Source organism: Pongo abelii, chromosome 10, assembly GCF_028885655.2.
Source record: "Pongo abelii isolate AG06213 chromosome 10, NHGRI_mPonAbe1-v2.0_pri, whole genome shotgun sequence".
NCBI lineage: Eukaryota > Metazoa > Chordata > Mammalia > Primates > Hominidae > Pongo > Pongo abelii.
The window spans coordinates 7,461,036-7,604,331 of record NC_071995.2 but is presented as its reverse complement, the minus strand read 5'-3'; the positions used below and the strand labels follow the sequence as shown (position 1 = coordinate 7,604,331).

General features: G+C 36.8%; 1 protein-coding gene across 3 annotated transcripts; it reads left to right on the top strand.

The window, feature by feature from the left end:
* Positions 1 to 33,523: 33,523 nt before the first annotated feature.
* Positions 33,524 to 124,794, top strand: CD163L1 (CD163 molecule like 1). Of its 3 annotated transcripts, none has more exons than XM_063712007.1 (19): positions 33,524 to 33,613; positions 36,482 to 36,574; positions 41,058 to 41,378; positions 42,024 to 42,350; positions 68,940 to 69,260; positions 72,024 to 72,344; positions 77,342 to 77,662; positions 79,534 to 79,854; positions 104,110 to 104,430; positions 107,383 to 107,697; positions 107,802 to 108,116; positions 108,474 to 108,566; positions 108,641 to 108,955; positions 109,754 to 110,074; positions 113,779 to 114,087; positions 114,471 to 114,503; positions 115,240 to 115,350; positions 116,110 to 116,205; positions 120,925 to 123,684. In XM_063712007.1, the coding sequence occupies exons 1-19, from the start codon at positions 33,583 to 33,585 to the stop codon at positions 120,963 to 120,965; spliced, it is 4,326 nt and encodes a 1,441-aa protein (XP_063568077.1). In that variant the 5' UTR covers positions 33,524 to 33,582; the 3' UTR covers positions 120,966 to 123,684. The 3 variants fall into 3 exon arrangements, with proteins under 3 accessions (XP_063568077.1, XP_063568076.1, XP_063568078.1); XM_063712006.1 differs by lacking the exon at positions 120,925 to 123,684 and adding an exon at positions 124,638 to 124,794 and having other exon boundaries at positions 33,562 to 33,613; XM_063712008.1 differs by lacking the exons at positions 33,524 to 33,613; positions 36,482 to 36,574 and having other exon boundaries at positions 41,355 to 41,442.
* Positions 124,795 to 143,296: the final 18,502 nt, after the last annotated feature.

The following is a 143,296-nucleotide window of genomic DNA, read 5'->3' as shown; positions in this document are numbered from 1 at the left end:
GCTATCTAATAGGTATAAGGTGAGGTGATACTGTGGTTTTAATTTGCCTTTTCCTGATGATTAGTGATGTTGAGCATTTTTTTTCATATACCTGTTTGTCAGTTGCATGTCTTCCTTTGAGAAATATCTGTTGTTCTGCCCATTTTTAATCAGGTTGTTTTCTCAATATTGGGTTGTTTGAGTTCTCTCTATATTTTGGATATTAACCCATTATCAGTATGATGTAAACTCATTTGTTTACATTCATCTTTGTTGTCTGTGTTTTATTTCCAAAAAATCATTGTCATAAAATTTCCCCTGTGCCCCGCCCTTTATTATTATTATTATTGTACTTTAAGTTCTGGGATACATGTGCAGAACGTGCAGTTTTGTTACATAGGTATACATGTGCCATGGTGGTTTGCTGCACCTATCAATCCATCATCCAGGTTTTAAGCCCTGTAGGTTTTCAGGTATTTGTCCTAATGTTCTCCCTCTCCTTGCACCCACCTCCCCGACAGGCCCCAGTGTGTGATGTTGCTCTCCCTGTGTCCATGTGTTCTCATTGTTCAACTCCCACTTATGAGTGAGAACATGCGGTGTTTGGTTTTCTGTTCCTGTGTTAGTTTGCTAATAATGATGGTTTCCAGCTTCATGTATGTCCCTGCCAAGGACATAAACTCATTCTTTTTTATGGCTGCATAGTATTCCATGGTGTATATGTGCCACATTTTCTTTTCTTCTTTTTTTTTTGAGACAGAGTTTTGCTCTTATTGCCCAGGCGGGAGTGCAATGGCACGATCTCAGCTCACCACAACCTCCGCCTCCCGGGTTCAAGCAATGCTCCCGCCTCAGCCTCCCAAGTAGCTGAGATTACAGGTGCACACCACCACGCCTGGCTAATTTTTGTATTTTTAGTAGAGACGGGGTTCCACCACGTTGGTCAGGCTGGTCTCGAACTCCTGACATCGTGATCCGCCCGCCTCGGCCTCCCAAAGTGCTGGGATTACAGGCATGAGCCACCATGCCCGGCCATGTGCCACATTTTCTTTATGCAGTCTATCACTGATGGACATTTGGGTTGGTTCCAAGTCTTTGCTATTGTGAATAGTGCTGCAATAAACATACGTGTGCATGTGTCTTTATAGTAGAGTGATTTATAATCGTTTGGGTATATACCCAGTAATGGGATTGCTGGGTCAAATGGTATTTCTAGTTCTAGATCCTTGAGGAATTGCCACACTGTCTTCCACAATGGTTGAACTAATTTACACTCCCACCAACAGTGTAAAAGTGTTTCTATTTCTCCACATCCTCTCCAGCATCTGTTGTTTCCAGACTTTTTAATGATCACCATTCTAACTGGTGTGAGATGGTATCTCATTGTGGTTCTGATTTGCATTTGTCTAATGACCAGTGATGATGAGCTTTTCTTCATATGTTTGTTAGCTGCATATATAAATGTCTTCTTTTGAGAAGTGTCTGTTAATATCCTTTGCCCGCTTTTTGATGGGGTTGTTTTTTTCTTGTAAATTTGTTTAAGTTCTTTGTAGATTCTGGATATTAGCAGTTTGTCAGATGGATAGATTTCAAAAATTTTCACCCATTCTATAGGTTGCCTGTTTATTCTGATGATAGTTTCTTTTGCTGTGCAGAAGCTCTTTAGTTTAATTAGATTCCATTTGCCAATTTTGGCTTTTGTTGCCATTGCTTTTGATGTTTTAGACACGAAGTCTTTGCCGATGCCTATGTCCTGAATGGTATTGCCTAGGTTTTCTTCTAGGTTGTTTATGGTTTTAGGTCTTATGTTTAAGTTGTTAATCTATCTTCAGTTAATTTTTGTATAAGGTGTAAGGAAGGAGTTCAGTTTCTGTTTTCTGCATATGGCTAGCCAGTTTTCCCAACACCATTTATTAAATAGGGAATCCTTTCCCCATTGCTTGTTTTTGGCAAGTTTGTCAAAGATCAGATGGTTGTAGAGGTGTGGTGTTATTTCTGAGGCCTCTGTTCTGTGCCATTGGTCTATATATCTATTTTGGTACCAGTATCATGCTGTTTTGATAACTGTGGCCTTGTAGTATAGTTTGAAGTCAGGTAGCATGATGCCTCCAGCTTTGTTCTTTTTGCTTAGGATTGTCTTGGCTATGCAGACTCTTTTTTGGTTCCATATGAAGTTTAGAGTAGTTTTTTTTCCAATTCTGTGAAGAAAGTCAATGGTAGCTTGATGGGGATAGCATTGAATCTATAAATTACTCTGGGCAGTGTGGCCATTTTCATGATATTGATTCTTCCTATCCATGAGCATGGAATGTTTTTCCGTTTGTTTATGTCCTCTCTTATTTCTTTGAGCACTGGTTTGTAGTTCTTCTTGAAGAAGTCCTTCACATCCACCGTAAGTTGTATTCCTAGGTATTTTACTGTCTTTGTAGCAAATGTGAATGGGAGTTCACTCATGATTTGGCTCTCTGTTTGTCTGTTATTGGTGTATAGGAATGCTTGCGATTTTTGCACATTGATTTTGTATCCTGAGACTTTGCTGAAGTTGCTTATCAGCTTAAGGAGATTTTGGGCTGAGAAAGTCGGGTTTTCTAAATATACAATCATGTCATCTGCAAACAGAGACAATTTGACTTTCTCTTTTCCTATTTGAATACCATTTGTTTCTTCCTCTTGCTTAATTGCCCTGGCCAGAACTTCTAATACTCTGTTGAATAAAGAGTGGTGAGAGAGGGCATCCTTGTCCTGTGCCAGTTTTCAAAGGGAATGCTTCCAGTTTTTGCCTATTCAGTATGATATTGGCTGTGGGTTTGTCATAAATAGCTCTTATTATTGTGAGATATGTTCCACTGATACCTAGTCTATTGAGGGTTTTTAGCATGAAGGGTATTGAATTTTGTCAAAGGCCTTTTCTGCATCTATTGGGATATGTGGTTTTGTCATTGTTTCTGTTTATATGATGGATTACATTTATTGTTTTGCTTATGTTGAACCAGCCTTGCATCCTAGGCATGGAGCCGACTTGATTGTGGTGGATAAGTTTTTGATGTGCTGTTGGATTCCCTTTGCCAGTATTTTATTGAGAATTTTTGCATCAATGTTCTTCAGGGATATTGGCCTGAAATTTTTTTGTTTTTGTGTTTCTGCCAGGTTTTAGTATCTGGATGATGCTGGCCTCCTGCAATGAGTTAGGGAGGATTCCCTCTTTTTCTGTTATTTGGAATAATTTCAGAAGGAATGGTACCAGCTCCTCTTTGTACCTCTGGTAGAATTCAATTGTGAATCCATCTGGTCCTGGACTTTTTTTGGTTGGTAGGCTATTAATTACTGCATCAACTTCAAAAGTTGTTATTGGTCTAGTCAGGGATACCAAATTCACATGTAACAATATTCTTAAATGTAAATGGCCTAAATGCCCCAATTAAAAGACACAGACTGGCAAATTGGATAAAGAGTCAAGACCTATCGGTGTGCTGTATTTGGGAGACCCATCTCACATGCAAATATACACATAGGCTGAAAATAAAAAGATGGAGGAATATTTATCAAGCAAGTGGAGAACAAAAAAAAAAATGGGAGTTGCAATCCTAGTCTTTGATAAAACAGACTTTAAACCAGTAGAGATCAAAATAGACAAATAAAGGCATTACATAATGGTAAAGGGATCAGTGCACCAAGAAGAGCTAACTATGCTAAATTATATGCACCCAATACAGGAACACCCAGATTCATAAAACAAGTTCTTAGAGACCTACAAATAGACTCCCACACAATAACAGTGGAAGATTGTAACACCCCACTGTCAATATTAGACAGATCAACAAGACTGAAAATTAACAAGTATATTCAGGACTTGAACTCAGCTCTGGTCCAAGTGGACCTAATAGTCATCTACAGAACTCTCCACTCCAAATCAACAGAATATACATTCTTCTCAGCACCTCATTGCACTTATTCTAAAATTGACCATATAATTGGAAATAAAACACTCCTCAGCAAATCCACAAGATTGGAAATCATAACAAACAGTCTCTCAGACCACAGTGCAATCAAATTAGACCTCAGGATTAAGAAACTCACTCAAAACTGCACAACTGCATGGAAACTGAGCAACCTGCTCCTGAATGACTACTGGGTCAATAAAGAAATTGAGGCAGAAATAAAAATGTTCTTTGAAGGCAATGAGAACAAAGACACAATGTACCAGAATCTCTGGGACACATTTAAAGCAGCATGTAGAGGGAAATTTATAGCACTAAATGCCCACAAGAGAAAGCAGGAAAGATCTAAAATCCACACCCTAACATCACAATGAAAAGAGCTAGAGATGCAAGAGCAAACAAATTCAAAAGCTAGCAGAAGACAAGAAATAACTAAGATCAGAGCAGAACTGAAGGAGATAGAGACACGAAAAATCCTTCAAAAAATCAATGAATCTAGGAGCTGGTTTTTTGAAAAGATCAACAAAATAGATAGCCCACTAGTCAGGCTAATAGAAAAGAGAGAAGAATCAAATAGATGCAATAAAAAACAATAAAGGGGGTATTACCACTGATCCCACAGAAATACAAACTACCATCAGAGAATACTATAAACACCTCTACACAAATAAACTAGAAAATCTAGAAGAAATCAATAAATTTCTGGACACATACACCCTCCCAAGTTGTTGTTGTTATTGTTTTTTTTTTTTTTTTTTTTTTTGAGACAGGGTCTTGCTCTATCAACCAGGCTGGAGTGCAGTGGCTTATTCATAGCTCACTACACCCTCGAACTCCTGGGCCCAAGTGAGCCTCCTGCCTCAACCTCCCATGTAGCTGAGACTATAGATGTGTGCCACCATGCTTGGCAAATTTTTTAAATTTTTCTTTTCTAGTGGAGACAGGCCCTCACTTTATTGCCTAGGCAGGTCATAAACTCCTGGCCTCAAGTGATCCTCCCACCTCAGCCTTCCAAAGTGCTGGGATTACAGGCATCCCCTATGTTTTCTTGTAAGACTTTTATAATTTTTAGTCTTATATTAAAGTCTTTAAACTTTTGAGTGATTTTTTTTATACAGTGTGAGATGAGGCTCTAATTTTCTTCTGTTGCATGTGGATATCCAATTTTCCCAACACTGTTTATTAAAGAGACTGCCCTTTCTCCAGTTTGTGTTGTTGGCAACTTTCTTGAAAATCAATTGACCACAAATGAGTGGATTTATTTCCAAGCTGTCTATTCTGTTCCATTGCTCTATATGTCTGTTGTTATGCCAGGACAATGCTGTTCTGATTACTGTAGCTTTGTAATATATTTTGAAATAAGGTAAGCCAGTGCCTTCAACTTTCTTTTTGATCAAAATTGCTTTGGCTATTCAGGGTATTTTGTGGTTTTATCCAAATTTTAGGATTACTTTTTCTATTTATGTGAAAAAATGTTATTGAAATTTTGACAGGGATTGCATTGAATCTGTAGATCTTTTTGGGTAGCATGGATACTTTAACAAAATCAATTTTTCTAATCCATGAATATGGGAAATCTTTTCATTTATTTGTGTTTTCAATTTCTTTCATCAATGTTTTATAGGTTTCAGTATACAAGTAGGTCTTTCATCTCATCGGTTAAACTTATTCCCAAGTATTTTATACTTTTTGATGTTATTGTAAATGGGATTTTAAAATTTCTCCCTCAGAAAGTTCGTTGTCAGTGTATAGAAACACTACTAATTTTTATGTGTTGATTTTGTATTCTGCAACCTTATTAAATGTGTTAGTTCTAACAGTTATATGGTGGAGTCTTTATTGTGTGTGTGTGTGTGTGTGTGTATGTGTCGGTCTGTCTGTGTCATCTGTAAAAAGGGACAATTTAACTTCTTTCTCTTCCATTTAGATGTCTTTCATTGCTTTCTCTTGCCTAGTTACTCTGGCTAGATCTTCTAGTACTGTGTTGAATAGACGTGGGGAGAGTGGGCATTCTTATTTCCTTATTTCAGAGGAAAAAAACTTCAACTTTTTTTTTTTCAAACCTTGAGTCTGGTATTAGCTGTAGGCTTGTCATATATGGCCTAAAAATTATTGTGTTTAGGTACATAGCTGATGTACCTAGTTTGTTGACTTTTAAATATGAAAGGATATTGAATTTTATCAAATGCCTTTTCTGCATCTCTTGAGATGATTATACAGGTTTCTTTTCTATCATTTCTTCTGTTAATGTGATATATCACATTTATTGATTTGCATATGTTGAACCATCCTTGCATTCCACTTGATCATGGTGATAGATCCTTTTAATATGCTGTTGAATTTGGTTTGATATTATATTAAGTACCATGTGATGTTCTGATACATGTTTACAATGTGGAATGATTAAATTGGGCCAATTGACAAATTCATCACCTCACATATTTATGATTTTTTTGTGGTAAAAACATTTCAAATCTATTTTCTTGGCAGTTTTGAAATGTACAGTTCATTAATATTTATTAGAGTGACAATTATGTTAATAGATCAGTAAACTTATTCCTTCTAACTGCAACTTGTTACTTTTTGATCAATATCTGTTTTCCATTTGCTACTCTCCTCCAGTGTCCGTTAGCCATCATTCTACTTTTCTATGAGTTCAGTTTTTTTTAGATTCCACATACAAGTGAGATTACATGGCATTTGTCTTTCTGTGCCTGGCTTATTTCACTTACCATAGTGTCCTCTAGATTCATCCATGTTGTCACAAATGATAGGATTTCTAGTATTTTTAAGGCTGAATGGTATTCCAGTAGTATGCCACATTTTCTTTGTCCATTCATCTGATGATGGATACCTAGATTGCTTCTATATCTTAGCTATTGTGAGTAATGCTGGAGTGCAGATATCTCTTTCACATACTCATTTCATTTCCCTTGGATGTATACTCAGAAGTGGTATTGTTAGATTATATGGTAGTTCTATTTTTAGTTTTCTGATAAACTTCCATACTTCTTTCCATAATAGCTGCATTAATTTACATTCTGACTGACAATGAACAAGGGATCCCGTTTTCTACACCCTCACCAACACTTGTTATCTTTCATCTCTTTGATTGTAGCCATTCTAAGTGCTGTGAAGTGATATGTCATTGTGGTTTTAATTTGCCTTGCCCTAGTGATCAGTGACAATGAATATTTCTTCATATATCTGTTAGACATTTGTATATCTTCTTTTGAGAAATGTCAATTTAGGACCTTTGCCCATTTCTTGATTGGATTATTTGTTTTTTTAATTTTTTTTTGTTATTGAGTTTTCTCAGTTCCTTATAAATTTTGGATATTAGCCTCTTAACAGATATATGGTTGCAAATATTTTACCTCATTCTGTGGCTTCTCTCTTCATTCTGTTAATCATTTTTATTTGCTTTAAAGAAGCTTTTTAGTTTGATAAAATTCCATTTCTTTATATTTGCTTTTTTTTGCCTGTGCTTTTGGGGTCATATGCAAGAAATCTTTGCCGAGATCAATGGCATTAAAATTTTCCCATGTTTTCTTCTAGTAGTTTTACACTTTCACTTCTTACACTAAAGTCTTTTCGTTTTTTTATTTTTTTGGATATATAGTAGTTGTACATATTTATAGGATACATGTGATATTTGGATACATGCACACAATGTATAATGATCAAATCAAGGTAATTGGGATATCTATCACCTTGAATATTATTTTTTAATAATATTTGATTTATTATATTATATATAATTATATTATATTCTTAAAAATATATATTCTTTAAAATATAAGTGATTAAAATCAATTATATAATTTTAGATATTTTGAAATATGCAATAAGTTACTGTTAGCCACAGGCACATTATTGTGTTACTAAAGACTAGATCTTTTCTATCTAAAAGTACTTTTGTACCCATTAACCAATCTCTCTTTATCCCCCTTCCCCACTCCCCCTTCTACCCTCTCTATCTCCACGAGATCCATTTGCTTATATCTCATATATGAGTGAGAACATACCATTTTTTTCTTTCTGTGCCTGGCCTGTTTTACTTAACATAATATCCTCCAGTTCCATCCATGTTGCTGCAAATGACAGGATTTTATTCTTTTTATGTCTGGATAATATTTCACTGGATGGCATTTTCTTTGTTCATTAATCCATTGATGGATGGCTAGATTAACTCTGTATCTTGGCTGTTGTGAACACTGCTGCAGTAAACATGGAAATACAGATCTCTCTTCAATATACTGCTTTCCTTTCTTTTGGTTATATACCCAGGAACAGGATTGCTGGATCATATCATAGTTCTATTTTTAGCTTGTTGAGTAACCTCCGTACCGCTTTCCATAGTGGCTGTACTAATTTACATTCCCATCTGCAGTGTATGAACATTCCAGTTGGTTACTTTCAGTACTATGTTAAATAACAGTGGTAACAGTGGGCATCCTTGTGTGTTCCAGATTTTAGAGAAAAGGCTTTCAGTTTTTCCCCATTCACTATGATACTAGCTGAGGGTCTGTCATATATGGCTTTTATTATGTTGAGATATGTTCTTTCTATACCCAGGTTTTTTAGAGTTTTTATCATGAAGTTTTAACATTTCATCATGAAGGGATATTGAATTTTATCAAAGGCTTTTTCAGCATCAGTTGAAATGATCATAGAGTTTTTATACTTCATTTTGTTGATCTGAAGTATCACATTGATTGGTTTGCATATGATGAACCATCCTTGCATTACAGGGATAAATCCCACTTGGTCATGATGAATACTTTTTTTTAATGTATTGTTAAATTCGGTTTGCTAGCATTTTGTTGAAGATTTTTAAATCAATATTCATTGGTGATACTAGTCTGTAGTTTTCTCTTTTTCTGATGTGTCCTTGTCTGGTTTTGATATTATTGTTAAATTTGGTTTGCTAGTATTTTGTTGACGATTTTTGCATTAATATTCATCAGTGATGTTGGCCTTTAGTTTTCTTCTTCTTTTTTTTTTAATATGTCTTTGTCTGGTTATGGTATCAGGGTAATACTGACCTTATGCAATCAGTTTGGAAGTATTCACTCCTCCTCTATTTTTTGGAATAGTTTGAGTAAGATTGGTATTAGTTCTCTTCTTTAAATGCTTGGTAGAATCAGCATTGAACCCATTGGATCCCAGACTTTTTTTTTTAATGGGAGAGTTTTTACTATGGCTTCAATCTTATTATTGTTATTGATCTGTTCAGGTTTTGGATTTCTTTATTGTTCAATCTTCGTAGGTTGTATGTGTCTGGGAGTTTGTCCATGTCTTCTAGATTTTCCAATTTATTAGCTTATAGTTAGTCATAGTTGCCACTAATGATCCTTCGAATTTCTGCAGTATCAATTTTCATGTCTTCTTTTTTATCTCTGACTTTATTTGGATTCTCCCTCTTTTTCTTAGTCTAGCTTACTAAACTAAAGGTTTGTTTATTTTGTTTAATTTAAAAAAAACCAACTGTTTGATTTGTTGATCTTTTGTATTGTTTTCTTCATTTCAATTTTATTTATTTCTGCTCTGATTTTTATTATTTTGTTTCATCTTCTAATTTTGGCTTTGATTTGCTCTTGTTTTTGCTCTAGATTTTTAAGATGCATGATTAGATTGCTTATTTGAAGTCTTTCTACCTTTTTGATGGATGTGTTTATTGATATATATTTTCTTCTTAATGTTGCTTTTGCTGTATCCAATAAGTTTTGGTATGTTTTGTTTCCATTTTCATTTGTTCACAAAATTTTTAAATTTTATTTTTAATTTCTTCATTGAGCAATGTTCATTCAAGAGCATATTGTTTAATATCTGTGTATTTATAGTTTCCAATGTTACTTTTGTTACTGATTTCTAGTTTTTTTCTACTGTGGTCAGAAAAAAAATTTGATATGATCTCAATTTCTTTGAACTTCTTGAGGCTTGTTTTGTCCTCTAATATGTGGTCTATCTTGAAGAATATTCTAAGTGCTGAGAAGAATGTGTATTCTGAAGCTCCTGAATGAAATGTTCTATAAATGTCTCTTAAGTCTATTTAGTCTATAGTGCAGATTAATGTTTCTTTGTTGATTTTTTGTTGTGATGATCTATCCAGTGCTGAAAGTGGAATATTGAAGTTCCCAACTATTATCGTATTGGGTCTGTTTCTCTTTAACTTAATAACATTTGCTTTATGTATTTGGGGGCTCCAGTACTGGGTGCATATATATTTACAATTGTTATATCCTCTTGCTAAGTTGACCCCTTTATTATTATATAATGATCTTCCTTGTTTCTTTTTATAGATTTGTCCTGAAATCTATTTTGTCTGATATAAGAATGACTATTGCCGTTTTTTTTTTTTTTTTTTTTTTTTTTTTTGGTTTCAATTTGCCTGGAATATCTTTTCTATCCTTTCATTTTTAGTCTATGTGTGTTTATATAGGCAAGGTGAATTTCTTGTAGGAAGCATGCAGTTGAGTCTTTTTGTTATTATTCATTCAGCCACTCTATGTGTTCTAATTGGAGAATTTAGTCCATTAACCGTCAATGTATTATTGACAGGAAAGGACTTACTACTGCCATTTTGTTGTTTGTTTTCTAGTTGTTTCATTGGTCCTGTCTTCATTTCTTACTGTCTTCCTTTGTGTATAAGTGATTTTCTCTGGTAGTATGTTTTAGTTTTTTGCTTTCTAGTTTTTACGTATCTATTTTAGTTTTTCTTCTCATGGTTACCATGAGGCTTGTAAATAACATCTTACAACAAATTTTTTTAAGCTGATGAAAACTTAATTATACTCACAATAAAAAAGGAAACAAGCAAAGAGAAAACTAAAAAATCTATACTTTAACTTTATTCTCCCCTTATCATTTTTTGAGTTGTTGTCTATATATCTTTTTATATTGCCTGTACTTAAATCATTGTAGTTGTTATTATTCTTGATAGGCTTGTCTTTTAGTCTTCATACTAAATATATGCATGGTTTACACACTGCAATTACACTGTCAGAGTGTTCTATATCTGTTTGTGTACTTACTTTTACTGGTGAGTTTTATACTTTCAGGTGATTTCTTGTTGTTAGCACCTATCTTTCAGACTGAAAAATTCCCTTCAGCATATTTTTGTAAAGCAGGGCTGATGTTAATGAAATCCCTTAGTTTTTGTTTGTCTGGGAAAGTCTTTATTTCTCCTTCATGTTTGAAGGATAATTTTGCTGGATATAACATTTTAGGTTGAAGAGTTTTTTTTTCTTCACTACTTTGAATATATTATCCCCATCCCACTTGGCCTGTAAGGTTTCCACTAAAAAGTCAATGGCCAGATGTATCAGAGTTCCTTTACATGTTATTTGCTTCTTTTCTCTTGCTGCTTTTAGGATACTTTGTCCTTGAACTTTGAGAGTTTGATTATTTTGTGTCTTGAGGTAGTTTCATTTGAATTGAATCTCCTTGGTCTTCTTTTAAGCTTTATGTACCTGGGTATTCAAATCTTCCTCTAGGTTTGAAAAGTTGCTATTTCTTTGAATAAAACTTCTTCACTGATCTCTTATTCTGCATCCTTTTTAAGACCAATAACTTTTAGATTTGCCCTTTCGAAGGTATTTTCTAGAACTTGTAGGTGTTTTCACTCCTTTTAATTCTTTTTTTCTCCTTGGACTCTGTCTTTTTATATAGCTATTTTCAAGCTCACTAATTCTTTTTTTTTCTTTACGTCTTCTAAAAAAATGGGATACATGTGCAGAATGTGCTGGTTGGTTACATAGGTATATGTGTGCTATGGTGGTTTGCTGTACCTATTGACCCATCCTTTAATTTCCCTCCCCTCACTCCCCATCTCCCAATAGGCCCTGATGTGTGTTGTTCCCTTCCCTGTATCCATGTGTTCTCAATGTTCAACTGCAATTTATGAGTGAGAACATGTAGTGTTAGGTTTACTGTTCCTGTGTTAGTTTGCTGAGGATGATGGCTTCCAGCTTCATCTATGTCCCTGCAAAGGACATGAACTCATTCCTTTTTATAGCTACATAGTATTCAATGGGGTAAATGTGCCACATTTTCTTTATCCAGTGTATTATTGGTGAGCATTTGGGTTGGTTCCAAGTCTATGCTATTGTAAATAGTGCTGCAATGAACATACATGTGCATGTGTCCTTATAGTAGAATGATTTATATTCATTTGGGTATATATCCAGTAATGGGATTGCTGGGTCAAATGGTATTTCTGGTTCTGGATCCTTGAAGAATCACCATACTGTCTTCCACAACGGTTGAACTAATTTACATTCCCACCAACAATGTAAAAGTGTCCCTTGCCAGCATCTATTATTTCCTGACTTTTTAATAATCGCTATTCTGACTGGCATGAGATGGTATCTTATTGTGGTTTTGATTTGCATTTTTCTGATGAACAGTGATGTTGAGCTTTTTTTATGTTTGTTGGCAGTGTAAATGTCTTCTTTTGTAAGCTCATTAATTCTTTATTCTGCTTGATCAATACTGCTGAGAGACACTGTTGTATTTTCCAGTTTGTCAATTGAATTTTTCTGCTCCAGAATATCTGCTTTGTTTTTTAAATTATTTAATATCTTTGTTAAATTTCTCTGATAGAATTCTGTACTTCTTTTCTGTGTTATCTTGAAGTTTGTTGAGCTTCCAAAAGACAGCTATTTTTAATTCCATGTCTGAGAGGTTGCATGTCTCCATCACTCTACAATTAATCACTGGTGCCTTATTTCGTCTACTTAATGAAATCACATTTTCCTCAATGTTCCTGATGCTTGCAAACATTCACTAATGTCTAGACATTGCAGAGTCAATTGTTTATTTCAATCTTCACAATCTGGGCTTGTTTTTCTTCATCCTTTTTGCAAGGGCTTTTAAATAATTCAAATTAGAAATTAAGACTGAGAAATTCATCCAAAGCCATACAGTTACATGGAAATTGAATAACATGATCCTGAATGGCTTTTGAGTAATGAAGTTAAGGCAGAAATCAAGAAGTTCTTTGAAACTAGTGAGAACAAAGATATATATACCAGAATCTCTGGGACACAGCTAAAGCAGTGTTAAGAGGGAAACTAATAGGACTAAATTCCCATATCAAAAACTTAGACAGAGCTCATTAACAGCCTAATATCACAACTAAAAGAACTAGAGAACCAAAAGCAAACAAACTCCAAAGGTAGCAGAATACAAGAAATTACCAGTCAGAGCTGAACTGAAAAAAATAGAGACATGAAAGAACATCCAAAAAATCCAGAAATTCAGGGGTTGGCATTTTGAAAAAATTAATAAAATAGACGACTAGCTAGACTAATACAGAAGAAAAGAGAGAGGATTCAAACATACACAATCAGAAATGACAAGGGGGATATTACCACTGACCCCACAGAATACAAACAACCATCAGAGAATATTATGAACACCTCTATGCACATAAACTAGAAAATCTAGAAGAAATGGATAAATTCCTGAACACACAACACCATCCCAAGACTGAACTAGGAAGAAATCGATTCCCTAAACAGACCAATAATGAGCTCTGAAATTAAGGTGTAATAAATAGCCTCCTAACCAAAAAAAAAAAAGGCCTAGCACCAAAGGGATAGAGAGATTCACAGCTGAATTCTACCAGCTGTGCAAAGAAAAGCTGGTACTTTTTATATTGAAACTATTACAAAAAATTGAGGAGAAGGAACTCCTCCCTAACTAATTCTATGAAGTTAGCATCATCCTGATACCAAAAACTGGCAGAGATACAACAAAAAGAGAAAACTTCAGGCCAATATCCTTGATGAACATGGATGCAAAAATCCTCAACAAGATACTGGCAAACTGAATCCAGCAGCACATCAAAAAGTTTATCCACTACGATCAAGTAGGCCTCATCCTTGTGATGCAAGATTGCTTCAACATATGCAAATCAATAAATGTGATTCATCACATACACGGAATAAAAGACAAAAACCACATGATTATATCAATAGGTGCAGAAAAGACTTTCAATAAAATTCAACATCGATTTATATTAAAAACTGTCAATAAACTAGTTATTGAAGGAACATACCTCAAAATAATAAGAGCCATCTATGACAAACCCACAACCAACATCATACTGCATACGCAAAAGCTGGAAGCATGCCCCTTGAAAGCCAGCACACAACAAGGATGCCTTCTCTCACACTCCTATTCAACATAGTATTGGAAGTTCTGGCCAGGCCAGTCAGGCAAGAGAAAGAAATAAAGGGCATCGAAACAGGAAGAGAGGAAGCCGAACTATCCCTGTTTGCAGGCGACATAATCCTATATCTACAAAATCCCATAGTCTCAGCCCAAAAGCTTCTTACGCTCATAAATATCTTCAGCAAAGTCTCAGGATACAAAATGTGCAAACATCATTAGCATTCTTATACACCAACAACAGTCAAGCAGAGAGCAAAATCAGGAACACAATTGCCTTTCAGAATCGCCACAAAAGGAATATAATACCTAGGAATTCAGCTAACCAGGGAGGTGAAAGATCTCTACAGGGAGAACTACAAACCACTGCTTAAAGAAATCAGAGATGAAAGAAACAAATTGAAAAACATTCCATGCTCATGGATAGAAACAATCAATATTATTAAAATGGCCATAGTGCCTGATATGGTTTGACTCTCTATCCCCACCCAAATCTCACCTTGGATTGTAATAATCCCCACATGTCAAGGGTGAGACCAGGTGGAGATAATTGAATCATGGGGGCAGTTTCCATCATGCCGTTCTGATAATGAGTGAGTCTCTTGAGATCTGATGGTTTTATGAGAAGCTTCCCCCTTCACTCTGCTCTCATTCTCTCCTGCCACCCTGTGAAGAAGGACATATTTGCTTCCCCTTCCACCATGATTGTTAAGTTTCCTGAGGCCTCCCCAGCCATGCAGAACTGTGAGTCAATTAAACCTCTTTTCTTTATAACTTACCCAGTCTTGGGCAGTTCCTTTTAGCAGTGTAAGAACGAACTAAAACAATGCCCAAAGCAATTTATAGGTTCAATGCTATTTCTGTTGAACTACCATTGACATTCTTCACAGAACTAGAAAAAAACTATTTTGAAATTCATATGGAACCAAAAAGGAGTCTGAATAGCCAAAGCAATCCTAAGTAAAAAGAATGAAGCTGGAGGAATCACGCTACCTGGCTTTAAACTACACTACAGGGATACAGTAACCAAAACAGCATGGTACTGGTATGAGAACAGACACATAGACTGATGAAACGAATAGAGAACCCAGAAATAAGACCACACACCTACAACTATCTGATCTTTGACAAACCTGATAAAAACAGGCAATGGAGGAAGGATTCCCTATTCAATATATGGTGCTGTGGCCAAGTGTGGTGGCTCAGGCCTCTAATCCCAGCACTTTGGGAGACCTGGCCAATATGGCGAAATCTTGTCCTACAAAAGTTACAAAAATTAGCCAGGTATGGTGGCGGGTGCCTGTAATCCCAGCTACTTGGGAGGCTGAGGCAAGAGAATCGCTTGAACCCAGGAGGCGGACGTTGCAGTGAGCCAAGATCGCACTACTGCACTCCAACCTGGGCAACAGAGTGAATCTCTGTCTCAAAAAAAAAATGGTGCTGGGATAACTGGCTAGTCATATGCAGAAGATTGAAACTAGACTCCTTCCTTACACTATACACAAAAATTAACACAAGGTGGATTAAAGACTTAAATGCAAAACCCAAAACTATAAAAACCCTGGAAGACAACCTAGGCAATACAGTTCAGGACATGGGCAGGGCGAAGATTTCATGATGAAGATGCCAAAAGCAATTGCAACAAAAACAAAAACAGACAAATTGAATCTAATTAAAGAGCCTCTGCACAGCAAAATAAACTGTCAAGAGAGTAAACAGACAACCTACAGAATGGGAGAAAAATTTTGCAAACTATGCATCCAACAAAGGTCTAATATCCAGCATCTACAAGGAACTTAAATTTACAACAAGAAAACAAACAACCCCATTAAAAAGTGGGCAAAGGACAAGAACAGAGACTTCTTAATAAAAGACGTACATGCAGCCAACAGGCATATGAAAAAAGCTTGATATCACTGATCATTAGAGAAATGCAAATTAAAACCACAATGAGATACCATCTCACACCAGTCAGAATGACTATTATTAAAAAGTCAAAAAATAACGGATGCCGGCAAGGTTGTGGAGAGAAAAGAATGCTGTTGGTGAGGGTGTAAATTAGTTTAGCCATTATGGAAGACAATGTGGCGATTCCTCAAAGACCTTAAAGACAGAAATACCATTTGACTCAGCAATGCCATTACTTCGTATATACCCAAGGAATAGAAGTCATGCTGTTATAAAGACACATTCACGTGTATGTTCATTGCAACACATTCACAATGGCAAAGACACGTAATCAACCTAAATGCTCATCAATGGAAGACTGGATAAAGAAAATGTGGTACATATACACCAAGGAATTCTATGCAGTGAGACTATGTCCTTTGCAGGGACATTATCCTTGGCAAACTAAGTCAGGAACAGAAAAGCAAATGCCACGTGTTCTCACTTATAAGTTGGAGCTAAATGATGAAAACACATGAACACATACGGGGGAGCCACACACACTGGGTTTTTCGGAAGGTGGAAGGTGGGAAGGGGGAGCGGATCAGGAAAAATAACTAATGAGTACTAGGCTTAATACCTAGGTGTTAAGGGTAGGCTATTGGGTGATAAAATAAGCTGTACAACAAGCCCCCATGACACAGCTTTATCTATGTAACAAACCTGGACATGAACCCCTGAACTTAAAATAAAAGTTAAACAAAAAAAAGAGAGATTCAAATGGGATTGAGTGTTGTTACCTAAGCCTGTGCTCATGGCAGCCTCTCAGCACTAGGGGGCACCCTAAGCCTCAGAATGCTACAATTTTTCAGACTGATACACAGCCTTGGTGGACTTGGGGAAGATAAAAGAGAGTTCCCTGGGTTCCCAGGTGGATTCTCTTGCTCTCTTCCTTCAGTTTTCCCCAAGCAGGAGTCTCTTTCTATGCTGGGCTGTCTGGAGCTGTGAAAGGCATGATTCAGGCACTCTCATGGCCACCACAGCTGGCACCACACTGAGTCACACCTGAGGCCAGTGGCCTTCTAGACCAACACAGTACTTGGGCTTACCCAAAGTCTGCGGACACTACTACCTGGCTACCACTGATGTTTATTTAAGACCCACCGCTACCTTTAGTCAGCAGGTGGGGAATTCTGCTAGGGCTGGGTCTGCCCCCCAGAACAGTGGATTCCCTTTTGGCCTGGGGTGGGCCTAGAAATGCTTTTCAGGAGGAAAGTCTTGGAACTGAGGTCTTCAAGAATCTGCCTGGTGCTTTGTTTTACTGTGGCTCAACAGGTACCTGAGTTTCCAGAGTCCTCCGTATTCCTCCATCTTCTTCCCCAAAGTGGAAGGAGTCTCTCCACATTCTGCACTGTCTGGAGTTGAGGGAGAGGTGATGCAGGCACTCCTATGGCCACCACAGCTGGTGTCACACTGTCATATTCCAAGCCCACTGCCTCCAAGACCAGTACAGCACCAAGGTTTGCCCAAAGACTGCAGTCACTGTGGCCTGACTGTCACTTGAATTTATTAGAGGTCCCAGGCCATTGTAGTCAGCCAGTGGTGAAGCTGGCTGGGACTCAGTTTTCTTCCATTGGGATGGAGGATTCCCCTCTGGCCCAGTGCTGGTCTAAATGGGCACTGGCAGAATGCTGCCTGGTGTTGAGTTCCACTGTGAGAGGGTGGCACTGAGCTCCAATGCAAAGTCTCACACTCACTTCACTCTTCTTCCCCTAAGCACACAGATTTTCTCTGCATGCTGTGTTGCCTGAGGCTGGGGGTGGGTAGTGTAGATAAGGCAAGACTGTCCTTCCTACCTTCTTCAGTGTCTCTTTCCTTGTTATTATGTTAAAACCAGGTACCATGACCTCACCTGTTTGTTCTGTTTTGTTTGTTCTTATGAATGTGCTTTCTTACTTGGATATTTGTTCAATTTAGTGTTCCTGCAGGGGCACAATTGCTGGAGGGTTCTGTTTGGCCATATCTCCATCTCCAACCATTAAAGTCTTTAATCCATTTTGAGTTTATTTTTGTATATGGTGTTAGGTAAGGGTCACATTTCATGATTCTTGTGGATATCTAGGTTCCCCAACGCTATTTAATACAGAGACTATTCTTTCTCCATTGTGTGTTCTTGGCACCTTTATAAAAAGTAAATTGACCGTATTTCTTGGCTTTCTGTCCTCTTCCTCTGACCAATGTGTCTGTTTTTATGCCAGAACCACTCTGTTTTAATTACTATAGCTTTGTGATCAATTTTGATGTTAGGTACTATGATGCCTTTAGCTTTTTTATTTTTGCTCATGATTGCTTTGGCTATCGGGGGTCTTTTGTGGTTCTATTCAAATTTTAGAATTGTTTCTATTTCTGTGAAATTTTGATGGGATCACATTGAGTCTGGAGATTGCTCTGGGTAGTATGGATACTTTAACGATATTAACTCTTCCAAACCATGAACACTTGATAACTCTGCATTTATTTATATTGACTACAATTTTTTCATCAATGTTATTGTTTTCCATATACAGATTTTTCACCTCCTTGATTAAAGTTACTCTTCATTATTTTGTTTATGGCATTGTGAATGGGGTTGGTTTCTTAATTTCTTTTTCTTTTTCTTTTTTTTTTTTTTTTTTTGAGATGGAGTCTCATTCTGTTGCCCAGGCTGGAGTGCAGTGGCATAATCTTGTCTTACTGCAACCTCTGCCTCCCAGGTTCAATCAATTCTCTTGCGTCAGCCTCCCGAGTAGCTGGGATTACAGGCACCCACCACCACGCCCGGCTAATTTTTGTATTTTTAATGGAGATGGGGTTTCACCATGTTGGTCAGGCTGGTCTCGAACTCCTGACCTCGTTATCCGCCCGCCTCAACCTCCCAAAGTGCTGGGATTACAGGCATGAGCCACCACACCCGGCCAATTTCTTTTTCAAATAGTTTGTTGCTTGTGCTGAGAAATGTTACTGATTTTTGCGTACTAATTTTGTACTCTGCAAGTTGCAAGTTGACTGAATTTATCAATTTGAATAGTTTTTTGGTGGATTTTTTTTTTTTTTTTTTTTTTGAGATAGAGTCTCACTCTGTCACCCCAGTTGGAGTGCGGTGGTGAGATCTCAGCTCACTGCAACCTCTGCCTGCCAGGCTCAAGCGATTCTCATGCCTCAGCCTCTGGAGTAGCTGGGATTACAGGCATGTGCCACCACACCCAGCTAATTTTTGTAATTTTAGCTGAGACAGGGTTTCACCATGTTGCCCAAACTGGTTTTGAACTCCTGGCCTCAAGCAATCCTCCCATCTCGGCTTCCCAAATTGCTGAGATTACAGCGTGAGCCACTGTGCTTGGCCCTTTTTAGGATGTTCTATATGTAAGTTAATGTCATCGGCAAGCAGAAACAGTTTTACTTTTTTTCTATTTGGATGCTATTTATTTCTCTTGTCTCATTGCTCTGGCTAGACTTCCATGACTATCTTGAATACATGTGGTGAGAGTGAGCATCCTTGTATTCCTGATCTTAGAGGAAAAACTTTCAACTTCTTACCATTGAAAACACTATGATGTTATATGTAGGGTTTTCATATGTGGCCTTTATTGTGTGAAGTACATTTTTTATTATCTAATTTACTAATAGTTCTTCTCATGAAAATATATTGGATTTTGTCAAATGATTTTACTGCATCTATTGAGATGACCATATAGTTTTTGTCTTTCATTCTGTTATTATTATGTATCACATTTGTTGACTTGATATGTTCAACCATCCTTGCATCCCAGGGATAAACCCCACTTAATCATGGTGAATGATCCTATTAATGTGTTGTTGTATTCAGTGTGCTAGTATTTTGTTGAGGATATTTGCATCTATGTTCATCAGAGATATTGGCCTGTGATTTTCTTTTCTTATGGGGTTTGTTTGTTTGTTTGTTTGTTTTTTGCTTTGCATCAGGGTAATGGCTGACATTGTAAAATGGGTTTGAAAAATTTCCCTCCACTTCCACTTTTTGGAAGAGTCTGAAGAGAAGTGGTGTTAGTTTTCTTCTCCTTTAAATGTTTGGTAGTATTTCACCATGAAGCCCTCTGGTTCTGGAATTTTCACTGATAGAAGATATTTTATTATTAATTCAATTTTCTTACTCATTATTAGTCTGTTCAGTTTTTCTATTTCTTCTTGATTCAGCCTTGATTGGGTTGTACATATCTAGGAATGCATTCATTTCTTCTAGGTTGTCCAATTTTTTGGTATGTAATTGGTTATGGTAGTCTCTTGTGGTCCTTAGTATTTATGGGACATCAGTTGTAATGTCTTCTTTTTCATACCTGATTTTATTTATTTGAGTGCTCTCTCTTCTCTTCTTAGTCTAGGTAAATGTTTGTCAAATTTGTTTATCTTTTTAAAAACCAACTCTTAGTTTTTTCAATCTTTTATTTTGCTTTTCTAGTCTGTTTGGTTTACTTCTGCTCTGTTATTTATTCTTTCCTTTTTGTACTTAGCTTTAGGGTTAGTTTGTTTTTCTTTTTCTAGTTCCTTGAGTTATAGCATTAGGTTGCTTATTGGAGATTTTTTTTTTATGAAGATGTTTAATGCTGTAAACTTCCCTTGTAGAACTACATTTGTTGCATCCTATAAGCTTTGATATGTTATTTCCATTTTCATTTGTTTCTAAATACTTTTTGATTTACCTTTTAATTTCTTCTTTAACCCATTTGTTGTTCAGAAACATTTGATTAATTTCCATATATTTGTGAATTTTTTCAATGTTTTTGTTACTGATTTCTATTTCATAGTATTATGTTTGGAAAAAAGACTTGATGTAATTTTAGTCTTGCTAAATTTATTTAGACTTGTTTTGTGACTTAACATGTGATCAATACTGGAGAATGTTCCATGTGTGCTTAATAAAAATATTTATTCTGCTGCTGTTAGATAGAATGCTTTGTATATGTCTATTAAGTGTAGTTTAATCTGTTGTTCCCTTATTGATTTTCTGTTTGAATAATCTGACAATTGCTGAAAGTTGAGTATTTAAATCCCCTACTATTTACTGTATTATATTCTATCTCTCCCTTCAGATCTGTTAATATTTACTTTATATGTTTAGGTTCTCCTATGTTGGATGCATACAGATTTACAATTGTTATATCTTCTTGATGAATTGACCCCTTTAGCATTATATAATGACCTTCTTTTTTTTTCCTTTTAAAGTTTCTTTTTTCTTTTCTTTTTTTTTTTTTTTTTTTTCTGAGACAGAGTCTGGCTCTGTCGCCCAGGCTGGAGTGCAGTGGCATAATCTCCACTCACTGCAACCTCCGCCTCCCGGGTTCAAGTGATTCTCCTGCCTCAGCCTTCCTAGTAGCTGGGGTTACAAGTGCCCACCACTGTGCCCAGCTAATTTTTGTATTTTTAGTAGAGACGGACTTTCGCCATGTTGACCAGGCTGGTCTCAAACTCCTGACCTCAGGTGATCCACCCGCCTTGGCCTCCCAAAGTGTTAGGATTATACGCATGAGCCACCACGCCTGGCCCTTTTACAGTTTTTAATTTAAAGTTTATTTTGTCTGATATAAGTATAGCGACCTCTGCTCTGTTTTAGTTTCCATTTGCATGGATTAACTTTTCCTAGCATTTCACTCTCATTCTATGTGTGTCCTTAATTTTAAAATGAGTTGCTCATAGTCAGTGTATAGCTGAGTCCTGTTTTTTAATCTATTCAGCCTGTCTTTTGATTAGAGAATTTAATCCATTTACATTCAAAGTAATTATTAATAAGTAAGGTCTTACTACTGCCATTTTGTTAATTATTTGCTGATTGTTTTGTAGATCTTTTGTTAATTTCTTGCTTGCTGTCTTCGTTTGTCATTAGATGATTGTCTCTAGCAGTATGCTTTGATTTCTTACTCTTTTTAAAAATAGAGATGGGGTCTCACTATGTTGCCCAGGCTGGAGAACAGTAGCTATTTACAGGCATGATTATAGTACACTATAGCCTCAAGCTTCTAGACTCAAGTGACCCTCCTGCCTTGGCCTCCCAAGTAACTGGAACTACAGTCATGTACCACTGCATTGGTTCTGATTTGTTACTTTTTATTTTTGGGGTATCTACTATGGGTTTTTGCTTTGTAATTACCATGAGGCTTATATAAAATACCTAATAGTTACAATAGGATATTTTTAAGCTGACAACAATGTAACTTTGATTGCATAAAAAACAGACTTTCACTCCACTGCTCGATACATTTTATGTTTTTGATGTCATAGTTTACATCTTTCTACATTGTGTACCTCTTAACAAATTATTGGAGCTATTATTATTTTATTCATTTTGTCTTTCAACTGTCATACTAAAGATATAAAAAATGTATGGCTGGGCGCGGTGGCTCATGCCTGTAATCCCAGCACTTTGGGAGGCCGAGGCGGGCGGATCACGAGGTCAGGAAATCGAGACCATCCTGGCTAACACGGTGAAACCCCGTCTCTACTAAAAATACAAAAAATTAGCTGGGCGCGGTGGCGGGCGCCTGTAGTCCCAGCTACTCAGGAGGCTGAGGCAGGAGAATGGCATGAACCCGGGAGGCGGAGCTTGCAGTGAGCCGAGATAGAGCCACTGCACTCCGGCCTGGGTGAAAGAGCAAGACTCCGTCTCAAAAAAAAAAAAAAAAAATTTACATACTAAAGATATAAAAGATATAAAAATTTCATCATTGTTACAGTATTAGAGTATTCTGAATTTGACTACGTACTTACTTTTTATTAGTAAGTTTTACACTTTCATGTCTTGATGTTGCTAATTAGCTTCCCTTTTTTTCAGCTTGAAGAACTTCCATTAGTATCTTTTTAAGACAAGTATAGTGGTGATGAGCTCCCTTAGCTTTTCATTTTCTGGAAAAGTCTACCTCTTTTTCATTTTCAAAAGACAGATTTTCTGGGTAAAGTATTCTTGTTTGTTTTTTTCCTTTGGCACTTTGAATATATCATCTCACACACTCCTGCTTTGTACATTTTCTTCTGAGAAGTCCACTGCTCTTCTTATTGGATCTCCCTTGCATTTGGTATGCTTGTTTTCTCTTGCTGCTTTTAGGATTCTCTCTTTGTCTTTGACTTTTGACAGTGTGATTATAATAATATGTCTTGTTGGAGTCTTGTTTGTGCTAAATCTGATTGAAGACCTTTGTCTTCCCTATACCTGGATATTTATTTTCTAAAATATGTTTTCTGGCCTTTTGTCTCTTTCTTCTCCTTTTTGTAATCATTTAATTTGTATATTTACTCATTTGATGCTATCTCATAAGTTTCATAAGTTTTTGTCATTTCTTTTTATTTCTTTTTCTCCTCTGACTGGTTTTGGGTTCACATATATTATACTTTCTTCTGCTGGATCAATTCCATGGTAGAGGCTCTCTATTGCATTTTTATTTCTTCATTGTATTTATTAGGTCCAGAATTTTTATTAGATTTTTTCTTTTTTAGAATTTTAACCTGTTAATTTTTTTTATTTTGGTAATTAATTGTTTTCCGAATTATATTGAATTTCTTCTCTGTATTATCTTGTTCACCAAGCTTCTTTAAAACAATTATTTAGAATTCATTTTTAGACAATTCATATATTCATTTCTTTACAGTTGGTGTCTTAGTCTGTTTTGTGTTGCTATAAAGACATACCTGAGACTGAGTAATTTATAAAGATAAACGTTTGGTTCACAATTCTCACGTCTGGAGAATCCAAGAGTAAGCATCTTGTAAGGGCCTCAGGTTGCTTTTACTCATGGCAGAAAGAGAAGGGGGTGCCAATGTGTGCCAAGAAAACTTGACAAGAGGGAAAGCAAGAGATAGGGTCGAGGTGTCAGGTTCTTTTTAACAACTAGCTCTCACAGGAACTCATAAAGTAAGAACTTACTTAACCATTACCCCAGGGAGAGCATTCATCTATTCAAGAGGGATCTGCTGCCGTGACCCAAACACTTCCTGTTAGGCTGTAGCCCCAACACTGGGAATCAAAAGCCAACATGAGACTTGGTGGAGACAAACAACTATATCCAAACTATATCAGTTTTTTACTGGTGCTTTATGTTGTTTCTTGGCGATGCCATGTTTGCCTCATCCTCGTGGCTATGTTCTTGATCCTCGTGGCTATGTTGGTGTCTGTGCGTTTAAAGAGGTAGGGACTTATTGCAGTCTTTGGAGACTTGCTTTGTATTGGAAAGCCCTCTATCATTCAGCCCATCCAGAAGTTATGGACAGGCCATTTGGCATGGTTTGCAGAAAAGGATGCTACTGCAGTCTTCATGCAGGTAGGCCTAGGGCCTTGGCCAGAAGGTGGGTGAGCCGGGTGTCAGGGTCCATGGGGTTGGGCCTGGAGCCTTGATCTACTTGGGTGTACCTTCTGATTGGTTCCATGGGAGTAAGCATAGATCCTGGGGCCACAGGCATTGGCTTGATGCTAGATGGGCATATATCCTGTAACTGCAGGTGTCAATCTGGAGACTTGGTCCATGGAGGCTAGCTTGATGTCTAGGGTTGCAGGAAAAGGCTGGGAGTCTGAGTCTTTGGGGAATGGCCTGGCACTGGGGTATATCTGAAGCCCAGGACTGCTGGGGTCAGCCTGGTACCAAGGCAGTCTGGAGCCTGAGGCCATTGGGGTAGGTCTGGTGATATGGCAGGACCCAAGACTGAGTCCAACAAGCATGATTGGAGCCTAGAGCTGTAGGATCTGGCCTGGCACCATCGTGGGCCTAGAACCCAGCCCATGGTTGCTACCCTGGAGTCTGGGGCCTTGGACCTGCCCAGTGTTGGGTTTTGCTGGGGCAGGCTCAGTGTTGAAGTTCTAGGCAAAATCTGATGCTTACTTCCCTTTCCTTCCCTCACAGGGAGGGTGTCTGTCTCCACGTCATGCTTTCTGGGGTTGGGGCAGAGGTGATGTTGGTAACGTAAAACTGTCCTTCCTTTCCAATACATCTTTTCTTATTGCTGTGCTACACTATGTTCTATAATCTGTTACCTGGTTTTCTTAGCTTTCGTGAGTGTATTTTTGTGCATGAATAGTTATTCAAATGTTTCTATAGGGAGTAAGTGTTGGAAAGCTCTATTGTGCCATCTTGCTGCCATCCAGATGAAAGGTGAAAATTGATTTTTAATCCTTTCTTAGTATCCAGGTCTTACAAACACCCCTCTCTGACATTTAAGTCTACAAAGCAACTCTCTTGTGGAAACATGCTATTCGGCACACTTTCTATATTTTTGCACTTCTTCTCAATTTCAAATATATATTTGACATAAATTAACTAAATTACTTAGTCATTTATTCAACAAAACTTTTTGTGCACCTACTATTTGTCAGATATTATGTATTAAATACCCAATTATATTCCATATACTATGCATCCAATCATATGCCAGGTACTATATATATGTGTGTGTGCAAATATGAACATATGTGTACATCTTTTTAGAGTATATATACTAAGGAACTCTGTCTATATACTAATTAACATAAATATGTACATGTTTCAAAGTAATATTTAATATAAAATATAGTCTTTACCTATATTTTAGATTTATTTCTACCAAAATTATACATCAGACATTAGTTGTTGAAATATTTCCTATTAATACATTCCTGGATGGTTAAAAAATGTTGTGGTGCTTTCAGAATTTCCATCATTGTTTGACAGAATATTAGTAGTAACATTCTCTCCCTTTCTTTTATTGCTCAGTATTTCCTCTTCATGGTGAAATCTCCACTCCATATAATAAGAGTTAACATTTACATGGTGCTCACTATGTGCTAGGGACTGTTTCAATGCTTTATATGAATTAAAAACTTAATACAATAAATTTATGAGGTAGGTACTTTTTTTTTACCCATTTTAGATTTGGGGAAGCTAAAATACAGAGAGGTTAAATGACTTGCTTAAAAGCATGCAGCTAGTAATGACAGAGCTGAAATTTGAACCCAGGTGCTCTGGCTCAAGGGGCCACATTCCTCACCATCATGTTATATTGCTTTTCAAAACAAAATACAGTTTATTTGGAACCAAAACATTTCCAATTTTCATTGTCTTATACCCACTTAAGCGTAAATTTGTGAAACTGTTACTCTTTGTAGGTAACCTGTTTACTTTGAGGAAACAAGGGCAAGCCTAGAATAAGGGCCACCTCCATACAGATAAGAAACAAATCTATATTAGCAAAATTGTCCTCTCAAGGTTTGCCTTTGTCTCTGTCTAGTCTCAATTTTTCTTATCTTTAATGTCTATATCACTTGGCCACTTCAATCACCTAGTTAAAAAAATCATGTTCTTTGGAAAATGATGTACTTTAGAAATAAAAATGTTTATCTTTGCCACCTTAATAATTATTAGATTGCTTTTTTAAATGACTCCTTTACAGAATTCTCTCCTTCTGTTGTCAACCCAATACAATGCATTCATTATTAATAATCTCTCTCTCTCTATCGTACGTTGTAATATAACAGTCCTAACATTTCTTGTTTAATTGGCTCCTAAGTAAGTTTGTGCATTTGTTATCATTATAAATGTATCTTTTTTCTTCCAATTTTAAACCAGATTATTGCTAATATAATACAGATTTCTGTTTCTCTTGAAAATCAGAAGGTCTGAAAACATTGGGCCATCATTTCAACATGACAACGGTGAATTGGAGGTGAGTAATCTCTTCTTCCTTTCAACAAGACATGCACCTGCCATTTTACCACATTCTGATCTCAGCCCACTTCATGCATTTACATTAGTTGCCTCGTCACTCTGGGCAAATGCATTTATTTAGGATTGGGTGAGTCATAGATGCAGGTGTTGGCGTTACTTTGATGACACAGTATCATGTCTTCTGCTTGGTGCTGCTGTTGACTCTGTGACCTCACCAGCTCAATCTGTAAATATAAGCTCTCCTTCTTGGCCCATGGGGCTTTCTGGGTTCTTATAGCTCTGTCTGTTTTCTGTAACCTGCCACTGTCCTCTCAGACCAAAAGCAAATGCTATGTCCTCCTACCTAGTCATACCCTCCATGGTCTTGCCCTTCCTGCCTAGCGTGATCTCATGGTTATCTGACAAATAGGTAGCCATAGAGTGGTTGTAAATATTTTTTGTCATCTAAAACCTTGTTTGTATATGTGTTCTAGTTTTCTCTAAAGGTTTTCTAGTTAGAAAGAAAAGTTTTAAAGCCAAAATTTTAAAAAATATTTCTGGCCCTAGAATTCCTCACTTTTTCCTTACCATGTTATTGCTTCTCCTGAATTTCTGCTACAGTGTCTATAAGGAGACCACATAATCTATAGGGAAGAAAAAAGGAATTTGTCACTCACCACTGCAATTTATTATTTTTGGGATCATAGTGGACTATAAAAACTCCTAATAAATAAATCTAAAGAAAGACTATATTATAATTTAAGAAACTTATATACATATATTTATAAATATATAGCTGTGATTTATAATAACATCATAAATTATACAGATAGATTATGTTTGCATTTGAAGATGTAGGGTAGCTTGCTCATGTTCCTTCTTTCACCATATTTCCTCAAATATTTTATAAGCATACTTTTAAAAGATACACTTCTCAGTTCTCTTTTAAATAAACTTTTTATATTGGAATAATTTAGATTTACAGAAAAGTTGCGAAGATAATAAAGAGAGTTTCCATTTACTGCTCATCCATTTTAAATTTCCCCTAATCTAATAATTATCATCTACTATTGTCATGGAACATTTGTCAAAACTATGAAACCAGCATTGGTACATTATTGTTGTGGATTGAATTGTGTCCCCACAGAAGATATGTTCAGGTCCTAATACCTTGTATCTATGAATGTGGCTTCAATCCGAAATAGGGTCTCTGCAAATGTAATCAGTTAAAATGAGGCTATACTGGATTAGAGTAAGCCCTAATCCAATGATGTGTCCTTACAAAAATAGGAAAATTTGGACTAAGAAACACACAGGAAGGATGCTATGTGATGGTAGAGGCAGAGATTGGAGTGATGAATCTTCAAACCAAGGAATGCTTGTGATTGCCAGCAACAAGCAAAAGCTAGGAAGAGGCAAGGAAGGATCCTCCCTTAGAATCTTTGTAGGGACATGGCCTGCTGACGTCTTGATTTCATTCTTGTCATTTCCAGGACTGTAAAAAAAATAAATTGCTATTGTTTTAAGCCACCCAGTTAGTGGTACTGTGCTATGGCAGCCCTGGAAAACAAATCCAATTACTGTTAAATCAACTCCAGATTAAAAAAAAAAAAACTCCAGGATTTTAAAAAATTAATGTCTTTTTTCTGTTTCAGGATCCAATCCAGGATATCACATTGCATTTTGTTGTCCTGTCTTTGTAGTGTCCTCTGGTCTATGCCAGTTTCTCAGTCTTTTCTTATTTCTTATGACCTTGACAGTTTTGAAGAGTACTGGTCAGGTGTTTTTTAGCATGTCCCTCACCTTGGGTTTGCCTCATGTTTTACTCATTAATAGACTGGAGTAATGGGGTTTGGGAAAGAACACCACAAAGGTAAAGTGCCCTACTCATCACAAAATATCAGGGCATACATGATATACACATGTTACCTCTGGGGATGTGACTATTGATCATTTGTTTGAAGTGGTATTTGCTATATTTCTCCACTGTAAAGTTATTTACCATCTTCCATACTCCATGCTTTGGAAGTTAATCACTAAGCCTAATATAGGTCTGCTAGTAATGACATCTCTCAAGCTTTGTTTAAGGGTTTTTTTTTTATTTCTCCTTCAGTTTTGAAATATATATTCACGATGCAGAGTATTCTTGATTGACAGGTTATTTTCTTTCTTTAAGCACTTAGTAGATAACATCTTCCTTGTCTTCATGCATGCACGATTTTGACAAGAGGTCATCTGTAATTTTTTCTCTCTCTCTCTATATATATATACATAATGTGCTTTTTTTCCTTTGGCTGCCTCTCTCTCTGTCTGTCTCTCTCTCTCTTTCTCTCTTTCTCTCTGTATCTCTCTCTCTCTCATGCCTGTGCAGGTTTAAATATGTTATACCTAGGTAGAGAGTATGTGAGTGTGTGTGTTATTCTTTTCTTACTTGGTGTTCTTTAAGTACATTGTACTGTGGTTTGGTGTCTGTCATTATTCCTAACCATTATTTCTCTGAGTCTTTCTTCTGCCCCATTCTGTCATCATTTTTCTCCTGACATTCCAATTATAAGTCTGCTGCATATTGTCCTATAGCTTTTGGTTTCTCTGGTCTATTTTTTGTTCACTTCTTGTAGATTTCTTCCAAAATTGTTCCAAATTATGGCTGCCTTCATGTATTCATGTCCAGCGTAATCTGCTCCCCTTGTGTGTGGGCTGGATCTAGTAACTTGCTTCTAATGAATAGAATACGGCAAAAGTGCTGAGATATCAATTTCAAGATTAGGTTAGAAAGGACTGTGACTCCATATTTCTCTCTCTTTCTCTCTCTCTCTCTCTCTCTGCAAGATTTTACACGCTTTCTGTTCTATGGGTGATGTCCTCCTGGTAAGAAACTCAGGGCAGCCTCAGTCCAATTTGGCAAGAAACTGAGCCCCTCAGTACAACATTCTGCCAGCAACCATATTAGGGACTGTATTAGTCTGCTCTGGCTGTCATAACAAAATACCACAGACTAGGTGACTTCAGCTACAGAAATTTATCCTCTCACAGTTCTGGAGACTAGAAGTCCATGTTCAAGGTGCCAGCAAATTTGGTTTCTGGTGAGGGCTCTCTTCCTGGCTTGCAAACAGCCACCTTCTCTCTGTGTCCTCACATGGCCTTTCCTCTTTGCATGTGTGAAGAGAGTTCTCTGTGTCTTGTTTTGTTCTTACAAGGATAGTAATCCTGGATTAGGACTTCACTCTTATAACTTTATGTAATGTTAATTACTTCCCTAAAGGCCCTATCTTCAAATATAGTCACATTAGGGCTTCAACCTGTGGATTTTGTGGGGGACAAAATTCATTCCGTAACATTCTACCCTCCACTCCCAAATTCATGTTATTCTCACATGATAAATATATTAATCCCATTCCAACAATACATAAAGTCTTAACCCTTTCCAGCATCAATCCTAAAGTCTAAAGTGCAAAGTCTCGTTTAAATCAGGTATGGCTGAGACTCAAGTTATGATTCATCCTGAGGCAAAATTCCTTTCCAGTTGCGAACCTGTGAAGCCAGACAAGTTACGTGCATCCAAAAAACAGTAGTGGGACAGGCATAAGACAGACATCCTCATTCCAAAGAGGAGAAGTGGCAAATTCCATTAGATCTTAAGGTTCAACAATAATTATCTTTGGCTGAATCCTCTGCCCTCCAGGCCCACTGGGGTGGCATTGTCACCACCACAGCTGTAAGTAGCAGACTGTTAAAACTTTTTGTGGATGCTCTACTCCTCAGGCACTGTATGGAGGCAGCCTGGTCTACTGAAACTGAGGAGATGGTCCCATCCTCTGAAACTGAGGACGAAACAGCCTTTCCCCTGGGCCTATAGTGGGAGTGACAGCACTGATGACCTCTGAATCACCTTCAAGGTCGTTTGTCCCTTTCCTTGAAGGATAAAGCATGTTCACAGCTGAATATTTCTATTATTTCATCCTACAGAATCTCAGAAGTCAGAAAGCTTTCCATGATTTATTTCAACCCATCTCTATTCTCTTTGGTCCAAACTGGCAGGGTCTCTGCTGATATAATCCCATCTCTATTCATGGCTCCTGCTAAGGTGGATGAAAAAAGTCATGGTTAATTTCTCTATGGAGTGATTGAGGCACCACACCATTGATGTTCTCTCCAGAACACATTTTATCATTTTTTTGCTATATAAATAGGCTGAGAATTTTCCAAATCTTCAATTTCTGGGTTGCTTTTGTTTTTCTTTTTGGTTAGCAATGCTGTCAATTTATCTTTCCCCTCTAGCCTTTTACCATGAGCAATTAGGAAAACCTAGGCTGTGCTTTTAACACTTTGCTTATATATCTTCCTTTTTAAAAATCCAAAGTTGTAATTCAGAAGTCCTACACTTTACAAAACACTAAGACACAATTCAGACAAGTTCGTTGCCACTTTAAAACAAAAATCATCTTTTCTGCAGTTTCCAATAACATGTTCCTCACTTCCCTGGAAGACTTCATCATAATTGCTTTTAGCATTCATATTTTTATTAACAGTCCCTTCAAGGCAATTTAGGCTTTCTCAAGCATGCACCCGAAAACTTTTCTAGCCTCTATTCACTACCCAGTTCCAAAGGCACTTCCACATTTTTAGGTTATCTGTTATAGAAGCATCCCACTTCTCAATACCAACATCTGCATTTGTCTGCTTGGATCAACATAACAAAGTACTGTAGACTGAGTCACTTAAAAATGACAGAAATTTATTTTTCACAGTTCTGGAGGCTGGAAGTTCATTATCAAGGTACCGGAAAATTTGGTTTCTGGTGAGGGCTCTCTTGCTGGCTTTTAGACATCCACTTTTTGTCTGTGTCCTCATATGGCCTTTCTTCTGCACATTTGTGGAAAGAGAGAGAACAAGCTCTGGTGTCCCTACTTGTAAGGACTTCAATCCTATTGGATTAGGGCCTCACCATTATAATCTCATGTAACCTTAATTACCTCCTTAAAGGCCCTGTCTTGAAACATAGTCACACTGGGGTGTTATTGCTTTAATCTATAAATTTTGAGGAGACACAATTCAGTCCATGGAATAGCAGTGGCCATGGGAGCAGATCCTTCCTCAGTCAAGCTTCCAGGTGAGACCACAGCCCCAGTTTACAATGTGATTATAGCCTTGTGTGAGATCTTGAAGCAGAATATCCAGCTATTTCCCCAAAGAGATAGTTATCACATCCCTTATGCTTTTTTTATCGTAAAGGCAAGAAAGGGACTCATTTAGATTAGAACGTGCTACGAAATATTTGAGAGTGAGAGAACTTGGGTGTCTAGAAATGGGAGGAATTCAAAACAGTAGCAAAGATATTGTGGAGACATATATTCTATCAAAGAATAGCAATAATCAGGTTTTCATTGTTTTCTATTTTCAGTTCCCACTTCTGTGAGATCATTTTATCAGCAGTTAGTTTGCTATGGATTCTGTTAGCATGAAAGTGTTTCCGGTCATACTGTATTTTAAAAATTTCAGGAAATTTTTCTCAGCATGGCTGAGAAATAACATACTGAAACAAGTTTCAGCATCCTCTTTTTGTGTCTTCCATTCTTCCATCATGTGACCTATTCTAGTTAGTGAATTACATTTCCCCAAAGTCATTTCATCTCAAGCTTTCCAAGAAAAAATTCTCCCTGTTTTCCTTCTGATTTCTTCTGACTTTGGGCATCTACCTCAGTTCTGAGAAGGAAGAAAGAGACTATATTTTGAGAAAGGCACTTTATCATTTCAGAGGCACATTTCGCTCATATCTAGCAAGCTCCGATGTTTAAATGGACTTCAAAATACATTTGGCATTAATTGCAGCAGAATTTTATTTAGCCTGTGTTATATAAAGGCTTGTCAGGTATCTAAGTTGAAAAGGGACAAGAACAAATAAAGTTCTTGAATTTATCAGTGGAGATTTATAAGGACTTATTTATCTAAAGTATTTAGATATTTTATATCTCATTTTAATTTCTGTATATATTAGCTTCTTTTTTACTAATAGGCCTACTCGACAGGGAAGTATAGTACGAAAAATCCTGGCAGACACTCTGATGGGCTCACTTGGGTCATTGGCTTTTCCTTGAACTTGTCGCTGTAATCGGGGAGACATGGGCCTGTGAAAAGGTGTGACCTACCATTCTTAACATATCAAGGAAGAGAAAAAGCAATTTTCCCAAAGAAGCAGGGCAGGACATACAGGCCCATCCAAACACAGAACAATCACTGTGAGCTCAGAAGCCACTCATGGTTTTCTGCCTAATGGTTGAAATCATTTAAATGAATGTTTTCCAAACTCATTTGATGACTAAGCTTTATTTTCTTTTACATAATCATTAAAAATAAAAAACTAATTTTAAAGGACTCCACTTTGTTAAACATTTTTATAGACATGAAATTTTTTCAAATATGTTTATCTGTGCTCATGTTTCATCAGCAAAGCTTTTGTAGACTAGCCAGTTTTCAGCAATGTAACCTCTTCTGATCCTTTTAGCATAACTGGTTGAAATATGTATGCTAAAGCAAACAAACCTGATGATATATTTTATCTTTTAGATAAATATCTATAAAACTATGCTTACAAGATCACATTTACAGACCAAAAATTTTTAAATGTGAAACATGAGTCTTTTTGAAAATTTAGAGTGGCAATTTACAGTTCCCTTTATTCTGTGAGACTTTCCAGGCATATTATTTAACTTCCTTTGTTTTCCCTATCCTAACGTGATAAGGAAGTAGCAAAGAAAAAACAACCTCAGCTTTTATAATGACTTCCCTTTTGGAGAACTATGAACTCAATTTTACAGTATTGTCATTTCCAAATAGCAGATCTGTTTTCACCTCATGAGTACACTTCTGAGATTATATATAAGAGGACCCAGGAGTTAAATCAGGACTCAGGAAGAGATAGTCCCATAATGATGCTGCCTCAAAACTCGTGGCGTATTGGTAAGAGTTTGCTTGTATTTTGCTCTGCCATTTGGGAGATGGTGGGTATAGTAAGAATATGTGTAACAACAGACAGATATAAATATTATGTAGTAAGGTAAAAAGAAAACAGGACATGAGAAATACACAAAAATTGGAAGTTTTGTGGAACTTAGAGTAGCAGCAATATTGGAGGCAAAATTGAAATCCAAGAAAGGAGGAAAACATTAATAAAGTAAACAGAAAATGTATTATAAAGACTGGAGATTAGAAGTCACACAAGGATATAAAGTTGTGGAAATGGAAAGAAGGGATAAATTAGAAACTTATACTTATTGTTATCAAGTGCCAGGTACTACAGTAAATGCTTTAGGTCATTTCAATTTAATTCACACATGTAACCTATTTTATAGATATTATTGTCTCCATTGGTAGATGGAAAATGAAGACTTACAAGGACTAACTGACTTATGTAAGGTCATATAGTAGAATCTCAAGTGTAATTTAAATTCAGGACCAGCTAAGTCTGAGCCCTTGATCTTTCTGCTATAAATTTTAATAAAGCAAATAAATGAGAAGACATTATGTTAAAAAACAAAGAACAAGTCTTTGATGGACCCTAAAGAGTAAGGATTAAGAAAGGAATATGTGGCTAAGAAGTATTTCAGAGCACATCTGAAATTAGTAGTAACCTTTCAACTTGCACTTCATAGACATTTCGTGGAAATAAAGAATCACAAAGGGAGGTTTTTGCTGTATTTGGGACTTATAACTCCTAAATAGGATTGAGGCTTTTGAAAATGCAGTGCTACTTCTATTGGCATTGTGTCTCTGTGCCATTCCTCAGTGCAATTACTACAAGTCAACTTAATATTTTGTAACTATTTTGCTTATGATTAAAGACCAGCACATTTCTAGAAAACCAGCAGAAGTTCTGATATTTTTCAAAGCCTCCTTTTTGAAAAAGGCTTTCTACAGTTTGAGAAGCTTGGCTGCCTTCTATCTAGCAAGGCTCATCTTAATGAATTACAGTTCTTCATAATTCATGTGTGTTACTTAAAAGATAATATTATTTAACTTTCAACATGCTGTCTGCCATGTATCTAATTAGAAAAGGAATGGGAAAGATGAAGGTCTTGAATTGGTGAGATGGTATTAGATATATAGAGGGTCACAAGTTCTGGCAATTATACTTTAATAGTTCTCCTTCTCAAGACTTGCCTACTGCACTATTTGTTCACGTTCATCAGATCTTGATTGTGTTGGTGTCAGAGCTTACTAACTATTCTTTTTTTCTTTATAGTTCATCTTTAGCTCTAACCATTCTCGCAAATGGGCACTTAGAGTTTCCTGGAAGGATTTAGACAGATGAAATGGCCTCTTAGGGTAATCCTACACATGAGGTTTGATGGAACTAAATATTCTTATTAGGAACAAAAGAAATAAGAGAAAAAAGAAGACCAACTTAAAGTGTTTTGGACAAGACGGAAAAGAAGGAAACTGGGACACTAATTGCCCATTCCACACTTACTTCTCCCTGTTTGGTTCTATAGGGAGGGTTTTCTCTTGATTTGGGTACATTTTCCAAGAATTATGGATGTGACTGATGATAGTTGTAATAATAAGGTCTCCTCTATGGTTATTACTGACTGTTGCCAAACTCACTTGGGATTACTTCTTCTTAGAGAAGTGCCTGGGATCCATTTTAGTTTCAAAGCATCATTTGAAAAACTAAAGATGTCCACCAAAGCAGGTTGCGCCTTCTGTCTCTGCTTTTGCATAGCCCCAGCAGCATGGGCCTTTCCCCGATGGGTACTCTTCCTTCTGTCCTCTTAGGGTTTTTGTTTTTTGTTGTCTGGGATTACACATGCTCAGTTTAACTCTGACTTAATGTTTTCCATAAGATACTAATGAAAATGCTATTTAAGATAGTTCTCTAACAGTTACAGCTGTTACATACCCCTCAAGTAAACAGGATGATAAATATTATTTTTAAGTATTTCTTATACATTTATTTACCCCTATGAATTAATCATTCCATCTGCCTTCAAAGTAATCTTTTTATAATGTAAATTTTATTTATTACACCCTGATTAAATTCTTTATAGTCTCCAAGTAACTCTCAGAATAAATTCTCATCTCCTTCGCTTGTGTATTGCTCCTGTCTATCTCAATTCATTCTTTCCCCACACGTGTAGCATAAACTTTATTAGATGCAGAACTGAGCATGACTGAAAAGATAGGGAGAAGTGAGGAAGTGGCAAGATTCTGTAGGAATAATAAAACAGTGACCCTGAAGAAAAGTGGATAGCTTTGGTAAATAATCATGAGCTCAATCAGCAGTTATTATAGTGACCTCCCAATGTTGATTTGCTTGTACATTCCAGTCACAAGCCCCTGAGTGGAATGCAGGTGAGAACTCTTATTCATTCCTCTATTCCCATAATTAAGCACAAGATCTGGTACATATGTCACACTCAATAAAGGAGCAAATGAATGAACAAAGTAGGGGGATAACATTAGGAGGAAAAACAGTAAAAATGAGGAGAGGGTCAAAGAGTTGAGAAGTAAAAATTAGTCAATAACCCAAAATGCTAATCAATTACCCCAAACAGCCACAAAATATATTTGGACATAGAATGCAATTTTTCAGTGAATCACGTGCTAAAATATCTGCCCTGTTACAAACCATTTAGTGCCTTTCCATCACAAACAGGAGCTAGTCCTGTGGTTTTCCTGGGAAAAGGACTTTCTTGTGCGGTATCCTTGACAGGTGGAAGAATAATTCATTTTACTCCTTCTATTTTATTTTGGATTTAAGTCATTGAGGTCATCTAACATTTCTTAGAAAGACATGAAATTCTACCCTGCTATATTTTGTTTCTCCAGATTTTGGAAGATGCTGCTGTCATCAGAACCTTTTCTCTGCTGTGGTAACTTGCATCCTGCTCCTGAATTCCTGCTTTCTCATCAGCAGTTTTAGTGAGTTCTGACGGATGATAACTTTTCGGCTTACAATCCTCTATCCTACCTTTCCCCTAATCGCTATCCTAAATGCATATTTTGAGTGAAATAGAACATGTAAAAATAATGTTGGACCTTCAATAGCTATACCCTGTAAATAAAGGTGTCCAAATTATTTTTATGCATTTCATATTAAATTTTTCATTGACATTTTTCTCCTTCAGATAAAGATAATTTTCAAATTCGGCCAGGCACAGTGGCTCAGGCCTGTAATCTCAGCACTTTGGGAGGCCAAGGTGGGGAGATCACCTGAGGTCAGGAGTTCGAGACCAGCCTGGCCAACATAGTGAAACCACATCTCTATTAAAAATACAAAAATTAGCCAGGTGAGGTGGTGTGCACCTGTAACCCCAGCTACTTGGGGGGCTGAAGTGGGAGAATTGCTTGAACCCAGGAGGCAGAGGTTGCAGTGAGCCGAGATCGTGCCCCTACACTCCAGCCTGGGCAACAGAGCAAGACTGCATCTCAAAAAAAAAGAAAAAAGATAAAGATAGTTTCCAAACGTAAAATGTGTCATTGAAAAAATATGGATATTGTATTTTTGCAAATAGAAAAATAGGTTAATAAAAACTTACAAGATACAGAAATCAAAGAATTAAATACAATTAAAAATATATATGTGTTATACACCATGGAATACTATGCAGCCATAAAAAAGGATGAGTTCATGCCCTTTGTAGGGACATGGATGAAGCTGGAAACCATCATTCTGAGCAAACCATCACAAGGACAGAAAACCAAACGCCGCATGTTTTCACTCGTAGGTGGGAATTGAACAATGAGATCACTTGGACACAGGATGGGGAACATCACACATCAGAGCCTGTCATGGGGTGGGGGGAGCGGGGAGGGATAGCATTAGGAGAAATACCTAATGTAAATGACAAGTTAATGGGTGCAGCACACCAACACAGCACATATATACATATGTAACAAACCTGCATGTTGTGCACATGTAACCTAGAACTTAAAGTATAATAAAAATAATAATAAAAAATAAAAAATAAAATAAAAATATACATTTGTTAATATATTAACATCCAGAGAAAAACACTATTGTTTAAAATACCAATTTGTGGCATTTTTTATAATAATGTTTCAAGAAAATCATTTCATTATATTTTATATATTGGTTATTACCTTTATAGTTCTTTAACATTTTTATTTTATTACATATCACTTATGATACCTTGTTTTATTGGCTGTGTAGTTTTCCATCATTTGGATATACCCAAATAGATTTTAATAAGACCTTATGAGTGATTATTGAAGATATTTAATTGCTTTGTATTTCAATAATTTTTCAAATATATTACATTTCATAGATCTGACACAGATATTGTCATTTTTAAGGTTTTTCATTATTTTCTATATTTTTCATCAGTGCCAAATTTGTAGTTTAAATAAAATTTTATTGCTGTTAAAGTAGATTCTTTTTTTTTTAAAGAGACAGAGTTTCACTCTGTCAGCCAGGCTGGAGGACAGCTACAGATGTGTGCCACTATACCCAGCTAATTAAAAAAATTTTTTACAGGTAGGGTCTCACTATGTTGTCCAGGCCGAGCTGGAACTCCTGGCCTCAAGCAGACCTCCCACCTCTGCCTTTCAAAGTGTTGAAATTACAGACATGAGCCATGGCATCTGGGCTAAATTAACATTTTAAATGCTGTTGAGATTTAATCATGGTATTCAAATGATTATTTTAATTGAATGCTCACTTTATTTGTGCAATTTTCTTATTTCTGTTTAATCATAGATAATATTACTATATCTTTGTATACTCCAAAATAGTATTGGTTCTTGTCCAGTTACAAATATTTTTGATTAATGTATTTGCTTTTTAAAATGCTTTAAATTTGTGGCTGTTTAATGTTATATTTGATTAGACAAAAATGGCCATTTTATAACATATATACAAATCATTAAGCATAATGTAATGGCACACATAAATCCATCCCTCAACCAGGAAACTGGATTTTTATCAACCACTTTTTTCTACGTATGTTTTCCTCTTCTCTTCCACCTACCTTCCAACCCCACCAGAGATAATGTCTATCCTGAATTGTGCATTTCTCACTACCTTACTTTTTAATAATACGATACTTTCTAATAATATGATAGATATAGATGCAGAAATAATGTATTGTTTAGTTTTGCTTATTTTAAGCTTTATAACATATCAAACTGCATTTAGTGTTCTGGGACTTGCTTTTATCTTTCAATATTATGTTTCTAAGCTTCATCTCTGCTTTTGCAATGGCTATAATTATTTAAGTTTTCATTAAGTAAAATATATTATCTTGTATAAATAAATGTTCCCAATGAATTTGTCTATTATCCTGTCCATAGTTATTTGGATCTTTCATTACTATTGTCAAATGTTCGGCTATAAATATGTCTCTGGTGCAGATTCATGGGAGTTTACTACGGTCTATAGGTAAGAGTAGAATTACCAGGTTCTGGGATGTGCATGTTTTCAACTTTACCAGATAGGATGAATTCCACCAGCAACGTATATACATTTTCAATGACTCATATCGTCACTCACATTTTAAATATTCCGAGTTCTAAATTTTTGCCAATCAAGAGAGTATAAAGCTATATCTTTTTATCTTAATTTTCAATTTCCCAAAGACTAATAAGTTTAGGCATTTCTCCATGTATTTAATGGTCATGCCTTTTGTTTTCTTCTGTGAAATATCTGTTCAAGTCATTTGCCCATTTTGCTTATTTTTCTAAATATATATATTTAAAAAATATAATCTGATACTAGTCCATAGTCATAATATATGTTGCTAATATATTCTTCACATTTGTGACTTTTCACTTTTTTATAGTGTGTTTTGAAGAATAGAAGTTCTTAATTTATCAAGTTTTCTTTAATAATTTTTATCACACCTTGGTAGGAATTTGGTATGTCTAAAAATTAGTAGACATTCTAATGTACACGTTGAAAAAAACACCTTAATCAGTATATTGAAAAAACAGAAATCGCAAATATCAATCATATTAGAATATATATCTGTGTGTGTGTGTGTGTGTGTGTGTGTGTGTGTGTGTATCTACATTTTTAAGAGCTTTCATTAGACTTAAGAGTTATATGATATGAGCACAGGCATTAGAATGCCCCTCACACACATTTCAACTAAAAAGAAAAATGTACATATAGAAAGAAATAGGAAACAGTAGCAGCACTAGGAACTGAGATAGAGAAATATACGGAAACCAAAATTTCTAGTTATTCTCATGAGTATAGTATAGGCAAGACCACATTGAATGAAGACTTATGGTTAACTCACAATCCACTTTCAGAAAGAATATTGTTATCTCTTGTGAAAAATATATTCTCACTGAGCCGTTGTGTACTGATACTCAGAACTGGGAAGCCTTTTCTATTGTATTCTCTCTCCTTGTTTCTCTCTCTGTCTCTCTCTTTCTGTCTCTTCCTCTCTCCTCTTTCTCTTTTTTAATCTTTTTCTTCCTCCTTATTGCTTCTCTTTGTCCCTTTGGCTCACTTGCTCTTCTTACTAACACACCCTCTCATCATCATCATATGCACAGAATTCACCATAAAGTTTCACGTTGAAAAGTCGTGGTTGCTTTAAAATTTTCTCCCTTCACATTGGTTTCCCATTTAAATTTTTATTGTCTGTTCCTCAAAATGTTGGCTTACAAGTAGATTTGGGTTAATATTAACTTCACTTGTTTTAAGTTGATTTTTTCACCTAGGATTTTTTTAAATCCATTTTACTTATTTCAAATTTTTAAGATGGGAATATGAGTGGTCAATGGTCATCTGAAGGACTGACCTTTTCTGAAGTGGTTGTCTACCTGTGATCCACATAGCTGTTGATTAGAGAAGGTGGAATAACATATTACAATCATGGATGACTAGGTCTTCTCCTCCTGCAAGGGCTATTGTAGAATGTATTTAAAACATCTGAAGATATAAATACTCAAAAGTATTTAATGCTGTAGATTTTATTCAGTAGAAAATTATTATGTCAACCTTACAAGATGTTTTCAATTATTAAGTATATAAAACATCTCCTTCAAAAATGTGAGGTGGAATCCTCGGATACAGATTATTTTGAAACTGACTAGCCAAGGGACTTTCTTTCATTCTGCCTGCAAAACAGCCAACCTTACCTTTTCTATGGTTTATATTGGTGGAAATTGCATAGAAAGGAAAAATTTCTTTCCTTTCTTTTTATTTTCACATTATAATGCAAAGCAAAACTATGCTGCAATGTGGTCTCTAGTTCCCTATCATGAAAAATTAAAGCTTCTCACTTCAAATTTTCTCATTTTTATTTTCTCTCTACTATAAGTTCTACTGACAACATTTAAGCTAAATGATCATCATCCATCTCACCTACTTATATTATTTCTGCCTTCTAATCTTTGCCATCTCTAATGTATGTTTCTGTCTTTCTTGCAGATGGAACAGATTTGGAGTTGAGGCTGGTCAATGGAGACGGTCCCTGCTCTGGGACAGTGGAGGTGAAATTCCAGGGACAGTGGGGAACTGTGTGTGATGACGGGTGGAACACTACTGCCTCAATTGTCGTGTGCAAACAGCTTGGATGTCCATTTTCTTTCACCATGTTTCGTTCTGGACAAGCCGTGACTAGACATGGAAAAATTTGGCTTGATGATGTTTCCTGTTACGGAAATGAGTCAGCTCTCTGGGAATGTCAACACCGGGAATGGGGAAGCCATAACTGTAATCATGGAGAAGATGTTGGTGTGAACTGTTATGGTAAGAGTCTAACTAGAGTAGGAAGGCAAGGTAAGATCTACCTTCAGGAATCATCTGCTGGAAGGTAGGGGTTTCTATTTTGACTTTAATAGTGTCCCTCTGGGAGGTGTAGAAAATATTTTATATATTCTACCCTTCCCTTATTTCCAAAGTAATGTCTAACTGCTTTTCTTTTTATAACTATAACTGAGTTTAGAAAGAAATGGAGAGAGAAAGAGAGAGACAGACAGAGAGAGAGAGAGAGACTGCATCACAGTTACCAATGTAATATCTTTATCATAACTATAATTGAGTTTAGAAAGAAATGAAGAAGGTTGGGAGCAGGGATAGCTTTGATTTAAGTGCCTTTTTTCATGTACCAGGTACACTAACAGAACAAATATTTTCTGAAAAATGAGGTATAAATTAAAGCAAAATGATAAAGAATATCATGCTAATGATTTTTTCACCTAGGATTTTTTTTTGTTTGTGTATTTGTGTTTAGAAAAAAGCCTCCCATAGTCCTCCTATAAGTATTTTCAGTTTTTTTGTTTTTGTTTTTGGTAACTTCATTCATAACAGGGCTATCTGCTATGTATCCTTTTGATTTTATTTCAGGCTCAAAGTTGAATCAGTTTTTCATATGTCTGCTTGTCTTTCTCGTAGGTGAAGCCAATCTGGGTTTGAGGCTAGTGGATGGAAACAACTCCTGTTCAGGGAGAGTGGAGGTGAAATTCCAAGAAAGGTGGGGGACTATATGTGATGATGGGTGGAACTTGAATACTGCTGCCGTGGTGTGCAGGCAACTAGGATGTCCATCTTCTTTTATTTCTTCTGGAGTTGTTAATAGCGCCCCATTTGCTGTATTGCGCCCCATTTGGCTGGATGACATTTTATGCCAGGGGAATGAGTTGGCACTCTGGAATTGCAGACATCGTGGATGGGGAAATCATGACTGCAGTCACAATGAGGATGTCACATTAACTTGTTACGGTAAGAACCCAAGACATCATGTAGAAGAAAGGAACAATTTGTTTAGAAACAGTATGTATGGAAAGAAAAAGGTCAATCATTCTCTGGAGAAGAATTTTCTCTGGTTATAACAAATTTTTGTTACCCCTGAAATTGCTCCATTCTGGAGTTTTCCTAAACACTCTTCCTAAAACTGCTCTTCCTAACAAATCTAAAGCACATTTTGAGTTTTAATATTTCCAATCACTTAGCAGTATTCCATAGGCCGATCAAATCTTTTTTCTAAAAACCTTTTTCAAATAACTTCTTGACACCATATCATATTTTTCCCTTCTTTCTCTGAGGTCACTCATTCTTAGTCTAGTTTCCCCACTTTACTAATTCTTTCCAGCTACCAAAACTTAGATTTCATCAGGACTAAGTCCCTAATCTCGCATTACCCTCTTTCCTTTGGCAATTTACTTTCCTAGCTTCAACTAAAGTTCCACACCAGACACCTCCTAAGAGCTCTAGATACATATATCCGTGTGCCTACGAAGGGTCCAAAATGTACCTGAACCTTAACGTTTCCAAAAGTAATCTTATTATCCTTGTTTACTCATCATCTAATCTTCCTAAGCTCAGTAAATAGCATTATTACCCACTTCATTGTTCAAGTCAGAAATAAGGGATCACTTTTTTTTTTTATACTTTAAGTTCTAGGGTACATGCGCACAACATGCAGGTTTGTTACATAGGTGTACATGTGCCATGTTGGTTTGCTGCACCCATCAACTCGTCATATGCATAGGTATTTCTCCTAATGTTATCCCTCCCCCAGCCCACCACCCCCCGACGGGACCCGGTGTGTGATGGTCCCCACCCTGTGTCTATGCGTTCTCATTGTTCAACTAGGGGATCACTTTTAAGTCCTTCATTTCTCTGTTAGCACACTACACTCATTACATCACCAGATGGAAATGATTATACTATTTAAATATTTTTAAATGTGCCTTCTTCATCTTTTTTGTTTTGGACGGAGTCTCATTCTGTCACCGAGGCTGTAGCCCAGGCTGGAGTGTAGTGGTGTGATCTCAGCTCACTGCAATCTCCGCCTCCTGGGATCGAGCTATACTCCTGCCTCAGCCTCCTGAGTATCTGGGACTACAGGCACCCACGACCACACCTGGCTAAAGTATTTTTAATAGAGGCGGTGTTTCACCATATTGGCCGGGCTGGTCTCAATCTCCTGACCTTGTGATCTGCCTGCCTCAGCCTCCCAAAGTGCAGGGATTACAGTCATGAGCCACTGCACCCGGCTGAAGAATGTGGCTTCTTTTCACCATTTTCATTACTATCAATATAAACCAAGCAACAATCACTCACCACCTCTAAGAAGTCACTACGGAAAGCAACGACCTCTCCCCAGTGGCCTCTCTGCAGTCATTTCAAACACCTTCAAATCCATTTTCCACACTGCAGCTGAAGTGATGTTTTTTGAAGCACATTTAGTTGACCTTAAAGTAATATAGGAAATTTCTTATTATCTACAAGATGTTGCTACTCTCTCCTCTTTTCTGCTTGATCTCTGCTGCGTTCTTTCATGTACATGATATTTTCCGATCCACCTCAGAACACTGAGACATTCTGTTCCTCTAGGTAGAAAAAAACTCTTCCTCCTTCATTTCTCTTAGCTAAATTTGGTTATCCATTAACATCATCTTAAAGAGCATTTCCTCAGGGAAGCCTTCCCCAAATATAAACATATCCTATTCGTATGCTATGACAGCACTGTGTCCTAATTCTTCATGTGTTAATAACATTTTAGTTATTTAATTTCTCGCCTTCTCTCAAATATGCTAATACTAGAGGGATGGGAATTATTTTAAACTTATATATTCCTAACAATTAGCACAGTTTTCAGCAATTTTAGGTGATCTATACATGTTTATGTTTTAACTGGTTAATTTATTAGAAACTCGGAGAGGTGGAAGAGGCATAGAAAATATGATAAATCTTTGTTCTTATTCTTAAAATCCAATTCCTCCCTATCATTTTTTTATGTTTGGAATTTCAGGAAGATACAAAGTTCTCTAATTTCTAAGTGATCTGTCTCTTACTGGCTGACAGAGTTCTTACAACAAGTGAATAATAATCTGAAAGAACTTAAAGTCTTAGAATAGTTCAAAGTCAGGAAGAGTACTTAGAACCTTCTGTAAAGTCTTCTAATTTCTTCTATTTTTTCTTCTACAAACACCTACAGGTTTGTAAACTCCAATAAATGTTTTGAAATAAAGATACAAATTAGTATCAGATTATTTAATAGGATGATTCACTTAATGTAAGTCTTTAGAATTGGCTTTACTGAAATCTGAGGTGTTAAAAGCAGTTTTTCAACAAACAGTATTTCAAAGGGAGAAACCCAATTCTCCTGAAGTAAGAGAGGACTTGGTGGCCTCCAAGGGTGGAGAAAACACTGGAGTGGCTGTAACTTAATGAGGAAGGTTGAGTGACAGTTGATGAAGCTGAGGGCTGGTACTCAGAGACTGGGGAGCTATGGCAAGAGTTTTAGACTTTATTTTAATAGCCAAGGGTATTCTTTGAAGGGTTTTATGCAGATAATTACCATGATAAAATTTGATTATTAAAATATCATGTGGACTGACTGAATGAAGAATAGCTTCTGAGAGCCAAGCTTGGATGCAGAGACAGAAGTTAAGGAGACCCTGAAGGAGGTCAGGTAAGACATGATAGTGGTTTGACTAGGGCTAAAATAGTTAAGATAGAGATAAGTGGATGGATTGGAGTTATATTTACACAGCAGCTTTGATAGTACCAAGAGAAGTGAAAAAAGAGGTGAGAAAGAAAGAAGGGTAAGAATTTTTCCCAAATTTCTTATGTGTACAGCCTTGTAGCTAGTAGTAACATTTAAAAGAGAGATGCTAAGAGTGTTAGAACATTTTTGAGGGACTTGGAAGATATGTAGGTGGATATTCCCACTGGAAATTCTCAGAAGAAATGTCTGAATTAGAGATATAAATTTAGTACCAGCATATCAGTAGTGCTTTAGGCCTTTGCAATTGATAAAATCTTGGGAGATTTTAGAGGAATCTGGACAGATATGTTTTTGTGGTTTATAAATTTTCTATAAGTTAGGAATCGATGGGACATATCTCAAAATAATAAGAGCTATCTATGACAAACCCACAGCCAATATCATACTGAATGGGCAAAAACTGGAAGCATTCCCTTTGAAAACTGGCACAAAACAGGGATGCCCTCTCTCACCACTCCTATTCAACATAGTGTTGGAAGTTCTGGCCAGGGCAATTAGGCAGGGGAAGGAAATAAAGGGTATTCAATTAGGAAAAGAGGAAGTCAAATTGTCCCTGTTTGCAGATGACATGATTGTGTATCTAGAAAACCCCGTCGTCTCAGCCCAAAATCTCCTTAAGCTGATAAGCAACTTCAGCAAAGTCTCAGGATACAAAATCAATGTACAAAGATCACAAGCATTCTTATACACCAAAAACAACAAACAGAGAGCCAAATCATGAGTGAACTCCCATTCACAATTGCTTCAAAGAGAATAAAATACCTAGGAATCCAACTTACAAGGGACGTGAAGGACCTCTTCAAGGAGAACTACAAACCACTGCTCCAGGAAATAAAAGAGGATATAAACAAATGGAAGAACATTCCATGCTCATGGATAGGAAGAATCAATATCGTGAAAATGGCCATACTGCCCAAGGTAATTTACAGATTCAATGCCATCCCCATCAAGCTACCAATGACTTTCTTTACAGAATTGGAAAAAAAACTACTCTAAACTTCATATGGAACCAAAAAAGAGTCTGCATAGCCAAGACAATCCTAAGCCAAAAGAACAAAGCTGGAGGCATCACACTACCTAACTTCAAACTATACTACAAGGCTGCGGTAACCAAAATAGCATGGTACTGGTACCAAAACAGAGATATAGATCAATGGAACAGAACAGAGCCCTCAGAAATAATGCCGCATATCTACAACTATCTGATCTTTGACAAACCTGAGAAAAACAAGCAATGGGGAAAGGATTCCCTATTTAATAAATGGTGCTGGGAAAACTGGCTAGCCATATGTAGAAAGCTGAAACTGGATCCCTTCCTTACACCTTATACAAAAATCAATTCAAGATGGATTAAAGACTTAAACATTAGACCTAAAACCATAAAAACCCTAGAAGAAAACCTAGGCATTACCATTCAGGACATAGACATGGGCAAGGACTTCATGACTAAAACACCAAAAGCAATGGCAACAAAAGCCAAAATTGACAAATGGGATCTAATTAAACTCAAGAGCTTCTGCACAGCAAAAGAAACTACCATCAGAGTGAACAGGCAACCTACACAATGGGAGAAAATTTTCGCAACCTACTTATCTGACAAAGGGCTAATATCCAGAATCTACAATGAACTCAAACAAATTTACAAGAAAAAAACAAACAACCCCATCAAAAAGTGGGTGAAGGACATGAACAGACACTTCTCAAAAGAAGACATTTATGCAGCCAAAAAACACATGAAACAATGCTCACCATCACTGGCCATCAGAGAAATGCAAATCAAAACCACAATGAGATACCATCTCACACCAGTTAGAATGGCAATCATTAAAAAGTCAGGAAACAACAGGTGCTGGAGAGGATGTGGAGAAATAGGAACACTTTTACACTGTTGGTGGGACTGTAAACTAGTTCAACCATTGTGGAAGTCAGTGTGGCGATTCCTCAGGGATCTAGAACTAGAAATTCCATTTGACCCAGCCATCCCATTACTGGGTATATACCCAAAGGACTATAAATCATGCTGCTCTAAAGACACATGCACACGTATGTTTATTGCGGCATTATTCACAATAGCAAAGACTTGGAACCAACCCAAATGTCCAACAATGATAGACTGGATTAAGAAAATGTGGCACATATACACCATGGAATACTATGCAGCCATGAAAAATGATGAGTTCATGTCCTTTGTAGGGACATGGATGAAATTGGAAATCATCATTCTCAGTAAACTATCGCAAGAACAAAAAACCAAACACCACATATTCTCACTCATAGGTGGGAATTGAACAATGAGAACACATGGACACAGGAAGGGGATCATCACACTCTGGGGACTGTTGTGGGGTGGAGGGAAGGGGGAGGGATGGCATTGGGAGATGTACCTAATGCTAGATGACAAGTTAGTGGGTGCAGTGCAGCAGCATGGCACATGAATACATATGTAACCTGCACATTGTGCACATGTACCCTAAAACCTAAAGTGTAATAATAATAAATTTAAAAAAAAAACAGAAGAACTAAAAAAAAAAATAATAAATTTTCTATAAAGACAAATCCAAGGAAATTCTTAAAACATTTTTGATAATTTTCAGTAATGCCTACTGAGGTGGACATTTTATTTTGATTTTTAAATGTCATAATAGCCCCTAAGAATTCTATTATTTAACATAAAATGTGTTTTAATTGTTACATGGTTTGAAAAACTTTCTCCTCATGACGAAATGGGGAAGATAAAAGTATCCAGTTACAATTTCAAATTTGAGGGTGCAGCACACCAACAGGGCGCATGTATATACATGTAACAAACCTGCACATTGTGCACATCTACCCTAAAACTTAAAGTATAATAATAATAAAATTAAAAAAAAACAAAGGAAACATATTTGACCACAAAAAAAACAATTTCAAATTTGAGATAATACCCTTTATTTTACATAGTTTTTTTCTTGTTTATTAAACTTTGCTACACATATCTTCTGATTATGTTTAACAATTTTGGCACATAACACAATATTGTGTATATAATTACATTTTTTAAAGTCGGTTTTTGTAAAAGAAACTCAGATTAAATAATTTGTTATTTATATTTTTACTTTGGTATTGATGCCTATAGACTGGTTTGATTGGATTACTTAAATCTGCAAACATAATTTATTTATTTCTTCCAGCTACCTGGGATCTGTGAAAGGAACATCAGCAGCAGAATTAGCAAAAGTTAGTTTTATATTTTCACTACGTTTAAGTAACCACAAATGTCCCCAAAAGTGCAAAATAGAATATCAAATTCTTGCCAAAATTACAGCTAGTTGAAAGCAAGTAGTAATGATGAGGGTGGTATATAGGTATAGAAACAAAAGAGAACAAAGGGAAGTCAAGTCTAGGTTTGATACAGTACAGCTGAATGGGAGAATGAAGAAGTGAGGAAAGGGGCTTTAGTCCAGAAGTTGGTAAATCATATCAAAATACTGGCTTACAGTGGGAGAATACTACTTTGAGTGGAGAAAGGAACTAAAGAGATAAGTGATAAGTGACAAAGAGATGATTTTTCTAGGGCTTTTTCTTGTTGTGTACTAGACACAATGACCGATTCTGTGAAAAATGAGAAAAAGGTATGTGTTACATATTTTATCCTCAAGGAACTAATAATCTACTGGGCAAACGATATGAATACATGCCATCTAAAGAACATTGAAAGTGAATGTATATTTCATACTAAATAGATTCCATTGACTTAAAAAAAATTTTTTTATCAGTACAATTGACTATGTTATATAGCTAAATAAAATATATTCTCTAATTTTACTCCCTATTTTAGTTTCCGGATGATAGTTAAAACCATAAAGGGGATATCTTGGCAATCAAAATAGCTAGGGTTTTATAGTTTTATTTAAAGTTGTTTGGCTTCAGTTACAGATTTTTCAGTTACAGAAACCCAGTTTTGCCAAGGGCAACCAGAAATTATCTGATTCAGCAGGATTTATCTGTTACTAAATTTATAATAGAATGACATATAAACAAAGCTTCAAATTATTGTTTTGCAATTAGCAATATAACTACCAAGTAGGCCAGAATGTTTTTGAAAATTGGTCAGAATATACACTCTTCATAGGAAATTTATTTTATAATTATGTAACATGCTTGATGAGACTTAACTAAGAGCAAAAGAAGCAAGGGAAGTAAGTTATAATTAATCATTGACCAGTACCATTAAATACAGACAATCTGAAACCTCTATAACTTGGAAGGATACCTACGTGAGGGGAATGGATTGTCATGTTCACTGAACAGGAATCACATTTGCAAGTATGACATTGTCAGATTCTTGCTATCTGACCTGCCTTTATCATTTTATTAAAGCCCTTAAATGAGTTTGTTGGACATGTAAAAAGCTGTACATATTTAATATACACAACCTGATGAGTTTGAGAAAAACTGTAAACCCGTGAAACCATCACCACCATCAAGGCCATAAGAATATGCATCACCTCCCAAAGTTTCTTCCCACTCCTTTAAGGATATTATTAATTTTTTGATGGTAAGAACATTTAACATAATATCTACCTTTGTAGCTGCTTTTAAGCATGCAATACAGTATCTGTAGGTCTTTTGAGGTAGAATGAAGATTTTAACAATATTGATTATTTTAATCCATAAACATGGGATATCTTTCCATGATTTTTATCAATGACTTCTGGTTTTCAGAATCTACTGGGCAAATGATATGAATACATGCCATCTAAAGAACATTGAAAGTGAATGTATATTTCATGCCCTTTAAAAGAAGCTATATTCTGCTACTTTAGATGGAATGTTACATATATGTCTGTTAGGTTCTTTTAGTCTATAGTGTTGATCAAGTCCACAATTTCCTTATTGATTTTCTGTTTGAATTATCTGTCCATTTTTGAAAGTGGAGTATTAAAATCTCTATTATTATGTATTACTGTCTATTTCTCCCTTTCAATCTCTTAATATTTGCTTTATATGTTTAGGTGCTTTGACAGGGGCTCATATATATTTTTTCTTGTTATATCCTCTTGATGAATTAACCCCTTTATCATTATATAATGGACTTCTTTGTCTCTTTTTACAATTTTAGACTTAAATCTGTTTTGTCAGATATAAGTATAGATGATCTGGCTCACTTTTGTTTGCCATTTACATAAAATACATTTTTCCATCTCTGTTTTCAGCCTATGGGTGTCCTAAAACTAAAGAGGTGAGTCCCTTGTAAGCAGCATATATTTGGACCATGTTTTTTCTTAATCCATTCAACCACTCTTTTTAATTAATTAATTAATTTATTTATTTATTTTTACTTAAAGTTGTGGTATACATGTACAGAACGTGCAGGTTTGTTACATGGGTATACATGTGCCATGGCAGTTTGCTGCACCTATCAACCCGGTTTTGGGGTAACAGGTGGTGTTTGGTTACATGAATAAGTTCTTTAGTAGTGATTTCTCAGATTTTGGTGCACCCATCACCTGAGCAGTGTACACTGTATCCAATGTGTAGTTTTTATCCCTTACCCACCTCCCACCCTTTCCCCCAAGTACCCAAAGTCCTTTTTATTATTTATTTATTTATTTATTTTTACTTTAAGTTCTGGGATATATGTGCTGAACATGCAGGTTTGTTACATAGATATACATGTGCCATGGTGGTTGGCTTACCTGTCAACCTGTCATCTAGGTTTTAAGCCCCACATGCATTAGGTTTTTGTCCTAATGCTCTCCCTCCCCTTGCCCCCCATTCCCAGACATGCCCAAGTGTCTGATGTTCCCCTCCATGTGTTCATCTGTTCTCATTGTTCAACTCCCACTTATGAGTGAGAACATGTGGTGTTTGGTTTTCTGTTCTTGTGTTAATTTGCTGAGAATGATGGTTTCCAGCTTCATCCATATCCCTGCAAAGAACATGAACTCGTTCTTTTTTATGGCTGCATAGTATTCCATTGTGTATACATACCACATTTCCTTTATCCAGTCTATCATTGATGGGCATTTGGGTTGGTTCTAAGTCTTTGCTTTTGTAAATAGTACTGCAATAAACATATGTGTGCATATGTTTTTATAGTAGAATGATTTATAATCTTTGGGTATTTACCCACTAATGGAATTGATGGGTCAAGTGGTATTTCTAGTTCTAGACCCTTGAGGAATCACCACAGTCTTCCACAATGGTTGAACTAATTTACATCTTCACATCCTTGCCAGCATCTGTTGTTTCCAGAGTTTTTAATGATCACCATTCTAACTGGTGTGAGATGTATCTCATTGTGGTTTTGGTTTGCATTTCTCTAATGACCAGTGATGATGAGCCTTTTTTTCAAATGTTTGTTGGCCACATAAATGTCTTCTTTTGAGAAGTGTCTGTTCACATCTTTGCCCACTTTTTGATGGGGTTGTTTTTTTTTTCTTGTAAACTTGTTTAAGTTCCTTGTAGATTCTGGATATTAGCCCTTTGTCAGATGGACAAATTGCAAAAATTTTCTCCCATTCTGTAGGTTGCCTGTTCACTCTGTTCACTTCTTTTGCTGAGTAGAACCTCTGTAGTTTAATTAGATCCTATTTGTCAGTTTTGGCTTTTGTTGCCATTGTTTTGGTGTTTTGTTCATAAAGTCTTTGCACATGCCTATATCCTGAATGGTATTGCCTAGGTTTTCTTCTAGGGTTTTTATGATTTTTAGGTCTTACATTTAAGCCTTTAATCCATCTTGAGTTAATTTTTGTATAAAGTGTAAGGAAGGGTTCCACTTTCAGTTTTCTGCATATGGCTAGCCAGTTTTCCCAGCATCATTTATTAAACAGGGAATCCTTTCCCCATTGCTTGTTTTTGTCATGTTTATCAAGGATCAGATGGTTGTAGATTTGTGATGTTCTTTCTGAGGCCTCTGTTCTGTTCCATTGGTCTATATTTCTGTTTTGGCACCAGTACCATGCTGGTTTGTTTACTGCCTTGTAGTGTAGTTTTGAAGTTAGATAGCATGATGCCTTCAGCTTTGTTCTTTTTGCTTAGAATTGTCTTGGCTATACGGGCTCTTTTTTGGTTCCATATGAATTTTAAAGTAGTTTTTTCTAGTTCTGTAAAGAAAGTCAATGGTAGCTTGATAGGAATAGCATTGAATCTATAAATTACTTTGAGCAGTATGGCCATTTTCACAGTATTGGATCTTTTTATCCATGAACATTGAATGTTTTTCCATTTGTTTGTGTCCTGTCTGATTTCTTTGAGCAGCGGTTTGTATTCTCCTTGAAGAGGTCCTTCACATCCCTTGTAAGTTGTATTCCTAGGTATTTTATTCTCTTAGTAGCAATTGTGAATGGGAGTTCACTCATGATTTGGCTCTCTGTTTGTCTATTATTGTTGCATAGGAATGCTTGTGATTTTTGCATATCGATTTTGTATCCTGAGACTTTGCTGAAGTTGCTTATCAGCTTAAGGAGTTTTTGGACTGATACGATGGGGTTTTCTAAATATACAATCATGTCATCTGCAAACAAAGACCATTTGACTTCCTCTCTTCCTATTTGAATACCTTTATTTCTTTCTCTTGCCTGATTGCCCTGGCCAGAACTTCCAACACTATGTTGAATAGGAGTGGTGAGAGAGGGCATCCTTGTCTTGTGCTGGTTTTCAAAGGGGATGCTTCCAGCTTTTGCCCATTCAGTATGATATTGGCTATGGGTTTGTCATAAATAGCTCTTATTATTTTGAGATGTCTTCCATCAATACCTAGTTTATTGAGTGTTTTTTTTTTTTTTACCATGAAGTGGTGTTGAATTATATTGAAGATCTTTTCTGCATCTATTGAGATACTAATGTGGTTTCTGTCATTGGTTCTGTTTATGTGGTGGATTACGTTTATTGATTTGTATATGTTGAACCAGCCTGGCATCCCAGGGATGAAGCCGATTTGATCGTGGTGGATAAGCTTTGATGTGCTGCTGGATTCAGTTTGCCAGTATTTTATTGAGGATTTTTGCATTGATGTTCATCAGGGATACTGACCTGAAATTTCCTTTTTTGTCATGTCTCTCTCAGGTTTTGGAATCAGGATAAGGCTGGCCTCACCCTAAAACCTAAAGTATAATAATAATAAATAAGTAAAAAAAAAAATTGAGTTAGGGGGGAGTCCCCCTTTTTCTATTGTTTGTAATAGTTTCAGAAAGAATGGTACCAAATCCTCTTTGTACCTCTGGCAGAGTTTGGCTGTGAATCCATCTGGTCCTGGGCTTTTTTGGGTTGGTAAGCTATTAATTAAGGCCTCATTTTCAGAACTTGTTATTGGTCTATTCAGGGATTCAGCTTCTTCATGGTTCAGTCTTGGGACGGTGTATGTGTTTAGGAGTTTATCCATATCTTTTAGATTGTGTAGCTTATTTGTGTAGAGGTGGATATAGTGTTCTTTGATGGTAGTTTGTATTTCTGTGGGATCAGTGATGACCTCCCCTTTATCATTTTTTATTGTGTCTATTTGATTCTTCTCTCTTTTGTTTCTTATTAGTCTGGCTTGTGGTTTATCTATTTTGTTAGTCTTTTCAAAAAACCAGCTCCTGGGTTGATTGTTTTTTGAAGGTTTTTTTCTGTCCCTATCTCTTTCAGTTTTGCCCTTATCTTAGTTATTTCTTGACTTTTGCTAGCTTCTAAATTTGTTTTCTCTCCTTCTCTAGTTCTTTTAATTGTGATGTTAGGGTGTCAATTTTAGATCTTTCCTGCTTTCTGATGTGGGCATTTAATGCTATAAATTTCCCTCTTAACACTGTGTTAGCTGTGTCCCAGAGATTCTGGTACATTGTCTCTTTGTTCTCATTGGTTTCAATGAACTTCATTATTTCTGCCTTAATTTTGTTATTTACTTAGTAGTCATTCAGAAGCAGGTTGTTCAGCTTCCATGTAGTTGTGTGGTTTTGAGTGTGTTTCTTAATTCTGGGGTTCTAATTTGATTGCACAGTGGCCTGAGAGACTTTGTTATGATTTCTGTTCTTTTGCATTTGCTGAGGAGTGTTTATTTCCAATTATGAGGTCGATTTTAGAATAAGTGCTATGTGGTGCTGAGAAAAATGTATATTCTGTTGATTTGCTGTGGAGAGTTTTGTAGATATCTATTAGGTTTGCTTGGTCCAGAGCTGAGTTGAACTCTTGAATATCCTTGTTAATTTTCTGTCTTGTTGATCTTTCTAATATTGGAAGTGGGGTGTTAGTCTCCCACTGTTATTGTGTTGAAGTCCAAGTCTGTTTGTAGGTCTCTAAGAACTTGTTTTATGAATCTGGTGCTCCTGTATTGGGTGCACCTGTATTTGTGTGTGTATATATATATATATTTATATATATATTTATATATACATTTATATATTTATATATATTCATATACATATATACACATATATACGTGTATATGTGTATATATATAAATATATATAATACATTTATATGAGATAGTTCTACTTGTTGCATTGGTCCCTTTACCATTATGTAATGCCCTTCTTTGTCTTTTTTGATCTTTGTTGGTTTAAAGTCTTTCTATCAGAGACTAGGATTGCAATCCCTGCCTTTTTTTTGCTTTCCATTTGCTTGGTAAGTATTCCTCCATCCCTTTATTTTGAGTCGATGTATGTCTTTGCACATGAGATTGGTCTCTTGAATACAGCACACCAATGGGTCTTGATGCTTTATCCAATTCACCAGTCTGTGTGTTTTAATTGGGGCATTTAGCCTATTTACATTTAAGGTTAATATTGTTATGTGTGAATTTGATCCTGTCATTGTGATGCTAGCTGGTTATTTTGCACATTAATTGTTGCAGTTTCTTCATAGTGTCATAGGTCTTTATATTTTTGTGTGTTTTTGCAGTGGCTGGTAATGGTTTTTCCTTCCCATATATAGTGCTTCCTTCAGGAGCTCTTGTAAGGCAGCCTGGTGGTGATAAAATCCCTCAGCATTTGCTTGTCTGTAAAGGATTTTGTTTCTCTTTCATCTATGAAACTTAGTTTTGCTGAATATAAAATTCTGCATTGAAAATTCTTTTCTTTAAGAATATTGAATATTGGCCCCCAATCTCTTCTGGCCCCCAATCTCTCTCTGCAGAGAGATCTGCTATTAGTCTGATAGGCTTCCCTTTGTGGGTAACCTGACCTTTCTCTCTGGCTGCCCTTAACATTTTTTCATTAGTTTCAACCTTGGAGAATCTGACAATTATGTGTCTTGAGGTTGCTCTTCTCAAGGTCTATCTTAGTGGTGTTCTCTGCACTTCCTGAATTTGATTTTTGGCTTGTCTTGCTAGGTTGGGGACATTCTCCTGGATAATATCCCAAAGAGTGTTTTCCAACTTGGTTCTTTTCTCCTCATCACTTTCAGGGACACTAATCAATCATAGGTTTGGTCTTTTCACATAGTCCCACATTTCTTTGAGGCTTTGTTCTTTCCTTTTCAATATTTTTTCTCTAATCTTGTCTTCACACTTCATTTCATTAAGTTGATCTTCAATCTCTGATATCATCTCTTCTGCTTGATTGAGTTGGCTATTGATACTTGTGTTTGCTTCACGAGGTTCTTGTGCAAAAATCAGCATAGAAGGGATATAACTTAAGGTAATAAAAGCCATCTATGGCAAACCCACAGCCAACATTCCACTGAATTGGGGAAACATTGAAAGCATTCCCCCTGAGAACTGGAACAAGACAAGGATGCCCACTTTCACCAGTTCTATTGAACACAGTACTGAAAGCCTTAGCCAGGGAAATCAGACAAGAGAAAGAAATAAAGAGCATCCAAATCGGTAAAGAGAAAGTCAAGCAGTTTCTGCTTGCTGATGATATGATCATATACCTAGAAACCCCTAAAGACTCCACCAAAAAGCTCCTAGAAATGATAAATGAATTCGGCAAAGTTACGGGATACAAAATTAATGTATACAAATCAGTAGCTCTGCTGTACACCAGCAGTGACCAAGCTGAGAATCAAATCAAGAACTCAACCATTTTTACAATAGCTGCAAAAAAAAATTTATTATACTGCCAAAGGCAATCTAAAAATTCAATTAAATTCCCACCAAAATATCATCATCATTCTTCACAGAACTAGAAAAAACAATTCCAGAAATCATATGGAACCAAAAAAGGGCATGTATAGCCAAAGCAAGACTAAGCAAAAAGAACAAATCTGGAGGCATCACATAACCTCACTTCAAACTATAAGGCCATAGTCACCAAGACAGCATGGCACTAGTATAAAAATAGGCACATAGATCAATGGAATGGAAAAGAGTACCCAGAAATAAAGCCAAATATTTACAGCCAACTGATCTTTAACAAAGTAAACAAAAACATAAAGTGGGGAAAGGACACCCTATTCAACAAATGGTACTGGGATAATTGGCAAGCCATATGTAGAAGAGTGAAACTGGATCCTCATCTCTCACCCTATACAAAAATCAATGCAAGATGGATCAAAGACTTAAATCTAAGACCTGAAACCATAAAAATTCTGAAAGATAACATTGGAAAAACCCTTCTAGACATTGGCTTAGGCAAAGACTTCATGACCAAGAACACAAAAGCGGATGCAACATAAAAAAAGATAAATAGATGAGACTTAATTAAATAAAAAAGCTTCTGCACAGCAAAATAAACAATCAGTAAAGCAAACAGAAAACTCACAGAGGTGGAGAAAATCTTCACAATCTATACATCTGACAAAAGACTAATATACAGGATCTACAAGGAACTCAAACAGATTAGCAAGAAAAAAAAACCAAACAATACTATCAAAAAGTGGGCTAAGGACACAAATAGACAATTCTCAAAAGAAAAAATACAAATGACCAACAAAGATGAAAAAACTCGCAACATTAATCATGATCAGAGAAATGCAAGTAAAAGCCACAATGCAATACCATCTTACTCCTGCAAGAATGGCCATAATCAAAAAATAATAGATGGTTTCAATGTGGTGAAAAGGGAAAACTTCTACACTGCTGGTGAGAATATAAACTAGTACAACCTCTATGAAAAACAGTGTGGAGATTCCTTAAAGAACTAAAAGTAAAACTATCATTAGACCCAGCAATCCCACTACTGGGTCTCTACCCAGAGGAAAAGAAGTCATTATCTGAAAAAGGTATTTGTTCATGCATGTTTATAGCAGCACAATTCGCAATTGCACAAACATGGCAGCAGCCCAAATGCCCATCAATCAATGAGTGGGTAAAGAAATTGTGGTATATATATTTGTTGTATTCCAGAGGTTTTGATAGGTTGTGTGACTATTATCATTCAGTTCAAAGAATTTTTAAATTTCCATCTTGATTTCATTGTTGACCCAATGCTCATTCAGGAGCAGATTATGTAATTTCCATGTATTTGCATTGTTTTGAGGGTTTCTTTTGGGGTTGATTTCCAATTTTCTTCCACTGTGGTGTGAGAGTGTACTTGATATAATTTTGATTTTCTTAAATGTGTGGAGACTTGTTTTGTGGCCTACCATATGGTCTATTTTAGAGAATATTCCATGTGCTGATGAATAGAATGCATATTTTGCAGTTGTTGGGTAAAGTTTTCTTTAAAAGTGTGTTAAGTCCATTTGTTCTGCCTCTTATTTGCCATTTTTTACCTCTACACTCTGTTTTTTCATTAGAGAATTTAATCAATTTACATTTAAAGCAATTATTGATAGGTAAGGACCTATTGATGCCATTTTGTTAATTATTTTACACTGTTTTGAGACACAATAACAACAATAAAAAATGGCAGGACAATATCCCTGATGAACATCGATGCAAAAATCCTCAATAAAATACTGGCAAACCGAATTCAGCAGCACATCAAAAAGCTTATCCACCATGATCAAGTCATCTTCATCCCTAGGATGCAAGGCTGATTCAACATATGCAAATCAATAAACGTAATCCATCACATAAACAGAAGCAATGACAGAAACCACATTAGTATCTCAATAGATGCAGAAAAGACCTTCAGTGAAATTCAACATGCCTTCATGGTAAAAACTCTCAATAAACTAGGTATTGATGGAAGACATCTCAAAATAATAAGAGCTATTTATGACAAACCCATAGCCAATATCATACTGAATGGGCAAAAGCTGGAAGCATCCCCTTTGAAAACCAGCACAAGACAAGGATGCCCTCTCTCACCACTCCTATTCAACATAGTGTTGGAAGTTCTGGCCAGGGCAATCAGGCAAGAGAAAGAAATAAAGGGCATTCAAATAGAAGGAGAGGAAGTCAAATAGTCTCTGTTTGCACATGACATGATTGTATATTTAGAAAACCCCATCGTATCAGCCCAAAACCTCCTTAAGCTGATAAGCAACTTCAGCAAAATCTCAGGATAGGAAATCAATGTGCAAAAATCACAAGCATTCCTATACACCAATAATAGATAAACAGAGAGCCAAATCATGAGTGAACTCCCATTCACAATTGCTACTAAGAGAATAAAATACCTAGGAATACAACTTACAAGGGATGTGAAGGACCTCTTCAAGCAGAACTACAAACCACTGCTCAAGGAAATAAAAGAGGACACAAACATGGAAAAACATTCCATGCTCGTAAATAGGGAGGATCAATATTATGAAAATGGCCACACTGCCCAAAGTAATTTATAGATTCAATGCTATCTCCATCAAGCTACCATTGACTTTCTTCACAGTACTAGAAAAAACTACTTCAAACTGCATATGGAACCAAAAAAGAGCCTCTTTGGCCAAGACAATCCTAAGCAAAAGGAACAAAGCTGGAGGCATCATGCTATCTGGCTTTAAACTATACCTCAAGGCTACAGTTAGCAAAACAGCATGGTACTGATACCAAAACAGATATATAGACCAATGGAACAGAGCAGAAGCCTCAGAAATAATGCCACACACCTATAACCATGTGATCTTTGACAAACCTGACAAAAACAAGTAATGGGGAAAGGATTCCTTATTTAATAAATGGTATTGGGAAACTGGATAGCCATATGCAGAAAACTGAAACTGGAACCCTTCCTTACACCTTATACAAAAATTAACTCAAGATGGATTAAAGACTTAAACATAAGACCTAAAACCATAAAAACCCTAGAAGAAAACCTAGGCAATACCATTCAGGACTTTGGCATGGGCAAAGACTTCATGACTAAAACACCAAAAGCATGGCAACAAAAGCCAAATTTGACAAATGGGATCTAATTAAACTAAGGAGCTTCTGCACAGCAAAAGAAACTATCATCAGAGTGAATAGTCAACCTACAAAATGAGGGAAAATTTTTGCAACCTATCCATCTGACAAAGGGCTAATATCCAGAATCTACAAGGAAGTCAAGCAAATCTACAAGAAAAAAGCAAATCAGCCCATCAAAAAGTGGGCGAAGGATATGAACAGACACTTCTCAAAAGAATACATTTATGCGGCCAACAAACATATGAAAAAAAGCTCATCATCACTGGTCATCTGAGAAATGCAAACCAAAACCACAATGAGATACATCTCACGCTAGTTAGAATGTTGATCATTAAAAAGTCAGGAAACAACCAATGCTGGAGGGGATGTGGAGAAATAAGAATGCTTTTACACTGTTGATGGGAGTGTAAATTAGTTCAACCATTGTGGAAGACAGTGCAGCGATTCCTCAAGGATCTAGAACCATAAATACCATTTTACCCAACAATCCCATTACTGGGTATATACTCAAAGGATTATAAATCATTCTATTATAAAGATACATGCACATGCATGTTTATTATGGCACTGTTCACAATAGCAAAGACTTGGAACCAACTTAAATGCCCATCAATGATAGACCGGATAAAGAAAATATGGCACATATACACCATGGAATACTATGTAGCCAAAAAAAAGGATGAGTTTATGTCCTTTGCAGGGACATGGATGAAGCTGGAAACCATCATTCTCAGCAAGCTAACACAAGAACAGAAAACCAAACTCTGCATGTTCTCACTTATAAGTTGGAGTCAAACAATGAGACCACATGGACACTGGGAGGGAAACATCACACACCAGGGCCTGTTGGGGGTTGTGGGGGTAGGGGAGTGATAGCGTTAGGAGAAATACTTTATGTAGATGACTGGCTGATGGGTGCCCCAAACCACCATGGCACATGTATTTCTGTGTAACAAACCTGCATGTTCTGCACATGTATCCCAGAACTTTAAGTATAATAAAAAATATTATTTTATACTGTTTTATAGTCTTTCTGTTTTTCTCCCTCTTAAAGTCTTCTTTTGTGATGTGATTATTCTTTTGTAGTAGTATTCTTTGATTCCTTTCTCTTTATCTTTAGTGTGTCTACTAGTTTTTTTCTTTTATGTTTACCACAAAGCTTACATGACACATATTAGAATTATAACTATTTTTAAGTTGATAACAACTTAACTCCCATGAAATGCAGATCTTATATATTTTATTTTATTGATTATGTTGTTGATGTCAGAATATACATATCTTTATATTTTATATCCAGTAACAAATTACTGTAACTATAGTTGCTTAATGCTTTTAAGTTTTACAATTATGTTGAGAGTTGTTTACACATCACCATTACAGTGTTACAGTATTCTGAATTTGGCTATTTTTTACTAGTTTTATACTTTCATATTTTTCATATTGCTAATTAGCAATCTTTTATTTCAATTGAAATTACTTTATTTAGCACTTCTTTTAAGGAAGATGTGGTGGTAAACTTTCTCAGTTTTTGTTTGTTTAGGAAGGTCTTTATCTCTCCATTTCTGAAATTAAGCTTTACCAAGTATAATATTCTTGATTGGCAGGGTTCTTTTTTTGTTCCAGTACATTCACTATTTCATCCCACTGTCTCTTAGGTTGCAAAGTTCTGTTGAGAAAATTCATTGATAGCTCTATGGGAATTTCCTTGCATGTGGCTAGTTTTCTCTTGCTGCTTTCAACATTTTCTCTTTGTCATTGACTTTTGACAATTTGCTTATTATGTATAACAGTGAAGCTCTCTTTATGTTCAATCTATTTGGAGTTCCTTGGGATTATTGGTTTGGGATGCTCATTTTCCTACTAAGGTTTGAGAAATTTTTAGTTATTATTTTTAAAATTTCTGTTGTTTTTCTTTTTCTCTTCTCTGTAATTTCTGTAATGTATATATTGGTTCATTTGATAGTGTCATATAGGTCTTGTAGGCTTTCTTCACTATTTCTCCTTCTTTTTGTTCTTCTGACTGATTAATTTCAAGTTATCTGTCTTTCAGTTCACTGGTTCTTTCTTCTGTTCAATCAGGTAATCTGCTGAAGCTCTGTGTTGAATTTTTCAGGTGTCATTGTATTTTTTTTTACTCCAAAATTTCTGTTTGATCCTTTTCAATTGTTTCTATCTCTTTACTGAATTTCTCATTTTGTTCATGCATTATTTTCCTGATTTTATTTAGTTGCCTATCTATGTTCTCTTGTAGTCCATTGAGTTTCTTTAAGAAGATCATTCTTAATTCTTTGTCAGGCTGTTTTTAGATCTTACTTTCTTTGGGGTCAGCCACTGGAACTTTACTTTGTCCCTGTGGTAGTGCCATATTTCCTTCATTCATTGTGTTTTTTGAAGCCTTGTGTTTCTGTTTTTCCATTTGAATAAGTCATTTCCTCTAGTCTTTACTGATGCTTTGGAAAAAATGAACCTTCACCATTCAACCTGGCTAGAGATTCTAGGGGGTCTCTCAGACCTTTTTTATGGATGTACTTAATCCACTCCTTTTGTTCCCTGTTAGTGTGGAAGTCTGGGGACTGTGTATCTTCTCTCAATCCTGCAAAGCCAGGCTGAGTACTGAGAGATTTACATTTATTTTTCTTAGGCAAGTGCCCAGGTTGTACACCTCTTCTCTGTTCAGCAGAATCAAGTCAGCTGCTGATATCTGTGTGCTGTCTGCAAAAGATACACACACCATCTGAGGATCTTGCATGTGCTGCTTGCAGAGGCTCACATGCACCATCTGGGGAGGCCCACACAAGTCATCTGTGGAACCTCACACACATTCTGTGGGGAAATGTGGGGCACTGCCCAGGGGCGAGATGCATAGATTGATGGGGGTAAATATTAGCTAGCGGAGGGATCCACAGGTGAGGCATCCTACATGGCATGTGAGCAGGTTTCTTGGTAGAGATAATGAGCTGGTTGGTAGGATGTGTGTCTAATTCCTAGCATCCACTGGTTGCTGTAAGCCTCCACTCATTTTCTTTTCTCCTGATGGTCCCCAGATTATTCAGCTGTGCTAATTTTTTCAGTGTTCTAGGTGAGATGAGACAGAAATGGGCCTCTTGGGAAATGTTCCATAAGGCTAGGAAAGCAAGGCACTCACTTCATTTCCACTTTCTCCCATGGGAGAAATCATGTACTAAGGGAGTCTCTCTTGGCCATAGCTGTGCCACTTAGAAGAGTGATATGGGGAAAGTGAAACTGTCCTTCTTTTCCTCTTTAATGTGTCTATTTTCATTTATATTTTGCTCCACCTAAGGTGCTTGAACCTCTTTTTTTTTTTTTTTGAGGTGGAGTCTCACTCTGTCGCTCAGGAGTGCAGTGGCATGATCTCAGGTCACTGCAACCGCCACCCTCCAAGTTCAAGTGATTCTCCTGCCTCAGCCTCCCAAGTAGCTGGGATTACAGGCGCCTGCCACCATGCCTGGCTAATTTTTTGTATTTTTAGTAGAGACGGGGTTTCACCATCTTGGCCAGGCTGGTCTTGAACTCCTGACCTCATGATCTACCCACCTCAGCCTCCCAAAGTGCTCGGATTACAGTTGTGAGCCACCACACCCGGCCAGGTGCTTGAACTTCTTATGTGTACTTCTAGGATCCCATAAAAATATTTTCACTCATAAATGGTTGTTAAAATTCTTTCTGTGGGAGATATGAGGTCTTTCTGCCATCTGGCTTATGTTCTTTTGGCTTGCCTCTGTGTTGACATCTTACTGGTAGTACACATTTTTTTTCCTGTGATCTTCCTCTTTTTGTACTCTCCAGATAGTGTGCAATATTTTTTAACTATGATTTACCCTTTCCTTTAAGATTACAACCATATCATTGTGATTAGAATTTGCATGTTTCTAAAATATTTTTATTATGCATATACAAATAGTCAACTTTTATTCCATGGAAATTTTATGTTCCATTTCAAATGGTTCTTTATGGGAAGATTATATCAATTCTGTTTTTCTCTTTTGACCAAGGATTGTGTTATGGAAGATTCTTTAATTGCTTATGTAATTTTAGTGTCCTGCGTAAATACAGCATATGAGAGTGTCCCACAGATATACCTTCAAACCCATTTCCTGGGGGTCTATTTTCCTCTAATATACAACAAATCTTAAAAGTTTCAGCCAAAAGACTTATGTGACCTTAAGTGAGGGAATACATCATATATGGAATTCCTTTTGTTCTAGAAATGAACAATAGTTCCTAGTAAAATGAATTGTGAGGACAATATTTTAGCATTAAAGCCATGAGTCCGTTGATTCAAAAAGGAATGTCCTATAGAAATAAGTAGATAAATGATGTTTTCAAATCCAGGAAGACTTTTTCTCCTTGGTCTCACTTATGACCCAGACTTTTGTCTATTTTGAAGATAGAAAGGAATTGTTAAAGATAGTGAATGGACGTAACCAGTGTGAAGAAGTGGGAAATGTCAATGTCCAGGATCGGGGGGAACTGTGTGTCATCAGAACTGGGATGCTAATAGTTGTTTGTAATTAACTGGGTTAACACTTTATAGTCAACACAAATTTTCATCCTAATGTTAGTGCTTAATCCAAGAATATATAGATGTTTCATACATCCCTGCTTTGGAGATGAATCAGCTCTCTGGGTATGCAAACACTATGGTTGGGGGATGTGTTAGTCCATTTGCATTGCTATGAAGGAATACTGGAGACTGGGTAATTTATAAAGAAAAGTGGTTTGTTTGGTTCATGGTTCTGCAGGCTGTACATGAATCATGGAACCAGCAACTGCTTCTGGTGAGGGGCTCAGAAACCTTAAAATCATGGCAGAAGGCCAAGGGGAAGTCAGCATATCACATGGAAAGAGGAAGCAAGAGAGAAGGGAGCAAGGTGGTGGGGGAGGTGCCAGGTGCCAGGTTCTCTGAACAACCAGCTCCCCTGTGAACTCATTACTGCAGGGAGGGTCCAAAGCCATTCATGAGAGATCCTCCTCCATGACCAAAACACCTCCCACAGGCCCCACCTTCAATACTGGGAAACCACATTTCAACCTCAGATTCGGAGGGGACAAAACATCCAAACCATATCAGGGGAATAATAATGGTAATCATAATTTGGATACTGGAGTTATTTGTTTTAGTAAGACTTTGAACAAATGGAAATTTTAAAAAGAAAATCTATGTTCAAATTTGTCATAATGATTTATTCTTTAAAAAGGAAACTAGCAATATCATCTTTAAGCATTATCTCAGAATTTTAGGCTATTCTGTTTTCCTTTTAATGTCTAGAAAGTATTGTTCCATGTTTTATGACTTTCCCTTTTCTCTTGAAAAGGGAGAATTGTTGTTTTTGTTTAATTTTCTCTGAAAGGCATCCATCTTAGTCTCTGGGTGCTTTTAAAATTTTGTTTTCTTTTTTCTCTCTTTAGTTTCCAGCTATTTTACTATTATGTGCTTAGATGTCATTTTCTTTGTGTTCCTGCACTTGTAGTTTATGGTGATGCTTGAATTTTGGCTATATTTGAAGAGTCTCAATTTTTGGCAAATTCTTAACTATTTTTTATTTTTTTATATATATTTTTATTTTTATTTTTATTTTTTATTTTTTTGAGATGGAGTCTTGTTCTGTCACCTAGGCTGGAGTGCAGTGGTGTGATCTCAGCTCACTGCAACCTCTGCCTCCTGGGTTCAAGCGATTCTCCTGCCTCAGCCTCCCGAGTAGCTGGGACTACAGGCGCGTGCCATCATGCCCAGCTAATTTTTGTATTTTTAGTGGAGACGGGGTTTCACCGTATTAGCCAGGATGGTCTCGTCGCTCTCCTGACCTCGTGATCCTCCCGCCTCAGCCTCCCTAAGTGCTAGGATGACAGACGTGAGCCACCGCGCCTGGCCTTTTTTTTTTTTTTTTTTTTTTTTTGGATACAGACTCTCGCTCTGTCACCCAGGCTGGAGTGCGGTGGTGTGATCTCAGCTCACTGCAACCTCTGCCTCCTAGATTCAAGCGATCCTCCTGCCTCAGCCTCCCGAGTAGCTGGGTTTAGGCGCACACCACCATGCCCAGCTGATTTTTGTATTTTTCATAGAGATGGGGTTTTACCATGTTGGCCAGGCTGGTCTCGAACTCCTGACCTCAACTGATCTGCCCGCCTTGGTCCCCAAAGTGCTGAGATTACAGGCGTGAGCCACTGAGCCTGGCCTTTAACTATTATATTTTCACATATTTCTTCTGCTGAATTCTCTATCTTTTTACTCTCTGGAACTCCATTTACACAAATATTTGTCTTCTTATTCCCTACTTTGTTCCTCTTGAAATCTTTTTTTCCTGCATTTCCTGTGATTTTGTCTTTTTCTGCTTGATTCTGCTTATATTTTACAGTATGCTAATACTTTTTTCTTTGATGAATTTTGTTAATCTATTGTGTTATTAATTACTGTATTTTTCAGTTCTAGAACCTTCATTTGGTTTATTTTTGTAGTTTTTATTTTTCTGCCAAAATTTTCAGTCTTGCCTTTTATTTTGTTGTACATATTAAGGATGGTAATTTACAGTCTATTTCTGGTAATTCACACCTCCTGTTGATTGTGTCTTTTTTTCCTCTTGACTTTTAATCATGTTATCTTCTCCATACTTTTATTATTTCTGAGAGAGTAAGATGCACAATTCATGAAAAATTATAAAGCCAATTGGAGGTGTAGGATAATCTTATGTTTTTGGCAGAAGGCAATCTCAGATAACCTTAATTCAGTCACAATTAGAGATTAAATCTTGGCTTCAGTTTCTACAAAGGCTAGTCTGTTCAAGTCCTTATTTCTAGAAATGTACCCTTTACGACAGGGGTCTCCAACCCCCCGGGGCTGTAAACTGGTACCGGTCACGGTGTGTTAGGAATTGGGCCACGCAGCGGGCGGTGAGAGGCGGGCAAGAGAGCATTTACTGATAGAGCTCTACCTCCTCTCAGATCAGGGCTGGCATTAGATTCTCACAGGAGCACAAACCCTATTGTGAACTGTGCATTTGGGGGATCTAGGTTGCTCACTCCCTATGAGAATCTAATGCCTGATTATCTGAGGCAGAACAGTTTCATCCTGAAACCATCGCTGTCCCCTCCATTCCCCCCGGCCCCCGTGGAAAAATTTTCTTCCACAAAACCAGTCTTCGGTGCCAAAAAGGTTGGGAACTGCTGTTATTGAGGGTCTCCTTTGGTGGGTTCTGAACTTTGTGTGCTACATTTAGGCGGATTTTACATAAATTAGTATACGAAAATAAAACTTACTTTATGAGGAGATTTTGAATACACTTAAATATATTTACAAATGACACATGGCTTCCTTTCTTATGCTTACTTAAAAAAACACATTTTGAATTAATATTCCTTATCAATTGACTATCTCTTTTAAAATACATAACACTAAGATAATCTCTTCTTGGAAAAATGCTAATTCCATCTGTAGGTTTATAAACTTACTGTATGGCCTCAGTGATCTCACCTTCCATAGAAGTCATATACACATGCAGTAGCAATTAGAAGTATGATTCTTCTTTATTTCTTCTTTTTTTTCCCTTGGATGACTGGTTGGATGTTGGGCACCAAGGAGAGAAAAAGGAAAGCAAACCATGCTGGGCATCGGCTATCTCCCTTTTTATCCTACGCTCTTTCCTAGACCTGGTAGTCAAAAAAGTACAAGTACAAAACAGAAGCAGGGAAAGGCTTTTGCAAGGAACAGAATCTCAGCTCAAAATATCAAAAGCAGAGGCAGTGTTTTGACTCAAAGAGCTGGCGTGCCCAATTGTGAATCACTTTGAGTATGCCTAGATCCAAGGTTCCACATTATTTCTGGGAATCTATTTCCTTAATCAATTATTAGATTAAGAAAAGAACATCTAAATAGTTAGAAGAGAAAATTTGGAGTGTTCTTGCCACAAATAAAATACAAATTTTTGAGGTGGTGGATATCCAAATTACTCTAATTTGAATATTTCACACTGTATATAGGTATCAGAATATCACATGTATCCCCAAAATACATACAACCGATATGTATCAATAAAAATACAAAAATAGAAATAGTTTAAAAATAATAGAATATTTCTTGAATCTAGAAATATATTAAAATAATAATACACTGTGACTAACTGTCTTTCAATGAGTGAATGGGGTAACAAAGTTCTATATTCTCACTGTGGTAATAGTTACACAAATTAATACCTGTATTACAACTCAAAGAACTGTACACACACAAATGCACACAAAACCAGTCAATTTTACTGTGTTAATTTATTAAATAAAGGTAAATAATCTGTAAAAAAAATCTCATTCATTTAACTGAGAGATATGGGGACAAAACAAGCAATTGGAGAGAGAGAGACAAACAGACAGACAATGTATTCTTGGATTCTTGGAAGACCTAGGCATATATATGAGTTATATATATGTAGTGGTCAGTTTTGCTAAGTGTAAAAATATATATGTACACAAACAGTTGGCCTTTAGAATCTGTGGGTTTCATATCCATGGAGTCAACCAACCGCTGATTGAAACTTTGCATTTAGTTGAATCTGTGGGTGTGAAACCAGCAGATATAGAAGGCCAACTAAGGGACTTGAGCATCTGCAGATTTTAATATCCATGGAAGTCTTGGAACCACACCCCTGTGGATATGGTGAGGTGATTTTGTGTGTGTGTGTGTATGGCTGTGTGTGTGTATATATATACATATCTTCAAATTCTCAGGCTTTCCTTATTTCCATATTTCTTTATATCACTTAGCGAAATTGATCACTATATATATATGTATATATATATATAAATCCAGATTCTCAGCCTTTCCTTATTTCCTTATTTCTTTATATCACTTAGTAAAATTGACCACTACATATGATATATATACATAGTGGTCATTTGCTAAGTGATATAAAGAAATAAGGAAATAAGGAAGGGCTGAGAATTTGAATTAAATCAACAGAGCATTTTAATAATATAACAAGCCCATAATTTATGGCTGGTCACACTTGCTTTCACCTTTAGAAGTTTTATTTTTCATTTGTTTCATTTGTTCCATTTCATTCAAGAGTAAATTCCTGTAAGATGAATAATTGGAAGTTATATTGCAAGAATTTGGAGTTAAATGTTCATTTAAAGGAAGAAAAATTTTTGAAATAGGAAAAAGAGGATGATCACAGTGATGACAATGATATCTTATTGCCACTGCTTATACACAGTTATAAGTTCTAAAATGTTTGCTGGCTAGACTCAGAGCCAGCAAAGGCTCATATTTTGGCAACAAATTTACATGCATTCTTGACCTTTGATTGATTTATTGTGATTCACAATCAGAGAGGGCATTTCTACTCTCTGTTGTGCTTTATTCCCCAAATGCCAGAGATTCTGGTGGATTGTCAACATCATAGTATGATCCTTTCCTGGGATAGATTCTATTACATTAAACTTGTACTTGTGCAAGAATTTTAAAAAGCAAGAGTTAGACATTCATTGAATCTCAATTTATTATATATTTGTGTTTATTTGGATAACAGGATCTGGAATCTGAAGTTTCCGATCAAAACTTCACCTGGGCTTTGTGTTTATATCTCTGTTTCAGATAGTAGTGATCTTGAACTAAGGCTTGTAGGTGGAACTAACCGCTGTATGGGGAGAGTAGAGCTGAAAATCCAAGGAAGGTGGGGGACCATATGCCACCATAAGTGGAACAATGCTGCAGCCGATGTCGTATGCAAGCAGTTGGGATGTGGAACTGCACTTCACTTCGCTGGCTTGCCTCATTTGCAGTCAGGGTCTGATATCGTATGGCTCGATGGTGTCTCCTGCTCCGGTAATGAATCTTTTCTTTGGGACTGCAGACATTCCGGAACCGTAAATTTTGACTGTCTTCATCAAAACGATGTGTCTGTGATCTGCTCAGGTAAGACTACATCCACGTGATTACATCAGATAAAATTCCTTTTTTGGAGAACTAGGACCAAACCCTGAAGAAGTTACAACCAATTGTGATGTGTAAGAATTGACACTTTCAATTTTTCCTTAGGGAACATGCCTGCATTTTATGCAGCATATTACATTGTAAGCCTCATGGGAATAAGGTTTTTACCCGCCCCCAACATACCATTTTACTTAATTCTAATTGGTGCAACAAAATGTCCAATCTAGTCAAAATTGCTATTAATCTATACTAGTGTATGGCTTATATTAATATTCAGTATAATTTTAAAATGTGTAATCACTTTGCATATTCATAGACACAACTATATTTTTCTATGTTATAACTGAATTTGTTTTAGCACTTCCTTTCATTAAAATAAACTATTTCCAAAGAGTACCTATTTAAAAATTTATGACTTTGCTAATTACTTTGTACCTTATACTAGTAAAATTTTTGTCTGCAGCCATTTGTTTTCTAGTTTGCAACTTTCAACTACAAGCAAGTTACCCCTCGCTGCTTATTTATAGTTTTGTATATCAGGGGTTAAAATATCCCTCATATTTCTCTCACAGTAGTATTTTGTGTTCAAAGATGTAATGAAACCTGTTCACTCTCTTAATAAGATTAAACCCACACCTTCTAATATTTTTATGAAAGGAGAATCCCTAGATGTAGAGCCAACTATTTTCCTCTGAGAGTCAGTTTGTCTTGATGGAAGAGGCTTCTTTCGTAAATTATTACTGACCTTACTGTACCAGCCTTACACAGGATGCCTTAATCTTATTTCCTATAGAATTTGAGATCAGGTCACATCTTTTAAGAAGAGTTTTTCTTAAGTCTAGAGTATGCAGCAGGGAACGATATACATAGAAAAACATATGTAGACAAAGAGGTTTATGGGTTTAGCTGTACCTTAGCCACAGGATTTATGCTATCCTCATAGGACTTTTGGGAAAGATAATATATTCAGAACATGTTTTAATCCTTTTCTTTCTGTTTATACTAGTTTGCTTGCAAGTTTTATCTGGGGACCAACCACTTTCACCATTCAAAAGAGTTTCCCACAGTATATTTAATCAATCCATCATTTTATAAGAAAAATTTTTCTCCACATAACAGAAAAGAGAGGTAGAGAAAAGTTAGGAGAGAAAAGAGGGAGACATGAGAAGATGAGAGAGATGAGAGAAGGGGGGGGAGGAAACAGAAAGAGAGAGAGAATCTTAATCATTTTGATAAATTTTCTTACAATGAAGTGAATTCATAACAGTGTACTTCTGACTTGATATAACATCCCTAACTGTCAGACCAGTTGCTACTCAATCTCTGGAACTTCTGGAACTATGTGCCTCTGGAAGAGTAAGGAAGGGCCATGAAGAATGATGCAGATGTGAAAATAAGGCTGGAAAACAGTCCCAACAGTGAAAACAGATGTGTATGGCCAACCCACAGGAAAATGGGTAGTTAGATACATTGGCCTTCTCTTCAGCCCTGTAGTCAAAGGATTTTTTTTTTTCCCAAACAAAAACAGTTCACAGTTTCACAGTTTAAAATCTGTCACTTGATAATTACATGACCCTGTATAAATCAATCTCCAAGTTGCAGATTTCTTATATCATGACTAGGATGACAGCATTAAATAAAATAGTGCAGGGAAAATACCTAAAATGTGCCAGGCAACCAGGAAGTTCTCAATAGGTATAGGTATGATTATTCTCATCATTATTACCTACATTATTTATAGGAAAATAAACCTCCAAATCTCCCAAGACTAACCTATTCAATGTGAACCAGATTTCTCACTAGATAGCAAATTATGTTTTTGTAATGATGTATGAAAAGCTTGAATAATGGGAGAAGATGAGACATAGAAATTATATCTCCTTTCCTCAATTATTTCAAGAAAAGTTCTCCACATTTTTACTTTCTTGAGGTTATTTAATATATTTATGTGTAAGCATGAAAAAGCAGAGTCACGGGAACACAAAGAAGTAACGTGATGTATATGCTGATGGAGCAAAAACACACGGTTCCTTCAAAAATTACCACTGAACAAATTTCATTTCCTATGACAAATATGTTTAATAAGCAAAGGCTTGCTTCTTCATAGAAAACAGTATGAGAAAGAACACGTTTCTATTTAAATCCAAGAGAGACTTTTTCCTAATTGCGCATTCTTTTTGTCCCTTTTCTTTCTGAAGTTACTGAAATGCAAGTATTTCCCAACACTTTATTTTATTTTACGGTGTTAAAAATAGTCACTCTAATATTTTGAAAATTAATGTAATTAATGATTTATAGGATTATACGGCTTTTTATTGTAATGCTTAGTTTCTTAAATTTTAGCAAGGCTAAAGCAAGGTTCTTAGGATTATAATTTCAATTTTCGTATTTAAAAGAAGATTTAAATCTTTAAAATTTCAATCTTTAAAATTTTAGAACAAAATGATTTCCAGTCTTTACTTTTCTCAGTATGTGAAAGATACATCTAATCTTCACATGGGGGTGGGGGGTTGGAGGAGAGGGATGCTGATATTGTCCCAAACCCAATTCAGACGTTTCTCTGTGACTTCTTTAAAATTTCAATCTTTAAAATCTTTAAAATTTAAATCTTTAAAATTTCTACCTTTTCTCAGTATGTGAAGGATACGTCTAATCTTCACATGGTGGGGGCAGGGTTGGAGGGGAGGGACGCTGATGATATTGTCCCAAACCCAATTCAGACATTTCTCTGTGACTTCATCCTAGATGGAGCAGATCTGGAACTGCGATTAGCAGATGGAAGTAACAATTGTTCAGGGAGAGTAGAGGTGAGAATCCATGAACAGTGGTGGACAATATGTGACCAGAACTGGAAGAATGAACAAGCCCTTGTGGTTTGTAAGCAGCTAGGATGTCCGTTTAACGTCTTTGGCAGTCGTCGTGCTAAACCTAGTAATGAAGCTAGAGACATATGGATAAACAGCATATCTTGCACTGGGAATGAGTCAGCTCTCTGGGACTGCACGTATGACGGAAAAGCAAAGCGAACATGCTTCCGAAGATCAGATGCTGGAGTAATTTGTTCTGGTAAGGTTCAAAGATCATGAGAGTGTACACATTTGAATTTTTAGAAATAATTTGTTGGGAGGTTAGAAACAATAGCTTGAAGAAAAGATTTTCTGGACCTTAAAAAAACCCCAAAATACTCTTAAGCTGCACAAAGAACTTTTCAAATGCACATTGTAAGAAGAGAGTTTCTTCTCACTAGCAGTCTCCCCTGAAATCAGATGCAGCCGCTACCACTGCATGAGTATAATCTGTATCTCTAAAATAACTGGGCAACCTCTCTTCATAGAAAACTAATGAGTTGTACTAATTTACAGTTTTCTTAACAGTTTTTCTGCTGCTTTTTAACTTTTTAATTTAATAATATACATTGTTTATTTCTGATTATAAATTAAGGCTTATTATAGAGAATTGGGAATATATACAAATCCAAATAGCTGATATAGATATATTTATATGCATATGTTGATACGATGTATAATTCTGTAAGTATCTAGAATGTCATTAGTAGAATTGAAAACAAAGAAAATCTATGTGTATATTACTTATGAAATGTTTTAAGTATAAAACATTTACTTTTAAACAGAAAAAAAACAGGTTAGATATTTAAAAAACAAAGCTAGGTGCAGTGGCTCACAGCTGTAACCCCAACGCTTTGGGAGACTAACACAGGAAGATCACCTGAGGCCAAGATTCACAATCAACTTGGGTAATATAGCAAGACTCCCTCTGCAAAAAATTTTAAAATTAGCTGGTTATGGTGGTGCATGCCTGTGGTCCTAGCTACTCAGTAGGCTAAGGCGGGAGGATTGCTTGATCCCAGAAATTCGAGGCTCAGTGAGCCATGATTGGGTCACTGCACTCCAGCCTGGGCAACAGAGTGAGACCTCATCTTGTAAAAAAAAAAATGAAATAAATAAATAAAATCGAGACAGCATTATTCTCTGTGGCACTTTATGAAGGGAAAAAAAGGAATATTTAGAGTCCTAAGTGGGAGGGGGCACAGGTGTCCAGGGAGTATTGTGAGCCTACATAACCATTTCCAACGATGCTATTTACATGAGGGTATACCTGATAGTCTTATTATTTATTGATATCCTAAAAGCCTGATAGATGATAGATATAGGATAAATGAAGAATGATGTTCTTGTAAATGAAACACACACACACACACAAATACCTTATATGTGGATGGAAGTATAGAAATATAAATAATGCAACTCCTTATTTTGTATCTTGTTTCTCACTTGCTATAACATTTGCATTTTCCCACACCCTTAAACTAATTACTTAAAAATTAAAATTAAAAAACTTTATGTTATTCTATGATATGTGTACAGTAAATTTAACCTGATCTCTATTGTTGGTGTTAGGCTGTTGGGTAACTTTTCGCTATTAATATACTAACCTGCCATTCTTGAATGTATACCTTACATATACCTTATATTCAAGAATGTCAGGTTAGTATAATATATAATGGTATCCAGAAATTGCAGAGTGGAATTTGTTTTATGAATCTATTTATCTATTCTGTTCACATTTAATGTGATCAATTTGGTAGGCAAAGTTAACTATCAATTCTTTTGTACATATTAATTTTATTTTACTTTTGTCTTTCCTATAGATTGATATAAAACATTATAAAAATTGCTTTTTGCTTTTTGGAAACTACTTTTTCAAATTATAAACCCAGTGAAAAGGTCAAAATACAAAAAAATTAAAGTAATTTTTTAAATCCACATGCAATGCTACCATTCATTCAATTCTTTTGTGATTTTTTTGTTGTTTATGTTTCTGGATCGTGTGTGTGTGTGTGTGTGTGTGTACCCTTTGTGCTGAACAATATACCACAGACATATTCCACATGGCCATTACTAATCTATCTTAATATTAAAGGCTACTTATTATATTGCATAAATGTACTATAATTTATTTAACTATCTCATAATCTTAAGTTTTAAAAGATTTTCAAATTTTTACTGTTAAAAATATGATTTTATTTGATATACTGAGAAATACATTTTTCACACTTGATTATGTAGTTTGCCAAATACTTAAAAATGAAATTGTCATGTAAAACCATATGCCTCTTTTTTAAAGTCTTGGATATATATTAACAAATTATCATCTATTAATTGTGTTTTTTTCTTCTATTCAATTTCAATTCCCTATTATTCCAGTATATCATATTAACACTGAATATTTTCATATTTTAGAATCACTGTTAATCTGATTTTTAAAATATAATAATATTAATTAACATTTATTTAATATTTATGGTGTGACAGGCAGTGTTCTATTAGTTTACATGTATGGGTTCATGGAATCCTCATGGAATCCTAGGAAGGGGGTTATTATTCTAATCTCTGTTTTACAGTGAGGAAATAGAGGTACTGAGAGAAAGTAACTCACCCAGGTCACTCAGCTATCAGGGCAGTAGTGAAGCTGGAGTTCAAATATAAACTGATTTAGCTCCAAAGTCAATGCTTGAAAATCTTACTTCCTTGATAACAAATGAGAGCTTTTTCCCAATTCTTTATCGGCAACTTATTTGTATTTGTTTATGTGTTAGCTTTTCTGGTTCTTTGGCCATTTTTCTGTTGTGTGATGTCTTTGTCTTCACAATGTGTAAGAACTCTGTGTATTTTATAGAGTCCCTTTATAAAATACATAACCCCCCTCTTCTATTTCTAGAACCATCACATTTTAACTACTGTAGCTTTCTATAGGCTAATATGTACTGAGATTATATATTCCCTAAGTATCCTTATTTTTCATAAAATTTCTTGCTACTTTTTCCTTTTCATTCTTCCAAATATGGATTACAATTAGAATTGTTTTTAAGGTAATATTAAACATATGAATTGGTTGGGCATGGTGGCACATGCCTGTTGTCCCAGCAACTCAGGAGGCTGAGGCAGGAATATCACTTGAGCCCAGGAGATAGAGACTGTAAGGTGCTATGATTGCACCTGTAAATAGCCACTCCACTCCAGCCTGGGCAACATAGCAAAACCCAGCCTATTAAAATACAATATAAATATAAATTGGTTTGATTTGTGCAGAAATTTTATCATTATACTATCCAGTTATCCTATACTAGAACAGGATATACTACTTCATTTATATATTTATTTGCATCAGGAATTTAAATTTTTTTCTTTGCTTTGTTTCTATGAATTTTTATTTAGTATATCTGGAAATGATATATATTATATATGCATATATCATATATCTGTTCATACACCCATACTTTTAACCTACACTGAATACATTGGTTTCCATTATATCGTGGAAGCACTTGGTGACATACTCAAAACTTTATGTGTAAGGATGTCCATAGCAGCATAATTTGTGAAAATGAAAAATTAACCATAACATAGGTAACCAATAATTGTGTCTTGGTTAAATAACTTACTGAATCTCTATATCTCTATATGATGGTTTCCTATGCAATCGTTAAATATTATGTTTTAAAATACACACACACACATACTAGTTTGAATAGAATGTAAGATTATTATATACCTTGTCATATGGAATGAGTTGTCATGGAAGAGTTGTCATACTGGATAGCAAGTAAAGAAATTGGAAGGCTTTTAGAATTTTTAAAGTGACCCATTATAAAATATTATACCTTTCCTATATCATAATAGTACCTGCATCATAAAATATTTCTTGGCTGGGCACGGTGGCTCACACCTGTAACCCTGGCACTTTGGGAGGCTGAAAGGAGGTCAGGAGTTCTAGACCAGCCTGGGCAACATGGTGAAACCCTGTCTCTACTGAAAATACAAAAAATAGCTGGCTGTGGTGGTGTGCACCTGTAATCCCAGCTACTCAGGAGGCTAAGGTGGGAGGATTGCTTAAACCCTGAAGGCAAAGGTTGTAGTGAACCAAGATTGTGCCACAGCACTGTAGCATGGGTGACAGAGTGAGACCCTGGAAAGAAAAGAAAAGAAAAGAAAGAGAGAGAGAGAGGGAGGGAGGGAGGGAAAGGAAAAAGAGAAAGAAAGAAGGAAGGAAGGAAGGAAGGAAAGAAAGAAAGAAAGAAAGAAAGAAAGAAAGAAAGAAAGAAAGAAAGAAAGAAAGAAAGAAAGAAGGAAAGAAAGAAAGAGAAAAGAGAAAGAAAGGGAGGAAGGGGAAGAAGAAGAAGAGGAAGAAGAAGAAGGAGGAGGGAGGGGAAGGAAGGAAGGAAAAGAAAGAAAAAGAAAGAAGGAAAGAAATCAGAAAAAAAGAAAAAGAGAAAGAAGAATGAAAGAAGAGAGAGAAGAAAGGAAAGAAAGAAGAGAGAAAGAAAGTGAAAGAGGAGAGAGAGAGAAAGAGAGAAAGAAAAGAAGGAAAGTAGAAAGAAAGGAAGAAAGAGGAAAAAAAGAAGAGAGAAAGAAAATGAAAGACAGAAAGGAAGAAAAAAGAAGAAAAAGAGAGAAAGAAAGAAAAGGAAAAGGAGGGAGGAAGGAAGGAAGGAAGGAAATAAAATTCTAAAATTTTCTCAATATTTCTCAAGTACTTTGAACAGTGGAAAAATTAAGAATTAAAAAGGAATTCATTTTATGAAAGGGCAGTTTCATGTACATATGCCTCCCTTTATCTTATAAAACATGAGTGGACAAACTAAAATGACGACTATGAGGGGATGAACTTTGGTGCTAATGCTGGACTCCACTGCAGAAACCTGCCAGTGTTATCTCCTGAATGTATCCATACCTCAAAGAACTTCTCTGCATGCTTCCATGTTGCTCATCTTATCCAAATCCATCATTCTTGGAGGCTTTATAACATTCCCCAGGCTTTACTTCAGTAAATTTGCTGTCGTTGTTTCATGCTTTAGAGACACCTTCTCTACAAAATTGAATAAAAAATTGTCAAAAGAAAGAAAACCAAACTTTTCATCCACAAGTGTGCCTAATATTTCACCTATTAGGCAAAGCCTTATAGTGGTGAATTTACAGTCTTTTCAGTCCTCTGAAAAGACCCTCTCATTTGATCTCAAATATGTGGTTTTGTCTTGCTTGCAGATAAGGCAGATCTGGATCTAAGGCTTGTCGGGGCTGATAGCCCCTGTTATGGGAGATTGGAGGTGAAATACCAAGGAGAGTGGGGGACTGTGTGTCATGACAGATGGAGCACAAGGAATGCAGCTGTTGTGTGTAAACAATTGGGATGTGGAAAGCCTATGCATGTGTTTGGTATGACCTATTTTAAAGAAGCATCAGGACCTATTTGGCTGGATGACGTTTCTTGCATTGGAAATGAGTCAAATATCTGGGACTGTAAACACAGTGGATGGGGAAAGCATAATTGTATACACAGAGAGGATGTGATTGTAACCTGCTCAGGTAAGACTTGTTCTTGTTTATTATTTCCTGACAAGAGAAATAGTATTCCTCATAGGAAGGGCTTCTGGGTCTATAAACTGGCTCACATCTGGGAATTGATTGAGGGGACATGACTCTTGTCTTTAAATTAGACTTCAGTTCACTTCACCTGGAACTCTTCCACTTATGCAGGTAAAGTAAGAAATTAGTAGACAACCCTGACTACGACCCTTTGGATCCCTTCCCCTACCATATACAGAAGTGGTCTGGCCTTTCAACTTCATTAAGCGTAGGCCACCTTTGGATACATGTTTCACCCAACCAGTCCAACAAACTATTAGAGGCTTTCTAACCCTTAGCTGCATCATTAAATCTAGAATCTCTGCTTAGGGCTCATATCAGTAAATTCACCCCGATCCAACTTTATGTTCCTTCCAGCATTATCTCACAACTTTAGTATTCATTCCCACATATATTCTGATTTCTGTTTGTGTAAATTGGAAAAATCATGGTTGTTTGTGTGCACTTCCACATGAGACACTTTGTACCTCACGTTTTGGAGCCTGCTGGGACTTGAGTCTAGATGTAAAGAGGGCTGATGGGATGGGTGCTGAGGAGAATCAGGAGTGCCTTTCAAGGCAGTTATCTCAGGAGAGATTCAATTTCTTCAAGCAAAGTAGGATTAATATTCTCATACAGAGGTGGGTGGTTGTCTCTACTGTTAAAGGAGAAACAGTAGAATTTAGGGTTTCAATGTTCCCAACCTCATCAGGTCTTCCCCTATGGCCCCATCCTAATTTTCAGAATTCTATGCCATCCCAATCAAATCCCTCACTTAGACAGTAGACATCTTGTGAGGCTGAGAATTCAGTACCTTACCAGGTGAAGGTTTTCAGTAATCTCAGTTCTGTGGCTATAAGAGACACGAGTTTCTTTCTGGGAAGACATCAAAACTTGCAGGTCATATTGCAGTTCAGCTAGGAATTTGAATCTCGAAGCTCATCCTTTTCAAAGGGGAGCAGCCAGCCAATCTTATTATGCTTGTAAGTTTGGCAAAAATGTCCTAGGTTATCAAATATATGTTCACTCAGAACTTTGCCTACTGCAAGTATTTGATTAGGAATATGTAATGATGAGATTTTGTATATATCTATTGCCACATCATGCCATGGATTATCAGTGCCCTCTTTACTACTGGATATAGAATCATTAGTGTCATTAAATTTTTATCAGATTAGAGAACCAATTCTAGAATCAATTTATGAATTACAGTATCAATTCATAAAACTCATCCTTAAGATTTTGTTCCTCTAGAACCACTATTAGTACCAAAATCTGCGTTATTCAGGGTTCTCCAGGAAAACAAAACCAATAGAATGTGAGCCTGTCTTCTCTCTCTCTCTGTGTGTGTGTGTGTGTGTCTGTGTGTGTGTGTCTGTGTGTGTGCATATGTATGTATGTAGAGAGAGAGAAGGAGAGAGAGAGAGACAGAGATTTATTTTAAAGAATTGGTTCATCAATTTTATAAGCAATTATGGGGGCTTGCAAGTCCAAAAACTGAAGAGGAAGCCAGCAGACTGCAGAGAAGAGCTGATGTTGCAGTCTTGAATCTCAAGAAAATGCGGAGGTAGAATTCCTTCTTTCTTGGGGGACTTCAGTCTTCTCTTTTAAGGTCTTCAACTGATTGGATGAGGCCCACCCACGTTATGGAGGATAATTGGCTATACTCAAAGTCTGTTGATTTAAAGGTTAATCACATCTGAAAAAATACCTTCACAGCACCATCTAGACTGGTGTTTGACCAAATAACTGGGTATCGTAGCCCAGCCAAGTTGACATATAAAATAAACCATCACACCCATTAACTACTTGCTTCATTGTTCTTGGTGCAGGTAATGCAACATGGGGCCTGAGACTGGTGGGTGGCAGCAACCGCTGCTCAGGAAGACTGGAGGTGTACTTTCAAGGACGGTGGGGCACAGTGTGTGATGATGGCTGGAACGGTAATGCTGCAGCTGTGGTGTGTAACCAGCTGGACTGCCCATCTTCTATCATTGGCATGGGTCTGGGAAACGCTTCTACAGGATATGGAAAAATTTGGCTCGATGATGTTTCCTGTGATGGAGATGAGTCAGATCTCTGGTCATGCAGGAACAGTGGGTGGGGAAATAATGACTGCAGTCACAGTGAAGATGTTGGAGTGATCTGTTCTGGTAAGATACCAAAACCAGGGCTTCCTTAAAAGAAACTGCCTGGGTTCTCTAACATAACTTCTTTTTTCTTAATCAGTACATTTATGACCAAGTGCTCATTTCTCACTTTTTTAGAGCTAACCATACCTCATAGTCTCATTCATTTTTAGTATCTTTCTATGGGATCAAACCTGTTTTCTCAAGAAATGAAACTTCATTTTCTGATATCTACCCAAATTTTCCCAAAGTTAGTTTCATCAAACCACTAGTCAATACAATTCTACAAAAAGACATTATCCATAGTCAAATAGTTTAGGAAAAAATAATGAGAATTCAGTTATTTATTTAAATAAATAAACCTTTATGTTGAATCACCCAGTTTCTCAAAAATTGGTACCCAAGATGACTCAAATACTCATTGTTACCTGAAAGACTTATCTATGTAAGATAAATCCCAATAGCATTAGAACAAATAAACTTCATCCAGAGGTCTGGGTTTATGGTTTATACAATTTTTTTTATTATTATACTTTAAGTTCTAGGGTACATGTGCACAATGTGCAGGTTTGTTACATAGGTATACATGTGCCATGTTGGTTTGCTGCACCCATCAACTCATCATTTACATTAGGTATTTCTCCTAATGCTATCCCTCCCCCAGTCCCCCACCAACTGACAGGCCCCAGTGGGTGATGTTCCCCACCCTGTGTCCAAGTGTTCTCATTGTTCAATTCCCACCTATGAGTGAGAACATGTGGTGTTTGGTTTTCTGTCCTTGTGACAATTTGCTCAGAATGATGGTTTCCAGCTTCATGCACGTCCCTGCAAAGGACATGAACTCATTCTTTTTTATGGCTGTGTAGTATCCCATGGTGTATATGTGCCACATTTTCTTAATCCAGTCTATCACTGATGGACATCTGTGTTGGTTCCAAGTCTTTGCTATTGTGAATAGTGCCACAATAAACATATGTGTACATGTGACTTTATAGCAGCATGATTTATAATCCTTTGTGTATATACCCAGTAATGGGATTGCTGGGTCAAATGGTATTTCTAGTTCTAGATCCTTGAGGAATTGCCACACTGTCTTCCACAATGGTTGAACTAATTTACACTGCCACCAACAGTGTAAAAGCGTTCCTATTTCTCCACATCCTCTCCAGCATGTGTTGTTTCCTGACTTTTTATTTATTTATTTTTTTATTATTATACTTTAAGTTTTAGGGTACATGTGCACAATGTGCAGGTTTGTTACATATGTATACATGTGCCATGTTGGTGTGCTGCACCCATTAACTGGTCATTTAGCATTGGGTATATCTCCTAATGCTATCCCTCCCCCCTCCGCCCACCTCACAACAGTCCCCAGAGTGTGATGTTCCCCTTCCTGTGTCCATGTGTTCTCATTGTTCAATTCCCACCTATGAGTGAGAACATGCTGTGTTTGGTTTTTTTGTCCTTGAGATAGTTTGCTGAGAATGATGGTTTCCAGCTTCATTCATGTCCCTGCAAAGGACATGAACTCATCGTTTTTTATGGCTGCATAGTATTTCATGGTGTATATGTGCCACATTTTCTTAATCCAGTCTATCATTGTTGGACATTTGGGTTGGTTCCAAGTCTTTGCTATTGTGAATAGTGCCGCAATAAACATACGTGTGCATGTGTCTTTATAGCAGCATGATTTATAATCCTTTGGGTATATACCCAGTAATGGGATGGCTGGGTCAAATGGTATTTCTAGTTCTAGATCCCTGAGGAATCACCACACCGACTACCACAATGGTTGAGCTAGTTTACAGTCCCACCAACAGTATAAAAGTGTTCCTATTTCTCCACATCCTCTTCAGCACCTGTTGTTTCCTGACTTTTTAATGACTGCCATTCTAACTGGTGTAAGATGGTATCTCATTGTGGTTTTGATTCGCGTTTCTCGGATGACCAGTGATGATGAGCATTTTCTCATGTGTCTGTTGGCTGCATAGATGTCTTCTTTTGAGAAGTGTCTGTTCATATCCTTTGCCTACTTTTTGATGGAGTTGTTTGTTTTTTTCTTATAAATTTGTTTAAGTTCTTTGTAGATTCTGGATATTAGCCCTTTGTCAGATGGGTAGATTGTAAAAATTTTTTCCCATTCTGTAGGTTGCCTGTTCACTCTGATGATAGTTTCTTTTGCTGTGCAGAAGCTCTTTAGTTTAATTAGATCCCATTTGTCAATTTTGGCTTTTGTTGTCATTGTTTTTGGTGTTTTAGTCATGAAGTCCTTGCCCATGCTTATGTCCTGAATGGTATTGCCTAGGTTTTCTTCTAGGGTTTTTATGGTTTTAGGTCTAACATTGACGTCTTTAATTCATCTTGAATTAATTTTTGTGTAAGGTGTAAGGAAGGGATCCAGTTTCAGCTTTCTCCATATGGCTAGCCAGTTTTCCCAGCACCATTTATTAAATAGGGAATCCTTTCCCCATTGCTTGTTTTTCTCAGGTTTGTCAAAGATCAGATAGTTTTACCTATGTGACATTATTTCTGAGGGCTCTGTTCTGTTCCATTTGTCTATATCTCTGTTTTGGTACCGGTACCATGCTGTTTTGGTTGCTATAGCCTTGTAGTATAGTTTGAAGTCAGGTAGCATGATGCCTCTAGCTTTGTTCTTTTTGTAGTTTTTTCCAATTCCGTGAAGAAAGTCATTGGTAGCTTGATGGGGAAGGCACTGAATCTATAAATTACCTTGGGCAATATGGCCATTTTCACGATATTGATTCTTTCTATCCACGAGCATGGAATGTTCTTCCATTTGTTTGTGTCCTCTTTTATTTCGTTGAGCAGTGGTTTGTAGTTCTCCTTGAAGAAGTCCTTCACATCCCTTGTAAGTTGGATTCCTAGGTATTTTATTCTCTTTGTAGCAAATGTGAATGGGAGTTCACTCATGATTTGGCTCTGTTTGTCTGTTATTTGTGTATAGGAATGCTTGTAGTTTTTGCACATTGATTTTGTATCCTGAGACTTTGCTGAAGTTGCTTATCAGTTTAAGGAGATTTTGGGCTGAGACGATGGGGTTTTCTAAATATACAATCATGTCATCTGCAAACAGGGACAATTTGACTTCCTCTTTTCCTAACTGAATACCCTTTATTTCTTTCTTTCAATTCCATGAACATGCAATGTTCTTCCATTTGTTTGTATCCTCTTTATTTCATTTGTTTGTACTCTTTATTCCATTTGTTTGTACCCTTTATTTCAATTCCATGAACATGGAATGTTCTTCCATTTGTTTGTATCCTCTTCTATTTCATTGAGCAGTGGTTTGTAGTTCTCCTTGAAAAGGTCCTTCACATCCCTTGTAAGTTGGATTCCTAAGTATTCCATTCTCTTTGAAGCAATTGTGAATGGGAGTTCACTCATGATTTGGCTGTTTGTCTGTTATTGGTGTATAAGAATGCTTGTGATTTTTGTACATTGATTTTGTATCCTGAGACTTTGCTGAAGTTGCTTATCAGTTTAAGGAGATTTTGGGCTGAGACGATGGGGTTTTCTAAATATACAATCATGTCATCTGCAAACAGGGACAATTTGACTTCCTCTTTTCCTAACTGAATACCCTTTATTTCTTTCTTTCAATTCCATGAACATGGAATGTTCTTCCATTTGTTTGTATCCTCTTTATTTCATTTGTTTGTACTCTTTATTCCATTTGTTTGTACCCTTTATTTCAATTCCATGAACATGGAATGTTCTTCCATTTGTTTGTATCCTCTTCTATTTCATTGAGCAGTGGTTTGTAGTTCTCCTTGAAAAGGTCCTTCACAACCCTTGTAAGTTGGATTCCTAAGTATTCCATTCTCTTTGAAGCAATTGTGAATGGGAGTTCACTCATGATTTGGCTGTTTGTCTGTTATTGGTGTATAAGAATGCTTGTGATTTTTGTACATTGATTTTGTATCCTGAGACTTTGCTGAAGTTGCTTATCAGCTTAAGGAGATTTTGGGCGGAGACAATGGGGTTTTCTAGATATACAAGCATATCGTCTGCAAACAGGGACAATTTGACTTCCTCTTTTCCTAACTGAATACCCTTTATTTCTTTCTCTTGCCTGATTGCCCTGGCCGGAACTTACAACACTATGTTGAATAGGAGTGGTAAGAGAGGGCATCCTTGTCTTGTGCCAGTTTTCAAAGGGAATTCTTCCAGTTTTTGCCCCTTCAGTATGATATTGGCTATGGATTTGTCATAAATAGCTCTTACTATTTTGAGATACGGTCCATCAATACCTAGTTTATTGAGAGTTTTTAGCATGAAGCAGTGTTGAATTTTGTCTAAGGCCTTTTCTGCATCTATTGAGATAATCATGTGGTTTTTGTCATTGGTTCTGTTTATGTGATGGATTACGTTTGTTGATTTCCGTATGTTGAACCAGCCTGGCATCCCAGGGATGAAGCCAACTTGACCGTGGTGGATAGGCTTTTTGATGTGCTGCTGGATTCGGTTTGCCAGTATTTTATTGAGGATTTTTGCATCGATGTTCATCAGGGTTATTGGTTTAAAATTCTCTTTTTTTGTTTTGTCTCTGCCAGGCTTTGGTATCAGGATGATGTTGGCCTCATAAAATGAGTTAGGGAGGATTCCTTCCTTTTCTATTGATTGGATTAGTTTCAGAAAGAATGGTACCAGCCCCTCTTTTTACCTCTGGTAGAATTCGGCTCTGAATCCATCTGGTCCTGGACTTTTTTTGATTGGTAGGCTATTAATTATTGCCTCAATTTCAGAGCCAGTTATTGGTCTATTCAGAGATTCAACTTCTTCCTGGTTTAAGTCTTGGGAGGGTGTATGTGTCCAGGAATTTATCCATTTCTTCTAGATTTTCTAGTTTATTTGCGTAGAGGTGTTTATAGTGTTCTCTGATGGTAGTTTGTATTTCTGTAGGATTTGTGGTGATATCCCCTTTGTCATTTTCTATTGCATCTATTTGATTCTTCTCTCTTTTCTTCTTTATTAGTTTTGCTAGTAGTCTATCAATTTTGTTAATCTTTTTGAAAAACCAGCTTCTGGATTCGTTGATTTTTTGAAGGTTTTTTTGTGTCTCTATCTCCTTCAGTTCTGCTCTGATCTTGGTTATTTCTTGCCTTCTGCTAGCTTTTGAATTTGTTTCCTCTTGCTTCTCTAGTTCTTTTAATTGTGGTATTAGGGTGTTGATTTTAGTTCTTTCCTGCTTTCTCTTGTGGGCATTTAGTGCTATAAATTTCCCTCTACACACTGCTTTAAATGTGTCCCAGAGATTCTGGTATATTGTGTCTTTGTTCTCACTGGTTTCAAAGAACATCTTTATTTCTGCCTTCATTTCGTTATTTATCCAGTAATCATTCAGGAGCAGGTTGTTCAGTTTCCATGTAGTTGTGTGGTTTTGTGTGAGTTTCTTAATCCTGAGTTCTAATTTGATTGCGCTGTGGTCTGAGAGACTGTTTGTTGTGATTTCTGTTCTTTTACATTTGCTGAGGACTGCTTTACTTCCAATTATGTGGTCAATTTTAGAATAAGTGTGATCTAATGCTGAGAAGAATGTATATTCTGTTGATTTGCTGTGGAGAGTTCTGTAGATGTCTATTAAGTCCTCTTGGTGCAGAGCTGAGTTCAAGTCCTGGATATCCTTGTTAACTTTCTGTCTCATTGATCTGTCTAATATTCACAGTGGGGTGTTAAAGTCTCCCATTAATATTGTGTGGGAGTGTAAGTCTCTTTGTAGGTCTCTAAGGACTTGCTTTATGAATCTGGGTGCTCCTGTATTGGGTGCATATATATTTAGGATAGTTAGCTCTTCTTGTTGAATTGATCCCTTTACCATTGTGTAACGGCATGGTTTAAAGTCTGTTTTATCAGAGACTAGGATTGCAACCCCTGCTCTTTTTTGCATTCCAATTGCTTGGTAGATCTTCCTCCATCCCTTTATTTTAAGCCTATGTGTGTCTCTGAAGGTGATGGGTCTCCTGAATACAGCACACTGACGGGTCTTGAGTCTATATCCAAGTCTTCAATCACTGATATCCTTTCTTTCACTTGATTGAATTGACTATTGAAGCTTGTGCATGTATCACAAAGTTCTTGTGCCATGGTTTTCAGCTCCATCAGGTCATTTAAGGTCTTCTCTACACTGTTTATTCTAGTTAGCCATTCGTCTAACCTTTTTTCAAGGTTTTTAAGCTTCCTTGCCATGGGTTAGAACATGCCCCTTTAGTTCAGAGAAGTTTGTTATTACAGACCTTCTGAAGCCTACTTCTGTCAGCTCGCCAAAGTTATTCTCTGTCCAGCTTTGTTCTGTTGCTGGCGGGGAGCTGCGCTCCTTTGGAGGAGAAGAGGCACTCTGGTTTTTAGAATTTTCTACTTTGCTGCTCTGGTTTCTCCCCATCTTTGCAGTTTTATCTACCTTTGGTCTTTGATGTTGGTGACCTACAGATGAGGTTTTGGTGTGGTTATCCTTTTTGTTGATGTTGATACTATTCCTTTCTGTTTGTTAGTTTTCCTTCTAACAGTCAGGTCCCTCAGCTGCAGGCCTGTTGGAGTTTGCTGGAGGTCCACTCCAGATCCTGTTTGCCTGGGTATCAACAGCAGAGGCTCAGTTGGAAATGCAGAAATTACCTGTCTTCTGCGTTGATCACACTGGGAGCTGCAGACCAGAGCTGTTTCTATTCGGCCATCCTTTATATAATTTTAAAGATGTCAAGAATTGCCTTGTAGATTCCTTCTCTAAGACCAAAGTTTTTATTAGACAACTTTAAAATGGTGCAAAGAAAAATTTGATACACAACCACCCATGTAATACAATTTTAAAAGAGTTGGACTCCCTGATTCAGATACATCATTGGTCTTTGGGCTTCCTTGTTTTCAACATATTTATTCCTTAGTCTATACGTTCTTTTCTAAGATGAGTGGATAAGATATTAAATTATGTTTTAAGGAATCATTAAGCTCTGATATAGACTTGAAATTTTCCTTTTAAATTTTCATAATTCTATTCTCCCTTTTAATGTAGGTAGACATAGAGTTATGATTTACAAATAATCACAATCTTTCTTCAGAGAAGATCTTCCAATTTGAATTTTACCTGTTGTTTTCTGGAAGCTTGTTCTTCCAATGCACTATTCTCTTATTATTTTTACTGATCTATAATGTGTGTACATATTTATGGGGTAAATGTGACATATTAACTCAAGCATGGAATGCGGCATGAGTGTAAATCATCAAGTCAGGGTATTTAGGATATCCTTCTCCTCAAATATTTATCATTTCTTTGTGTTGATAACATTTCAAATCTTCTCTTCTAGCTATTTTAAAATATACAATATATTGTTTTTTAACTATAGTCACCCTACTGTGCTATTGAACACTAGAACTTATTCCTTCTGTTTAACTGTATGTTTGTACCTATTAACCTACCTCTCTTCATCCTGCCCGCCCACCACACACACACCCTTCCCAGCCTCTGGTAACTATCATTTACTCTCTGTCTCCATGAGATGACTTTTTTAGCTCCCATATATGAGTGAGAACGTATGATATTTGTCTTTCTGTGCCTGGCTTATTCTGCATAACAGAATGTCATCCAGGCCATCCGTGTTGCTGCAAATAGTAAGAATTCATTCTTTTTTAGGACTGAATAGTATTCCATTGTGTATGTATATATATATATATATATATATATATATACACCATGTTTAATTATTCATTCATCCTTTGATGGACACTTAGGTTGATTTCATATCATGGCTATTGTGAATAGTGCTGCAACAAACATGGGGGTACATTTGTTCCTTTGTTTTTTAGTTTTTAAAATTATTTTTAAAAATGCCTGTGGGTACATGCTAGGTATATATATTTATGGAGTACATGAGACATTCTGATACAGGTGTGCAATGTGAAATAAGCACACTGAGGAAAATGGGGTTTCCATCCCCTCAAGCATTTATCCTTTGTGTTACAAGCAATCCAATTACATTCTTTAACTTATTTAAAAATATACAATTAAGTTATTATTGACTATAGTCACCCTATTGTGCTATCAATAGTAGGTCTTATTCATTTTCTCTGTTTTTTTTTTGTACCCATTCACCATCGCCACCTTCTCTCTCTAGCCTCCCATTACCCTTCCCAGCCTCTGATAAACATCCTTCTACTCTCTATGTCCATGAATTCAATTGTTTTGATTTTTAGATCCCAGAAATAAGTGAGAGCATGTGATGTTTGCCTTCCTGTACCTGGCTTGTTTCACTTAACATAATAGCACATGAAAAAGGGCTCAACATCATTGATCATCAGAGAAGTGCAAATCAAAAATACAATGAGATATCATATTACCCCAGTTAAATGGTTTATGTCCAAAAGACGGGCAATAACAAATGCTGGTGAGGATGTGGAGAAAAGGGAACCCTTGAACACTGTTGGTGAGAATGTAAATTAATACAACCACTATGGGGAACAGTTTGGAGGTTCCTCACAAAACTAAAAATTGGGCTACCATGTGATTCAGCAATCCCATTGCTGGGTATATACCTCCAAAAAGGAGATCAATGTATCAAAGAGATATCTGCACTCCTACGTTTGTTGCAGCACTGTTTACAATTGCTAAGATTTGGAAGCAATCTAAGTGTCCATCAACAGATGAATGGTTAAGGAAAATGTGGTACATATACACAAAGAAGTACTATTCAGACAAAAAAGAATGAGATTCAATGATTTGCAACAACATGGAGGTATTCCTTTGGTGTACTGATTTCGTACCCTTTGCCACCACCCCCACCTCCTTTTTTTTTTTTTTTTTTGAAACTGGGTCTCACTCTGTTGTCTAGGCTGGAGTGGAGTGGCACAATCTTAGCTCACTGCAGCCTCGACCTCCAGGGCTCAAGCAATCCTCCCACCTCAGTCCCCCAAGTAGCTAGGAACACTGGCATGTGCCATCACACCTTGCCAATTTTTGTAGTTTTTTGTAGAGATGGGGTTTCACCATGTTGCCCAGGCTGGTCTCAATCTCCTGGGCTCAAGTGATCTGCCCTCCTTGGCCTCCCAAAATGCTGGGATTATAGGCATGAGCCATCATGCCCAGCCTGCCCACTTTGTAATGGGGTTATTTGCTTTGTTTTCCTGTTGAGTTATTCAAGTTTTAAAATATTCTGGATATTAGCAGTCCGTTAGATGAAGAGTTTGTTTGCAAATATTTTCTCCTATTCAACAGGATGTCTTTTCACTCTGTTAATTGTTTCCTTTGCTGTGTAGAAGCTTTTTAGTTTGTCTAAAAGTTTGTCTCCTTTTGGTTTTGATGGCTGTGTTTTTGAAATCTTAGCTATAAAATATTTGCCCACCAATGTCTTGGAGTATTTTCCCAATGTTTTCTTCTAGTAGTTTTATAGGTTGATGTGTTACATTTAAATATTTAATCCATTTTCCTTTGATTTTTATGTATGGTGAGAGAGGGGTATGGTTTCATTCTTCATGTGGATATCCAGTCTTCCCAGCATCATTTGTTGAAGAGGGATCCTTCTCTCAATGTATGTTCTTGGTGCCTTTGTCAAAAATCAGTCAGCTACAAATACATGGACTTATTTCTAGGTTCTCTATTTTGTTTAATTTGTCCATGTGTCTGTTTCATACCAATAGCAGGCTGTTTTGGTTACTATAGCTTTGTAGTGTATTTTGAAGGTAGATAGTATGATGTGCCTCAAGATTTATTCTTCTTGCTTGGGGTTGCTATGGTTATTCGGGTTCTGGGTAGTGTCTTAGTACATTTGCATTGCTATAAAGGAATACTCGAGGCTGGGTAATTTATAAAGAAAGAGGTTTATTTGGCTCACAGTCTGAATACTGAACAAGCATGGCGTCAGCATCTGCCTCTGGTGAGGTCTTCAGGTAGCATGGCAAAAGGGGAAGGGGAGCCCACATCACATGATGAGAGAAGAGGAGGTACCAGGCTCTTTTTAACAGCCAGATATCAAGAGAACTAATAGAGTGACAACTCACTCATTATCAAAAGGATGGCCCCAAGTCAATTATGAGCAATCCACCACCAGGAGGCAAACACTGCCCATCAGACTTCACCTCTGACATTGAGAATCAAATTTCAACATGAGATTTGGAGGGTCAAACATCCAAACTATATCATATAGTATGATCATTTTAATAATATTAATTCTTCCAATCAAAAAGCATGAGACGTCTCTTCATTTCATTTGTTTGTGTCTTCCTTAATTGCATTCATCATTGTTTTGTAATTTTCATCATAGAAGTCTTTCACCTCCTTGGTTAAATGTATTCCTAGATATTTTATTTTATTCTTTCTTGTGGCTCTTGCAAATGAGATTGCCTTCTTGGTGTCTTTCTCAGTAGTTTGTTATTGGTACATAGAAATGCTACTCACTTTTGTATGTTGATTTTGTATGCTGTAACTTTGCTGAATTTGTTTATTCTAAGAGATTTTTAGGGAGTCTTAAGTTCTAAGAGATTTTTATGGAGTCTTAAGGTTTTTCTAAATATTCAATTACGTCATCTGCAAAGATGGACAATTTGACTTTCTCTTTTCTGATTTGGATGACTTTTATTTCTTTGTCTTGTCTGATTGCTCTGGCTAGGACTTCTAGTACTATGTTAAATAACAGTGGTGAAAGTGGGCATCCTTGTCTTTTTCCAGTTCTTATAGGTAAGACTTTAAACTTTTCCCCATTCATTATATTGTTAGTTGTAGGCTTGTCCTATATGGCCTTTCTCATGTTGAGGTATGTTCCTTCTATGCCTAGTTTGTTGAGAGTTTTTATTATGAAGGGATGTTGAATTTTATCAAATGCTTTTTTACATTTATTGAGATGATCATATGGTTTTTGTCATTCATTCTGTTGATATAATGTATCACTTTTATTGATTTGCATATGTTCAATCATCCTTGCACGCCTGGACTAAATCCCACTTGACCATACTGTGTTTTTTTTTTTTTTTTTTTGATATGTTGACGGATTTGGCTTGCTGGTATTTTGTTGAGGGTTTTTATATCTATGTTCATCAAGGATATTGGCCTGTATTTTTCTCTTTATGTTGCTTCCTTTTCTGGTTTTGATATCAGGGTAATACTGGCCTCATAGGATGTGTTAGGAAAAATGCCCTCCTCTTTGATTTTTTTGGAATCGTTTGAAAAGAACTGATGTTAGATTTTCTTTATTAGTTTGATAGAAGTCAGCATTAAGCCATCTAGTCCTGGGGTTTCCTTTGTCTGGAGACTTTTCATTATTGATTTAATCTCATTACTCATGATTGATCTGTTCAGGATTCCTATTTCTTCCTTGATTAATCTTGGGCAGATTGTATGTGTACAGGAATTTATCCTTTTCTCTAGATTTACCAGTTTGTGAGTGTATTGTTGCTCATATTTGTCTCTTATAATCTTTTGTATTTCTGTGGTATCAGTTGCAATGTTTCTCTTTTTGTTTGTGATTTTTATTTGAATCTTCACTCTTCTTTTAGCAAAAGTTTGATCTTATCTTTTCAAAAAGTCAGCTTTTTGTTTCATTGATTGTACTCGTTTTCAGGCTCTATTTTGTTTAATTCTGCTCCGATCTATATTACTTCTTTCCTCCTACACATTTTGGGTTTGGTTTGGTCTTGCTTTTCTAGTGTGTTGCGATATATCGTTAGATTGTTAATTTGAAATCTTCCTACTTTTTTGCTTTGTTTATTATAAATGCCTTCTTAACTGTGCTATTGGTGTATCCCATAGGCTTTGGTATGTTGTGTTTCTATTTTCATTTGTTTCAAGAAATATTTTCATTTCCTTCTTAATTTCTTAATTAACTCAATGATCATTCAGGAACATGTTTAATTTCCATGTATTTTAACAGTTTCCAAAATTTATCTTGTTATTGATTTCCAATTTTATTCCACTGTAGTCTGATAAGGCACTTTATATAATTTTAATTTTTAAAAATTTGTTGAGACTTGTTTTGTGGCCTTGAATATGGTCTATTCTGGAAAACGTTTTATGTGCTGATTTAAAGAATGTATATTCTACAGCTGTTGAGTGAAACAGTCTGTAAATGCCCATTAGGTATGTTTGGTCTAAAGTCTAGTTTCTATCTGATTTTTTTTATTGGTTTTCTGTCTAGATGATATGTTCAATATTGAGAAGAATAGTTGAAGTGCCAGCTATTATTGTAATTCAGTCACTCTCTCCCTTCAGGTCTAATAATATTTGCTTTATATGTCTGAGTGCTTCATTGTTGGGTGTATATGTATTTAGAATTGTTATAGCCTCTTAATAAATTGATCAATTTATCTTTATATGATGATTATCTTTGTCTTTTTTTTTTTACAGTTTTTTCTTTATTATACTTTAGGTTTTATGGTACATGTGCACAATGTGGAGGTAAGTTACATATGTATACATGTGCCATGCTGGTGTGTCGCACCCACTAACTCGTCATCTAGCATTAGGTATATCTCCCAATGCTATCCCTCCCCCCTCCCCCCACCCCACAACAGTCCCCGAAGTGTGATGTTCCCCTTCCTGTGTCCATGTGTTCTCATTGTTCAATTCCCACCTATGAGTGAGAATATGCGGTGTTTGGTTTTTTGTTCTTGCGATAGTTTACTGAGAATGATGATTTCCAATTTTATCCATGTCCCAACAAAGGACATGAACTCATCATTTTTTATGACTGCGTAGTATTCCATGGTGTATATGTGCCACATTTTCTTAATCCAGTCTATCATTGTTGGACATTTGGGTTGGTTCCAAGTCTTTGCTATTGTGAATAATGCCGCAATAATCATACTTCTGCATGTGTCTTTATAGCAGCATGATTTATAGTCCTTTGGGTATATACCCAGTAATGGGATGGCTGGGTCAAATGGAATTTCTAGTTCTAGATCCCTGAGGAATCGCCACACTGACTTCCACAAGGGTTGAACTAGTTTACATTCCCACCAACAGTGTCAAAGTGTTCCTATTTCTCCACATCCTCTCCAGCACCTGTTGTTTCCTGACTTTTTAATGATTGCCATTCTAACTGGTGTGAGATGGTATCTCATTGTGGTTTTGATTTGCATTTCTCTGATGGCCAGTGATGGTGAGCATTGTTTCATGTGTTTTTTGGCTGCATAAACGTCTTCTTTTGAGAAGTGTCTGTTCATGTCCTTCGCCCACTTTTTGATGAGGTTGTTTATTTTTTTCTTGTAATTTTGTTTGAGTTCATTGTAGATTCTGGATATTAGCCCTTTGTCAGATGAGTAGGTTGTGAAACTTTTCTCCCATTTTGTAGGTTGCCTGTTCACTCTGATGGCAGTTTCTTTTGCTGTGCAGAAGCTCTTTAGCTTAATTAGATCCCATTTGTCAATTTTGGCTTTTGTTGCCATTGCTTTTGGTGTTTTAGACATGAAGTCCTTGCCCATGCCTATGTCCTGAATGGTAATGCCTAGGTTTTCTTCTAGGGTTTTTATGGTTTTAGGTCTAACATTTAAGTCTTTAATCCATCTTGAATTAATTTTTGTATAAGGTGTAAGGAAGGGATCCAGTTTCAGCTTTCTCCATATGGCTAGCCAGTTTTCCCAGCACCATTTATTAAATAGGGAATCCTTTCCCCATTTCTTGTTTTTGTCAGGTTTGTCAAAGATCAGATAGTTGTAGATATGTGGCATTATTTCTGAGGGCTCTGTTCTGTTCCATTGATCTATATCTCTGTTTTGGTACCAGTACCATGCTGTTTTGGTTACTGTAGCCTTGTAGTATAGTTTGAAGTCAGATAGTGTGATGACTCCACCTTTGTTCTTTTGGCTTAGGATTGACTTGGTGATGCAGGCTCTTTTTTGGTTCCATATGAACTTTAAATTAGTTTTTTTCCAATTCTGTGAAGAAAGTCATTGGTAGCTTGATGGGGATGGCATTGAATCTGTAAATTACCTTGGGCAGTATGGCCATTTTCATGATATTGATTCTTCCTACCCATGAGCATGGAATGTTCTTCCATTTGTTTGTATCCTCTTTTATTTCCTGGAGCAGTGGTTCGTAGTTCTCCTTGAAGAGGTCCTTCACATCCCTTGTAAGTTGGATTCCTAGGTATTTTATTCTCTTTGAAGCAATTGTGAATGGGAGTTCACTCATGATTTGGCTCTCTGTTTGTCTGTTATTGGTGTATAAGAATGCTTGTGATTTTTGTACATTGATTTTGTATCCTGAGACTTTGCTGAAGTTGCTTATCAGCTTAAGGAGATTTTGGGCTGAGACAATGGGGTTTTCTAGATATACAATCATGTCATCTGCAAACAGGGACAATTTGACTTCCTCTTTTCCTAATTGAATACCCTTTATTTCCTTCTCCTGCCTAATTGCCCTGGCCAGAACTTCCAACACTATGTTGAATAGGAGTGGTGAGAGAGGGCATCCCTGTCTTGTGCCAGTTTTCAAAGGGAATGCTTCCAGTTTTTGCCCATTCAGTATGATATTGGCTGTGGGTTTGTCATAGATAGCTCTTATTATTTTGAGATACGTCCCATCAATACCTAATTTCTTGAGAGTTTTTAGCATGAAGCGTTGTTGAATTTTGTCTAAGGCCTTTTCTGCATCTATTGAGATAATCATGTGGTTTTTGTCTTTGGTTCTGTTTACATGCTGGATTACATTTATTGATTTGCGTATATTGAACCAGCCTTGCATCCCAGGGATGAAGCCCACTTGATCATGGTGGATAAGCTTTTTGATGTTCTGCTGGATTCTGTTTGCCAGTATTTTATTGAGGATTTTTGCATCAATGTTCATCAAGGATATTGGTCTAAAATTCTCTTTTTTTGTTGTGTCTCTGTCAGGCTTTGGTATCAGGATGATGCTGGCCTCATAAAATGAGTTAGGGAGGATTCCCTCTTTTTCTATTGATTGGAATAGTTTCAGAAGGAATGGTACCAGTTCCTCCTTGTACCTCTGGTAGAATTCAGCTGTGAACCCATCTGGTCCTGGACTTTTTTTGGTTCGTAAACTATTGATTATTGCCACAATTTCAGCTCCTGTTATTGGTCTATTCAGAGATTCAACTTCTTCCTGGTTTAGTCTTGGGAGGGTGTATGTGTTGAGGAATTTATCCGTTTCTTCTAGATTTTCTAGTTTATTTGCATAGAGGTGTTTGTAGTATTCTCTGATGGTAGTTTGTATTTCTGTGGGATCGGTGGTGATATCCCCTTTATCATTTTTTATTGCATCTATTTGATTCTTCTCTCTTTTTTTCTTTATTAATCTTGCTAGCGGTCTATCAATTTTGTTGATCCTTTCAAAAAACCAGCTCCTGGATTCATTAATTTTTTGAAGGGTTTTTTGTGTCTCTATTTCCTTCAGTTCTGCTCTGATTTTAGTTATTTCTTGCCTTCTGCAAGCTTTTGAATGTGTTTGCTCTTGCTTTTGTAGTTCTTTTAATTGTGATGTTAGGGTGTCAACATCTTTCCTGCTTTCTCTTGTGGGCATTTAATGCTATAAATTTCCCTCTACACACTGCTTTGAATGCATCCCATAGATTCTGGTATGTTGTGTCTTGATTCTCGTTGGTTTCAAAGAACATCTTTATTTCTGCCTCCATTTCATTATGTACCCAGTACTCATTCAGGAGCAGGTTGTTCAGTTTCCATGTAGTTGAGCAGTTTTGAGTGAGATTCTTAATCCTGAGTTCTAGCTTGATTGCACTGTGATCTGAGAGATAGTTTGTTATAATTTCTGTTCTTTTACATTTATTGAGGAGAGCTTTACTTCCAAGTATGTGGTCAATTTTGGAATAGGTGTGGTGTGGTGCTGAAAAAAATGTATATTCTGTTGATTTGGGGTGGAGAGTTCTGTAGATGTCTATTAGGTCTGCTTGGTGCAGAGTTGAGTTCAATTCCTGGGTATCCTTGTTGACTTTCTGTCTCGTTGATCTGTCTAATGTTGACAGTGGGGTGTTAAAGTCTCCCATTCTTAATGTGTGGGAGTCTAAGTCTCTTTGTAGGTCACTCAGGACTTGCTTTATGAATCTGGGTGCTCCTGTATTGGGTGCATATATATTTAGTATAGTTAGCTCTTCTTGTTGAATTGATCCCTTTACCATTATGTAGTGGCCTTATTTGTCTGTTTTGATCTTTGTTGGTTTAAAGTCTGTTTTATCAGAGACTAGGATTGCAGCCCCTGCCTTTTTTTGTTTTCCATTTGCTTGGTAGATCTTCCTCCATCCTTTTATTTTGAGCCTATGTGTGTCTCTGCACGTGAGATGGGTTTCCTGAATACAGCACACTGATGGGTCTTGACTCTTTATCCAATTTGCCAGTCTGTGTCTTTTAATTGGAGCATTTAGTCCATTTACATTTAAAGTTAATATTGTTTTGTGTGAATTTGATCCTGTCATTATGATGTTAGCTGCTTATTTTGCTCGTTAGTTGATGCAGTCTCTTCCTAGTCTCGATGGTCTTTACATTTTGGCATGATTTTGCAGTGGCTGGTACTGGTTGTGCCTTTCCATGTTTAGCGCTTCCTTCAGGAGCTCTTTTAGGGCAGGCCTGGTGGTGACAAAATCTCTCAGCATTTGCTTGTCTGTAAAGGATTTTATTTCTCCTTCACTTATGAAGCTTAGTTTGGCTGGATATGAAATTCTGGGTTGAAAATTCTTTTCTTTAAGAATGTTGAATATTGGCCCCCACTCTCTTCTGGCTTGTAGAGTTTCTGCCGAGAGATCCGCTGTTAGTCTGATGGGCTTCCCTTTGATGGTAACCCAACCTTTGTCTGTGGCTGCCCTTAACATTTTTTCCTTCATTTCAACTTTGGTGAATCTGACAATTATGTGTCTTGGAGTTGCTCTTCTCGAGGAGTATCTTTGTGGCATTCTCTGTATTTCCTGAATCTGAATGTTGGTTTGCCTTGCTAGATTGGGGAAGTTCTCCTGGATAATATCCTGCAGAGTGTTTACCAACTTGGATCCATTCTCCCCGTCACTTTCAGGTACACCAATCAGACGTAGATTTGGTCGTTTCACATAGTCCCACATTTCTTGGAGGCTTTGCTCATTTCTTTTTATTCTTTTTTCTCTAAACTTCCCTTCTCACTTCATTTCATTCATTTCATCTTCCAGGGCTGATACCCTTTCTTCCATTTGATCGCATCGGCTCCTGAGGCTTCTGCATTCTTCACGTAGTTCTCGAGCCTTGGTTTTCAGCTCCATCAGCTCCTTTAAGCACTTCTCTGTATTGGTTATTCTAGTTATACATTCTTCTAAATTTTTTTCAAGGTTTTCAACTTCTTTGCCTTTGGTTTGAATATCCTCCCATAGCTCAGAGTAATTTGATCATCTGAAGCCTTCTTCTCTCAGCTCGTCAAAGTCATTCTCCGTCTAGCTTTGTTCCGTTGCTGGTGAGGAACTGCGTTCCTTTGGAGGAGGAGAGGTATTCTGCTTTTTAGAGTTTCCAGTTTTTCTGCTCTGTTTTTTCCCCATCTTTGTGGTTTTATCTACTTTTGGTCTTTGATGATGGTGATGTACAGATGGGTTTTTGGTGTGGATGTCCTTTCTGTTAGTTTTCCTTCTAACAGACAGGACCCTCAGCTGCAGGTCTGTTGGAGTACCTGGCCGGCCGTGTGAGGTGTCAGTCTGTCCCTGCTGGGGGGTGCCTCCCAGTTAGGCTGCTCGGGGGTCAGGGGTCAGGGACCCACTTGAGGAGGCAGTCTGCCCGTTCTCAGATCTCCAGCTGCGTGCTGGGAGAACCACTGCTCTCCTCAAAGCTGTCAGACAGTGACATTTAAGTCTGCAGAGGTTACTGCTGTCTTTTTGTTTGTCTGTGCCCTGCCCCCAGAGGTGGAGCCTACAGAGGCAGTCAGGCCTCCTTGAGCTGTGGTGGCCTCCACCCAGTTCAAGCTTCCCGGCTGCTGTGTTTACCTAAGCAAGCCTGGGCAATGGCGGACGCCCCTCCCCCAGCCTCACTGCGGACTTGCTGTTTGATCTCAGACTGCTGTGCTAGCAGTCAGCGAGGCTCCGTGGGCATAGGACCCTCTGAGCCAGGTGCAGGCTATAATCTCCTGGTGCACCATTTCCTAAGCCCGTCGGAAAAGCATAGTATTCGGGTGGGAGTGGCCCGATTTTCCAGGTGCCGTCTGTCACCCCTGGAAAGGGAACTCCCTGACCCCTTGCGCTTCCCGAGTGAGGCAATGCCTCGCCCCTGCTTTGGCTGGCGCACGGTTCACTCACCCACTGACCTGCACCCACTGTCTGACACTCCCTAGTGAGATGAACACGGTACCTCAGATGAAAATGCAGAAATCACCCGTCTTCTGCGTCGCTCACGCTGGGAGCTGTAGACCAGAGCTGTTCCTATTCGGCCATCTTGGCTCCTCCTTTTTTTACAGTTTTTAACTTAAAGTTCACTTTATCTGATATAAGTGTAGCTATTTCTACTTTTCTAGTTGCTGTTGGTTTTCATTTCCATGGAATATCTTTTTCCATCCCTTCGCTTTCAGTCTATGTCTGTTTTCACAGTTGAAGTCAGTTTCTTCTAGGAAGCATATATTTGGGTCATTGTTTTTTTTTTTTTTTTATCTGTTCAGCCGATCTATATCTTTTAAGTGGACAATTTAATTCATTTACATTCAAGGTTATTGTTGACAGGTAAGGACTTATTTCTGTCATTGTATTCATTGCTTTTTGTTGTTTTATATATGCTTTATTTTCTTCTCTCTTATTGTTTATTATTGCTGTTTTGTGGTTTTCTATGGTGGTAACATTTGGGTCCTTTTTTTCTCATTTGTCTGCTTAGTGAGTTTTATACTTTCGTATGCTTTCATGATGATATACACTTCCAGATATAGATTTCCTTAAGTGTTTCTTGTAGGACCAATCTAGTGGTGATGAATTTCCTTATTTTTTGCTTATCTGGGAAAGACCTTATATCTCCTTCACTTTGGAAGGATAGCTTTGCTGGGTATTGTATTTTAGGCTGGCATTTTTTTCCTTTAGCACTTTGAATACACCATACCTTTCTTTCCTGGCCTGTAAGATTTCCGCTGGGAAATCCCCTATTCATCTGATCTGGGTTTCCTTGCACACATGAGTGGCCATTGTTTTCTTGTATTTAAAATTATTTTTTTATCTTGGGCTTTTCAGTTTGACTATAATGTGCTTTGGAGAATACATTTTGTGGGAGGAGGTGTATCTATTTGGAGATCTTTCAGCTTCTTGTATATGGATATCTAAGTGTCTTTTAAAACCTGGAAAGTTTCAGCTATTATTTTATTAAATAAGTTTTCTATGCCATTATCCATCTCTTCTCCTTCTGGAACACCCAAAATCTAAATATTTGGTCACCTTATGGTGTCCCATGTGTTGCAAAGGTTTTGTAATTGAAAAAAATTTCTTTCTTTTTTTTACTAGGTTATTTCAAAGATTTATCTTCAAGTTCTGCAATTCTTTCTTCTGCTTTATTTAATTTTTTAAATGTTTTTCATTGAATTATTTAGTTCCATGGTTTCTGTTTGCTTCTTTTTTATGATTTCTATCTCTTTGTTGAATTTCTCATTAATATCCTAAATTGTTTTTCTAATTTATTTGTATCATTTATCTGTTTTTTTGTGTATGTGTTTCACTGAAATTCTTTAATAACATTATTTAAAATCATTTTCAGGCAGTCCATCCATTTTCTTTTTGCTGAAATGTGTTGCTGGAGAAATTATTGTGTTCCTTTGAAGGTGTCATTTTTCCTTGCCTTTTTATGTTTCTTGTGTCCTTACATTGATATCTGTGCATCTGGTATAAAATCATTGCTTTCAAATTTTGGGGTTGGCTTTCATAGAGGAAAACTTTTTGTTGTAGATATAGCTATAGTGTTGGTTGGTAGGACAGTTTGTCTTTGATCCTGGGTACATGCTGTAGTGTAATCTCCATGATTTCTTCAGTGGTAATCAGTGTGAAGAGTGTCTGGGATTTCCTCTTTGGCTTAGACTGTGGTTATTAGTTAAGGCTGTTGTGAAGCTTTGCTAGGAATAAGGACATCAGACAAGCCAGTCCTTGGGCCTCAGTGGTGGTGGTAGCAGCAGGCTGACCATGCCTGTCCATGGGACCCTAGGTGGCATATGCAAACACCAATGTGAGCTGATCTAGGTGGGCCAATTCTTGGGCTTCCAGGTGGCTTGCTTATCTACCAGTAGTGGCAGCATTGGGTTAGGCAGGTGGGAAAGTTCTCAGGCTCTTAGGTAACATGCATGGTGTCACCAATGGCAGTAGTGGTGTCAGGCTAACTGTCAGGTTCCCAGCTGGTATACACTGGTGCTAGCAGTGCTGAGCAGGCAATTCCCCAGGCCCCCAGGTGGCACGTGTAGGTGGGTGCTGGAGGTGGTGGTGGCACCCAGCAGTGCAGATCTGTCCTCAAGGCTACTGATGTTGCACACAGGGACAGACTATGGTGAGTGGAATGGGGCAATTTCCAGGCCCTTGGGTGGCATGCTTAGGTGGTAGCAGGTGGGGCAAGCCTCCATGTAGGTCCTTGTATGGCATCCTGGCAAGCCATTTTCAGGCTCACTGAAGGCTCATGCAAGTGCACAATCTCCCTGCTGCTGAGAGGAAGTGGGGTTGCTATCAGTGATAGTGACCCCAGGCAGGTGGCTCTCAGGCTCTGGGGAGATGCTTCAGCTCTCTTTATCATGGGGGAACACTCCTCTGTGAACTACCCATTTCCCAGTATGTCAGACACTGTGTGGAATAGATGGCTGGGGACCTAGACACACTGCCAGTCCAACCAGCATAGCACCACTGCAGCCCTCCGGACGGATGAGGGAGGGTATCAGTGGGGCTCTAGACATGTAGAGATGTAGGGCTTATTTGGGCCCAGGACAGGATGCAATCTTGTGGGAGCTGGACTCTCAAAATGGTGCCATGCTGGAGTTACTTGGGTCTTGGGGTTGGGGATTGGGATGTAGGACCCAGCACAAACTCCCCCTCTGGAACAACACTATTGTGCAAACTCTAGGCAGCTCCCTGTACTAGTCTCAGAGCCCACAGAAGCTAAGGGGCTCTCCCATGGCTAGGATTGCAAGGGCCCACAGTGGGAATGTGGACTGCTAGGAATCTCTCATTTATTCTTTTTCTATGGTGGGGATCCATACCAGGCTTCCAGTCAATCCTAGCCAGACAATTGCTTCACTTCTTTCTCTCTCTGTGCCTCAGAAGGATCTGCTCCCTATCACTTCCCTGCTGAATTCCAGTGTTCTATCTTAGACACTATTCATTGTGAAATTATCTACTTGCTGTTTTGATCATTTTTGGTGGTGAGTGTTGGGTGCCTCTAGTAGCCATCTTGAAGCCTCCCCCTTGAGCTATTCTCTTTTAAGGGAAAGTTCTTCTCTCCATAATCATGAATATCAGTGTGTCTTTCAATAAGAGAGTTGAGGGTTCCTGAACACAGGACCCAACTCCAATCCATAGAAACTACCCACAACTTTCTTCTCTGTGCTTGTATCTGTTTTTGTAAATTACAGACTTTCTTATTGGTAATAATTATTTTATATATTGAGAATTATATATATATATCTGTGTGTGTATATATAGATTTAAAACAATTATATATAAACAATTCTATATAAAACCATTATATATAAATATATAATTATGTATATGAAACAATTACATATATAAATATATATTTTTTTAATTCAGAAAAACCTAAAAGTCAATGTGATGTCACCTTTTTATGCTGAATCACCTACAGCAACTGTTTTTCCACCTAACACTCTCTCTCAGAGTGGAATATGTTGCTACAAAGCAGTGAAATATGTTTTTCCCTATATTTAGAGTAGTTCATTTAAGGAAGAAAGTTCATCTGTTTTTAGATACCTTTTCAGGGAATCTCAATTTTGATAGAGATTCCTACAAGATGTATATGTTTATTCTCCCCCCCCTCCCCACCACCACACACAAAATTATAGCTCTCTAAATGTCAGTACCTAAAATAAGCCCCATTTAAAAAAAATTCTTTTTACTTTTCTGGTAAAGTTGCTAAGACTGATCTACCACCCTCACATGATTATTGTTTTGAAACTCCTGCCAATTACAAACAAATCTTGACTCATGTTTCACAAACCCTGTCACTGAGCTCCAAAGACACAGGGTAACAAATAGGCTTAAAATGGAAATACATTGCAACTATATTTTTCTACTGCATGGGAGTTTTATTTAGAGAATCATCTCATATCTATACAAGATTATATCAAAATAACTAATGCAGTAAAATTTCATTCAACTGTTTTGTAAGCGGCAGGAAGGACCGAAGTGATAGGAAAGGACAGACATTCCAGGTCCTCTCGACCACGTTAATTATATTTTTCTTCTTCCCAAGGCCAGTAGGAAGTAACTTGGTCAGGCTTGATCTGGTCAGACAAAGTCAGAGTTGATTTTCTGACATGTCAGATCTGTCAACATTAGGAAATTAATAAATCTATTAATATAATTTAGTATATAAAGTAGAAAAAGCATGATATCACATAGACATTTAATAATGTGAATTTTTATTTTTAACTAAAACAATAGAAAAGAAGCTGATACCATCTATAGTTTTTAATTAGATAAAGAAGTATTACATTCTTATATAATTAGATATATTCTCAAATTAGTAGACAATATTATTTGTTTCACAGACTATGCCACAGCACACTCAAAGCTACCAAACAGCCCTAAAAAGATAAAGTAACCTTTCTAGAATTAGATTCATTTCATTTTACATCAATACTGCTAAAAATTTCCTTCAAAAGCTGACTCTTTCAATTAGGCTCAGAATTAATTTCTGATTTAATTCTTTTTTTTTCTCTTTTTAAAAAAGTTTTTTATTTCCTTAGGTTTTTGGGGAACAGATGGTAATTGGTGACATGAGTAAGTTCTTTAGTTTTGATTTGTGAGATTTTGATGCACTCATCACCCAAGCAGTATACACTGAACCCAATTTGTAGTCTTGTATTCCTCAAACCCCTCCTACCCTTTCCCCTGAGTCCTCAAAGTCCATTGTATTATTCTTATGTCTTTGCATCCTCATAGCTTAGCCCCCACTTATGAGTGAGAACATACAACATACAATATTTGGTTTGCCATTCCTGAGTTACTTCACTTAGAATAATAGTCTTCAATTCCATCCATGTTGCTTTGAATGCCATTAATTCATTCCTCTTTATGTCTGAGTAGTATTCCATCATGTGTGTATATATATATACACACACATATGTATTTATATGTATGTAGATGTATGTGTGTATGTATATATATATATACATACACATACACACACACACACACACACACACACACACACACAGTTTCTTTATCCACTTGTTGATTGATGGGCATTTGGGCTGGTTCCATATTTTTGCAGTTGTGATTTATGCTGCTATAAACATGCGTGTGCAAGTATCTTTTTCAGATAATGACTTATTTTCCTCTGGGTAGATACCTAGTAGTGGGATTGCTGGATCAAATGGCAGCTCTGCTTTTAGTTCTTTAAAGAAACTCCACTGTTTTTCATAGTGGTTGTACTAGTTTACATTCCCACCAGCAGTGTAGAAGTGTTCCCTTTCCACTGCATCCATGAAAACATCTATTATTTTTTGATTTTTTGGTTATGGCCATTCTTGCAGGAGTAAGGTGGTATTGCATTGTGGTTTTGATTTGCATTTTCCTGATCATTAGTGATGATGAGCATTTTTCATTAAAAAAAAAAACTTACCTACTCCTCTTCTCACATACAGTGAATTTTGTGTTTTCTTTTCCTGAGCTCCAATTTCTTTTTAGAATTACTTCATTTGGCATCACTAATAGGCAAGTTTCTCCATTTTTCTGGATTTGGTAATATCACAGCCCTATGCAGTTTTTCCTTGACTTTTCATTAAATTATATCACCTCTTTCTAACATTCTCTTTAGTATCTAACATGTAATATGTAATTCTTCAAATATTCAGGCAAGAATTAGGGCCATTAAGTAACACTATTTTTTACCCTAAGTCTCTGATAAGATTTTGTAAGCAAAACTATATCCTTGCTTTATAAGCCAGAAATTTTCATGGATTGAAACATACCTTGGTGTACTTTTGTTATTTTATTTTTTATCCAATAAAAAGGAAAATTAAGTTTGAAGGAAAGTACAAAATAAAATTAAACACTGGTGAAGCCGGGACCTAAACAATCTCTCAACTTTTGGCCACTGGTCTATGTTAGTGTACATGAATGGATAAGAATCTTTAATGTCTCACACAGAGTGCTTCTCTAAAATCATTGTGGTATTTGGTTTCAGATGCATCGGATATGGAGCTGAGGCTTGTGGGTGGAAGCAGCAGGTGTGCTGGAAAAGTTGAGGTGAAAATCCAGGGTGCCGTGGGAATTCTGTGTGCTAATGGCTGGGGAATGAACATTGCTGAAGTTGTTTGCAGGCAACTTGAATGTGGGTCTGCAATCAGGGTCTCCAGAGAGCCTCATTTCACAGAAAGAACATTACACATCTTAATGTCGAATTCTGGCTGCACTGGAGGGGAAGCCTCTCTCTGGGATTGTATACGATGGGAGTGGAAACAGACTGCGTGTCGTTTAAATATGGAAGCAAGTTTGATCTGCTCAGGTAATTTCTGGACAAAGAGAAACACATTTATTTAATTATTTATTTTTGCACTTATTTAATACATGTTTATGAAGTGGCTATTTAACAGTATTAGGTCAAAAGTAAATGAATTAGATAAAAGTAATCCTACCCTCTTATCTAGAAGACAGGTATATAATAAAAATATATAATTAAATAACTGTTTATTTAAAATTGTGTGAAGTAGAAGCACAAGATGAAATGAGAAGGCATAATGAGAAGCTATTACCTATTTGCAGAGTCAGAGAATATTTCTGTGAAGTGATAGTTAAGGAAAGATGTGAAGGACAGGTAAGATTTAATCATATGAAGAAGTGTTGGGAAGATTAATTTAAACAGTAGTATTTTATTCGAGTACCACACCTGGGAATAAGCTTGTGTTATTCCAGGAACTAAAAGATGGTTGAAAGAAGAGGTATTAGATCAAAGTGAACAAGGGGGAAAACTTATAATAAAGTCTTGATATGTAGGCAAGGGAAAGGTTATTTATGGAATAGGAATTCTGGACTTTATTCTAAAGTGAATGATAAACCATTGAAGGTTGAAAGCATGATACAACTTGCATTTCAAAGACAGCACTCTGGCTGCAGTGTGGGGGGTGTGTGTGTGTCTGTGTGTGCACTGCAGAGAGGAGGCTATTGGATGCTGGGAGTCATGTTGTTGAATAATTCTAGGGAAGATAGGGAATTTTGATTAGGATGCTCACTGTGGAGCTGGTGAAAAGCTTCCAAATTTCAGAAATATTTAGTAGCTGAAACCAGCAGAACTTAATACTCTGAATGTGGGAATAAAGATAAAGGTTTCTAGACTAAGCAGATGGGTGCACTGCAGTTTTATCATCTGGAAAGATAATCTTGGAAGAGGAGCAGGTTAGAGAGGGTGGGATGATGAGTCCAATTTGGTATGTGTGAAATATGAGGTAATAGTAAAGCAGTCATCAAATGAAGAGGGTTGGAGGAAACTGGATATAAGATTTAGGTGATCAGAAGACGTGTATTGAATGGAGATATAACTATTACAGTCCTACATATGTAGATGGAAACTAAATCTCGGAATAAAATGTAAATTGAGAATTTTTAAAGCCTAGATTCAAGAAAGAGGAGCTCTTAGCCCTGAGGAACAATAATATTTGATAGTTTATTGACATAAAAGAAGTTGGAAAAGCATACTGAGGAACAGTGGTTGCAGAATGTCACATCGCTAAAGCCAAGGGAAAATGTTTCAAAAAGATGGGGACGTCGATTCCAAAAAATCCCTAAGAGGCCAATATAGATGAAACTGAACAATTTCCACTAAGCTTAGCAACAAAGAAGTCATGAATAAATTTAATAAAAGTAGTTATGTCACATTAGAAAAAGGAGATCATTTCAAGTTGAGAAGGAAATGGGAGGTAAAGATGTTGGGATAATAGGCATAGACTATTTCCAAAAAGTTGTATTTTAAGGGGAAGAAATAAATAAGGTGATGACTAAAAAGGAATATAATCTTCAGGGGAGTTACTCAATTTTTTTAATGATAGGAGATTCTGGAGTAGTGCTGTTCAAAAGAACATCACTTTCTGTGATGAAGTAAAATATGTGCTATTAGCTGATGTTAGAGGCTATAGGAAAAAACAGAACTAGAAAATAGAATCCAGAGTGTTTATGGGACAGAATGAAATTCCAAATAAAATGATTGAGGTAGGCCTTACTTAAAAGGTGAAATGTAGACAAAGACTTGAAGGTCATAAGAGAGTCAGTTCTATGCGTATATATGCAGAAGGAAAATACAAATAGAGATACAGCCAGTTCAAAAGCCTTCGGGCAAGATTATGCCTGATATGTTTGAAGAAGAGAAAGGAATCTAGTGCAGCTGAAGAGCAATAAGTAAAACATCAGGACCTGGCACCAAAAGAGGTAAATAAGCAGGGGAAGGTCACTCAGGGACAAGTAGGTCTTCGTAGAGTTTAGGTTTTTACTCTGAGTGAAATATGGAGTCATGAGAGGATTTGGGGCAGAATACTGATTTAACCTAATACATCATTTTAAATGACCTCTCGATTTTTATTTTTTTAAAAGATGAACTATAGAGGAATAATTATAGAAACAGGGAATCTGTAGGAATCTATTATAGTAACTCAGGCAAGTAATGATGGTGGCTCAATCAAGGTGCTAGGGTTGAAGGGGTGAGAAGTTTTGGGATTGTGGGCATACTTTGAAAATACAGAAAACAAAACTTTCTGAAAGGCGAGATATATTATGAAATGGAAGTCAAGAATTATTTCAAAATATTTGAATGTCTGGAATGGTGGAGTTCCATCAATAGAAATATGGAAGTCTGCAGCCTTAGATAGATGTTTGAAAGGACTCCAAAGAATTCACATTGAGATATCTATAAGAAATCCAAATGGAAATGCTAAGTAGAAATTGGATAAATGGGTCAGGAGTTTGGAAAAATGCCTGGGTTGGAGACAGATAACGTACATTACTAATATAAGTAGTTTTGCTGCAAAGAATAGACTCAGAATAATGGGCAGTATTTTTTTGTTGTTTATGAATTACTCATTTAGATGGATTACAGGGATCTAACCAGTAGGTAGAAGCCTTTCTATTCTTATATTACACCATCTTCTTAAGATGACTACAAATCTTCATATGTGTTGTTTAATGCTGAGGTTACTTAGTATTTTTTTAATGTAAACAAATTGTGCAATTCATTTCCTTCTGATGAGTTCTAAATCTAGGATTGGTGGGTCACCAAGACATAGAAAATAGGTATGTAATCCAGATCTATGAATTTAAGTCTGTACTGCTAATCTCATCCTCTGAGCCCCCACAAATGGGATATTCTCATGATGAACGGAGAAAAATTGCTCTCGGGTTAGATATGGAGATTGGAGACAGGGATAGATATTGGAAAACCCTAAAAACTAACCTTTGAAATATTATTTTGTAGCCCACAGAGAGCCCAGGCTGGTTGGAGCTGATATACCCTGCTCTGGACGTGTTGAAGTGAAACATGCAGACACATGGCGCTCTGTCTGTGATTCTGATTTCTCTCTTCATGCTGCCAATGTGCTGTGCAGAGAATTAAATTGTGGAGATGCCATATCTCTTTCTGTGGGAGATCACTTTGGAAAAGGGAATGGTCTAACTTGGGCCGAAAAGTTCCAGTGTGAAGGGAGTGAAACTCACCTTGCATTATGCCCTGCGGTTCAACATCCGGAAGACACTTGTATCCACAGCAGAGAAGTTGGAGTTGTCTGTTCCCGTGAGATTTTTAAATAATCTTAATTGGCTGGGGCTAGAGATGGGGAGTATGGGGCTGGAGCTGATAAGTCGTGATGTCTCTTCTGTGGCCTTGTCTCCTCCTAGGATATACAGATGTCCGACTTGTGAATGGCAAATCCCAATGTGATGGGCAAGTGGAGGTCAACGTGCTTGGACACTGGGGCTCACTGTGTGACACCCACTGGGACCCAGAAGATGCCCGTGTTCTATGCAGACAGCTCAGCTGTGGGACTGCTCTCTCAACCACAGGAGGCAAATATATTGGAGAAAGAAGTGGTCGTGTGTGGGGACACAGGTTTCATTGCTTAGGGAATGAGTCACTTCTGGATAACTGTCAAATGACAGTTCTTGGAGCACCTCCCTGTATCCATGGAAATATAGTCTCTGTGATCTGCACAGGTAAGAGAATAGTGCTTATGGTTAACTACTGTCAATATAGCCCAGACATGGTAGAGGGAGTTGGGATTAACGGAAAGATGAGTAAGAAAATGGGGGTGCAGGTGGAGGGAGGATAGGCATGACAGTCAAAGAGTAACATATAAGAAATAATGATAACTAGGGCCATTCCTAGGGTGAAGTTAACACCTCTGTGTTTGGGATTTACGAGTAGACATTATTAATAAAAATGATTTCAATAGACGACAGGGTTTGAAAAGTCCTTACCACAATTGCTGATTCCATGTTATTACAGAACTCTTCAACCTTTTCCATGTATTTTGGTCTTACTTTTGCCCCATTTCCTGCACCCTCCACCAGGAAGTCTGACCCAGCCACTGTTTCCATGCCTCGCAAATGTATCTGACCCATATTTGTCCGCAGTTCCAGAGGGCAGTGCTTTCATCTGCTTAGGTAAGCAGAATCAGTTTTAGGAAACACCGCAACTCTAAAGAATGTGACTTATTAACTGGACTTTCTCCTCTAAGAGGACAAACGGCTCCGCCTAGTGGATGGGGACAGCCGCTGTGCCGGGAGAGTAGAGATCTATCACAACGGCTTCTGGGGCACCATCTGTGATGACGGCTGGGACCTGAGCGATGCCCACGTGGTGTGTCGAAAGCTGGGCTGTGGAGTGGCCCTCAATGCCACGGTCTCTGCTCACTTTGGGGAGGGGTCAGGGCCCATCTGGCTGGATGACCTGAACTGCACAGGAACGGAGTCCCACTTGTGGCAATGTCCTTCCCGCGGCTGGGGGCAGCACGACTGCAGGCACAAGGAGGACGCAGGGGTCATCTGCTCAGGTCTGTGCTGCTACCTTTTCACCCTCCTCTACACACACGTGCACACACTTGCACATACACAACATAATTGTAAAGTGTAGTGAAAAGTGTATGGCCTAGGAATAAAAAAAAAAAAACCCACTTGGTTTTAATCCTATTCTTATACTGATTTCTTAATATCCTTGTCATATTACATTTGTCTGGGTATCATTCATAACTGAGAAAAATAAAAGATTGGTCTTACTGTCAGAGAAGGTTAGACCCCAAGAAAGGGACCTTACATGACATCCACTTTGGCTCTGAGAACACACTGTCAACCGTGTCCAATCTGCCTTATTTTGTTGTTCTGTTTTGTTTTATTTTAGGCTTTTAGTAGCCTAAAGCCATGGTTATTAGTTTCTGTCTCTAGTGGTAAGAGGAAAGGGATGAGGAAGGGGCTTTACTAGCCTGACCAGAAACAGAAACTAAGAACCCATAACTGTATCCCCTCCCTGGGACACCCCTGCAAATGGGATTAACCTCCCGATTATTTTCTGAATTGAATCTATGTTCGAGAGTAGAATGTAGAAGGTTGCATTTTAACTTAAGTTGATACAAATTTAAAACTCAAAAACTATTCTTGGGAAACCCACACTAACCCTGAAATCATACAAGACCCTTAGTTTCCATCAGATTTATGCTGTTAATATGTTAGAGTGATTTATGAAATTGTATTATGAGCCCTAATGTATTATTTCCAGGGGAAAAATGGATTCCTTGGGGAGGAATTTTCCAACTCCAGAGGAAATATTTAATGCTAAGTTTTGTGTTTCTCTGTAGAATTCACAGCCTTGAGGCTCTACAGTGAAACTGAAACAGAGAGCTGTGCTGGGAGACTGGAAGTCTTCTATAATGGGACTTGGGGCAGCGTCGGCAGGAGGAACATCACCACAGCCATAGCAGGCATTGTGTGCAGGCAGCTGGGCTGTGGGGAGAATGGAGTTGTCAGTCTCGCCCCTTTATCTAAAACAGGCTCTGGTTTCATGTGGGTGGATGACATTCAGTGTCCTAAAACGCATATCTCCCTATGGCAGTGCCTGTCTGCCCCATGGGAGCAAAGAATCTCCAGCCCAGCAGAAGAGACCTGGATCACATGTGAAGGTGGGTATCTTTCTAAACACCAGCTGTCACTGAAGCCCTGTGAAATATAACTTACCATAAATAGCAAATCTTTCCATTCAGGAACACATGGCAGACTTACTGAAAAGTGCATGACAATAAATGCTGATTTATCACATCTGTTCTATATTGAAATTTTATTATTTTGGTTTAGTATTTTACAGGGTATTTAAAAATGTATATTGTCGCTTTTGATTCCTTTAAGCTCTTTGTGAGAAGCTGGATGAAAGCACATAAAAGGATAACAACACAAAAAATTAGTGTTTTAAAAAATGAAAAATATAATATGTATACTTTGTCTTAGAAATTCTAGAAAGCTCAGAACTTTTGAGGAAACATGAATTGATTATGGAGATTAAACAGCTCTATTTTTTCCTGCAGAACATTTTACTACAGGAAGTTAGTTGATTATTTATAAGACACTTGTAAATTGTCTTATTTGATTAAAATTTAATATATTTATTGTAGAGATTTTAGAAATTGTACAATTATAAATAATAAAATGCATTCCACGTTTAATCTGATTATCAAAAATAACCATTACTAATATTCAGAAACCTTAACTATTAGTCTTCCTTTTGTACAAAAACTTAAAGTTATGATTGTGTATAGGAAATATAGATATGTGTATATGAAATATAGATACTATATATATGTATATGTATATATAGTATGATATATATGCATGTAATGCATAGTGATATATATGCATGTAATGCATATGTAATGCATATTTAGGATATCTGTACCCTACTTTTATATGTAAAAGTATACTGTAAATATATTCTAATTTCAATGAATAGCCTTCAAATGGCATGCAATATTTTATCATGTGAACATAAATAACCATGTGATTATTGGTATTAAGGCTATTTCTCAATGTCAGACTAGCATAAATAATACCATTATAAGCATCCTTATTCATTTTTGGTGAATCTCTGATTATATCTGAAGGTTATATTTCTTGTCCCAAAATGAGTGGGTAAAATGAGTGAACATTTCTTTGATTCTTTATATGTACTAGTTAATTGCTCCAGCAGAAAGCCTATGTATTAGTTTTCATTCTTATCACCAGCATATGAGAGCATTGATTTTATTTCACCTTTCCCACCAGTGTTACACACAGAGAGAAACATATACACAGACATACACATACCTTCCCAAATTAAAATTTCACCTAAATCAACATAATTTGCATGGGTTTGGTTAGTAGTGGATATGGACATTATTTATGAATATTGTCTATTTGTGGTTCATATTTTTAAGCATTTTGCTTCTTTTTACTATTGTAATTTTATCACAAAATAATATCATTCCCCAAACAAAAAATTTGAAAAAAACCCAGAAATCTTGGGAAAAAACACAGATATCACCTATAATACCATGATCAGTTGATGATATATTAGCTGATGTTACACTCTTGAGTATCATATATGTGTATATATTTTATATATATTCATAAATTTTATTGCAAAAAAGTTATACTGTGCATATTTGTGCTGCCTGCTCTTTTGATTTAGCAATATTTTCTCAAGCTAAAGCATATATATTTTTTACCATATGATATACTATAATCTGATGCACCAAATCCCTGTCATTGGACATGTAGAAAATTCAAGTTATTTTTCCATTTTAAGTAACATCACATTAAATATCCTTAAATATATAGAAAATTATTTTAAGCATATTTCTCAATATTTTCTTCCCAAAATCTATTTTCCTATGTGATCAATTATATTACCTGAAATTTTGGATTTCAACTATCTTAAGTTTTAATTTATCAATATTTTATATTAAAAATTTGCATCTATATGTATATGGATGATACTATGCAGTAGATCTTATTTAGTGCTCTATTTATATTTGTTGATATTAGCATTGGAGATTTGTTGAAATATAAAATTGACTAGGATGAATTCTGCCAGCTTTTATGATCTTTAATAGTATATGGAATAAAATCATTGTGTTTCAATATTTGAAAGAGAATAACTATAGCTATTTTGGATAGTAATTTGTTAATACTTAAAAAGAATGTCCAGGACTATTGGCTTATTCTCATTTTCTTGAGTCAATTTTGTGAAAGGATGAAAGAATGTATTAGTCAGTTCTCATGCTGCTTATAAAGAAATACCAGAGACTGGGTAATTTATAAAGAAAGAGGCTTAATGGACTCACAGTTCCACATGGCTAGTGAGGCCTCACAATCATGGCTGAAGGCAAAGGAGGAGCAAAGTCATGTCTTACATGGTGGCAGGCAAAAGAGCATGTGCAGGGGAACTCCCATGTATAAAACCATCAGATCTTGTGAGACTTATTCACTATCACAAGAACAGCACAGGAAAGACCCACCCCTATGATTCAATTACCTCCCACCAGGTCTCCCCCCTACAACACGTGGGAATTATGGCAGCTACAGTTCGAGATTTGGGTGGGGATACAGCCAAACCATAGCAAAGAAGTAGGATTAAAAACCATACTCTGAATTTATTATTATATAGGCCATTCAGTGATGCACTCTGTATTGGTAGGAGGTAGAAGCTAGTCTAAAAGTATTTATTAATGAGCAGCAGATTTACAAAAATGAAGAGAAAAAATAAACTCAAGATGTTTGGCTATGAGAGAGAGAAAAGAGTTAACATGGTACTGGAGAGGGGCTCTTATGACAAGGAGAAAGGAAATTTTTTAAAGGGTTCATGTGAAAGTTATCAGGTTTGGGGACTTGGGTATGACTTATCAGACCTGGGGATGAGACCAAAAAACCCTTTTGGGTTTAGATCAAAAAAACCCTTTTGAATAGAAGCCAAATTACCTAAAAGTTAATTATCTACTGAAACCGTAACTTTTCCTATACTATTACGGGAACTAAAATCCAGTAGAGAAATCCTGAGATTCCCTTTTGGTCTTCATGTGGTTGGTGGGCAGAGGTAAGGCAGAGGCTTAGAATATGAAAGGACGTTTAACAAAATAATAAAGAATGAAACATGAAAATGATAAGATCATTCTAAAATATTGAGGATTCTGCAGACTCTTTTGGCAGCAGTTTAAAATGACCCCAGTTACAATTATCTGCAGTGAAACTCAGTATTTCAGGAACCGGCTTAAGGGAAATAGAGAGTCGGGCTTATCCTGAATTTGTACACAGCCATGTGACGAGACGTCACTAGTGCCAAGGCATTGTTCATTTGGGAAAGAGTGTTTGTAGTTATGATCTTAGTATACATACTTACAGGGAGTAAAGTGAAGGCAAGAAAGGACTGATAATTGGAGGGCATAGAAGAAGCAATGGTCTATAGATCAAACTTGAGCCAAATGAACATTAGTTATATTTGGAGAAACTGTGAAAATGAGAGGGGCAAGATAGGAGGTTTGGGTCAGATAGGACACTGAAATTTGGAAAATTAAATCAATATGTTTTGTTTTCAAACATCTAGAGTAGAAAATGAATATCTGGTTTGGCCTCGCTGGAGATGCTTCACCCCTTGAGTGTGACTAGGACAAACCACAGTCATGTGTAGGGGCTTATTCACTTTACAGGTTCTTGTCTAATCTATGTAACATTGAAATTCTGCCTTCCTTACCACACCCATATTCATCAAGCACATTTACTACTTTCAAGTTTTGCTACCTCAGCATTCTCCCACAACCTCCTTCAGGAGTAAAGACAGCCATGTTTTGTGCCTTTGTAGATAGAATAAGAGTGCGTGGAGGAGACACCGAGTGCTCTGGGAGAGTGGAGATCTGGCACGCAGGCTCCTGGGGCACAGTGTGTGATGACTCCTGGGACCTGGCTGAGGCGGAAGTGGTATGTCAGCAGCTGGGCTGTGGCTCTGCTCTGGCTGCCATGAGGGAGGCTTCGTTTGGCCAGGGAACTGGAACCATCTGGTTGGATGACATGCAGTGCAAAGGAAATGAGTCATTTCTATGGGACTGTCATGCCAAACCCTGGGGACAAAGTGACTGTGGACACAAGGAAGATGCTGGCGTGAGGTGCTCTGGTAAGTGTGAAAAGGCTGCACTTAAAATGAGCCTCCCACTAATGGTAGAGAACATTGGGAAACAGGCTCACTCAGAGAGTTGAGCTGAAGATACTAGGATTTCTTGTTGAAGAATGAAAGGCTATGTTAAACTAACGTTTTTCCACAACTAAATAAAATAATGTTCCACTGTTACCTAAAATAGCCCCCATAATTTTGAGGGAAGAAAGCTGGATTTGGCCTTAGACTTCGAAGCAAGAGGATTCTGACTGATATTTTAAATGACATCCAATATTCACAGGAGATGTAAAAAGGATATTTAAATGACATCCGATAATCGCAGGAGATGTAAAAAGAAATACCCAGTTCCTTTTCGTTCATTTACGTCTCTCTCTCTCTCTCAGGACAGTCGCTGAGATCACTGAATGCCTCCTCAGGTATGGTCTTCTGCCTATCAGTGCTGACACCAATACCTAAGGCTATATGGAAGGTCAAGGGAGGGCAGAAACTGCTATGGATAATCAAGAAGACTGGGGACTGCAGAAATATGAGTCTGTGGGTCGCAGCCAGTGGTATCAGTAGCTCTATGACTGCTTTGCTATGCAGTCCTTCTCTCTAGAAAAATCCTTTTTACATGCAGAGAAGGATACGACTCTTATGGTACCTTCATAGATAGAGTTATCTTTCTAGATTCTCAAACATTCTTTATGAGACTGGCAGAAACAGCTCAAGCTTCAGGAGAATCACTTAAACCCAGGAGGCAGAGGTTGCAGTGAGCCGAGGTCGTGCCAGTGCACTCAGCCAGGGTGACAGAGTGAGACTCCATCTCAAAAAAAAAAAAAAGAAACAGCTCACAGCTCAAGCCCTAGTATTTTCTGATTCTGGTGTTTTAGTAGTGAACGCAATGCAAGAGGAAAGGTTTATTTATCAAATCTTTTGCATAAAATTGGAAATAATTTAGGGCAATAGAATTATGGAAAGATCTGGATTCAGTTGTTCCAAGATAGTTTTCACCTAAAATAGCTCTCAAAGATTATGTACTGTTCATGAATATGTTGAAATGTATAGCCATTATTCTTCTCAGCAATTAGGGAACCAGTTTTTTTTACAATGTATAAACCCACAATTGATATCTACTAGTTTAATACTTATCAATGCTTAACTTCTGTACAGGTCATTCAGCACTTATTTTATCTAGTATCTTTGGGCTCCTTCTCCTGGTTCTGTTTATTCTATTTCTCACGTGGCGCCAAGTTCAGAAACAAAAACATCTGCCCCTCAGAGGTGAGAGCCCCACTAGGATTGTATAAAATGTGAGTTACCTGCCACCAAGGGCACACAGGATGGGGGATTCTTGCAGAGGGGAAGAAATGCACTTGCCACTTTGAGTGAGATAGATTGGAAAGTGCCAGGCCAAATGCAGAAACATGTGGAATGATCAAGAATCAGCCAATCCACAATTTCCATTTACACAAATGTAATCTTTTAGAAGCTGTAGCTTGCAATACAGACAATGAGTCAGATAGGCAAATATCTTAGCTGATAGGAGGAAGGTAATTGTATGTTTCGGTTCAGAATCTAGATTGCAGAAATAGCCAATAGAAAATGTAGAAGCATGGTGGAGGATTAAGAACAAGAGTTTCCTGGGTTTGAACACCACTTATATAATTTACTAGCTGTGTGGCCTTTGGCTAGAGACTACCTTTCCAAACTCCAATTTCCTAATTTGTGAAGATAATAATAGTCTCACCTCGTCAGGTTAAGATAGTTAAATAAATTAATCATCTGTATGAAAAATGGCCAGCACATAGTAAATATTATGTAAAGAACTTGGTAATAAAAGTGGAAGAATATCAAGGGTTCGAGAAAAAGGAGGATAAATATTAAAAATGTTAAAAATTCACTAGCAGGGGTAGGTGCTGAAAGAGCCATTGGATTTTAGCTCAGAGGGATTAATATGTGTCAAACCTTAGCATTAAGTGTCCTAATATAAGGGGTAGGCCATTTGAATTTGAATCCTAACCATGAAGCATCCATTCTCAGTTTCAACCAGAAGGAGGGGTTCTCTCGAGGAGAATTTATTCCATGAGATGGAGACCTGCCTCAAGAGAGAGGACCCACACGGGACAAGAACCTCAGGTCTGTGCAACTCCAGGGGCCGCACTCCATGGAGAGGGTGGGAATATGAGGAAATACCACTGATATTTAAGAACTCCCACTCAATGGAGATGTGTCTCAGCCTCTTATACAAAATACACGAAGGGGAAACAAACGGGGAATAGATAAAATAAAATATGACTCAAAATTAAGAAAACTGGAATATACATTCTCACTTATTTCATCCTCAGTGTCATATTTAGTTCATGGCAGAGGCACCAAGCAGAGAAGACTAAAATAAAAAGTATTGTTTCTTCTAATAGTCAGTCAAATACCTTGTCCACAGTTTCATTACAAACCCAATAAACAATAATTGTTTTCCAATTTCATTACATTCCATTTTAATATGGTGGCTAAGTTCCTTGAATCTTATCTATATTTGTACATTTATAATTATTTTTAAAATAATTTGATTATGATATACAGTGTGGACAAAACAGTGCATAAAACTAAATCTTTTTTGGAAATAACTTATAATGGAATTACTGTGACAATACAATGAACACCATCTGGCAAAGTGACTTTCCAATAGCTATAACAAATTTTACTCCTCTAAGTTATAAATGAGAATGTATTTTACTGAATAATCACTGATACTAAATAGTTTCATCTTTTATAATGTTGCTAATTTAGTATTTGATAAGTGGCATCTCCTTGTTATTTTAATTAACATTGTTTTTAAACTTTATTTTTGTATTGATGTACATAGTTTCTAGGTACATGTGATAATTTAGTACATTCATATAATTTCTAAAGATCAAATTAGTAAAATTGGGATATCTCACTTCAAATATTTGTCTTTTTATTATACCAGAAACATCTGAATTATTCTCTTCTAGCTATTATGAAATATGTATAGATTATTGTAAATTATAGTCACCTATAGTCACCTTATTGATTTATCAAACACTAAGTTTTATTTCCTATGATTGTATATTTGTACTCAATCAACGTCTCTTTATCCTCCCTTTCCCCTACCCTTTCCAGCCTCTGATAACCACCAGTCTACTCTCTATCTTCATGGGATCAACATTTTTAGCTCCTACATATGAATGAGAACATGGATATTTGTCTTTCTGTGCTTGGCTTATTTCACTTAACATAATGACCTCTAGTTCCACCATGTTACTACAAATAACATGATTTCATTTTTTATGGCTAAAAATGTGTGCGTATATATACCACATATTCTTACCCATTCATTCATCAAGGGACACTTAGGCTAATTCCATATTTTGGCTATTATAAATAGTGCTGCAATAAACATGGTACAGCTATCGCTTTGATATATAGTTTTCTTTCTTTTGGATATATACCCAGAAGTGGAATTGCTGAATCATATAGTAATACTATCTTTAGTTTTTTGAGGAAAATCCATACAGTTTTCCATAATGACTATACTAATTTATATTCCCGTCAATGGTGTATGAGGGTTCTCCTTTCTTAATATCCTTGCCGGTATCCATTATTTCCTGTCTTTTTGATAAAAGCCATTCTGCCTGAGGTATGATGATATGATGATATCTCATTGTCTTTTTGAGTTATGTTTCTCTGATTATTAGTGTTGTTGCGCATTTATTTACATATTGGCCATTTGTATGTCTTCTTTTGAGAAATGTCTATTCAGTTCTTTCATCCATTTTTAAAATCAGATTAGTTGGTTTTTTTCTTTTGAGTTGTCTGAGCTCTATATATTTAGATTATTAACCCGTTATTAGTTGGATAGTTTAAAAATATTTTCTCCCACTCTGTGGGTTGTCTCTTCACTTTGTTGATTGTTTCCTTTGCTGTGCAGAAGATTTTTGATTGATATAATCTCATTTGTCTATATTTTTGCTTTGGTGGCCTGTGCTTTTGAGGTCTTACCCAAGAATCTTTGCCTAGACCAATATCCTGGAGTGTTTCCCAGTGTTTTCTTCTAGTTGTTTCATAGTTTCAGCTCTTACATTTAGTCATTCAATCTGTTTTTATTTGGTGTTTTGTATGATGTGAGATAGAGTCTAGTTTCATTCTTGTGCATGTGGTTGTCCAGTTTTCCCAGTGCCATTTATTGAAGAGACTGTCTTTTCCCAATGTATGTCCTTGGTGTATTTGTCAAGAGTGGCTTGGCTATAAATGCATGGATTTATATCTGGGTTCTCTATTCTGTTCCACTGGTTTATGTGTCTGTTTTAGTACCATGCTGATTTGATTACTATAATTTTGTAGTATATTTTGAAGTCAGGTAATGCGATGCCTTCTTTTGCTCAGAATAGCTTTGGCTATTGGGGGCCTTCTGTTGTACCATCTAAAATTTATGATTGTGATTGTTATTTCTATTTCTGTGAAAAATGTCATTAGTGTTTTCATAGGGATTGCATTGAATCTGTAAATTGCTTTGGGTAATTGCCTTGGGTATTTAACAATATTAATTCTTTCAATCTATGAGCATGAAATATACTTCTATTTTTTTGTCCTCTTCTATTTCTTTCATCAGTGTTTTATAGTTTTCTTTGTATACATCTCCCACTTCTTGCTTAAATTGATCCTAAGTATTTTATATTCTTTATAGCTATTGCAAATTGGATTGCTTTTTGATTTCTTTTTCAGGTTATTTGCTATTGGGATATATAAATGCTACTGATTTTTATATGTTGATTTTATATTTTGTAACTTTACTGAATGTATTTATTAGTTCTCACAGTTTTTTGGTGGAGTCTTCAGATTTTTCTAACTATAAAACCATATTGTCTGCAAAGAAGGCTAATTTGACTTCTTTCTTTCCAACTAGGATGCCCCATATGTCTTTCTCTTGCCTAATTGCTCTGGCTGGGACTTCCAGTATTATGCTGAATAAATGTGGTGAAAATGGACATCTTTGCCTTGTTCCACATTTTGGAGAAAATGTTTTCTAGTTTTCCCTATTTGGTATCATATTAGCTGTGGATTTGTCATACATAGCCTTTATTATGTTGAAGTATGTTCCTTCTATACCCAGTATGTTGAGGCTTTTCATTATAAAAGGATGTTGAATTTTATGAATGATTTTTTTAGCATCTATTGGCATGATTATATGGGTTTTGTTCTTGATTTTGTTAATGTGATATATCACTTTTTTATTTATTTGCTCATGTTGGACAATCTTTGCATCCCTGGAATGAATTTCACTTGATTGTGGTGAAAAATCTTTTAATCAGTTGTTGAATTTAGTCTGCTAGTATTTTGGTGAGGACTTTTACATTTTTGTTCATCAGTGACATTGGCCTGGAGTCTTCTTTCTTTGTTGTTTCATTGTCTGGTTTTGGTATCAGGGTAATGCTGGCCCTATAAAATGAGTTTAGAAGTGTTCTCTCCTCTTCAATTTCGTTAAGAGTTTGAATAGAATTAGCATTAGTTCTTCTTTGAATGGTTGGCAGAATTCAGCAGTGAAGCATCAGGTCCTGGGGTTTTCTTTAGTAAGAGGTTTTTTAATATTAACATATTATATTAATATAATATATTATGTATTAATATATAATATGTTATAATTATTAATATATTGATATATACTATATTATAGAATAAATTATTACAATAATTTAATAATACATAATTATATATGATATATAATATAAATAACATGCTATATAATTATCTATAATTGTAATTATGTTATATAATATATATTTAGTATATTTATTATATATTTTATATTTTATTTTATATAATTTAATATAATTATATAGTATAATTACTATATAATCTATAATATGTAAGTAATATATTAACTGTATAATCTATAACATATAAGTAATATATAATATATAATATAAAAATAATACATATGATATATAATATATAATATATAATATATAATTTATATAAGTAATATATAATATATAAAAATAATATATAGTATATATAATACACAAATGTCCCATATATATAAATACTCCATTTTACATGTATGTGTATATATACAATGGAATGTAGATGAACTTTAGGGATATTATGCTAAGTGAAATAATTATGCTGAGTGAAATAAGTCAGCCAGAAAAAGGCAAATACTACATGATTCCCTTTATAAGAGGTACATAGAGCAATGAAATTCATATAAACAGAAAGTAGAATGGTAGTCTCCAGGGGCTAGAGGAGGGAGAATGGGGAGTTATTCTTTAATTAGTATAGAGTTTCATTTTGCAAGATAAAAAGAATTCTGGAGATAGATGGTGGTAATGGTTGCACAAAAAACTGAATGTACTTCATTTCACCAAATCATACACTTAAAAAAAATCTTGGGACTCTGAAAAGTAAATAACACACTGAAAAGAAACGTCAAACTGAGGAAAGACTATTGTGATCACGGTGGTAAATTTTCTGTTTGTTTGTGTTTTTTTCTTCCTGGATTCCTAAAAAAGCCCATCTTTCTGGCCAGAGGACAGGGGAAGGGAAATCCAGGGAACATGGGGAATCTTCCTATTTTTTAGTTTGCTCTCTTCACCCTAGCCCTAGTCCAGTTTAAAAAGCATATCTGCCCTGCTACAGCCAATGTGGCACAGGCAACTAAGTTTGAGAGAAGACTTATTTCTCTGGATAGCAGAGCATGAAAGAATGACCCCTGTTATGCAAATAGTTTGGGGAAAATCCTCATTCTCTTTTCTCTTATTACTTCCTAGTCATGTGAAACTTTACTGCAGTATGAGAAAATAAAACTGTGAGATAACCCATTTATTTTCTTGCCAGAGAAAACAGAAAAAGAAGCCACTGGAAGCTGGAGAACATAGAGGAAATTGCATAGAGGGAGGATCTGGAGAAGAGATCTTGAAGCAATACAAGTACCAGATTTACCTTTTAGCTGCAATTATGCAGAACATAACACAATGAAGCATAGCAAAGTCCTTGAGAAATGAACGAAAATATATATACTACTCAAATCCCAGAACAACTCATATTGGTACATGCAAAAAGCATACCCGAACAGAATAGCAAAGTCTTTGAGAACTGAATTGACACTAAATAAACCACCAGAGATGGTAAGACAGAACTTGCAATCTGAACCTAACTGGGTTGATCACTTGCTAAATCAAGACAAAACAAAACAAAACAAAGCAAAAACAAAACCAAAAACCCACTTTCTCCAAAGTGTTTTAACAAAACTTTTGTAAGACTCAGAAGTCTTACAACATAATATTCAAAATATCCAGCATACGAACCAGAATTATCCAACATACAAACAACCAGGAGTATCTAATCAATTCTCATGGAATAGACAACCAGCAGTTGCCAATCTACATTAAACAGAGGTTGGATTATCATACAAAGACTGTAACAGCATGAAAGCTATTATAGCCATATTCTATGAGGCAAAGGCAAACTTTCTAGAAACTAATGGAGAAATCTTTTCAGGAAAGAAACAGAATCCCATGGAAATTCAAAAATTAAAAATGTCAGTATCTGAACATCTTTCAAAAAATCACTGGATTGCCTCAACAACAGAAAGAAGATAACAGAAAAAAAATCAGTGAACTTCAAGACAGGCCAGTGGAAATTATTCAATAAAATAGAGAGAAAAAAAAACTTAAAAATGGGAAGAGAGGAACCTACGGGAATATATCAAAAGATACACATACTGGTGGCATGTGGTGGCTCATGCCTGTAATCCCAGCACTTTGGGAAGCTGAGGTGGGTGGATCACCTGAGGTCAGATGTTTGAGACCAGCCTGGCTAACATGGTGAAAACTCATCTCTACTAAAAATACAAAAATTAGATGGGTGTGTTAGTGGGCGCCAGTAATCCCACTTACTTGGGAGGCTGAGGCAGGAGAATTGCTTGAACCTGGAAGGCAGAGGTTGCAGTGAGCCAAGATCGCACCATTGCACTCCAGCCTGGGTGACAAGAGCGAAACTCCATCTGAAAAAAAAAAAAACGACATACATATCATTGGAGTATTAGAAAAGAAGAGAAGTTAGACATGGTGCAGGAATTTTTTAAGAAGAAACATTGTCTGAAAACTTCACAAATTTGTTGAAAGACATGAATTCATAGATTTAAGAAGCTTAGCAAACATCAAACTAAATATATACATTCCCAGACACATCATGTTCAAATTACTGAAAATCAAACACAAAGGAAAAAATATCAAAAGCAAGGAGACAAAAATGACACATTATGTTTAGAGGAACAACAATTAAAATGAATACAGATTTCTAAAGGGGTCAGGAAACAATTAAACAAAGTCTTTAAAGTGCTAAACGCAAAGAACTGTCAATCCAGAAATCTATATCCAGAAAAAATAACTTTCAGGAATGAAGATGAGCAAATTTATCTGTTAGATCAAATAAGAGTAAAAATTTTTTAAGAGTTTTATTTTACCTGTATTTATTTCTTCTCTAATGCTTCCCTTTTCTTTTCGTAGACCAGAGCTTCTGAACTATATCATTTTCTTTCTGAAGAAGAATTTCTTTTATAATTTTTTGCAAGGCGACTGTAATGGCAACAAATAACCTCAGTTTTTATTTGTCTGAGAAAATCTTTTATTTCTCATTCACTTTTGAAGGATACTTTCCCCTGAATACAGAATTCTAAGTTGATGGTTCTTTTTTTCACGCTAAATATTATACTCACTCTTTTTGCTAGCATAGTTTTTGAAGAGAAGTTCAGTGTAATTCTTATCTTGCTCCTCTGTAGACAATTTTTTTCCTCTGGCTTCTTTTAATATTTTTTCTTTGTCTTTGATTTTCTGCAGTTTGAATATGAATGACTAAATTCTGGGTTTTTTTGTTTGTTTCTTTGGTTTTTTTGGCATTTATTCTGCTTGGTGTTCTTTGTGCTGCCTGGATAAGTGCTTTGGTTTCTGTCATTAGTTGTGAGGAATCTTGTCATTATTGCTTAAATATTTTTCTGCTTCTTTCTCACCTCTTTCTCCTCCTGTGCTTTCTAAATAATGTTGAGAACACTTTTTAATTCCTAGCATGAATGAGCTAGCAATTCTGAAACCAGCATTTCTGTGTAGCCCAAAGATAATTCCAAATTTTTTATGGGAATAAATGCCAGGGAGCAAAGATAAGTCATGTCTCCTGATTTTTATTACAGAATATCTAGACGTCACCAACACAAAACTATTTCAAATTTGACCCAATGATCCAAGTGAATGGGCTTGAGTTTCTCCGTTTTTTCTCAAAAATATATTGTTACCATAATAACAAAGAAAGTTAGAAAAACCAGAGGCAAAGTACACAAAAACCATTTAGATAATAACTAGCTCCAACATAATTTAATGGTAACTCTTCTAATACCAAGACTTATATTTATGATTGAAGCCTTTTTCCTCTTTATATGCTATTGATAATTTCTCTATTTGGAAAAGTTCATTGAAAAACTTAAATTAAAATGTATCCTAAAGTGTATCTTATGTGTTTTCATCTGCATGATGTAAGAAACAAATGACTGAGTCTGTATTATTCTAAACCAATTTTAATAAATACCAATTTATATTAGCACAATTTTTGTTTGCCAATGAATACTATGTGTTGTTTTTAAAGTACTTGAAATTAGGGTTCTATATTAGAAAAGATTTTCCCTCAGCCGTTCTGCTTAGTTTATTATTGTGCTTAGTGTATTAGTTTTCTAGGGCTGCCAAAAGAAAATACCACAGACTGGGCAGCTTAAACAATGGAAATTTGTTTTCTCACAATTCTGGATGCCAGAAGTCCATGATCAAGATATTGGGAGGTTTGGTTTCTTCTGAGGCCTCCTTCCTTCCCTTGCAGACAGTCATCTTCTTGTTATGCCCTCAGATGGTCATCCCTTGGTCTGTGTTGTCTGTGATCTAATTTCTTCTTGTAAGGACACCAGTCTTACTGGATTAGGGCTCACCCATGTGACCTCATTTTACCTTAATTACCTCTTTGAAGGTCCAATCTTCAAATACAATCACATCCTGAGGAACTAGGGGTTAAGACTTGAACATATGAATTTGGGGGGACCCAATTCAGCTCATAACACTGAGCAAGTCTATTATTCTATGATACAGAAAACCTACTTTTGTTCTGTCTAAACCTCATTAATCATCAATTCTGACTTAGCAGAATCCATACTAAAAACTTTTGAAAGATTAGTTTCCAGAGGTGTTCCAAAAACCAAAACCATATGTAATTGTACCTTCCTTTTTAATTTTGGTGTTATTTAACACTCTTTTTCTTTGATAAGTAAATTATTACATTATGAGACCCAGAATTCTAGACTATGGGAGCAGAAAGAAAATTGCATAATATCTGCATATGCACAAAAAAGAAATATTAATACATAGCACCTACTAAATCTGTCCTAATCGATCAATTCTTTGTGTGTGTGTTTGTGTGTGCACACACACACGTGTCTTAACTTTAACCTCATGTAGACTAGCATTCTTATTTGGAAGAATAGTAACTTGTTGCCTCTTGTTTTATAATTTCAGATCAACCTCTAAATATCTTTGAAGGAGACAACAACTTTTAAATGAATAAAGAGGAAGTCAAGTTGCCCTATAGAAAACTTGTCCAAATAACATTTCAACAGCTAAATTGATAAAGACTGGTGATAATAAAAGTTGAATTATGTATATCACTGTTAAATGGACTGAATGTTTGTGTTTTCCCTTCCCTCCAACAAAAAAAATTTGTATGTTGAAATCCTAACTGCCAATGTAATGGTATTAGGAAGTGGAGCTTTGGGAAGGTAATCATGTTGTGAGGGTGAAGCCCTCATGAATGGGATTACTGCCCTTAATAATGGAACCTCAGAGGCTCTGTCACTGTCCTTCCCTTATGTGAGTGTACAACGGGAAGTCAGCAGTCTACAACTTGGCAGGGAGCCCTCATCAGATCTGAATCATGCTGGCACCCTGATCTCAGGCTTATAATTTCCCAAACTGTGAGGGAAAAAAATTCTGTTGTTTATATGCCAGCCAGTTTATAGTATTCTCTTATAGCAGCCCAAACTGAGACAATCACTAACTGAAAAACCACTCCATACGTATCCCTACTCCTACTTCTGCTGAACAATGAAAAACATTATTTGAGGCTGACTTATGGCTGTTCTTGTAGTTCAGATGAGTGTAATTCCATAGATATTTGAATGTAGAAAGCATTTTCAAAATTTAATGTCAGAATAGTCGTCTTTATTTTTATCCCTGGTAGATTTATTCATGACAGCTTTGCTCAATTGCCCTTGCTTCTAACTTGGCTTCCTCAGATTTTGAACATATTGTTGTTCCTATAGGAATTATAACACATATGTTATAGTAACAAGTACCTACCACGATGGTAAAATAATTTTTTAAAAATCAGTAGGCTTCATGGAGCTGTTACAAGAGATGTAAAACAAATAAAAAAAAGAAGCCTAGGTTATTAGAAAAGACATTTTTAAATCTTTAAGACCCTAAATAAGCTTTATTCATTTAGGGTCTCTGCCCTCAAAGAGTTGGAAATCCTAAAAATCAGGAGACTTTAGTTCACAAATCTGATAAGAAAGGATAATTAGTCCAATGCCAAGAAAAGCTTGTTTTGAAGGCTTCTTCTCAAGAGATAGCAAGATTTTAGATTGTACTTCAAATACTGGGGCCTCTCTTTGCAATATGTTTGTAGTATATATTATGAGGAAATGTGGTAGAGAGTTTAAAGATTAAAATTTAATCCTAGCCAATTAATATATATTTCATTAATATTGCTGTACTGCAGTAAAATTATAGATTCCTACACTAAAATAAAGAGCTATCCCTATTTCTATGTTTGGAAAGTTTAAGTTTTTATTATAACATAAATACATGTTTTAAAAAATTGAAAGAACAATAATAAATATGAAAAAGTTTATCATGCTGAAATAAGCACTGTTAACATTTTGGAATGTTTCTGTCACTCTTTTGTCTGTCCTCTCTCTTATGTATACATGAATGAAATTATTCACCTACATAAAATAAAGATTATTCATTCTTATTACATTATTTTTTGAACTTCCATTAAATGCAACATTAATCATATTGTTGTTTTCTTGTACATGATGAATCATTTTTCTCTTACTGTTTCCAAGCTTTTCTCCTTGTCCCTGTCTTTCAACAGCTTGATGGTATCTAGATAAGGATTTCTTTGTGTTTGTCTTCCTTAAGTTTCAATGGATTATTTGGATTTTCAAATTAATATACAAATCTGAGACATTTTCAACTGTTTTTTTTCAAATATTTTTCTACCCTCTCTCTCTCTTCTTCTGTGCCTCCCTTTACATATGTGCTGATATACAAGTTCTATTAATTTTTCTGCAGTATTTTTTTCCATGTTCTTAAGATGGATCATTTCTATTAAACTACAAAATTTACTGATTTTTTTCTCTTCTGGAATTTAAAATTTACTATTTAGCCTTTTTATAAACTTATCATTTCATTTATTTCATGTTCCGACTCAAGAATTCCTATTGATTATTTTTTTTACAGATTTTATTTCTTCTTATTTGTTGAGCCATTGTCATTATATTTTTCTTTAATTCTTTAAATATGATTTTCTTTAGTTTTTCAAACTTATTTATATAGCTGCTTTGAAGTCTTTCTCTATTCAGTCCAGTACCTGGACCTCCTCAGAGCTAGTTTTCATTGATTGCTTTTGTTTTTCTTGGTATGTATAGATCACTTCCCTGTTTCTTTCATATCTCTTTTTTGTTTGTTTACAGCTGTACATTTTAGATAATATACTGCAGTAATTCTGGTTTCTAATATCTCTTCCCCAGGGCAGTTGTTGTTGCTGTTTGTTTTTTGATCTACTTGTCTGTTAACTTGCCTGGACTACATCTATGGACTCTAAGTCCTCCATACTATGCAGCCTCTGATGTCCCTGCCGAGTTTTTTATTCTTGTTTTTATTTTCAAACCTAGTTTTAAAACAGGTCATCCCTCTATCTGTCTAGCTTAGTGTTCAGCCAATAATTGGTTAAATATTGCACCCGAACACACTGAACCAGTAAAGCTTCATCCTCTGCCAATAGATCTCTGTGTGTCAGGGAACATATTCTAAGTTCAAGTACTTTTGAAGTCTGCCCTTGTTTCAAATTTCTCTAGAGTCTCTTTTGTCTCTTCTTCTGCATGTGTGCATGGTCTTCAGTCAGTCAGGGATGTGTGGAATCCTATCTGGCTCATCTATTGCTGTCTCATTTACCAGATCTCCCTGTTAAATATCTTCCTAGTCCACTGGTTGTTTCTATTTTTAGAGATATGGGGAGATGAGAGCAGCCCCAGCAATAAAGCCAAAGATTTCCACTGTTCTTACTCTAAGTTTAGTCATTTTTCATAAATAAATAGTTCTCAAACTATTTTTTGCCTTTGGTCAGTTTCCAGAGTTCTAAAATGGTCAGTTTTGACTGTTTTGTTTAGTTCTATAGTTCCTTTTGGGAGACAGGATTTGTCAATCTGCTCATTCTATCATCTCTCACTTACCAGAGTTAACATTCATATACTATCAGTTGTTAATATGATGATTGCCAAAAGTTATTTTTAAATCCATTCATGATTTTTACTTTATTTGTTGAAATTCTACTGTCAGTAAGAGCTTTTTCTTCTTCCCCATTTCCTTTATTTCTTTTATTTATTCAATATAAACTAACAAGTTCTTATTTCATTGAATGATTATAGCCTATTGCTAACATTATTTATGTTGATGCATAAGTCATCTCACATTTGGCCAGCATACTAGTTCCTCACATTAGTTCCCAGGTCCTTTAGACCCATTTACATCATTCTTTGACTCCTTAACTTATGGGATAATTACAGTTTTCAGGCTTACCTTGTACTTTCTCTTCCCCAGCCCTAGAATCAGGCACCTTTCCAAGGAGCCCCTGGTTTATTTTAGAGAGAAATAAAATTTAGAAAGCAATATCTGAATTCTAAGTGATCTAATTGTTCCTGAAGTGTCATTTGTAGTCTGATATACATTAAATTTGTCCCTCCAAAATTCATATGTTGAATCCCTAACCTCTGCTGTGACTATATTTGGAGATAGGGCCTTAAGGAGGTAATGCAGGTTAAATGGGATCATAGGGTGCGAGTCCCTAATCTGACAGGGCTGCTGCCTAATAAGAAGAGGAAGAGACATCAGAGTGCTCTCTCTTCACCATGTGAGACCACAGTGAGAAGATGGCTGTCTGCAAGCCAGAAAGAAAGTCCTTACCAGAAACCAAATCAGCTGGCACCTTGATCTTGGACTTTCCAACCTCTAGAACTGAGAAATAAATTCCTGTGGTTTAAGCTACCAGTCTGTGGTATTTTGTTATGGATGCTCAAGCTGACTAAGACATACTCATCTCAGCAGAAAGATGGAAAAATAGACATACATACACATGCATGCACATACACATGTTACATACATATTTATAGGTATTATCTATCTGTCTGTCTATATGTATTGATGTATATCTATCCATCCATATATCTATCCATTTATCTATAATATTCTGAATTCATTAGATCAAAGAAGACTTTATAAAGAGACATGACAATTAAGTTCAATGCATGATCCTTGACTGGATCCTGGATGAGAAGAAAAAGTCATTACAAATAATATTATTGAAACAATTGGCAATACTTGAATGTGAACTTTGCATAATATAATATATTTTCGTTTGATAATTGTACTAGGTTACATAAAATGATCTTTTTGTTCTTATAAAATACATATTGATGAATTTCAGGTAAAGGGTATGGTATCTGCAGCTCAGGAGAAAGGGGTAAAGGGAATGGAGTAAATGCTAAATGGATAAAGAGGAACAGTAGTTCTTTTGATATTTTGGCAATTTTTGGTACCTTTAAAATTATATCAAAATTAAAATGAACAAACATCATTTCTAACATCTGTTTGGGTAATTATCAAAGCATCTAGAGTTGATTGGAAATAAAAACAGCTGAAAAGCTTATAATAGTAACTTCACAACATCTGATTGTTATCTTCCAGGAAGTAGTTTTCACACCTAAGTATGTATTACTAATAGAGTAACTGTACTATGATATAAATTTAAATCGACATTTATAAGTTAAGGAAAGAGGACAGAAAGAGACAGGAACAGAAAAGCAGGGATACGAAGATGTGGTAAATGGATGGGTAGATGAATATCACAAGTAAATTAAAGGAAATAACCAACCACATAACTGTAAGAACTGGCAACCCCAGAATTCCTTAGCTATTTGCACATTGCATTGGGACTAGGAATGAAAAGTCACACACTAAAGATGCTCTCTAAAGTTACATTGTTTCCTGGGATTCACAGAGCTCCAGTTCATGAAAAGTAGCTTTAGATATGAGGGGTGATTTCCTAGTTGGTCTAGGAACTCTCTGTGACTCCAACTTGGCACCTGGAGCTGCTAATATTCTCTGACTACAACCCAGCTTCTGGAACTGCTTCTGCAACAAAGGAGCATATTTTAGCAAATGAAGATAGCTAAATTTAGGACTATACATTTATTTGCTCAAGAAATGAGTCTGCACACCTCTCTAGTGACTTTCTCCATAGCTCCTCATATTTCTGCATAAACTCTGCTTCTGGGAGCTCAGAGAAGAGAAGGGAAACATTTAGTTTATTCCCGGGTCCTGCATTTTTTACATCAGGAGAGAATGTTAGCAATAAAGGCAAAGGGAAGAGGGGGTATAGGTAATTGTTCCCAAGCTATGTCAGTTTCATGTATAAGATATTTTGAAGAGTATGAGATATACTATCACTCCTCAATGAGCTCAATGAGATACTTTCTGTGAGAAAGTCTAGGACATCCTAACTACTTTGAAAACATCCTGTCTTCCCCGAGCTTAGTGTATTGTTCCCATTACTCCAGAAAAACATTTCTGAAAAATAATTTATTCAGTCAACATTTTAGAGTAATCAAAATGCCCAAAGCATAGTACAAGTGGCTGAGGATACACTTACAAATAAATGTATCTGCCCGCTCACTCCACATGAGTCAGATCATTTGGTGCGGCCACGACACTTGTGGGATATGACCCTTATACATCTTTTCATTCTCCCACCTTTCCCTGTGGTTTGTTATTTCAGTCACGTTTCATTACTTGCAATTCCTGAAAGAAATAATTTTTTGCTTAACCATAGACCCTTACTAGAATAACTTAACTTCATCTTTCAAAAACAATCTTTTTATTGAGAAGTTACTAACTACTATGCATTAAGTCATCCAAACCTCCCAGCAAGCATCCAAGAAGGTTTCCATTAGTTATTTATATTTCCTAGTTGAGGAAAGTATAACTCAACTTGAGAATCTGAAATGTGAGTAATTTCAAAAGAGTCAGTGTCAATCACATCTGAACTACTTCTGCAATATTTAACAGAGAACCTAGGATATAATTTAAAAATCAATATATAATTAAGGGTTTAGTAAATGTTATTTGATTAAAGATAAGAAAGTAATTTCTCATGTGCTCTACCTGCCATTTCTGGATTTCCACAAGCTTATCAGTCTCTAAACATACTTCCGTAGAGACACTCATGCTTGAATTCTCCACGATTTCTCAACTCAGAATCAAGTCCATCCCAGTTTAGCTAACCAGTGTGGTTTGGACATAAATCCAGATTCACTGTCTACCTCACTGTAATTTTTCCCCTTAAGTCTCAGAGGAGGCATCTCACAACCTTGATCTTGACCTCCCAAAGTGCTGAGATTATAGAGGTAAGCCATTGCACCTGGCCATACTATTTTCCAACTCTTTTGTAAACCTAATGGTATTCCAAAGTACTCAGTTTTTAAAAAACATTTATTTTGAAAACAAAAAACATAACAAGGACTTATTATTGCTTTGTGAGGGCCTTCCAGCTTTCCTCTAACCTAAGTAATGAATATTTATTAACTATGTACTATATGTAAAGCCTTGTTTTAAGTGCTTAATGTATTTTACTTCACATGAAAGCCCAATAACTCTGTGAAGTAAGTACTATTAAAATTCTCATTTTTTTTCAGTTAATAAAATAAAAACCGAGGCTCAGAAAGGTAACTTGCTGAAGGTAACAAAGCTTATAAATGAAGAGCCTGGATTCAAACCCAGGCAGTTTGACTCAATAGCAATATACTAAATGGCATGCTACATTCTAACCACAGGATCATCCACTAATGGATGGGCTGGAATAGACACATGGACTAAGAAATCTACTGTCACCCATTCTCCTCTTCCTTATTAATAGGGTCATAAGTGGTAAACCATATTCCATTCTCTTCTTACAAGCAATAAGATTTTTAGCTAGGTCTGTGCATTAGCTATAGTTCTCAACATTCATTACAACTCGTTATGATCATGTGACTGGACCTCACCAATGAACAGTTGTGATATGGGCCACTTCCCTGCACAATCCATGCTCTTTCCCCTTGCACAGAGTGGTTGCAGATGACTGACACTCCCTAATGAATGGTAGAGCCTGCTTATGTGGAACTCTGCTCAATATTTTTATTAATTTTAGTATAGCCTATTTACACCTCCTTGTATTATAGACAAATATAAGAAAAAAACACATTTCTAATAGTCATGAGTGAAGGGGATACTTTAAAAACTACAAATATTTGCCTTTTCTTTAACAATGAGGTTTGAAAATGTGTTAATTTAATGATGCAAAGTAGTAAATATTTAAAGAAGAAAAATGTGGGTTTGAATGACATTTGAATGACATGTGAAGCTCATGAGGAAACTCAATAATAGTTCAATGCAACCAGTTTTTAATTTTATATTTGTTATTATTTTATCAAGGGAATGGCAATTGAGAAGTTTCTGGTTGTTTTATCCCATGGCATCCTTAGCATAAAAGACCATTCCTTTTTACCGTAGAAATTAACCAAGATAAACCGGTTATACAGATATAAGGAAAGTAACCACCCATTGTCAATGAAGAAAACTATTAGGCTAACTTTTAACATCCTAGAGATTGGGTTACAAAGAATATTTTAAAATAAATACATGAGGTATTCATTAGCCCAAGAGGATCTTTGAAGAGCAATGCTTTCCTGGTAAGGAAATTAAAATGTTGGTGCCCCATAAACAAAGATATGTGAACTTAAGTAAACACAATTTTAGAGAAATAAACTGAAAGCTATTGCAATTGTAGACAACAGAGAGAAAAATTTCTGCACTTGCAATTAATTTCTTTAAAAATAGAATCTTGATATGTGGCTGATGTTAAGCCCTCCTGACCCAGCAACTTGAAAACTCACCATGAAGAGCAGCAGTCAAAGGAACTAGGGAAATCCTACAGTGTGATCAGTTTTTCTGCTGCAGGTAAGCAGAGAGCATCCATTTGCACTGAATAGGCCACTGAGCCGCATTACTGCTTATTAATTCCTCATCATTCCTGCCTCCTTTTATGTTCTCCCTAAATGACTAGTTTTGCGGGGCTAAGAACTTTATCTCCCACAGTCCCTAGCAGGAAGAATCCGGCCTCGCTTCCACCAGAGAGACTTGTTCATGGACGATACGGTTTTGCAAGGATCTTTGCACTTGTCCTGAAAACTGCTAGCCTTGGTATTACAGCATGGTGACCTTTAGCAGTGGTTTCCTGGGGGTTTTAAAACTTCCTGATGAGGGTTTTGTAAGCACAATTATTTCCTGTAGTAAACCACTTCCTGCTTAAAATACCTAGGTGTCTCTTTGTTTGTTGTCTGATTTTAGAGCTCTTGGTCTCCTTGAATTTAACACTGGAAAGAATTACATTTTGGTGAATGGAACAATAGAGCCTTAAGAGTTGCATTTTCTCATTCCAAATAGTGAAACATGAAGAATGAAACAACATTGGCAAGAAATGTATTGGGCAGACAGAGAAAAAAAGAGTAAAAAAAATTATACTCAGTAAGAAGTAACCCAAGACTTAAGAAACAAGCAGTAATAGGAAAGACACACACAAGCCAAAAGATAAAGAAAGTAGGAAAAATGATTTTAAAATGTTTTAGAGAATCAGTAATAAAAAGAATCAATACAAATTAATAAAAAACATAGAAAAGGGGAGAAATAAAAAATAAAATGGAATAAAAAAGAATAAATGTGGCCCCCAGGAATTTTGGGGGCATCTACAAAAATAAAAGATGATGATGATCTACAATCACACAAAGTAATACACACCTCAAGGAAACCGATGCAGACACAGGAGACTAACATCCCATGGCTATATTGAGTATCTTCTTAATATACATACAGTTTTACAAATATCAGAGTAACTTGGTCATATGGTTTGGATATTTGTTCCACTCAAATCTTATGTTAAAATGTAGGCCCCAAAGTTGGAGACTGGGCCTAGTGGGAGGTGTTTGGGTCATGGGCACAGATCCTTCATGTCTTGGTACTGTCCTTGTAATAGTGAATGAGTTCTCCCAATATATTGTTCTTTAAAAGTGTGGCATGCCCCTGCTCTCTCTTTCGCTCCTGCCCTTGCCATGTGATAAGCCACTCTACCCCCTTTGCCTTCCACCATGGTTGTAAGCTTCCTGAGGCCCCATCAGAAGGCATCCAAACAGATGCCAGCACCATGCTGCCTGTACAGTCTGCAAAACTGTGAGTCAATTAAACCTCTTTTCTTTATAAATTACCCAGCCTCTGTATTTCATTGTAGCAACACAAGAGCAGCCTAACACAGATAATTGGTGCTGTGGAGTGGGGCATTGCTATAAAGGTGCTTGAAATTATGGAAACAACTTTAGAACCTGGTAATAGGCAGAGGCTGGAAGAGTTTGGAGGACTCAGAAGACAGGAAGATGTGGGAGAGTTTGCAACTTCTTAGAGACTGGTTAAATGGTTGTGACCAAAATGCTGATAGTGTTATGAACAGAGAAGTCCAGGCTGGGGAAGTCTCAAATGAAATTGAGGAACTCAATGGAAACTGGAGTAAAGGTTACTCACATTATGCCTTAGCAAAGAGTTTGGCTGCTTTCTGTTCATGCCCTAGGGATCTATGGAAGTTTCAACTTAAATGACGACTTAAGGCATCTGGTGGAAGAAATTTCTAAGCAGTGAAGCATTCAAGATGTGGCCTGGCTGCTTCTACCAGCCTATATTCAGCTACAGGAGCAAAGAAATGACTTAATGTTGTAATTTATATTTAAAAGAGAAACAAAGCATAAAAGTTCAGATAATTTGTAGCCTAGCCATGTGGTAGAGCAAAAAAAAAAAAAAGCATTATCAGTAGAGAAATTCAAATGGACTGTGGACCACTTTCTAGAGATACTTGCATAACAAGAAGGGAGTCAAGTGCTAATAGCCAAGACAATGAAAAAGAGGCCCTGAAGGCATTTCAGAGATCTAAGAAGCAGCGCTTCCCATCACAAGCCCAGAAGCCTAAGAGGAAAGAATGGTTTCAGGGGCCAGGCCCAGGGCCTGCTGCCCTGTGCAGCCTGGGGACACTGCTCCTCACGTCTGCTCCAGCCACAGCCTCAGTTCAAAGGGACCCAGGTACAGTTGTAGCAGCAACTTCAGAGAGCACAAGCCATTTGCCTTGGTGCCTTCCATGTGGTTTTAAGCGTGTGAGTACACAGAATCCAAGAGTGAAGAAGGATTGGCAGCCTCAGCCTAGATTTCATAGTATTTGTGAGAAAGCCTGGGTGCCCAGGCAGAAGCCTGCTGCAAGGGTGGAACCCTCACAGAGAACTCTAGGGCAATACCAACGGGAAATGTGGGATTGGAGGTCCCACACAGACTCCCCACTGGGGCACTGCTGAGTGCAGTTGTGGGAAGGGGGCTGTCACCTTCCAGACCCAAGAATGGTAGATCCACCAGCAGTTTTCAATCTCAGCATGAAAAAGCCAAAGGGGCAGAGCTGCCCAAGGCCTTGGAAGCCTACCCCTTGTACCAGTGTTCCCAGGATGTGGTACATGAAGTTAAAGCAGATTATTTTGGACATTTAAGGTTTAATTACTGAGCTAGGTATGGTGGCTCATGCCTGTAATTCCTGCACTTTGGGAGGCTGAAGCAGGCAGATTGCATGTAGTTGAGAGAGGTGAACAAACAGGAGGAGTTAGAGACCAGCCTGGGCAACATCTGTGCAAAAAAATGCAAAAATTAGGCAGGTGAGATGACACATGTCTGTAGTCCCAGCTCCTAGGGAGGCTGAGGTAAGAGGATCACTTGACTCCAGGAGGTCAAGGCTGCAGTGAGCCATGGTAACCCACTGCACTACAGCCCAAGTGACAGAACAAGACCCTGCCTCAAAAAAAAAAAAAAAAGTGTTAATGATTGTCCTGTTGGGATTTCATCCTTGCTAGGGGCCTGTTGCTCCTTTCTTTTGGACCATTTCTCCCTTTTGGAATGGGAATGTTTACCCAATGTGTACCCCATTGCATCTTGGAAGTAAATAAAGTGGGTTTGATTTCATAGGTTCATATGTAGAAGTAACTCATCTCCAGATGAGACTCTGAAGTCGGACTTGGGACTTTTGAGTTGATATTGGAATGAGTTAAGACTCTAGAGGACTATTGGGAGGGCATGAGCAAATTTGGCAATGTGAGGACATAAGATTTGGGGGCAAGAGGTGAAATGATATGGTTTGGATATTTGTCCCATCCAAGTATCATGTTGGAATGGAATCCCCAATATTGAAGGTGGGGCTTGGTGGGAGGTGTTTGGGTCATGGGGGTATATCCCTCGTGGCTTGCTGCTGTCCTCAGGATAGTGAGTTCTCACAAGATCTGGTTGTTTAAAAGTTTGTGGCACCTCCCTGCTCTCTCTTTTGCTTTTGCTCTCTCTCTATGATATGCTGGCTCTCCGTTTGCCTTCCACCATGATTATAAGCTTCCTGAGGCCTCATCAGAAGACAGTAAGATGGCCAGCACTATGCTTCCTGTACGTCCTGCAGAACCATGAGGTAATTAAATCTCTTTTATTTATAAATTACCCAACCTCAGGTATTTCTTTGTAGCAATGTAAGAATGGCATTGAGATTGAGATTTCAACCATTCTTTGTCACAAATTGTTATAATTATGAGACAGTGAAGAGACTTTCACAAATCATTTTAACTTCCCATTCCATCCTGAAATTCCTCACATAACTGTTCTGACAGGTAGCACCAGACTTTAACATTTCTACTGACAAGAGTTCCTTTGATCTGAAAACAACCTATTCCATATCTCCAGTTCAGATATCTCTCTCCTCCTCTTTCTTTCTGTCTCCTTCTCTCTGTCTCTCTTCCTCCATCTCTCTCTTTCCCCCATCCCTAATATCCTCTAATGTATCTAACTAGAGGTTTCCACTTGGCTGTCTTATTGACCCATAATGACAGAAGATATTGCATGTAGTTGAGAGAGGTGAACAAAGAGGAAGAGCAGGTAAACAGGTATAAGTTGGTGACGATAAGAGAGATTATGGGATGAGATTTAGATGAAAAGAAAACTTGATGTGGGAGAGGAAAGAGAAGAAGTACTTTCATTTGACACTAAATAAATAAATATTTTGGAGTCCATGAAGCTTTGGGTAGAAAATAAAAACTGTAGCAATTTCTTCCCCATGCATCTTTGTCCACTTGCCTGTAGTCCCAGCTACTTGAAAGGCAGAGACAGGGGGATTGCGTGAGCTGGAGAGGTCCAGGCTGCAGTGAGCCGTGATCATGCCACTGCACCACTGTTTCCTTGGGTAAGTGTCATGCTCCTCTCCAAGGCTGGAGGAAAATGCAACCTGTACAGAACATTTTTGCTGAGACCAGCTCGGTTGGGGAGACCCTAACCCAGTGGTGCTAGAGGAATTAAAGACACACACCAGAAATATAGAGGTGTGGAGTGGGAAATCAGGGGTCTCACAGCCTTCAGAGCTGAGAGCCTCGAACAGAGATTTACCCACTATTTATTAACAGCAAGCCAGTGATAAGCATTGCTTCTATAGATTATAGATTAACTAAAAGTATTCCTTATGGGAAACAAAGGGATGGGCCAAAATAAAGGGATGGGTTTTGGCTAGTTATCTGCAGCAGGAGCGTGTCCTTAAGGCACAGATGTTCATGCTATTGTTTGTGGTTTAAGAATGCCTTTAAGCGGTTTTCCACCCTGGGTGGGCCAGGTGTTCTTTGCCCTCATTCTGGTAAACCCACAACCTTCCAGTGTGGGTGTCATGGCCATCACTAACATGTCACAGTGCTGCAGAGATTTTGCTTATGGCCAGTTTTGGGGCCAGTTTATGGCCAGATTCTGGGGGCCCTGTTCCCAACACATTTTAGAATGTCTGGGTGATATTTCTGTGTGACCATCTTGAGTGGGGAGAGAGGAAGGACTCAGCTGTGGCCTGGGATTCAGAGTTTGCTGAGCCATATAGTAACCATGAGCTCCTTTTTCCTAAAGCTCCACATGTGGCTTTAGGAGCAGAAGACAGCATGAGTCATTTACCTAGGATTTCACTTGAAAGTGGGAAATCTGTGTGAGATTTGAAATGACTAAAATCAATTGTGTGGAAGAAGTTAGAAGTTCAACAATTTCTTGGTAACACTGAACTTTTCTGAGAGTCTCAAAATATTTATTACCATTTTTTCAATATAAACATCGATAATAAGGTCTCAGAATTTCTCGTCTCTGGAATATAATGTCACAGGTAATTCCATATAGGCTAAATGACTCTCAAACTGAAGGCCCAGGGGTATAGATTTCAGCCTCAGAATCCCTGGGTTCTCTTGTCACTTTCACAGATAGTAATGGGTCGTTTCCCATCCCATTTTTCTTCCCTCCCAGAACTCCTCTCCTTGGTGACTCCAGAGGACAGCCTGAAACAACAAGAAAATTGCTTGGTTATATCTGTGACCTAGCAGAATGGCTGCACACATTTTAGACAGCAGAAACAATGCAAAAGATACAGATTGTAAAAATTTCTGTACATCATGAAACACTTAGAGCTATCATGTTAGGACAGGACTATGAAACTCTTGAACCATAGTCTGGAAAATATTTGTTACAAGAGATTATTATTTCTCAAGCTGAATACACAAAAAAATGGAAAAGAGGAAACCACAGTTTCAGAACATTTGTTCCTCAATGACAGATCAACTCTTTCTTTGCAACTATGTCCTGATTTGCATATTTATGCAGATAATCCCAACCTGTATAGATTGTCCATAAATGAATGTTACCTGAACTCTGAAAGTCACCAAATGTCCCACAACTTTTATCTTACATAACAAACAGAAAATAAATGGATATTTTCTACATCAGCTCTACTGCTTCTAGAGCTAATGTTCTGTGACTTTATTTTTAAAATCTGGACGAATGTTCTTCTCATCCAACCCAAGAAACTTAAGTAAAGAAAATTCATCTATTATACTAGGAGCAATGGTCACCATGAGGTAGGAAAATGTCAAAAATAAGTCCATATTTTAGCAACTTGCCACACTTTGGACACATACAGAATTAGCACAAAAGTCATTTGATGGTCCAAAGAACTAACATTTGAATTTGGAAAATGTGGTCATAATAGCATAACTTGTGTGCATCAGTGAATGGGAATGGGGTTGCAGGAGGCATATTCAGATTCTGAGTAGGATTCTGTCTCATACACCAACTTGCAGAAAAGTGGAAGTTAATGTATAAGAGAGATAGGAGCCCATTCAGATTGCGAACTCTCAAAAGGCTTTTGTCATTTACAAGAAGCCCTGGATAATAAGCCTGGGTCTCTCTACTCTTCCATGGGGGAGATACTCCTCTCATTCATTGCTGGAATGGAAAGCTTCAGACAAAGCCACACATTTGACCCCTTTGAAATCATCTCTTGGAGTATTGTTCTTCTGCCTATGGGTTCTAAGGGCAAACAAGTCTCAAGAACAATAGCAGGTGAGCAAGTAGTACATGAATTGAAGTGAGGAATTAAAGACATTTGTACAAACAACTGGGAGTTACAGTGACTTCATGTGAACTTTGCGGTAATACATTTTTCCAACTATAAGTATTAAATTATATATTCTCACTATAAATTGTATATTCTAATTTATGTAATTGCAGTGTTTGGAGAGACATTCTGATGGTCTACAATTGAAATCATCATATACTTTTATTATGGTGGGGAGGCAACAACCCAAAAATGTGGTACCATTCTTCCCTTGAGTTAATAAGCAAAAATGTTCCCAAATCCAAATATGTACTCAGACAGAAATGTATTTTCACCCTGTTTTACTTATCTCAAAGCAACCCAAGAAACTTTTACAGACTAGACATTTTCCTTTTGTGTGAGGGAAACCTGTTCAGGCTATCCATAGGACATATTCATAAAAAGATGTGCAGCAGTAGGCACAAAGAACCCTGGAATTTAGTGTGTTCCCTCTCTGTGATGTTATGAGGGAGCCAAAAAGACAGTGAAAAAGGAAATTAGAGCTGACCTTGACTGGAGAGGCAGGTTCCATAATATACACAACCTGCAGGAATTATGATTAACACATGGTCGTAATGTCACCCAAAAAAGTGGACTTACAGTCTCCTCAGGCCGTTTGTATGATGATCTCATACCTACAAAGTCCCTCTGCCCTTATCCTATCACAAAAGCAAATTTATAACCACTTCCTGGAGACCAGCCACCTTTCTTTTCATTGTCTAGCATGAAAAAATGATATCTAAGTCACTGAGTCACATAAGAGGGAACCTCCCTAGTAGGAAGAGAAATATCACAAGTATAAATGGCAAAAGAAACTTTTCAGCCAGCAGGAGTTAATGGGGCTCAGAATCAAACCTCTGCCTGAAAAATATTCTCTCCAGAGAGAAGTCTTAGTGGTCTTAGGCTAAGCTTAGAGGAAGAGAGGTCATGCGCACACTTTGAAGAGACTGTTTCACTGAGACCAGAATTGAGCATGGGGTTAGCTATCTGGCACATAGACTATGGAACTGACTAGAGTTGCCAGCTTATGGCCAAAAGAACCCAGAGGTGAAGGGCAAAGAATACTTACCTGGCCTTTCTAGATGGTCCATCTTTATCTCACTGTTTTTTTTGTCCTTATGCACAGTGTTATGCAGAGAATACCTGCATCTGATCAAGACTAAGACAAAGCATACTGCAACAGAGACCATCGTCTGAAAACTCTCTCAAATATCCCCAGATTCCAAACAGTGTCCCATATCTTTATACTGGGTATTACTACTGGTTCAGTCAGGGCCCAAGATACCTTCTGATGCTCCACAAGGATATTAGGAATGGACTTCTTAGTCTAGTTTTGTTCTGTGTCCTCCAAGTATTTAAATTATATATAAGATGATAATTTCTAAGAACTCTAAGTCCTGGGTCATTGAGCCTTGGAGATCAGAGAAGAGCAAGCATTATTTTCTTGTTTCTCACATTATAATAGGTATCTTGCCCTCTCTTCATACATTTATTATCTCACTATATTTCTCTGTGCCCTCAGGCCCACCATGACACTTACATTTCTTTATGTGCTGGTCTATCTCAAGTAAAAAGGGAGATAACATGGCAAAAAGAAAAAAGACAAAAAGCATAGCAAACACAGCATAGAGCCAAGGAACATCATATGGGAATAAACTGCCTCCTGGTTCAACCACCACCATTGGGATGTCAGAGAGGACATGGAATTCTCTGCCCAGCTCTGTCATCTCCTAGGCGATTAAAGTGATGAAGTCACAACTTCAGACACAATGGGAGTGCTGAAGATGTGGGTGGAAATTGGCTAAGCCTCATCCCATATGGGCCATATAGGAATGATAAATCTCAGGCAGTTTCCCTTCCACCACAGGTCCATTGAGCCTAAAACACTAGATCAGCAGGGCAGACCAGGAGGAAGTTAGGTTACTAGACAGATATTCAGAGTAAGCATCTCACTGCAAAAGAACCACATCTGTGTACAAAGGGAAGGGCCTGTTTCCCTAGACTTCTCAGCCCTAGAGCCAATCTTACTCAGCAAAGTGTTATCTAAGTTGAAGCACCAAGGAAAGCATATTTTCCTGAATAAAGACTTCAAGTTTTTTTCCCTAAAATTCCTGGCATTCCCTGTCTTAACATGCTTATTCATGTCAGGAATATCTCCTGTGTATCATGAAACTATCTCCCCAGAACATGTGTCCACATGAAGGGAACAGTTTATTTTTCCTTTTATTTATTTATTTTTAAAAATTATACTTTAAGTTCTGGGATACATGTGCAGAATGTGCAGGTTTGTTACATAGGTGTACATGTGCCGTGGTGGTTTGCTGCACCCATCATCCATCATCTACATTCATTGTTTCTTCTAATGCTATTTCTCCCCTTACCCTTCTTCCTCCGACAGGCCCCAGTGTATGACATTCCCCTCCCTGTGTCTATGTGTTCTCATTGTTCAACTCCCAGTTATGAGTGAGAACATGCGGCGTTCAGTTTTCTGTTCCTGTGTTAGTTCGCTGAGAATGAGGGTTTCCAGCTTCATCCATGTCCCTGCAAAGGACATGAACTCATTCTTTTTTATGGCTGCATACTATTCCATGGTGTATATGTGCCACGTTTTCTTTATCCAGTCTATCATTGATGGACATTTGGGTTGGCTCCAAGTCTTTGCTATTGTGAATAGTGCTGCAGTAAACATATGTGTGTATGTGACTTTATAGTAGAATGATTCGTAATCCTTTGTGTATACACCCAGTAATGGGATTGCTGGGTCAAATGGTATTTCTGGTTCTAGATCCTTGAGGAATCACCACACTGTCTTCTACAGTGGTTGAACTAATTTACACTCCCATCAGCAGTGTAAAAGCGTTCCTATTTCTCCACATCCACTCCAGCATCTGTTATTTCTTGACTTTTTAATGATCGCCATTCTAACTGGCATGGGATGGTATCTCATTGTGGTTTTGATTCGCATTTCTCTAATGACCAGTGATGATTTTTTTTGGTATGTTTGTTGGCTGCATAAATGTCTTGTTTTGAGAAGTGTCTGCTAATATCCTTTGCCCACTTTTTGATGGGATTGTTTGTGTTTCTCTCATAAACTTGCTTAAGTTCCTTGTAGATTCTGGATATTGGCCCTTTGTCAGATGGATAGACTGCAAAAATTTTCTCCCCTTCTTTAGGTTGTCTGTTCACTCTGATGATAGTTTCTTTTGCTGTGCAGAAGCTCTTTAGTTTAATTAGATCCCATTTGTCAATTTTGGCTTTTGTTGCCATTGCTTTTGGTGTTTTAGTCATGAAGTCTTTGCCCATGCTTATGTCCTGAATGGTAATGCCTAGGTTTCCTTCCAGGGTTTTTATGGTTTTAGGTCTTACATTTAAGTCTTTAATCCACCTTGAGATAATTTTTCTTTAAGGTGTAAGGAAGGGGTCCAGTTTTTGTTTCTGCATATGGCTAGCCAGTTTTCCCAACATCATTATTAAATAGGGAATCCTTTCCCCATTACTTGTTTTTGTCAGGTTTGTTGAAGATCAGATGGTTGTAGATGTGTGATGTTATTTCTGAGGCCTCTGTTCTGTTCCATTGGTCTATATATCTGTTTTGGTACCAGTACCATGCTATTTTGGTTATTGTAGCCTTGTAGTATAATTTGAAGTCAGGTAGCATGAAGCCTCCAGCTTTGTTCTTTTTGCTTAGGGTTGTCCTGGCTATACGGGCCCTCTTTTGGTTCCATATGAACTTTAAAGTAGTTTTTTTCTAATTCTGTGAAGAAAGTCAATAGTAGCTTGATGGGAATAGCATTACTTTAGGCAGTATGGCCATTTTCACGATATTGAGTCTTCCTATGCTTGAGCATGGAATGTTTTTCCATTTGTTTGTGTCCTCTCTTATTTCTTTGAGCAGGGGTTTGCAGTTCTCCTTGTAAGTTGTATTCCTAGGTATCTTATTCTCTTTGCAGCAATTGTGAATGGGAGTTCACTCATGATTTGGCTCTCTGTTGGTCTATTATTGGTGTATAGGAATGCTTGTGATTTTCGCACACTGATTTTGTATCCTGAGACTTTGCTGAAGTTGCTTATCAGCCTAAGGAGTTTTGGGGCTGAGATGATGGGGTTTTCTAAATATACAATCATGTCATCTGCAAACAGAGATAGTGCGACTTCCTCTCTTCCTACTTGAATACGCTTTATTTCTTTATCTTGCCTGATTGCCCTGGCCAGAACTTCCAATATATGTTGAATAGGAGTGGTGAGGAGGGCATCTTTGTCCTATGCCAGTTTTCAAAGGGAATTCTTCCAGCTTTTGCTC

What these genes read in the sequence shown, in the direction of transcription:
- CD163L1 (XM_063712006.1), top strand. Translation starts at nt 33,583, where the DNA reads ATGATGCTGCCTCAAAACTCGTGGCGTATTG. An exon ending in TGTTGGAGTGATCTGTTCTG is followed by an intron (nt 79,855 to 104,109) that starts GTAAGATACCAA and finishes ATTTGGTTTCAG; the next exon opens with ATGCATCGGATATGGAGCTG. An exon ending in AGTTGGAGTTGTCTGTTCCC is followed by an intron (nt 107,698 to 107,801) that starts GTGAGATTTTTA and finishes GTCTCCTCCTAG; the next exon opens with GATATACAGATGTCCGACTT.